Raw genomic sequence first — 144,179 nt, forward strand, 5'->3', positions numbered from 1 at the left:
AATGGCGGTGCCGTGTATCAGGATGACAATGCACCAATACACACAGCAAGACTGGTGAAAGATTGGTTTGATGAACATGAAAGTGAAGTTGAACATCTCCCATGGCCTGCACAGTCACCAGATCTAAATATTATTGAGCCACTTTGGGGTGTTTTGGAGAAGCGAGTCAGGAAACGTTTTCCTCCACCAGTATCACGTAGTGACCTGGCCACTATCCTGCAAGAAGAATGGCTTAAAATCCCTCTGACCACTGTGCAGGACTTGTATATGTCATTTCCAAGACGAATTGACGCTGTATTGGCCGCCCTACACCATACTAATAAATTATTGTGGTCTAAAACCAGGTGTTTCAGTTATTTTGTCCAACCCCTGTATATATATATGGGTCATTCTATAATTTGGGGTACATTTCACATCACCAAAAAGTACAAAAACAATGTTCTTTCTCAACAGAACAATCAGTGGTTCAAGTTAATATATTCCTTTAGTGTAACATATCCACTAGTTGCAAAGCTTAAACATAATTATTTTTTATTTTATTTAAAAGGGCAAGTAGATGTAGACTACTAGGTAACTTAGTTGACAGGTAACATAGTTGACAATTTCCCTATTTTGACCCATAACTTCAGTGGTAGACCTTGCCTGGCTGATCATGTCATTTCTTGAACAGAATAATGTCTAATTTGAACATACATTTGAATTAAAATTATAAAAGAAATTGTAACCATAACAATGTATGTAACATAGTTGACGGTCAATTAATATACTCATTGACAATGTCCTATTATAGATAAAATATTTTTTAAATTAAGAGAACATTCACCACAGTTTGTTCAATATGCCCTCCACAGAGAAAAATGATATCATGTAATGCTGGTCACATAGTTTTAGAACAAACCATTTTTGAGTTGCTGAGTGGAGTTCTGTTAGTAACATAGTTGACAGAACTTTTGCGGACAATAATAAATAAATATATTTAAATTATTTAAAAGAGAAACTCAATTTAAAAAATATTATTTTTCTTTAGTATTTAAACTATTGAAATAAATAAAAAAAATTGATGTTGTTGGCCTTAATAATTTTATTCATTATTTTGAAACCAAGGCACCCTCAACTTTCTGTTCATTTAGGAACATCATGACAAATTTCATGCTAAATGAAGCATAGGATGCACATAATGTTTTTGTGATATTACAACATGTTTTCCATTAATAGGTAAAATATGTCATTTTTAAAGAAAATAGTTAGAACAAATATAATTATTATCATTGGACATGGAATGTACCCCAAATTATAGAATGACTCATATATATATATATATATACATATACTGTATATATATATATATATACAGTGTATCACAAAAGTGAGTACACCCCTCACATTTCTGCAAATATTTCATTATATCTTTTCATGGGACAACACTATAGAAATAAAACTTGGATATAACTTAGAGTAGTCAGTGTACAACTTGTATAGCAGTGTAGATTTACTGTCTTCTGAAAATAACTCAACACACAGCCATTAATGTCTAAATAGCTGGCAACATAAGTGAGTACACCCCACAGTGAACATGTCCAAATTGTGCCCAAATGTGTCGTTGTCCCTCCCTGGTGTCATGTGTCAAGGTCCCAGGTGTAAATGGGGAGCAGGGCTGTTAAATTTGGTGTTTTGGGTACAATTCTCTCATACTGGCCACTGGATATTCAACATGGCACCTCATGGCAAAGAACTCTCTGAGGATGTGAGAAATAGAATTGTTGCTCTCCACAAAGATGGCCTGGGCTATAGGAGGATTGCTAACACCCTGAAACTGAGCTACAGCATGGTGGCCAAGGTCATACAGCGGTTTTCCAGGACAGGTTCCACTCGGAACAGGCTTCGCCAGGGTCGACCAAAGAAGTTGAGTCCACGTGTTCGGCGTCATATCCAGAGGTTGGCTTTAAAAAATAGACACATGAGTGCTGCCAGCATTGCTGCAGAGGTTGAAAACATGGAAGGTCAGCCTGTCAGTGCTCAGACCATACGCCGCACACTGCATCAACTCGGTCTGCATGGTCGTCATCCCAGAAAGAAGCTGACGCACAAGAAAGCCCGCAAACAGTTTGCTGAAGACAAGCAGTCCAAGAACATGGATTACTGGAATGCCCTGTGGTCTGACGAGACCAAGATAAACTTGTTTGGCTCAGATGGTGTCCAGCATGTGTGGCGGCGCCCTGGTGAGAAGTACCAAGACAACTGTATCTTGCCTACAGTCAAGCATGGTGGTGGTAGCATCATGGTCTTGGGCTGCATGAGTGTTGCTGGCACTGGGGAGCTGCAGTTCAGGATGACAATGCACCAATACACACAGCAAGACTGGTGAAAGATTGGTTTGATGAACATGAAAGTGAAGTTGAACATCTCCCATGGCCTGCACAGTCACCAGATCTAAATATTATTGAGCCACTTTGGGGTGTTTTGGAGAAGCGAGTCAGGAAACGTTTTCCTCCACCAGTATCACGTAGTGACCTGGCCACTATCCTGCAAGAAGAATGGCTTAAAATCCCTCTGACCACTGTGCAGGACTTGTATATGTCATTTCCAAGACGAATTGACGCTGTATTGGCCGCCCTACACCATACTAATAAATTATTGTGGTCTAAAACCAGGTGTTTCAGTTATTTTGTCCAACCCCTGTATATATATATGGGTCATTCTATAATTTGGGGTACATTTCACATCACCAAAAAGTACAAAAACAATGTTCTTTCTCAACAGAACAATCAGTGGTTCAAGTTAATATATTCCTTTAGTGTAACATATCCACTAGTTGCAAAGCTTAAACATAATTATTTTTTATTTTATTTAAAAGGGCAAGTAGATGTAGACTACTAGGTAACTTAGTTGACAGGTAACATAGTTGACAATTTCCCTATTTTGACCCATAACTTCAGTGGTAGACCTTGCCTGGCTGATCATGTCATTTCTTGAACAGAATAATGTCTAATTTGAACATACATTTGAATTAAAATTATAAAAGAAATTGTAACCATAACAATGTATGTAACATAGTTGACGGTCAATTAATATACTCATTGACAATGTCCTATTATAGATAAAATATTTTTTAAATTAAGAGAACATTCACCACAGTTTGTTCAATATGCCCTCCACAGAGAAAAATGATATCATGTAATGCTGGTCACATAGTTTTAGAACAAACCATTTTTGAGTTGCTGAGTGGAGTTCTGTTAGTAACATAGTTGACAGAACTTTTGCGGACAATAATAAATAAATATATTTAAATTATTTAAAAGAGAAACTCAATTTAAAAAATATTATTTTTCTTTAGTATTTAAACTATTGAAATAAATAAAAAAAATTGATGTTGTTGGCCTTAATAATTTTATTCATTATTTTGAAACCAAGGCACCCTCAACTTTCTGTTCATTTAGGAACATCATGACAAATTTCATGCTAAATGAAGCATAGGATGCACATAATGTTTTTGTGATATTACAACATGTTTTCCATTAATAGGTAAAATATGTCATTTTTAAAGAAAATAGTTAGAACAAATATAATTATTATCATTGGACATGGAATGTACCCCAAATTATAGAATGACTCATATATATATATATATATACATATACTGTATATATATATATATATACAGTGTATCACAAAAGTGAGTACACCCCTCACATTTCTGCAAATATTTCATTATATCTTTTCATGGGACAACACTATAGAAATAAAACTTGGATATAACTTAGAGTAGTCAGTGTACAACTTGTATAGCAGTGTAGATTTACTGTCTTCTGAAAATAACTCAACACACAGCCATTAATGTCTAAATAGCTGGCAACATAAGTGAGTACACCCCACAGTGAACATGTCCAAATTGTGCCCAAATGTGTCGTTGTCCCTCCCTGGTGTCATGTGTCAAGGTCCCAGGTGTAAATGGGGAGCAGGGCTGTTAAATTTGGTGTTTTGGGTACAATTCTCTCATACTGGCCACTGGATATTCAACATGGCACCTCATGGCAAAGAACTCTCTGAGGATGTGAGAAATAGAATTGTTGCTCTCCACAAAGATGGCCTGGGCTATAGGAGGATTGCTAACACCCTGAAACTGAGCTACAGCATGGTGGCCAAGGTCATACAGCGGTTTTCCAGGACAGGTTCCACTCGGAACAGGCTTCGCCAGGGTCGACCAAAGAAGTTGAGTCCACGTGTTCGGCGTCATATCCAGAGGTTGGCTTTAAAAAATAGACACATGAGTGCTGCCAGCATTGCTGCAGAGGTTGAAAACATGGAAGGTCAGCCTGTCAGTGCTCAGACCATACGCCGCACACTGCATCAACTCGGTCTGCATGGTCGTCATCCCAGAAAGAAGCTGACGCACAAGAAAGCCCGCAAACAGTTTGCTGAAGACAAGCAGTCCAAGAACATGGATTACTGGAATGCCCTGTGGTCTGACGAGACCAAGATAAACTTGTTTGGCTCAGATGGTGTCCAGCATGTGTGGCGGCGCCCTGGTGAGAAGTACCAAGACAACTGTATCTTGCCTACAGTCAAGCATGGTGGTGGTAGCATCATGGTCTTGGGCTGCATGAGTGTTGCTGGCACTGGGGAGCTGCAGTTCATTGAGGGAAACATGAATTCCAACATGTACTGTGACATTCTGAAACAGAGCATGATCCCCTCCCTTCGAAAACTGGGCCTCATGGCAGTTTTCCAACAGGATAACGACCCCAAACACAACCTCCAAGATGACAACTGCCTTGCTGAGGAAGCTGAAGGTAAAGGTGATGGACTAAACCCAATTGAGCACCTGTGGCACATCCTCAAGTGGAAGGTGGAGGAGTTCAAGGTGTCTAACATCCACCAGCTCCGTGATGTCATCATGGAGGAGTGGAAGAGGATTCCAGTAGCAACCTGTGCAGCTCTGGTGAATTCCATGCCCAGGAGGGTTAAGGCAGTGCTGGATAATAATGGTGGTCACACAAAATATTGACACTTTGGGCACAATTTGGACATGTTCACTGTGGGGTGTACTCACTTATGTTGCAGCTATTTAGACATTAATGGCTGTGTGTTGAGTTATTTTCAGAAGACAGTAAATCTACACTGCTATACAAGCTGTACACTGACTACTCTAAGTTATATCCAAGTTTTATTTCTATAGTGTTGTCCCATGAAAAGATATAATGAAATATTTGCAGAAATGTGAGGGGTGTACTCACTTTTGTGATACACTGTATATATATATATATATATATATATATATATATATATATATATATATATATATATATATATATATATATATATATATGTATGTCATGTCATTTTTGACTTTGTCGCCATCTAGTGGCGATTTTTGTAAGTGAAATCTTAATTCCCAGCAGACTCAAGGTGGCGCTAAATCACCATTTTCAGGAGTTACTAACAACATGCACCAAAAACTACATTTATCAACTTAAGCTTCCTGAGTCTTGTTTGCCATTTGTAATGTTTTGATGAAAGAATCCATTTGCTGTGTTTAGGTATTTTAGCCCCACGCATTACAAACAGGCATCACATACAAAGTAAATTATATTAGTATATGTAAACAAGTGACATTAAAATAAAAACCAGAGCGAGTGGAAATTAATAGTCGATCCCCCAAGGGACCCCCCTCTTGGAGTGGCAACACTGGTCCAATGAAATGAAAACATTTAGAAGCATTAAATGTGTTTTATTGGGTGCATTTTTTTTATATATTTTAAGTAAATTTGCTTTGAGTTAGAATCAGTTTTTATCGACAGCATTGTTGTAAGGTCTGGGGGTTCACACTGAAAAGAGCTCATTCACTTTCCTAACCGCTTATACAAATAGGGTCGCAAACACACACCATTCAGGGCAATTCAGTGTCTCCAATTGACTTGACTGCATGTTTTTGGACTGTTGGAGGAAACCGGATCCCCTGGAGGAAACTCACACAGACATGGGGAGAACATGCAAACACCAAAAATAAAGGACCCAGGACATTCTTGCTGTGAGGTGACAGTGCTACCCCACCGAGCCATCATGTCGCACCTGAAATAAGCTGTAGATATATCATCTAAAAAATCATATGTTGGCACACAGCCTTTTTATGTTATGTTAATAAAATTGCATAGATAAATTCAGCCATAACATTAAAACCACCTCCTTGTTTCTACACTCACTGTCCATGTTATCAACTCCGCTTACCATATAGAAGCACTTTGTAGTTCTACAATTACTGACTGTAGTCCATCTGTTTCTCTGCATGCTTTGTTACCCCCTTTCACCCTGTTCTTCAATGGTCAGGACCCCCACAGGACCCCCACAGAGCAGGTATTATTTAGGTGGTGGATGATTCTCAGCACTGCAGTGACACTGACATGGTGGTAGTGTGTTAGTGTGTGTTGTGCTGGTATGAGTGGATCAGAAACAGCAGCGCTGCTGGAGTTTTTAAACACCTCACTGTCACTGCTGGACTGAGAATCGTCCACCAACCAAAAATATCCAGCCAACAGCGCCCCGTGGGCAGCGTCCTGTGAGCACTGATGAAGGTCTAGAAGATGAGCGACTCAAACAGCAGCAATAGATGAGCGATCATCTCTGACTTTACATCTACAAGGTGGACCGACTAGGTAGGAGTGTCTAATAGAGTGGACAGTGTTATGGATGATCGGTGTATATTATATATTTAGGGGCATATATGTCATGTAGGGTGATGTAGGGACCATTCCACCTGAAGCACACCAGAGAAGACACACTGTGACCCTGATCAGGATAAAGCGGCAGTAAAACAAAGTAAATAAATTAGTGAACCTGCACCGGATTAACTGACTTCAGTCAGAAAGGTGACGTATAAATGCAGACAGACGTCCAGCCTCATGTTTACTTCAGGTCCCGGAGAGAAATTCCTTCATTTCATTGGATTGTAACAGCCGTGATTGCAGGAATAAGGAGCTATTTGAACTAACCAGATCCAGAATAAAAGCTGCAGGCTGGATTACTGAGTCTGTGTGAGTGAAATGTTCCAGTGAGCTGCTGAATTCAGCAGTCGTCCAAGTTTGGCCTCCAGGAGCCCAGCGGAGGAGACAAATATAAACAGAACCAGCTTTAAACACCCTGCCAACCTCACACTCTTCTGTCTGGGTTACAGGATACCAACAATACTGTTGTACTTCTCAGACAAACGTAACCCCTTTGTAGCTATAACAGTCTATGCTCCTCTGAAAGGTCTACTCTGTAGAATGCAAATTACATCTCTGTATGTACCCACAGGCCCTTCAGGAATGATCAAATACCAACCAACCCATCTACCTATACCTACTGTACATACCTACTTATACCTACTTATAGATTACTTTAAGTAATCTTCCGGTGTCATGTTTGCAATTTGATGTTCTGTTGCAGCCAGATGACTTACCTATACCCACCTACCTACCTATACCTACCTACCCACCTACCTATACCTACATACTTATACCTATCCACCTACCTACCTCTACGTACCTACCTACCTACACCTACCTACCCACCTACACCTACCTATACCTACCTACCCACCTACCTATACCTACTTACCTATACCTATCTTCCCACCTACCTATACCTACCCACTTACCTACCTATACCTACAGTGGGGCCAAAAAGTATTTAGTCAGCCACTGATTGTGCAGGTTCTCCTACTTAGAAAGATGAGAGAGGTCTGTAATATTCATCATAGCTACACTTCAACTATGAGAGACAAAATGAGAAAAAAAAATCCAGGAAATCACATTGTAGGATTTTTAAAGAATTTATTTGTAAATTATGGTGGAAAATAAGTATTTGGTCAATAACAAACAAGCAAGATTTCTGGCTCTCACAGACCTGTAACTTCTTCTTTAAGAAGCTCTTCTGTCCTCCACTCGTTACCTGTATTAATGTCACCTGTTTGACCTCGTTATCTGTATAAAAGACACCTGTCCACAGCCTCAAACAGTCAGACTCCAAACTCAACCCTGGCCAAGACCAAAGAGCTGTCGAAGGACACCAGGAAGAAAATTGTAGATCTGCACCAGGCTGGGAAGAGTGAATCTACAATAGGGAAGCAGGTTGGTGTGAATAAATCAACTGTGGGAACAATTGTAAGAAAATGGAAGACATACAAGACCATTGATAATCTCCCTCGATCTGGGGCCCCATGCAAGATCTCATCCCGTGGGGTCAAAATGATCATGAGAACGGTGAGCAAAAATCCCAGAACTACACGGAGGGACCTGATGAATGACCTGCAGAGAGCTGGGACCAAAGTAACAAAGGCTACCATCAGTAACACACTACGCCGAGAGGGACTCAAATCCTGCAGTGCCAGGCGTGTCCCCCTGCTTAAGCCAGTACATGTCCAGGCCCGTCTGAAGTTTGCCAGAGAGCTTATGGATGATCCAGAAGAGGATTGGGAGAATATCATGTGGTCAGATGAAACCAAAATGGAACTTTTTGGTAAAAGCTTAACTCGTCGTGTTTGGAGGAAGAAGAATGCTGAGTTGCATCCCAAGAACACCATACCTACTGTGAAGCATGGGAGTGGAAACATCATGCTTTGGGGCTGTTTTTCTGCAAAGGGGACAGGACGACTGATCCGTGTTAAGGGAAGAATGAACGGTGCCATGTATCGTGAGATTTTAAGCCAAAACCTCCTTCCATCAGTGAGAGCATTGAAGAGCATTGGGTCTTCCAGCATGACAATGATCCCAAACACACCGCTCGGGCAACGAAGGAGTGGCTCCGTAAAAAGCATTTCAAGGTCCTGGAGTGGCCTAGCCAGTCTCCAGACCTCAACCCCATAGAAAAGGGAGTTGAAAGTCCGTGTTGCCCAGCGACAGCCCCAAAACATCACTGCTCTAGAGGAGATCTGCATGGAGGAATGGGCCAAAATACCAGCTACAGTGTGTGCAAACCTGGTGAAGACTTACAGGAAACGTTTCACCTCTGTCATTGCCAACAAAGGTTATGTTACAAAGTATTGAGTTGAACTTTTGTTATTGACCAAATACTTATTTTCCACCATCATTTACAAATAAATTCTTTAAAAATCCTACAATGTGATTTCCTGGATTTTTTTTTCTCATTTTGTCTCTCATAGTTGAAGTGTAGCTATGATGAAAATTACAGACCTCTCTCATCTTTCTAAGTAGGAGAACCTGCACAATCAGTGGCTGACTAAATACTTTTTGGCCCCACTGTATACGCCGTATGATGGCTGACCCTGCGCTCTGACCCCAGCTTCCAAACAAACTAAGATATGCGAAGAAAGAATTTCATTGTACTGTACATCTCTATATGTAAATATGACAAAGTATATCTTCTTCTACTACCGATACCTACCTACCCCTTGCCCCTCCTCGGACATTAGCAGATCAAGCCCAACCAGCTGATAGCACTGGGATTCGAATCCTGGATCCCCAGATCTCAGCAGTAGGGGGTCATGGGTCTGTGGATTTTACCGCTGTGCCATTAAAGCATTAAATGATCTTAACTTCTCTTTAAAAACAATGCAATGTTAAAAATGTCAGAGTTTTGTTCTGTAGTGACAAGTGCTCTTTATTCTGAACCGAACAAGGATGTAAGAATATAAGTACGATGATTTAAGAAAAAATTAAAAATATCGAAAAGATAAACCTATTTTTGAACCGTTTGGCGCATTTTCACCAAAAAACAAACAGGTTACAAAGCAGAAACTTTACCTTTTCCAAAGAACTGTAGGTTTTTGGTAAAAATTGGGTGACATCCACGGGCGTGTCATGTTGTAGAAGAAAGAGAAGCAACACTGGCGTCTTCTCATCACCGATAGTTGATCCGTTCTTGCTTTTTGGATAAAAACAAACAAATTTGTAGCCAGGGGTGTAAATTTCATTCAAGACTAGTTCCTATAGGGGCGCCAAAGGTCCTACCAAAAGTGCTTTTGTTTTAAATAGGCTACAAGGTAGAATGTTCAATCAGTAGTACCACGAATGGCACAATATAATCGTCTTTAAAAATGATATAGTTATTTTTACCATGATCTTACCTGTCTGTAACAGCAGCACAAATGCTAGCAGGTACTCTACACCAGTGGTCCCCAACCACCGGGCCGTTGGTCATTTATTATTGGCCGCACAGAAAGAATGAATAAGTAGAGATCGCTACAAAAGCAATGAAAACACAGCTTTCATTTCCAAAATCCCCTCTTTGTGAAGCTGGATTTTCTGCAGTGACGGCACCCTAAACAAAGTTACTGTGTAGGCTGGACACAAGGAACACACTTCAGGTGTTTTGGTCTCTTATCACCACTAGGTGGGAGCGTCTCGTTGCACAGAAAAAGCTCAGAGTTCTACTAATTTTTCATCATTGGTGAGCAGTATTGTTATGCACTTTGTCGTATCATTTTAATTTCAATCCTTCCGCCCCTTCCAGTCTGTAAAATTGTATCTTATATGAAACCGGTCTAAGGTGCAAAAAATGTCTGGATCCACTGATTTACGCCATTGTGTTACTACTGTTGTGCAGCGCCCTCCATTGGTGACGCATTCCTGGTTCCAGTAAAACTGGTGCAAACATGGGCCGGTTCTCTGAAAAGCACCAAGGTTCTAAGAAGCCTAAACGGAACCAGTTCAATTCCCTCTGTGGTTAAGGTGCTGGACTAGCAATCGGAAGGTATCTGGTTCAAGCCCTACTACTGCCAGGTTGCCACTGTTGGGCCCTTGAGCAAGGCCTTTAACCCTCGGTTGCTTCGATTTTATTCAGGCCGGTGTTTGCCCCAGTTTTTATGGCGCCATACAGGGTTGAGGGCTCAACAGCCGGTATTTGAACCCGCAATCTTCCAGTAAATAACCCACCACTGTACCCACAAGGCTACCACTGTCGCTATGATAAACAGATCAGCTGAACAGTCTGATTATATCCAAAAAAAGCTTCAATTCCCTCTGTGGTTAAGATACTGGACTAGAAATCAGACTGCCCCACTACTGCCAGGTTGCCACTGCCACCCTCAATTGCTTAGATTTTATTCAGGCCCATGTTTGCCTTGTTTTTATAGGGCTGTACGGGGTTGGGGGCCCAAGTCGGGATTTGAACCCACAATCTTCCAGTTGATAACCTACAGCTTTACCCACAAGGCTTTCACTGTCTCTATGATAGACAGATCAGATTTACAATAGTCCAATTATGATACATCTTCAACCCAGTTCCATTGCCGTTGTGGTACTACTGTTTTGCAGCGCCCTGCATTGGTGACGCATTCCTGGTTCCAGTAAATGGAACCAGTTTAGGATCCAGAGTTATTTTGGTCGAAAAGAGCTGACTATATTTTTAGGAACGTGGTGCACAGACCCGTACCAGGCAATTACAGAACACCACACACTCCCTTATCACAAATATTTACACACGGGGGGGATTAAGAACCGTTAATGCCTCTGTTAATATGTTTTATACTGGTGGGAGGAATCCAGAACACACTGAAGAACCCACATGGACAACCGGACACCGAGCCAAACTCTGGACATGACGTAACCAGAGCAGTTATTTAGTGGACGCTTACAACTGTGACGGAATACAATCCAAGAAACTGAGGGTTAAGGGCCTTGCTCAAGGGCCCCACAGTGACAACCTGGCAGTAGTGAGGCTTGAACCAGATACCTTCTGATTGCTAGTCCAGTACTGAAGCTTTGTTTTGGGTTGATGATGTATCATAATTAGGCTATTGTAAACCTGATCTGTGGTGGGTCACCTACTGGAAGATTGTGGGTTCAAATCCCAACTGTTGGGCCCTCAACCCTGTAAACTGGGACACTGAATAAAATCTAAGCAATTGAGTGTTAAGGGCCTTGCTCAAGAGCCCAACAGTGGCAACCTGGCAGTAGTAGGGCTTGAACCAGATACCTTCTGATTGCTAGTCCAGTACCTTAACCACAGAGTGAATTGAAGCTTTTTTTTGGGTTGAAGATCATAATTGACAGTGGAAGCCTTGTGGGTACAGTGGTGGGTTACCAACTGAAAGATTGTGGGTTCAAATCCTGACTGTTGGGCCCTCAACCCTGTACGGCCCCATAAAAACTGGGGCAAACACGGGCCTGAATAAAAACTAAGCAACTGAGGGTGGCAGTGGCAACCTGGCGGTAGTGGGGCTTGAACCAGATACCTTCTGATTGCTTAGTCCAGTACCACAGAGGAAATTGTAGCTTATTTTGGGGTTGATAATGTATCATAATCAGACTATTGTACACCTGATCTGTCTATCATAGCGACAGTGGTGGGTCACCTACTGAAAGATTGTGGGTTCAAATCCCGACTGTTGGGCCCTTAACCCTGTACGGTTTTGTAAAGTAGTCAGTAGTGAGACTTGAACCAGATACCTTCTGATTGCTTGTCCAGTACTGTAATTTCATAGCAAATTGAAGCATTGTGTTTTTTTTTGGGGTTGATGATGTATCATAATCAGACTATTGTAAACCTGATCTGTCTATCATAGCGACAGTGGCAGCCTGGAAGGTTGTGGGTTCAAATCCCAACCCCAGCTTTCAAAGACGATGGGATATGCAGAATTTCATTGTACTGTACACATGTAAACGTAAATCATCTTGGTCTTCTAAGCATTCACACTGAAGTCGTAGAAATTTAAATTTACACTTTAAAGTCCTTTAGATCTCAAACTTGATCCATAAAGTCTGTAAAACATTTTTTTAATGCATGATAACGTCAGGTTCGATGCTGAATAGTAAACTATTATGGCCGCGCTGAACCTCTAAGAGAAGGGAGGCGTCTCCTCTAAGTGCCGACTGGACGTCGTCTGTGCTGAGTGACGGCCGGCCGTTTAGCTTCACGATAACATCGCCTATCTCCAGTCCGCCGCTAAACACAAAACACACGAGCTCAGTCTCCTCACAGCTCAGATCTTTAGGACTAAAAGGAAATCAATCTTGGTGGGAATTCTTAGACGTACTTATGGGCGGGTGAATCTGGAATGACCTGGTGAATAAGAACCCCGCTGATGATGTCTGGGAACGAGGGATCGAGCTGCTTCAGCTCTTTAACCAGACTAAAGAAAAATAAGAAATAAAACAAACAATAAACAAATAAACAGAGTTTAATAAATGCACTACATTACCAAAAGTATTCGTCTGCCTTCACACACATATGAACTTGAGTGACTCCCATTCTTAATCCATAGAGTTTAATATGATGTCTGCTCATGGCAGCTATAACAGCTTCAACTCTTCTGGGAAGGCTTTCCACCATTCTTCCAGAAGCGCATGTGTGAGGTCAGACCCTGATGTTGGATGAGAAGGCCTGGCTCACAGTCTCCGCTCTAATTCATCCCAAAGGCGTTCTATCAGTCAAGTTCTAGTCAAGTTCTTCCACACCAAACTGGCTCATCCACGTCTTTATGGACCTTGTGCTTTGTGCACTGGTGCGCAGTCATGTTGGAACAGGAAGGGGCCATCCCCAAACTGTTCCCACAAAGTCGGGAGCATGAAATTGTCCAAAATCTCTTGGTGTGCTGAAGCATTAAGAGTTCCTTTCACTGGATCTAAGGGGCCGAGCCCAACTCCTGAAAAACACCCCCATACCATAATGCCCCCTCCACCACACTTTACACTCGGCACAATACAGTCAGACAGGTACCGTTCCCCTGGCAACCGCCAAACCCAGACTCGTCCATCGGATCTCCAGAGAACACGTCTCCACTGCTCTAGAGTCCAGTGGCGGCGTGCTTTACACCACTGCATCCGACGCTTTGCATTGCGCTCTGTGATGTGAGGCTTGGATGCAGCTGCTCGGCCATGGAAACCCGTTCCATGAAGCTCTACACATTGTTCTTCAGCTCATCTGAAGGCCACATGAAGTTTGGAGGTCTGTACTGATGGACTCTGCAGAAAGTTGGTGACCTCTGTGCACTATGTTCCTCAGCATCCGCTGACCCGCTCTGTCATTTTACGTGGTACCACTCGGTGACTGAGTTGCTGTCGTTCCCAATCGCTTCCACTTTGTTATAATAGCACTGACAGTCGACTGTGGAATATTTAGTAGTGAGGAAATTTCACCACTGGACTTGTTGCACAGGTGGCATCACGGTACCACGCTGGACTTCACTGAGCTCCTGAGAGCGACCCGTTCTTTCACTAATGTGTGTAGAAGCAGTCTGCATGCCGAGGTGCTCGGTTTTATACACCTGTGGCCATGGAAGTGATTGGAACACCTGAATTCAATGACTTGAATGGGTGAGTGAATACTTTTGGCCACATAGTGTAAGTGATGACATAAAGGTGAAAAGAGGAGCGCCTCAATATTAATGTCAATGGTAGAAAATAAGAGTGAAAACATGATTGGGTATGTTAAGGTTTACTTGTGAGTAGATTTTACTTACTCCTTTGTGATGGTGATCATTCTGATTCCAAGAAACCTTTTCCTGGTGCTTTTTACTTCTAAAACATACAAAAACATTCTATAAAAGTCAGTTCATGTATCATAAATCCATTTAAATAAATATCTGAGTCTTTGCTCTTCTTTTATTTCTGCAAGTCAAATCTTTGCAGTTGGATTTTAAAGAAAAAGCTAATAAATCAGCCTAACAGTAGCGTCCAAATATTTCTGCTTCGTCAGTGAGCTTCTTGTACCGGTCTAGTAGTTTGGTAGTTCCTTCCACTCTTCCACCGCAATTCTCTCAAGGTCTGTTTGAAAATGTTTGCAGGTTTCCTTCACTAATAGCAAGAGGCAGCAAAGCAGCCCCACAACATTATGGATCTTTCCATTTACAGGCTTTATTGCATCGCCTATAAACATATTGCTGATAAACATGACTAAATAGTTCCAGTTTGGTTTCATCTGTCCATAGAACATTTTCCCTGAAGGATTGTGGCTTGTCTTTGTACATTTTGGGGTCCTCCTAGGCCTTAACCCAAAGAGCCCTGTTTTGGTCAGTATGAGGTGTATGGTACAGGTTGAAACCATCACCCCAGACATCTCAGCTCAGTCTGAAGTTTTCTGGATGTTGTACATGTTCTTTGCCACATTTCAAACCACCTGCGGGATTCTCTCATCAACTTTCCTCTTTCCACCAGGTCCTGGAAGGTCCTTGATTGTTCCATGAGTAGCAAAGTTCTTGATAACATGTTGAACTGTTTAAGCCTGGATGCCGAGGTCCCAGGAGAGTCTCATACCCTTTATATCCTTTTGTCCTGTCAAGATTTTGACATTTTACATGGTGTCCTTAATGTACAGAGGTGTCGATAATATTCATCAGAAGCAAAAGTCCAAAAGTCAGATGATATATTTAATGCATGATCCATCATAACACTAAAACCACCTCCTTGTTTCTACACTCACTGTCCATTTTATCAGCTCCACTTAACATATAGAAGCACTTTGTAGTTCTACAATTACTGACTGTAGTCCATCTGTTTCTCTACATGCTTTGTTACCCCCTTTCACCCTGTTCTTCAATGGTCAGGACCCCCACAGGACCACCACAGAGCAGGTATTATTTAGGTGGTGGATGATTCTCAGCACTGCAGTGACACTGACATGGTGGTGGTGTGTTAGTGTGTGTTGTGCTGGTATGAGTGGCACAGCAGCGCTGCTGGAGTTTTAAAACCCCTCACTGTCACTGCTGGACTGAGAACAGTCCACCAATCAAAAATATCCAGCCAACAGCGCCCTATGGGCAGCGTCCTGTGACCACTGATGAAGGTCTAGAAGATGAGCGACTCAAACAGCAGCAATAGATGAGCGATCGTCTCTGACTTTACATCTACAAGGTGGACCGACTAGGTAGGAGTGTCTAATAGAGTGGACAGTGAGTGGACACGGTGTTTAAAAACTCCAGCAGCACTGCTGTGTCTGATCCACTCATACCAGCACAACACACACTAACACACCACCACCATGTCAGTGTCACTGCAGTGCTGAGAATCATCCACCACCTAAATAATACCTGCTCTGTGGGGGTCCTGTGGGGGTCCTGACCATTGAAGAACAGGGTGAAAGCAGGCTAAAAAAGTATGTAGAGAAACAGATGGACTACAGTCAGTAATTGTAGAACTACAAAGTGCTTCTATATGGTAAGTGGAGCTGATAAAATGGACAGTGAGTGTAGAAACAAGGAGGTGGTTTTAATGTTATGGCTGATCAGTGTAAATATCAGTCGTAGTCATCTCACCTGACTCAGGTACGCCAGTCTGAGATGGTGTAAACTGCAGCGTCACCAGTCTGTGTTTATCTAAAAATAAAGACATTAAATATAAATCATTTTTAAGCCTGTAACGTTTTAAAAATTGTACATTTACCCAGTTTTCTTCTAGTTTCCAGTTGAATAATTTCGCTTCCCAGCTACGAACCTTCAGTGATATTTTTTCCGAAACGTAAGAAGCCGATGACCAAATGAGCAGAGGAATTTTATTCTCCCCACCCAGAGCCCAGGATGAACCATGCAGGACTAAACTCTTTATTAGAAACACTTGCTGTTATTGGACATGAAGGGAAAGAGGAGTGTGTCCAGAGTGTGTTCAGAGCGGAATGTGAGGAGGTTCTTACCCAACGCCATCAGACTCAACATCGAGTCTCTCTACAGCCGAGCAGCTCAGACCTTTAGATGTTAGACTGATTAAGATTGTTGTTCCTAGAGTCACTCATCCACTAACTGATTTTTACTTTATACAATTTTATTTGTAGTATTGTGTTATACTGTATTATTATATAGTGTTGTGTTTTACTCCGTGTTCTTTTTTCCCTTTAATTGTGCAGTATTTGTTTATGTGTTCTGAGTTCTTTGTTCCTGTTGCTGTCACGGTTCTTTCATTCTTCTTTCCTTTTCTACCCTTCCTTCCTTCCTTCTTTCTTTCTTTCTTTCTTTCTACCGTTCCTCTTGTAGTTGTGCAATATTTATTTGTGTTCTGAGTTCTTTGTTCCTGTAACAGTCCTTCCTTCCTTCTTCCTTCCTTTTATCCATCCTTTCCTCCTTCCATTATTCCTTCCATCCTTTTCTAATCTTCCTTCCTTGCGTCCTTCTTTCCTTTTCTATCCTTCCATATCCTTCCTTATTTTCTATCCTTATTTCCTTCTCTACCCTTCCTTCCTTCCTGTTTGAGCTTTGTAAGTTTTTGAGTAACCACTCATTTAAACAGTGGTAGATGGGCTACAACAGGACATGAAGTTATGATTTACAGTCTTTTCATTTATTAATTAATTAATTCATTCATTTATTTGTAATCTGACCACATGACCTTCTCCCATGTGGATCATCCAAGTGGTCATTGGCGAACTTCAAACGGGAAGATTGACGGTCATCATGTGTTTCTTGCATTTTCTAATAATTGCACCAACAGTTGTTGCCTTCTCACCAAGCTGCTTGCTATTGTCCTGTAGCCCATCCCAGCCTTGTGCAGGTCTACAATTTTGTCCCTGGTGTCCTTAGACAGCTCTTTGGTCTTGGCCATGGTGAAAGGTTGGAGTGTGATTGATTGAGTGTGTGGACAGGTGTCTTTTATACAGGTAACAAGTTCAAACAGGGGCAATAAATACAAGTAATGAGTGCAGAATAGGAGGGCTTCTGAATTTTGAGATTATTCTGTTGATTAAAACTCTTCCCACACTGTGTGCACAGATAGGGTTTCACTCCAGAATATACATCGAAAGATATGCAAAATGAGATCATTGACACGCTAGCAAAGATGGTTTTGATTGAGATTAAACACAAATATGACAATGCAGACACAGCAGGCTTTTGTATAAAGAGTGATGGAACCCGAGACAGGTGTAATGTAGAGAACTTTTCCCTAATGATCAGGTTCATCTGTAATTCTGTTCCAGAAGAGCATCTTATTGGATTACTTGACTTAGATCAGCTAGATGCTGAATACATAACTGATCAAATACTAAAGCATCTCTCTGATGGAGGTTACTGTTCTGATCACATCATAAGTCAGTGCTATGATGGAGCAGCTGTAATGAGTGGGTTGAAAGGTGGAGTGCAGACACTGCTTCAAAGAAAACTTGGTAGAGAAATTCCCTACATTCACTGTTATAATCACCAGCTACATCTCACAGTGGTCCATGCAATGCAAGCAGATTCGCGTGCTAAATCCTTTTTTGCACTTTCTAGCACACTTCATTCATTTTTTCCAGCGACATTATGTGGTTCGGCGTTATGACACCCCCCCTCTCAAAAAGCTTCTAGAGATCCGGTGGACCAGTCATTTTGATGTGACAAATTGCTTAGTGCAGAATGAAGATGTCATTTTTAAAGTTCTGTCTGATGTGTCTGAAGATTCTGATGCACCTGTGGATTTATGCACAGAGGCATCAGGGCTCTTAGTGCAGATGAGAAAACATAATTTCTTTGAAATTGGAAAGTTCCTTTTAAAAGTTCTTGCCATTTTGAAGCCGGCCAATTCAATCTTGCAAGCCAATTCTGTAGACCTGTGTAAGGCTGGGGAGGTCATCTGTGCATCTCTGAGTGCTTTAAAAGATCTACGCACTGATGAATCCCTGAATGATCTGGCTATGTCAGAGAGTCCACCTTCAAAGCGGAAAAGGACTATGAACACACAGTTGACTGACAGCGTGGTGGTTTCCAGTGTAGGGCACAGACCTGGTGATTCATGTCATACACCAAATCAATCTTTGAGGAGGTCGCTTCTGGAAATTTTAGACAGAGCCATTGCTGAAATGGAGAACAGATTTTGTAAAAGAAATCTGGATTTGATGACAGCTGTTAATGGTCTCCTTCCTCACGATAGCTCTTTTCTTGATCTGGCCATATTAGAGCCCCTACAGCAACTTATAGGTACTGACACAAACATCCTGAGAAATGAAATAAACGTGGCAAAGGCTATGTTGCAGAATAAATTCTTGACAAGATCAGCAAACCTTTCAACAGTGTGCAACCATCTTCAGGCCTATAAAGAAGCGTTTCCTGTCCTGCATTCTCTTTATGTGACCGCACTGGTGATAGGTGTATCCTCAGCATCATGTGAAAGCTCTTTCTCTACACTGTCAAGAGTTCTTACTCCCTTTCGTCGCACAATGCTGCATGACAGAAAAAGAAATTTAGTGATTCTGGGCCATGAAAAGTCAATAACCAATAGGCTTGATATGGAGGAGTTTGTCAGATTATTTGCTAAAAGAAACAGAAGACTGCTTCTGTAAATTCTTTGTTCTGAGTTCATTTTAGAATACAGGCTCAGCTAAAGGTTTTAGATAATTGTATCCACAGTGTGCATATAGAGATTTCATTTTTTGTATATAGTTTGTTTGGTTACGTTATTTTTAACTTGGCATTATTTTTACATGACCTTCTCGTTGCAAGGCAGGAGTGTTACTGCCACAATATATAGGTGTATAGTTGTGTTCAATGAAAATATGATTACTGTTGTTCATTTGCACTTATAGTCTTTACATAATTTGTTATACTGTGCATAAATACTGCATTGTACCAGTACGTTTCATAACATCAATAAAAACTTCAATACTTTACCAGATTTTTGTAGTAGATAGGAAAATTGTCCTTATTTTATGTACTTTCATATTTTTTCCTTTTTCAAAATAGAAATGTGACGAATATCCCCCCCCCCCCCCCCCCCCCAGAATTAGTATTCTTTACAGAATTAGTATTCTTTTGTTTTCTTTATATTTTAATTTCCCAATAATATAAATATTCTCACTCATTCCTATTTCCACGTTTGAATATTCTCAGTCTGTGTGTAGGTACATTTGTCAGCTTTGACTTAAATTTGTATTAAAGCCTTTCAAGAAATAGAGTTGTTCTATTAGTAATGGCAATTTAATTAAGGGGGCGTATTAAAATGAAATACAATTAGATAATCTTTTTTCTCCATTTACATAATCAACATGTATTTTTTAATCATTGGGTTTTAAGTTTAAGTTCGAAAACATGCATTTTTATTTCTTTACCTCATACATCACTTTAAGCCAGTATCAATAGCTTGGCTGTCATCATTCATGCACAAATCAAGCCTTGAATATATTTCTGGCTTCAAAAACATGACTATCAACATGCCCCCTCATTAGGTTTTACTGCCCCCCCAAGCAAAGCAGTCCAGAACCGGGGCTGCTTTGACAATTAAAACTCTTCCCACACTGTGGGATTGTAATCAATTATTTGTATATGTAATCATGCCTTTTAATTTTTTATTTGAATTATTATATTTGTGCCATTTTCTGTCCTGTAAAACACTTTGAACTGCTGCTGTATAAAAGGTGTGTCATAAATAAAGATTATTATTATGATTCATTCATTTATTTGTTTTACCATTACTTTATTATATTTAGGGTCGCGGTGGGCACAAGGTAAGGAACATCCTGGACAGGTCGCCAGCCCATCAAAGGGCTAACACACACACACACACACACACACAATCTCCAATCTCCAATTAACCTGACTGCATGTGTTTGGACTGGGAGAAAACCAGAGCACCCAGAAGAAAACCCACACAGAAAGGACCCGGACCGTTCCACCTGGGAATCACACCCAAGACCTTCTTTATGTTCGGTGACAGTGATACCCACAAGCCACCCATTATTATTATTATTATTATTATTATTATTATTATTATTGTTATTGTTATTGTTGTTATTATTATTATTATTATTATTATTATTATTATTATTATTAACCAGTATGGCTCATGTGTCCCAGTCTGGTGGCCAGTGGGTGTATCTGTGTAGTTAGTTCAACCCTCCCAATGATTAAACCTCATGTAGATTCATTATGAAGAAGTTCTGACCTTTGTACTGCTTGTTGTAAGACTCTTCTAGAAATCGAAGGATGCGGTCTGACGGAATGGCAAAGGAGATGCCCGCTGTAACCTTCAGTGTGTTGATGCCAATCACCTCGCCATCCTGAAACAAGGCAGAGTAAATGTGACCGAGTATCACCAGGAAAAAGAAATTATGCTTCTATTTACCAGCAGGTGGATATAAGTACTTACGAGGTTAACAAGAGGCCCCCCAGAGTTTCCATACTGACAAAGAGAGAAGAGGGAATTTAATGTACATTTCTCTAACATCACTTTATTACTAAATAAATAATTAAAAACGAGATTTTAAGTCATACGTTAATGATGGCGTCTGTCTGGATATAATCCATGTCCGAGTCTTGGATACCGAGCTCCTTGCCGTCTCTCTGTGCCGTGCTCACGATGCCAGTGGTCACCGTGTTCTGCAGGGCGAAGGGGCTGCCGATGGCCACCACAAACTCCCCCGGGCGCAGGTTAACTGACCGTCCCAGAGGAAGCACCGGCAGCTTTTTCTAAATCACAAGAAAGAGTCCAAATTTAGAACCAACACAAATCCTGTTGTAGTGCTGAAAGGATTCCTCATAACTGCTGCAATTACGACCTCTGCTGACTGAACGATGGTGCTGCACATTCACATTTGCTGCATTTAGCAGATGCTTTTATCCTAAGCGACTTAAAATTAACAGCAAACACAATTTGAGCAATTAAGGCATAAGGGCCTTGCTCAGGGGCCCAACAGTGGCAACCTGGCAATGGTGGGGCTTGTACTGGCAACCTTATGATTACTAGTCCAGTACCTAGTACCAGTACCAGTGCACAAAATGTACCAAATGGTTATCTTATTGGCTTTCATTTTTAGCACCCCCTCCCCCCACCCATTATCTCCCAATTTAGTCATTTCCAATTCCCAATTATGAATCCGCTGCTGCTTGGAGAGCCAGATCACCACACGCCCCATCCAACAAGCGTCCAGTCTACAAGTAAACAGTCACTTATCACTGACAGTTTTGGGTTTCCACACCGAGCTGTGTTGTGTCTGGAGAGACACGCTACGCTTGATGTGAATCCACCACCACCTCATATTGCATATTGCAGCAAGAAGAGACCTCATCCAACCCTCACTACCTCAGCTGGGATCTCAGCCCTGGGATTTCAGCTTTGCTACCGGTAGGCTGGGCGTCCCCTAGCAAAATTAACCACTAAGGTCTGCTGGGTGGGAAAAGATGGGACTAAAAAGTGGATGGGGTCTTGGACACTGTGTAAGGACCCGAGGCGCCTGTACAGAAGTGGAGGAACGTGGAGATCAGAGCGTGACTCTCCACCGAAATTACGGGTGAATAAGAAGGGGTCGGTGGAGCGTGTACATGTCGGAGGGAGGGCGTGTCAGGAGACTATACCCTCCTCGTACACCATCGGGGTCTCCAGCAGAGGAAGAGGAACTGGCTACGACTAAATATGGAGAAAAAGGGAGAAAATGCAGAAATAAAATAGTAAAAAATATATAATGTGAAGGTTGTTATTGGTCCATGTTTTACCACAAGAGTCACAGCAGGAGTAATCAGGTCAGGGAGTCGAGGACAGTGAACAAAAACAAGCTGTCTGTGAGTTCTGCTAACACTCAAGTGAAAAACACTGATGCCAGAATTTCATCGTCTAATAACATAAACCAAATATTCTGTTCCTGGCCACTGAAAACAGGTCCAACATGTCCAAGTGACCGAAATGTGCTGGGAGGACGATATGAACCAGACTGCAGGGGTGTAAACGCAAGACCTGTCTTCAGAGATGCTGATTATGGATGAGTAACGTCCATTAATACCCGGAAAGGTCCTGAGGGGAAATGACAATAATGGAAAATACACTATGTGGCCAAAAGTATTTGGACGTCTGACCATGAGCTTGCTAGACGTCCAATTTCCAAAACAAACAGTATTAATATAGACTGACCTGTGTGATCATTTCATCACATTTAATTATGTCTGTGTATGGAAATTTGTGCCCATTCACTGATTGATCAGATGATGTTCCAATTAATCCCAGAGAAGTTTAGTGGGGCTGAGGCTCTGTGTATAGGCTTCATGTCTTTATAGAGCTTGTTCATGCTGGAACAGGGAAGGGCCTTCCCTAAACTGTCGCTGCCAAGCTTATACATGGAAGCATATATTTTTTATATATGTAATTGACATATTATTGTGGCTGTATTGGGTGTCCCAATACTTCATTCACGTAGCGTCTAAAATATGATTTTTAAGTATTATAAAGATTCTGACTGAATAAATATAAATAAAATAAAATGTACAATTGTAGTGAATTATTTAATAAACTAAAAAAACAAACAAACAAGCAGTAAATGGTTTATTTTACCTGCTGATACCACGTTTCTCTTACCTGTGGGTTGACCTTGATGGTGGCGATATCGGCTTTATTGTCTATGTCCGTTATGGCGGCCTCGTACGTTTTGCCATCGTGTAGCTGCACGCGAAGCTGCTGTCGACTCGCCGTGCCGGCGTTACTGGTCACCACGTGAGCGTTGGTCACGATCACGCCGGATTCCTTCACGATAAACCCGGAACCGCTGGACAACGGTACGTGCTGACCAAACAGCGGATGGCTGAAGACGAAGATAAAAATGTTTACATTTGCAACATTTAGCTGATGCTTTTTCCCAGTTATGACAATTCAGCCAACTGAAGGTTAAGGAGCCCAACAGTGGCAACTCGGTAGTGGTGGGGCTTGAACTGGCAACCCTCTGATTACTAGTTAATTACCTGACGAAGAGCTCGATATGAACCACAGCGGGAGCGATTTTCTCCACAACATCAGCGATGAAGTTAAACTTGTACCTGGGACTGTTAGGGTGGGCGGGACCTGTACTGGCAGAAAGAAACACTCACATTATTAACACATCAGAAGCAGACACACAAATAATATTCACTGTGTGGTCAAAAGTATTTGGACACCTGACCGTGAGCTTGTCGGACGTCTTATTTTAACAACAAATGCTATTAAAATGTAAGAACAGAGAGGCTTATCACAAGACTTGAAAGTATGTCTGTGTATGGGAATTTGTGCCCGTTCAGTCAAAAGATGACAGAATTTGTATGGCTAGGCACTGATGTTGACACACATACTATATACAGTTTCAAGTCACATCATTATGACCTACTTTGGATGGCTGCAGCGTGTAGGAAGGGGCCTTCCCTAAACTGTTGTTGCACATTTGAAAGCCTTTAATTTCCTTTATAAAGTTGATTTATAGCACCTGTTAGCAAAATTAGAAGTGGTGTCCCAGTACTTTTGTCCATATAGCTGCTGAGGACAGCAAACCAACCTGTCTTGTACCCTCATTCCCCAAACTGCTACTAAATGCACAGATCACTCTACATCCAGTACATAATTCTTCTTATTATTTTTATCATTATTATTATTATCATTATTATTGTTATTATTATTATTATCATCATCATTATTATTATTAATATTATTATTATTATCAGTATTATTATTATCATTATTATAATTTTTATTTTTACCATTATTATAATTATTTTATAATTATCATTATTATTATTATTATCATTATTATTATATTATCATTATTTTATCATTATCATTATTATAATTATTATTATTATTATCATTATTATTATCATTATTATCATTATTATAATTATTTTATTATTATCATTATTATTATTATTATCATGATTAATTTTCTTATTATTATTATCATTGTTATTATTATTATCATTATTATTATTATTCACATTATTATTATCATTATTATTTTTATTATTATTATTACTATTATTATATTATTATTATTATCATTATCATTATTATCATCATTATTTTTATTATTATTATTATTATTCACATTATTATTATCATTATTATTTTTTATTATTATTATTACTATTATTATTATTATCATCATTCTTTTTTTATTATTATCATTATTATTATTTTTATTATTACTATTATTATTATCATCATTATTATTTTTATTATTACTATTATTATTATTATCATTATTACTATTATTATTATTATTATTATTATTATTATTATCATACCGGTTACACTGTTCCGTTTGCACTATTCAACCATGTGTATATCAATACTTTTTCACCATTCACATACTCGTTATTTCTTATAATTTTAGCTTATTTTGTGCTGCACCGAGTCAAATATTTGAGTACTTTTTATATATTTTTAATATTTATATCTTGTTTTTATTTCATTATTGCTGCTGGTCTTTATCAGCCAGCAGTTATAAAGTATCAGACTGGCATTAAAGTGGGCACCGCTGTCCTACCTGAGACTGTATGTGCGCACCGGTACTCGTGCGCCACCGTGATGGTACCGAATCCTTTCTGCTGCGCCCTGAGACTGGCCGCCTCCATCCTGCACAGGCTGGTGTAGATCTTCCCGTCACTGCCGCACACCGGAGAGCCGCTCTTACACCTGCACGTTCCCTTCCAGGACTTCTTCCCCCCGGTGCGCACACACTCCAGCCCGGGGGCGCACACAGGGTCGCGTTTGCGGCCGCACGGTGAGCCCATCTCTCCCGGTGCACACGGTGCGCACCTGGCCGTGTCACACCTGGGGGAACACGGAGCGCGCGCCTCAGCTCCGGTAAAACCGTGCGCCAAAAGTGCAAAGAGGGTGAAAAATACAGGCGCGTGCATCCTGCAGTGCAGCCGGTCTACTGAGGTTATGAGGTTAAGTCTCAGACGAGCGAGTGAGGAGTCACAGCGCGCATGCGCTTTTTACGCAGCTGACGGTTCTGTGCTGAAATCACACACACACACTCCAGCAGTCGTGCAGACTCAGACCAGACTCTTACTCATCCAGTATTCACACACATACACACACACACACACACACACACACACACCCACACACATACACACATACACACACCCACACACACACACAAAGAACTACGCCATCTAGTGTCGATAACTTCAGGATCGCACTGAAGTTTGATGAAGAAAAAGTCAAAGCAAATGATTGTAGCCATTTCCCTGTTCGTTGTCAATTCTCTTGCCTTCTACACCACCTCCACAATGGCCAAGGAGAGACTATCACATGCACGTAGTCGCCAGCCGCATCTCTTCATCTGCCAGTGTTCATCACTAGTGCAGGCCCCAAACCCCCACAACCGTACTCCCTAAGACACAGCCAAGACACAGCCAAAGGTGCTTGTGCCCAGCCACAGATTTTGTTTATTTGGTTGCAGGTGGCTGTGTGTTCAGCACTGAATCCACTTCAGTTCCAGAATTTTGTCCCTGTTGCTGCTCGGACATTATTTAGTTTACTCAGAGACGACATGTATGATACGTCACAGTTGAAAGTTTATTTACAGCAACGCCCAGGTAGAGAGGCGGGATATTCCGCTAGCGCATCAGCGCTGGGATTCTGGACTGTCCAAGTTCGAATCTCACCTCTGCTACTGGTCAGCTGGGGCAAGAAGGTCCTGGGTTCGATCCCCAGGTGCAGCGGTCTGTATCTTTTCTGTGTGGAGTTTGCATGTTCTCCCCGTGTCTGCGTGGGTTTCCTCCGGGAGCTCCGGTTTCCTCCCACGGTACAAAGACGTTCAAGTGAGGTGAACTGGAGACACTAAATTGTCCATGACTGTTTGATATAAACTTGTGAACTGATGAATCTTGTGTAATGAGTAAATACAGTTTCTGTCATCAATGTAACAAAAGTGTAAAACATGACGTTAAAATCCTAATAAACAAACAACTGGTCAACTGGGCACCCCCTAGTGGTCACGATCAGCAGTGCAGACAGTGCAACAGACAAAACAGGCCAGTAGTCTGCTGGGTGGGAAAAGGCAGGACTAAAAAGTTGGTGGGGTCTTCAGCCTGAGGCACCTGTACAAAAAAGTGCAGAAGTAAGACACAGCCAGGTCAATAACACCACCTATGATTCCAACTGGAAAGTTGAGTCTAACGCTAGCGCATTAGACTGCTGTGCCACCCAAGCTTGTTTCGTCAGATTCTTCAGCATGGCATGCCTGGGTTTCGATGTGGTTCTTGGGTTACACATGACCAGCCACACACATTTTTGCTCTGCAGCTTAGATAAACCTAGGTAAAAGCCAACTGTTCCATGTGTTTTCTAATGAATGCAAGCAAACTAGCCCTATTTACACCAATCAGCCATAACATAAAACCACCTCCTTGTTTCTACACTCACTGTCCATTTTATCAGCTCCACTTACCATATAGAAGCACTTTGTAGTTCTACAATTACTGACTGTAGTCCGACTGTACCCCCCTTTCATTCTGTTCTTCAATGGTCAGGACCCCCACAGGACCACCACAGAGCAGGTATTATTTAGGTGGTGGATGATTCTCAGCACTGCAGTGACACTGACATGGTGGTGGTGTGTTAGTGTGTGTTATGCTGGTATGAGTGGATCAGACACAGCAGTGCTGCTGGAGTTTTTAAACACCTCACTGTCACTGCTGGACTGAGAATAGTCCACCAACCAAAAACATCCAGCCGACAGCGTCCCGTGGGCAGTGTCCTGTGACCACTGATGAAGGTCTAGAAGATGACCGACTCAAACAGCAGCAATAGATGAGCGATCGTCTCTGACTTTACATCTACAAGGTGGACCGACTAGGTAGTAGCGTCTAATAGAGTGGACAGTGAGTGGACACGGTGTTTAAAAACTGCATCAATTCTAGTCGATAAGGCCATCCAACATATTAACAATAAAGAACCTACATAACCAAACTACCCAGGTTGCTGTAACTGTTTAGTTCCAGACACATACCTACAGAGAGGAATCATTAAAATCCCCAGACTGTCCATAACATCGGTGTGTTTCAGAACTTCTGCACGATCTGTGTGAGGATTCGGGTTTATGCTCGACTTTCTCTCTGCTTGTTTTTCTCTCTCTAGCAGAGCTGTGCTGAATGAAACACCCGGGTGTCGTTTTCGGTAAACGCTTGAACTTGTGAACTCCCGGTAAGGATGACGAATATTCGGCGGTAAGTCACGTTGCGTATCGTGTCCTCAAACATCCTCTTCTCCCACGTAAAGAACCCACAAATACGTAACAGGATTGAGTCCGTCCCAGACTATTAGTGAACCTGCACAGCGCCGCGGCATCTGAACATCTGAATTTAGATCAGAGCTGTTTTAGGAGAAGGTAAACATGTCTGAAACGGTTACGTGTCTGTTTTTAGGGAAACGTTTTTAGGAAGTATTTTTCCTCTGCTTACCTGCTGTGGTTTTAAAGTAAACATGAATATGCTTAAACTATTACACTCTATTCCTGAATGTGTTGTTATGGAACAGTAAATGAGCCTGTTAATTAAAGGGCTTCATAACTCACGTCTGTGGTTAAATTTAATAAAAATAGGAAATATTTAATAGACTTCCTAGATTTTCTGGAGTCGGAGGTTACCACTGCCTAAATAAAAGCCCTGGTACAGCGTTTTACTTCAGACAGTGTGCTAATTATTATATTAGGGTGATAAACAAAATATGTACAAATCCCAATTCCCAAGCTCAATATTTCACCATCTACTGTACATAATATTGTGAAAAGATTCAGGGAATACAAAGAACTCTCAGTCCGTGTAGGACAAGCCGGAAACCCCGTTCAAGCCCTCAAACGGCATTGCATGAGAAACCCTCACGCAACTGTAATAAATATAGGAACATCGGCACTTCGGGAAAACGTTGTCAATTCATGCAGTTCATCGCTGCATCAAGAACCAAATCCAAAACAGCAAGTACCAGGTACAAACTAAATTATTGGTTCTGCTGATCAGTTCCTAAACCCTTTATTATTGTAAAGAAAGGACATACGTACGTATCTGCCAGGACCTGCCTGACTGGTAAACTTTATAAAACAAAACAACGTAAAAGCTGATAGTCAGTAAAAGTCTATTTTCTCTCCTGAGTTTGTTTATTTGGTTGCAGGCGGCTGTGTGTTCAGCACTGAATCCACTTCAGTTCCAGAATTTTGTCCCTTGTGCTGCTTGGACGTTATTTAGTTTTCTCAGAGACGACTTGTATGATACGTCACAGTTTAACGTTTATTTACAGCGGCGCCCAGGTGGAGCAGTGAGATATTCCACTAGCGCATCAGCGCTGGGATTCTGGACTGTCCCAAGTTCGAATCTCACCTCTGCTACTGGTCAGCTGGGGCAAGAAGGTCCTGGGTTCGATCCCCAGATGGGGAGGTCAGGGTCCTTTCTGTGAGGAGTTGCTCCGGTTTCCTCCCACAGTCCAAAGACGTGCAAGTGAGGTGAACTGGAGATACAAAATTGTCCATAACCGTGTGAACTGATGAATCTTGTGTGATGAGTAACTACCGTTCCTGTCATGAATGTAACCACAGTGTAAAACATGACGTTAAAATCTTAATAAACAAACAACCGGCCAGCTGGGCGCCCCCTAGTGGTCACGATCAGCAGTGCAGACAGTACAGCAGACAAAATCGGCCGCTAGTCTGCTGGGTGGGAAAAGACCCTGGTTAGTAGCCCGAGGCGCCTGTGCAGAAGTGTAGGAACGTGGAGACCAAAGTACGGGCGTATAAGAAGGGGTCGGGGGAGAGCACATGTGTTCGGATGGAGGGCGTGTCAGGAGAATATACCCTCCTCGTACACCCTCAGGGTCTCCAGTGGAGGAAGAGGAACTGGCTACGTCTAAACTTGGAGAAAAAGGGAGAAAATGCAGAAATAAAATAGTACAAAAAAACCTTTTATACAAACGATACCCAACCCTAGTAGCAGCCATCCTAAATTCTATATTATTTATCCTCTTGTAGTAGGTTTGGTCAAGCGGTCAGTTTGTCGTGAGGTGAAATTACAGAGGATTAATTACAGCACTAAAGTTTATTCTTCATCGTCCATCAGCAGCTGCAGGTCCGTTTCTTCTTCAGCTCCTTCTCCGCTGTGGTTTTGGGGGTGAGTTTAAAACTCCCGACGGGCACCGCTTCTCTCCTCGGCTGCTTCTGTATCTGCCTCGCCAGCGTGGTGAAGATGACGTCCATCTCCTCCCTCCCGCCGGCTTTAACCGAGCAAAGGTAGAAGGACATGGAGTGGACCTCGGCCAAGTGTCGCGCCTGCTCCACGATCCCCGGGGCTTCCTTCAAGTTCACCAAGTCCACCTTGTTACCCACCAGCGCGCGGGGAACGTCGGGTCCGAGCGAGTGCCGCTTACATTCCTCCATCCAGACGGGCAGACTGCGGAACGAAGCCTCGTTGGTGACGTCGAAGACGAGGATCACGGCGTGGACGTCGCGGTAGTAGTGCTGCACCATGCTCCTCCGGAAACGCTCCTGTCCCGCCGTGTCCCACAACTGCACCTAGACAGAGAGACAGGAGGTCACCACAGGTCATACCTAGAATTACTGGGCACTAGACTGGTCAGGGCACCAAACCACTACTAGGAGCATTTTGGAGTACCCGCCAAATAACCCAAACACCTACAGAAACATCACGCCAAGCTCCTCACTGATGGTGACTAAAGGCGAGGTTCATACCCAGGTTCCCAGATCTGGTCCTCATCTTATGCTGGATGCCCTTCCTGATGTAAGCCTCCTATCCGGGCTTGGGACCTGCACTGAGAGCACACTGACCAACCATGTGCACCACCCAACAGCGAGGCTGTTTTGACCACCCACCTGGAAATCAGCCAATCACGTCTTTGCAGATGCCCAGCCGGCCGATAGGACCACTGAGATTCAAATTCTGGACCGAATCTCCTACCACCAACCAACCCTGGATCGAATCTCTTACCACCACCCAACCTGGATCGAATCTCTTACCACCAACCAACCCTGGATCGAATCTCTTACCACCAACCAACCTGGATCGAATCTCTTACCACCACCCAACCTGGATCGAATCTCTTACCACCAACCAACCCTGGATCGAATCTCTTACCACCACCCAACCTGGATCGAATCTCTTACCACCAACCAACCCTGGATCGAATCTCTTACCACCACCCAACCTGGATCGAATCTCTTACCACCACCCAACCCTGGATCGAATCTCTTACCACCACCCAACCCTGGATCGAATCTCTTACCACCAACCAACCTGGATCGAATCTCTTACCACCAACCAACCTGGATCGAATCTCTTACCACCACCCAACCTGGATCGAATCTCTTACCACCAACCAACCTGGATCGAATCTCTTACCACCAACCAACCTGGATCGAATCTCTTACCACCACCCAACCTGGATCGAATCTCTTACCACCAACCAACCTGGATCGAATCTCTTACCACCACCCAACCTGGATCGAATCTCTTACCACCAACCAACCTGGATCGAATCTCTTACCACCAACCAACCTGGATCGAATCTCTTACCACCAACCAACCTGGATCGAATCTCTTACCACCAACCAACCCTGGATCGAATCTCTTACCACCAACCAACCTGGATCGAATCTCTTACCACCACCCAACCTGGATCGAATCTCTTACCACCAACCAACCTGGATCGAATCTCTTACCACCAACCAACCTGGATCGAATCTCTTACCACCACCCAACCTGGATCGAATCTCTTACCACCAACCAACCCTGGATCGAATCTCTTACCACCAACCAACCTGGATCGAATCTCTTACCACCACCCAACCTGGATCGAATCTCTTACCACCAACCAACCCTGGATCGAATCTCTTACCACCACCCAACCTGGATCGAATCTCTTACCACCACCCAACCCTGGATCGAATCTCTTACCACCACCCAACCCTGGATCGAATCTCTTACCACCAACCAACCTGGATCGAATCTCTTACCACCAACCAACCTGGATCGAATCTCTTACCACCAACCAACCTGGATCGAATCTCTTACCACCAACCAACCTGGATCGAATCTCTTACCACCACCCAACCTGGATCGAATCTCTTACCACCAACCAACCTGGATCGAATCTCTTACCACCAACCAACCTGGATCGAATCTCTTACCACCAACCAACCTGGATCGAATCTCTTACCACCACCCAACCTGGATCGAATCTCTTACCACCAACCAACCCTGGATCGAATCTCTTACCACCACCCAACCTGGATCGAATCTCTTACCACCAACCAACCTGGATCGAATCTCTTACCACCAACCAACCTGGATCGAATCTCTTACCACCAACCAACCTGGATCGAATCTCTTACCACCACCCAACCTGGATCGAATCTCTTACCACCACCCAACCTGGATCGAATCTCTTACCACCAACCAACCTGGATCGAATCTCTTACCACCAACCAACCTGGATCGAATCTCTTACCACCAACCAACCTGGATCGAATCTCTTACCACCACCCAACCTGGATCGAATCTCTTACCACCACCCAACCTGGATCGAATCTCTTACCACCAACCAACCCTGGATCGAATCTCTTACCACCAACCAACCTGGATCGAATCTCTTACCACCACCCAACCTGGATCGAATCTCTTACCACCAACCAACCCTGGATCGAATCTCTTACCACCACCCAACCTGGATCGAATCTCTTACCACCAACCAACCTGGATCGAATCTCTTACCACCAACCAACCTGGATCGAATCTCTTACCACCAACCAACCTGGATCGAATCTCCTACCACCAACCAACCTGGATCGAATCTCTTACCACCACCCAACCTGGATCGAATCTCTTACCACCAACCAACCTGGATCGAATCTCTTACCACCACCCAACCTGGATCGAATCTCTTACCACCAACCAACCCTGGATCGAATCTCTTACCACCACCCAACCTGGATCGAATCTCTTACCACCACCCAACCTGGATCGAATCTCTTACCACCACCCAACCCTGGATCGAATCTCTTACCACCACCCAACCCTGGATCGAATCTCTTACCACCAACCAACCTGGATCGAATCTCTTACCACCAACCAACCTGGATCGAATCTCTTACCACCAACCAACCTGGATCGAATCTCTTACCACCAACCAACCTGGATCGAATCTCTTACCACCAACCAACCTGGATCGAATCTCTTACCACCACCCAACCCTGGATCGAATCTCTTACCACCACCCAACCCTGGATCGAATCTCTTACCACCACCCAACCCTGGATCGAATCTCTTACCACCACCCAACCTGGATCGAATCTCTTACCACCAACCAACCTGGATCGAATCTCTTACCACCAACCAACCTGGATCGAATCTCTTACCACCACCCAACCTGGATCGAATCTCTTACCACCAACCAACCTGGATCGAATCTCCTACCACCACCCAACCTGGATCGAATCTCTTACCACCACCCAACCTGGATCGAATCTCTTACCACCAACCAACCCTGGATCGAATCTCCTACCACCAACCAACCCTGGATCAAATCTCCTACATCCAACCCTAATAGATTTTTATAGAGGGTTTAAAAAAGCTGAAAAATGGGTCACAGAGATAAATAATAATAATTAAATAAACCTGTGTGTGAACGCCCCCTTGTGGAGGCTTTATGTTACATCTTGTAAACCACAGTGGGACCAGATGCATTGTTTGTGTTGTCTGGGTCACGTATAAAAAGTAATGGACATAATGTGGGTCATAACTTTGAAAAACCTTGACATAAACTACAGACTACAGTACAGTACTACAGTACAACAAACCCATACAGAGACACACTGAGCTCTACCAGTTCATGGGACCGTATGCACATTGGTACTTTACCCAGGAGTGAAAATAGTCTGGAACTGTCCGGTACCACTAAAAGATTCAGTGGAAAAAAGAAGAGAGGAGAGACAAATCTATCTCCACAGTGTAAACACTTAATATTAAAGTACTTTTGGTATTTTTAAACTATTAAAACAGGTCTGGGTGTAAACTGAAGACATTTTTAGATGTTGTTGGTACATAAGTCAGGATGATTCATGTCTGAAGGCGGCTTTTCATAATAACATCATTTCACTTCCCATTTCCTAAAGGCTACAAAAGCCCCTTTATTAATAACCACATGCTCACTTCTGTTTACAGCTCTAAATGTCTCCAAGAATGACCACCAATAACCCCGGACTGCACCCAAGTATCAAAAATAATCTACCTCATGTTTAAAGAGACACAGAAGATGAAATAAAATCATTAGATTTGTTTATTTATTAGGATTTTAACGTCATGTTTTACACTTTGGTTACATTCATGACAGGAACGGTAGTTACTCATTATACAAGATTCATCAGTTCAAGTTTTTAATATTAAACACAGTCATGAACAATTTAGTGTCTCCAGTTAACCTGACTGCAAGTTTTTGGACTGTGGGAGGAAACCGGAGCTCCCGGAGGAAACACACACAGACACAGGGAGAACATGCAAACTCCACACAGAAAGAACCTGGACCGCTCCACCTGGGGATCGAACCCAGGGTTAGGGTCTGTGAGGTGACAGTGCCACACACATAGCCACCGTGCCGCCCCTCATTAGGTTTAAAAATATTTTATATATATATATATATATATATGTAAATGTTTTTATTTGGGTGTTTACTTTCTTTCTTTAATTAGTTTTCTTTCTGTTTAATTCACAACCATCATTATTATCATTATTATTGTTGTTGTTATATTATTACTATTATTGTTAGTATTATTTTTATTATTATTAAGATTATTATTGTTATTAGTATTAAAATTATTATATGTTAATATTACTCCTGTTATTAATAATTATTATTGTTATTATTATTATAGTTATTAGGGCAGTTGTAGCTTAGTAGTTAAGATACTGGTCTAGTAATCAGAAGGTTGCCAGTTCAAGTCCCACCACTGCCAGGTTGCCACTGTTGGGCCCTTGAGCAAGGCCCTTGACCCTCAATTGCTTAGACTGTATACTGTCACAGTACTGCAAGTCGCTTTGGATAAAAGTGTCTGCTAAATGGCGTAAATGTAAATAATAAATTATTATTATGGCTGTTTTATTTATTATTGTTATATGTTATTCTGTAAAAACATATCATTTCTTTTTCGGGTGTCACGGTGGCTTGGTGGGTAGCACTGTCGCCCACACAGTGGAACATGGCCTGGGTTCAATTCCCAGGTGGAGCAGTCCGGGTTCTTTCTGTGTGGATTTTGCATGTTCTCCCCGTATTTGTGTGGGTTTCCTCCAGCCCAGCAGTACAGAGTCGTGTAATAGAGGTGCATTAGACATATAATTAGCCACACCAGTGTTTGATATTGAACTTGAACTGATGAATCACAGGTAACCTGTAAATACCTGTCCTGTTATCACCTTCAAATCCTAATAAACAACCAATTCATCTCTTTCATTAGCTGTGGTGCCTGCATTATGTTTACTGTTCCTGTTTTTATAACTGTACTGGTGTTTTACTGTACTGGAACTAACTGGTAGATCTGGTAGAACTTAACTTTTACACATTATTCATATTATAGTTGTCTGAAATGGCAAAGTATTTTACTTTCTCACAAAACTAGTTAAATAAAACAGTATGATTATATAATGTAGATATGAGACACATGATGTTGAAGCGTGTAGAGCAGGTGTACCTTCACCGTGGCTCCGTGCAGGTGCAGCGGTGTTTCTCTGAAGTCCAGGCCGATGGTGGAGTGAGTGTGAGCGGGGAAGTGACCGCTCCAGTAGCGCTGAGTCAGGCTGCTCTTCCCCACACCCGAATCTCCCAGCACTATAATCTTACAGGTCCGGTACACAGTCCGACCAGTAACCTCTCCCGAAACCATCTGCGCTGTTTTATCTTTCATTATTAACGTTAAATAAAAGTTCATTTAACATTTCATACAAACTAGTTATAAATAATAAGAGAAGTTAATAAAAGCTCAGACTGAAGCGCTCAGTGACCGGGTTTATTTCTCCCGCTGAGAGACGCATATAGATCATATATATAGAGAGAGAGGAAATCTCGCGAGAGTTCAACACGGGATTTATAGCTATTATTGTTAGTAGTAGTAGTAGTAGTAGTAATAATAATACAGTTATAATTATTAATGTTTTTATTATTATTACTATTATTATTATTAAAAACAATACAAAGTTATTGTTATATTGAAGTTGTTTATCATTATTATATTATCATTGTTGTTCATTACTTTTATTATTGGTATTATTATCATTATTGTTGTTGTTACTATTATTATTATTATTATTATTGTTGTTGTTACTATTATTATTACTATTATTATTAATATTATTGTTACTATAATAATAATTATTATTGTTTATAATTATTATTATAACCATGAATGTGGTTTATTACTAATTCTTATTATTAAGATTATTATTAAAAAAATAAAATAACACTATTATAATCATTGGTGTTGTTTATTGTTATTATTATTGTTTATTATTAATATTATTGCCATTAATCATTATAATATTATTATTAATAATAAAAATATTATTGTTATAAATGTTGTTTATTATTACTGTCACAGTTGTTGCTGTTATTAATATTATTATTGCTATTATTTTCATGTTTAATATTATGATCGTTATGTTTATTATTATTGCTATTATTACTATATTTAATAATAGTACAACAAAATTATTAACATTATAACAATTATTATTTTATTATTAGTAGAAGTACTAGCAGTAATAACAATATTGTTATAACTATTGATGTTTATTATTAGTAGTAGTAGTAATAAACAAAATAATAAACATAAGTTATATAATAAACATAAATTATTAGTATTATTATATTTATTATTACTAATAGTTATAATTGATGTTCATTATTATTGTTATTGGTAATAATAATAATAGCACTATTGTTACAACTATTAATGTTAATCACTAATTCTTACTATTATGATTATTATTAATTTTTTAAATCATGATGTATATTGTTATTATGAATATTGTTATAATTTTTGTTATTGTTTATTTTATTTCTGTCGTTATTATTATTAATAAAACACTATTGCTGGTATTAATGTTAATTATTATAATTATTATTGCCAGTTTTATTATCATTAATAATGAAAAATAATAGTTATAATTGTTTTTTATTATTGTCACTATTTTTGTTGCTGTTGTTGATATTATTATTATGATCATTATGTTTTTTATTATGTATGTTTATTATTATTGCTATTATTACTTTTTTAATAATATTTTTCCATATGTACCCTCAGGTCCTGTTGCTGTAGTGTGTTGTCTGAGTGGTGTTGTGATTATACAGATTCTTGTTTGTATAATGTGCATCTCTGTAGTGTGTACTATTACTTTTGACTTTTGATTTATGTAACTTGCTACTGAGGCCTTAAAAAAAACCAGCTTCAAGGTGTGAGGGAGCCAGGGTCAGGGGGGAACCGGAGCGAGCGAGGAGAGCAGAGATAAAGAAATCAAACGCTTCAGATTCAGAACTTCATTTCTACTCACCGCGTCTGTCACGTAGGCACAGATTTATTTACAGTGTCAAAATAACCCTATTTGTTGTTTCTGATTATGAACGGGGGGGCACGGTGGCGCAGTGGGTAGCACTGTGGCCTCTCAGCAAGAAGGTCCTGGGTTCAATTCCCTGGCCCAGCAGCCAGGGTCCTTTCTGTTTAGAGTTTGCATGTTCTCCGTGCATCCGTGTCTAAAGACATGCAGTCAGGCTGATTGTGTGTCTTTGCTCAGGGGATGTTTCAGCCTGGTGGTTCAGACCCACTGCGACCCTGACCATGATGAAGTAGTGGTACAACATTAAATGAATGAATGAATGAATGTTTAATACCCCAGTGGCCAGATGGATGAACGTCTGAGAACCTCCGACTGTTTTGAATAGATTAAATGACCAGATCTAATTGATGATTTATTGCTTCACTTGGGGCCACTGTCCATTGAAGTTTGGTATGTTCTCTAAATCGTTTGTAGCTCTGCTACACAGACAACGATTGGCTGGACAGAGGGTGGGAGGGCTGTAGGGATTCCTCATAACTGCTGCAGTTACTCCCTCTGCTGGCTGATCGATAGCACTGCACAGAGACGGGGAATAACGGAGATCAGTGCGTGACTCTCAGTGCGTGTTACGGATCTCCATGTGAACCCGCCTGGTGCAGGTGAAAAGAAGCGGTTGGTACTGCAAACCGGATACACTGAAATGAAGTGGTGGTTAAATGAAATCAGATTTAGGAATATAAGGGCAGTGGTAGCTCAGGGGTTAAGGTACTGGGCTAATAGGCAGAAGGTTACAACTGTTGGGCCCCTGAGCATGGCCCCTAACCCTCGATTGCTCAAACTATTCAGTCAGTAATTGTAAGTCGCTTTTGATAAAAGCGTCCGCTAAATGCTGCAAATGTAAAAGAATATGATACAACTCCTTCATCCTGACCAGGGTCGTGGTGGTTTTGGGACTACACATAAACATGGGCTCACCATCACAGTGAATCTCACCTGTTCACTTGCTCATGTTCTTCTTTCTTACCCAAATTTTCTCCCAATCTAGTCGTATCCAATTCCCCCATTGTATTTCACCTCTCTTGCTGATCGACACATGCGCATTACAGACCGCTTCTTTTCACCTTCTTTGCACCGGGTTCATACGAAGATCCGTATTGCACACAGGGGTAATATTTTACCCCTGCGACTCACTCAACTACTTATTCAACTCCACTCAATCACTCGACTCGACTCGACTCCACTCAATCGCTTGACTCGAATCACTTACTCGTCTCGCACCACTCAATCGACTCACATTACTCACTTAACTTCACTCACTCGACTCCATTCACTGACTCACTCACTCGACTCACTTACTTGATTCACTCCCTCGACTCAACTCCAGTCCCTCACTTACCTGACTCACTCACTGACTCACTCCCTCAACTTGACTCAGTCACTCGACTTACTCGCTCAACTCACTCACTCGACTCCAACAGTCCCTTGACTCCACCTAATATAATAATCCACTATCCTCCATCAACTTGACTCAGTCACTCGAGTCTCTGTGCAGTATCATCGATCACCAGCAGAGGGCGTAATTCAGCAGTTATGAGGAATCCCTACAGCTCTCCCACTCTTGGATGAGGCAATCATCGTCTGTATGGGCGCCCAGCTGGTGGCTAAACAGATTCACACCTTTAGTCCAACTAATTTGGACTTGCAGGGCTCCATCTTTTTTCCTTTTGATTGTAGACACAAATTTGCGAGTAAAATTTTACTTCGCACCAAATTCTGTCTGGTTTCTGTAAATAAATTTTACTTAGCACCTGAAATAAATGTTGCAAAACTGCTTTAACTGAAAGAAATGCAATTTTGTGCAATATTTTACCCCCCCCCACCCGGTATGACCGGGTCTCAGGTTTAGGATAAACACTTTTTTACCCAACCCTAGTTTCACATAATCTAATATTTTACCCCTACAACTCAACTCCAGGCACGCACTTAATCACTCATTCAACTCCACTCAATCACTTGACTTGATTCACTCGATCGACTCGCATCACTCACTTAACTCACTTACTTGATTCACTCCCTTGACTCAACTACAGTCCCTCACTTACTTGACTCACTCACTGACTCACTACCTCAATTTGACTCACTCCACTCGCTCCTTCGACTCACTCAGTCCCTTGACTCCACCTAATATAATAATCTAATATTTTATCCCTACGACTCGAATCCAGGCACTTACTTAATCACTCATTCAACTCCACTCAATCGCTTGATTTGAATCACTCACTCGACTTGAATCATTCACTCGCTCGACTCGACAATCACTCTCACTTGACTCCATTCACTGACTCGCTCACTGGACTCACTCCCTCGACTCAACTCAACTCCAGTCCCTCACTTACTGGACTCACTCCCTCAACCTGACTCAGTCACTCGACTTACTGGCACAACTCACTCCCTCGACTCACCCAGTCCCTTGACTCCACCTAATATAATAATCTAATATTTTACCCCCACGACTCACTCCTACGACTCAACTCCAGGCACTCACTCAACTACGCATTCAACTCCACTCGACTCGCATCACTCGCTTGACCTGACAATCACTCACTTAACTTCACTCACTCACTCGACTCCATTCACTGACTCACTCACTCGACTCACTTACTTGATTCACTCCCCCGACTCAACTCCAGTCACTCACTTATTTGACTCACTCACTGATTCACTCCCTCAACGACTCACTTCCTCAACTTGACTCAGTCACTCGACTTAGTCGCTCAACTCACTCACTCGACTCCAACAGTCCCTTGACTCCACCTAATACAATAATCCACAATTTTACCCCATAATCTAATATTTTACCCCTGCGACTCACTCAACTACTTATTCAACTCCACTCAATCGCTTGACTTGAATCACTCACTCGTCTCGCACCACTCAATCGACTCACATTACTCACTTACCTTCACTCACTCACTCGACTCCATTCACTGACTCACTCACTGGACTCACTTACTTGATTCACTCCCTCGACTCAACTCCAGTCCCTCACTTACCTGACTCACTCACTGACTCACTCCCTCAACTTGACTCACTCACTCGACTTACTCGCTCAACTCACTCACTCGACTCCAACAGTCCCTTGACTCCACCTAATATAATAATCCACTATCCTCCATCAACTTGACTCAGTCACTCGAGTAATATTTTACCCCATAATCTAATATTTTACCCCTACGACTCGACTCTAACTACTCAACTACAGTACTACTACTACTCAAACACTCACTCAACTACTCATTCAACTCCACTCACTCGACTCGCACCACTAGCTTGACTTGACAATCACTCACTTGACTCCAGTCACTGACTCACTCACTGGACTCACTTGATTCACTTCCTCGACTCATCTCCAGTCCCTCACTCACTTGACATACTCACTGGCTCACTCCATCAACTTGACTCAGTCACTCGACTCCACTCACTCAACTCAGTCCCTTGACTCCACCTAACATAATAATCCAATATTTTACCCCATAATCTAATTCCCAGTAGTTTGGCCCTCTTGGTTTAACTCGGCCCTCTTAATACCACCTTCATTCCAAACCCCCCCCCCCCCCCCTCCCCACACACACACACACACACACACACACACACACACACAAAACCACGACTCGGCGCTCCAAGCACAACTCGTTTTATGCGGTTTTTATTTTCATATAAATTACTCTTTAAAACAGAGGGTGGAGGGTGGAGGGGGGGTGTGAGTGAGTGAGCTCGGTTGGTTGACTACAGGATTAGCCGGCGGCGTCACGTCACGCCAGGGCGTTAGCATGTGGTCTGTGTTTTTCAGTTACTGAGTAGTCATGGGCTACTCCGCTCTTCCTCCTCGTCCTCGTCCTCCTCCTGGCTGTGGCTGCCCGTCACCTCTCGGTCCTGATCAGGATGTCCGGGGCGGAGAGAACGCGGGAGGTTCGGCAAAGTGACGCGCCGTCTCGGGAGGGGGGTGTGTTCCAAAAACCGCCGCCGCCGCCGTCGTACCCTCCTGCCGCTCCCTCGGCCCCACCCCACTGCGGGAGTTCACATGTCGTTGGCTAGCTCCTCGGTTTCCGTGGAGACGTCCCCGTTGACGGCGATCTTGGCGTTTTCCTCGTAGCCGGGGGGCATGAAGGCCAGCGTGTACGGGTAGATCTTGTGACACTCGGCCCGGTACGACTCGGCCGTCTCGGACGCGTCTCCGAGGGTCCCGTCGCGCAGGTTCTCCAACACCTCTGTGCAGATCTGAGCGCGGCCAGAAAAGTACGATTATTATTATTATTATTATTATTATTTATTTTTAGAGACGTGCGACAGAAAAAGCTCGTCCGAACTAAAAGTTCCGGAAATGATCAGGTTTTATGTTGCCATGCAAAAAGAAACCCTCACCCAATTACTCACCTGACTCACTCGACTCACTCACTTGACACTTGACTCACGCTTTCGACTCACTCAAACTCGACTCACTCACTCGACTCACTCACTGACAGACTCACTCACTAAACTGCACTTACTTGACTCACTCCCTTGACTCGACTCACTTGACTCGACTCACTTGACTCACTCACTCGACTCATTCCCTCGACTCCACCTATTTGACTCACTCTCTCGACTCGACTCACTTGTTCGACTCCACTCACTACTCACTTGACTCCCTGCCTCAACTCAACTACAGGCACTCAACTACCCACTCGACTCGCTCACTGACTTCCTATCTTGACTCGACTCACTCACTGACAGACTCACTTACTCATTAAACTCCCACTTATTTGACTCACTGCCTCGTCTCAACTCCATTCACTCGACTCACTCACTGACTTACTCTCGACTCACTTGACTCACTCACTGACAGACTCACTCACTCGACTCACTCACTAAACTCTACTTACTTGACTCACTCTCTCGACTCGACTTATTTGACTCACTACCTCGACTCCACTCACTTGTTCGACTCCACTCACTACTCACTTGACTCCCTGCCTCAACTCAACTACAGGCACTCAACTACCCACTCGACTCGCTCACTGACTTCCTATCTTGACTCGACTCACTCACTGACAGACTCACTTACTCATTAAACTCCCACTTATTTGACTCACTGCCTCGTCTCAACTCCATTCACTCGACTCACTCACTGACTTACTCTCGACTCACTTGACTCACTCACTGACAGACTCACTCACTCGACTCACTCACTAAACTCTACTTACTTGACTCACTCTCTCGACTCGACTTATTTGACTCACTACCTCGACTCCACTCACTTGTTCGACTCCACTCACTACTCACTTGACTCCCTGCCTCAACTCAACTACCCACTCGACTCGCTCACTGACTTGCTCTCTTGACTCGACTCACTTGACTCACTTACTGACACTCACTCACTCACTAGACTCACTCACTAAACTCCACTTACTTGACTCACTTCCTCGTCTCAACTCCATTCACTCGACTCACTCACTAGATTCTACTTACTTGACTCACTCCCTCGACTCCACTCACTGACTTGCTCATTGATCAAGAGAGAAACCCTCACTCATGCTTTTTCTTTGTCCATGTGACCCAGTCGAGCTTTAAAGTGACCGTTTCGGAGCAGCCCATGACTATGTAAAGCTCACTTGACAGTGGACATGGTCACTTATGTTCCCACAAAGCTAAACTCCACCGTTTCATGATATCAGACATGACACTTCCCTGATTGCTCATCACCTGTAGGTGTTTCTGAACTCTAGCTGACCCTGGTCGCATTAACCAGTGGTCCTCCCGTCCATCCTCCATCAGCTGACCGATAGTCATTATTAATGTTTCCTGTTTTTCTGGTCTACAGCTTCCTAAACGCTCTCCCACACTGCTCTAATAAATCCAGTCTATTGCAGTTGGGTTTGACTCACTCCCTCGTCTTGACTTAATTTCCCCTTTACTCACTCACTGACTTACTCTCTCGACTCACTTGACTCACTCACTGACTCACTCGCTTGTTCGACTCTACTCACCTGACTTCCTGCCTCAACTCAACTACAAGCACTCAATTACTCACTCGACTCACTCACTTCACTCCCTCAACTCAACTTCACTCACTAACTCTTGACCCTTGACTCACTCACTGACAGACTGACTCACTCAAATCGTTCACTAAACTCCACTTACTTGACTCACTCCCTCGACTCGACTTATTTGACTCACTCCCTTGACTCGACTCACTCAACTTCACTCACTGACTTACTCTCTCGACTCGACTTACTTGACTCACTCACTGACAGACTCACTCACTAAACTCACTCACTAAACTTTACTTATTTGACTCACTCCCTCGACTTGACTCATTCACTTAAAGACTCACTCACTTACTCTCTTGACTGCACTCTCACTCGGCTCCACTCACTAAAAGATTCAGTCACTCGACTTGACTCACTCGACCCTAGTCACTAACTTGAGTTGACTCGCTCACTAGATTCCACTTACACGACTCCACTCAACTCCAGGCACTCACTCAATTACTTATTCAACTCCACTCACTTGACTCACTCGGCCCGAGTCGTCTCCACTCCCTCGACTTGACTCACCAACTGTAGCTCACAGTAATTCTGAGTAAGTATTCTTTTTTAAACTTGAGTCACCTGAATACTTCTGTTTTCGAGTGATTCGTCCAGTGCTGTAGCGAGTTCCACTGCTTTCTTCTGTGACGAGGGTTCCAGGTAGAACATGATTTTGGCAGCTTCAGGAGAAAATCATCAAGATAAAAAGAGAGAAATAAAAGATCAGGTTAGTCCTGGTGCTCATCATACGTTTTTGTGAACGATTTTAAACTCTTTAATGTATTGTGTCTCGTGTTACTGATCTTTGTACCTGCTAACCGGTGAGGAATCGATCCTGAGTGCTTGCTGAGGAAGGCCTGGTTGAAGCTCTTAGGATTGCTGTCACCAAACAATCGAGGGATTTCCTGCTTGAGGACTGTGCTGACAGGATCGGCCAGGTCTTTAGCTTCCGACACTGTTAGCAGGAGAGCGAGAAATAAAATATAAACATACCACAACAAGAAAGGACTTCATCACAGGAAATCACACAATTAATTACATAAACATTTGTGAATTCTATTTGACCTGTATTTAAAAATAAACTAACAACAGTTATTATTGGTTTAGAAGCTAAAGACACAATTTTGATTCATTTAATGTTTTTTTATGCAAGACTTTAGTTACATAACCATACAGGTACTTTATAAATGCACCAGTCTAGCACCTGCACTCTCTGATCATGCAGCCATGCTGCTGTAAAAATGTGGCTGCTGTCACACCCCCTGCTGGACTGAGAATAGTCCACCAACCACAAACATCCAGCCGACAGCGCCCCGTGGGCAGCGTCCTGTGACCACTGATGAAGGTCTAGAACAGAGGTCACTAACAGGAGGACCGCGGTCCGGGTCCGGACCCAGAAGCTGTCCAATACGGACCCGGACCTACAGCCAAAACAGAAAGTTATGATTTGAAACCTGACGGAGCGCTTCTATTTTAACCGGCGCAGCTTCTGTACCATTTACGGTAGCGGTTTAGTGGATGAGAAAACGCACAGACACCAGAGATCACGTGACACCACTCAGCCAATCAAGTCTGTGCATTCCAGCCGGTAAACACTGCGACTCTACAGTGCAGACAGATGAGAGAGTTAGAGGCGAGTTACATGTGGAAAGACGGTGGAAAGAAAAAGAAAGATAGCGAACGTAGAACAAACGAAGGGAGAGATACAGACGACTGTGCAGGAGAAAGTTGAGAAAAGACGAGTGAGACAGGAGACAAATGGCGCTCTCCAAAAAAGAAACGTGTACAGCGAAAATACAGCATTTAATCAACAATTTATTTTTATTTTCTCCTAATTTGATAAGTTGGGGTGGTCCGGGTCCTCTCTGTGTGGAGTTTGCATGTTCTCCCCGTGTCTGCATGGGTTTACTTCGGTGCTCCGGTTTCCTCCCACAGTACAAAGACGTGCAAGTGAGGTGAATTGGAGACACTGAATTGTCCATGACTGTTTGATATAAACTTGTGAACTGATGAATCTTGTGTAATGAGTAACTACCGTTCCTGTCATGATGTAACCAAAGTGTAAAACATCACGTTATAATCCTAATAAACAAACAGACATTTGATTTGACAGTCAGTTATTGATTACATGCAGATGTTGATACAACTACTAGGCTACTTATATATAATATATATATATATATTATATGTTATGCAGTGATAGCTCAGTGGTTAAGGTACTGGACTAATAAACAGAAGGTTGCCGGTTCAAGCCCCACCACCACCAAGTTGCCACTGTTGGGTCCCTGAGTAAGGCCCTTAACCCTCAATTGCTCATTGTGTAAGTCGCTTTGGATAAAAGTGTCCGCTAAATGCTATATATATATACAGTATATACTGTATATATAGTTAAACATTCCGGACCTTTGCTTCAAGAAATTTTCTCTAACTGGACCTCTTCAAATTTTAGTTGAATACCCCTGGTCTAGAAGATGAGCGACTCAAACAGCAGCAATAGATGAGCGATCGTCTCTGACTTTACATCTACAAGGTGGACCGACTAGGTAGGAGTGTCTAATAGAGTGGACAGTGAGTGGACACGGTGTTTAAAAACTCCAGCAGCGCTGCTGTGTCTGATCCACTCATACCAGCACAACACACACTAACACACCACCACCATGCCAGTGTCACTGCAGTGCTGAGAATCATCCACCACCTAAATAATACCTGCTCTGTGGGGGTCCTGTGGGGGTCCTGACCATTGAAGAACAGGGTGAAAGGGGGTAACAAAGCATGTAGAGAAACAGATGGACTACAGGCAGTAATTGTAGAACTACAAAGTGCTTCTATATGGTAAGTGGAGCTGATAACATGGACAGTGAGTGTAGAAACAAGGTGGTTTTAATGTTATGGCTGATCAGTGTACAGTGCTGTGTTTGTTTTTAATGGATTGTTAGGGGTTTTCACACCCAGCTGCTGAGTTTAATAAGAGAGAAGTGGTTTTCAGTTCACACACACACACACACACACACACACACACACACACACACACACACACACACACACACACACACACACAGTTATTTTGGATTCCCCAAAAATTTGTAATGTTGTGCACTTTAGAAAAACTCACTTATTGAGAAACAAGCCTCCGCCCTTATTGTGTAAATAACAAACACTACATGGACAAAAGTATGGGACACCCCTTCTAAATCTTCTATTTATCTGTTTCAGACAAAGCAATTTATAAAATATAGTATAATAAGTCAGTAATATAAAGGAAACGCAACAGTTTAAGGAAGCCCCTTTCCTGTTCCAGCATGACTGTGTAAGCTCTATAAAGACAGAAAGAAGATATAATTAGATATAGAAGATAAGTTTCTCTATAAAGAAACTCCAGAACATCAACTGAGGGCTAGTAACCAGTATAACGGGCACAAATTCCCACAGACATACTTTACAGTCTTGTGAGAAGCCCTGCCAGAATAGAGGATGTTGTTCTAGCTGTAAAGATCACATAAAAATCACTCTACTTATATATACCATTAGTTTTTAAAGCGTATAGTCAGGTGTCCAGATACTTTTGACCATATAGTGTATATACAGTAAAGTATTTTAATATAGCTTAATAAGGTAAAATACTGTATATATAAATTCACAAATAAGCACCTTCTGTTTTTGTTTAAATGTGACAAATGAAATCACTCGGTGCTGATAAAACTATCAAACACAAACATGTCAGGCGACGCGTCACAGGGGTCGTACCTCTTTTAAAGAAGCGTCCTAGACAGTGGTGAAGCCAGGGGTGATCAGGGTCTATGGCGTAAGCTCTCTTCACCGACTGCAACATTAACAAGCACCGGTCTGTAAAACAGGAGGGGAAAAAGAACATGTAAACAATGCACGAAACTCTCCTAATTTAGACATAACCAGTTCCTAATGTGTCCTGCTGCTTACACAGCCCCCAATGTGTCGAGTAGAGTCGGATCACCACACGCCCGCTCGGACACACATCTGTGGTCGCTTCTTATCACCTGCCAGTGTTGGGTTCCTACAAGGAGCCGTATAGCGTACGGAGAACCGAGTTTCCCGTTCTCATACACGGCCAGTTGTGTGTTTGGACGCCCGGTTAGGTCGCGGCTCGGCTGTTATCGTAACTTGTGTCTGAACACTCTACAGTGATGAGTTAGCGGGACAAGCATTTGTTTCCCTGTCAAATTTCCTCTCGATTTAATCATATCCGATTCCCAGATCATATTTAACCTGACCAAACACACGCCCCCTCCAACACGTGTGCAGTACAGACCGCTTCTTTTCACCTGCACCGGGTGGGTTCATACAGAGATCTGTATCGCGCACGGAGAAGCACGCACTGATCTCTATTACCCCCCCCCCCGGTCTCTGTGCAGTATCTCAATCAGCCAGCAGAGGGCGTAACTGCAGCAGTTATTAGGAATCCCTTCCTTTCTAACCTTTATATACATTAAACATCAGTGAGCATTTATTTACATGTGAAAGGAACTCCGTTGGTTGCTTCGCATTATAATCATCCGCAATGTTTGTAGTTTTTTTGTGAGGAAACAATGCTGGGATTGATCTTCGGCGCTGAGGAGGCGTCGGACGCTCCCTCGTTATTCAGTCAGATCATCACTCGGGATTAAGGCGCCTCAGTAGGAGCATTTTAAGGGAGATAAGAGTTTAGACACGCCCTCTTCTCAGGAGCGTAGGATGATGTAAGGTTTTCAGACAGACCCGCAGTTTCATGTAATTAAATAACACGACGTGATCGGCACCTTTTCTGAAGTAGATCTCGAAGGCCAGTAGGTGCGTGTCGATCTTGTTCTTCACCAGGTTTTTTAAAGGTATCAGGAACTTCACCGCCTCGTCTAACGGGTTTTCCACCTACGGACAGAAACGGAAGCAGAACAGAGACGTGAAACTGATCGACCGGTTCCTCTCTGGCTCACACGTGAAAAGCTAAAGCTAAAGGTTTTGTTTCTGTGTTCCCCACCTTAGCCAGTTTATCAGGTATGAGCTCCTCTTTGGGTCCACCGATCTCCTCGTCGTCGTCCTCTTTCTTCTTCTTCTGGTTCTTGAGCTGCTTCTCTTTCTCGGCGTTCTTCTTCTCCTCCTCCAGCTGAGCTTTCTTCTGCGCTCGTCGCTGCTTGTTTCTCAGTTTCTTCAGCTCTTTGTCTGACAGGTTTCCTATAAAACACACACAGATATAACACAGTTGGATGTGATGTGGGCTGCGTTATAACCTCAGACTCTCATTATTACACCAGGTAAACAGGGCTGCACGGTAGAAAGACTCGATGGCTATTTTTAAATACAGCGATTACATACCAGTACTGAATGTGGTGGAAAAACCCTAAATTAAAAACCTGAGACTGGATGATGAGTAGAACCGAGTTTTATTTTTGTCTGTAGGGAAGAATCGCACCAAGAATTCTCACATAGAAACTCGGAAAGTGCGATAAGAAGGAAAGAAAATAATTCTCCTTTATACTCCCACCATAGGAACTCCCTAGAACATAGTAAGTGGTCTCAACCAGTTAGAACTGGGTTTCTGAGGTCAGTATTCTTGGAATATTGGAATATCACTACTGGCAATCATGCCCTACATCAGGGGTGTCGAACTCAAGTCCCGCCACGTCATTGTATGTGGCGAGAGCTTAAAACACGTACGATTGTTGTGATGGCGTCTCTTCCGCCAATCAGGGTCCTTACACAGCGTACGAAGACCCACCCACCCACACATAGTCCGGCCCCCACCCTGCAGATACGGTGGCCAATTAGTATCTGCTGCAGGCACTGCCGATTAGATGGCGCCCAGCCGACCGGTGGCAAAACTCGGTGCTGGTGTGCAAGTGGAATATCCCGCTGCGCCACCAGGGCGCCCCGGACTTATAATTTAATGAGATCCTTGCGAATTTAAGCGGCGACCGCGGACATCGTAGTCATGGCAACTAACTTTGACCATAGCCAAGAGGTCATGTCACTTTTACGTGGACGTTTTAGCAAAATAACGCGGGGTAGCGTCAGTAGTGTAAACAATAATAAATAGACGTTAATTCTCTTACGTTTACATTTACATTTTCGGCACTTAGCGGACGCCTTTATCCAAAGCGACTTACATTACAGGTACAGTATACAGTCTGAGCAATTGAGGGTTAAGGGCCTTGCTCGAGGGCCCAGCAGCAGCAACCTGGCAGTGGCGGGGCTTGAACCAGCGACCTTCTGGTTACTAGTCCAGTACCTTAACCACTAGGCTACGGCTTGCCCCCTCTTACAATCTAATACAGAATCATCGTCTGTAAATAGTAGACGTTTATATTCTCAGTTGTTCGTAAATGTTTAGCGAGAACGTTACAGCGTTCCAGCTACGAATTTACCGTCATTCTGTAATTAAATACGGTTGTAAACGTTACTATAGCAATTAGTATTTTTACACAAAATGCTAACGCGTTAGCGCTTGTTTACGTTTGGTTAAATTTCATATTGTTCTAGATGTAACACTGATATAAACTATAGCTCAGTGCGTGTACTTGTACTGTATTACGTTTATTTATTGTTTTATTGTTTGTATTTTGTAGTTTTACTTCGTTCTGATGCACACAGAGCAAATAACACCGACGTAACTGTATTCTGGAAGGAGTGTCTGAGTGTCTGTCTGTCTGTCTGTCTGTCTGTCTGTCTGTCTAGCTGAGAAAGGGGGAAAAACTCTTAGCGAGGGCAGAACGATCGTCTTAAAATACGCTGTAAAATCCTACACAAACTGCATCTCCCACAATGCACTCCGATTTAGTGACCTGCAAAGTGACCGCGACTCGCATCCCACCACTAGTGGTGAAGGAGAACAATATAAATGTAGATAAACGTTATAAATATACAGAATAAATTCGCCATTTTAACACAAAACACAGAATTTAGCCTCTAAAAAAACAACAAACTGCCGTCTGTAATCACAGCAGGATACGTTACAATCGGCCCTTTGAGTTTGACAAAAAAAATGAGTAAAAATGAGTTTGACACCCCTGCTCTACATACATCTACACACATACAAGTTTAGACTCACTTTTACTGCTTCGTTTCAAACAGTTCGGCTTATTGGAGGCGCTTTGAAAAGATCAGCTGCGAACTAGGACAAAGTTCACTCAGGTGGGGGCGCCCAGGCTAGCACACCATCGCTGGGATTCCTTCGAATTCGAGGGACTGTTGTAGCTCAGCAGTTACGGTACTGGACTAGTAATCAGAAGGTTAAAGGTTCAAGCCTCACTACTGCCAGGTTGCCACTGTTGGGCCCCTGGACAAGGCCCTTAACCCTCAATTGCTCAAACTGGATAAAAGCAATTGGATAAAAGCGTCTGCTGAAATAAAATGCTGTAAATGTAAGTGAACCTCAGCTCCGCTACCGGTCGGCTGGGCGCCCCCTAGCGGGCACGATCAGCAGTGCGGACAGTGCAGCAAACAAAACCGGCCACTAGTCAGAGACTGAAAAGTGGGCGGGGTCTTCAGGGATGTGTAAGGACCCTGGTTAGTAGACCGAGGCGCCTGTACAGAAGTGGAAGAACGTAGTGATCAGCGCCGATCCACCGAAGTATGGGGGGATAAGAAAGGGTCGAAGGGAGGGCGTGTCAGGAGGATATACCCTCCTCGTACACCCTCAGGGTCTCAAGCGGAGGAAGAGGAACCGGCTACGACTAAACTGGCCACAGCAAGCGCTGAAATCGCAACCCAACGTGGCACATGTGCTCCTGATTTCGCTCCAGTTCTGACATGGACAGGAAGCCTCGGTGCTGAATGTGGGGGGTTCGGTCACCGTCCCTAATTTCCGTACCGGTCTCGGCCTGCAGCTCTTTGCTGTCGTCGGTGAGAGGGTTATCGTGCAGGTTGAGGTAGATCTGAATGGCGGTGATGGCGGCTTTGTAGTAGAACGGGTGCATGCGCAGCACGTCCTCCAGCTTCAGCAGGTCCACGTAGGAGCGCAGCGTCATCTTACGCATGCAGTACGTGTGGAAGTCGAACTGATCGTCCGTGATCTCTACAAAGTGCTGAAGACATGAAGATATATTCAATTAACAGAGTGATGCTTTATACATAACATTAAAACCACCTCCTCGTTTCTACACTCACTGTCCATGTTATCAGCTCCACTTACCATATAGGAGCACTTTGTAGTTCTACAATTACTGACTGTAGTCCATCTGTTTCTCTACATGCTTTGTTAGCTCCTTTCATGCTGTTCTTCACTGGTCAAGACCCCCACAGGACCCCCCACAGAGCAGGTATTATTTAGGTGGTGGATGATTCTCAGCACTGCAGTGACACTGACATGGTGCTGGTGTGTTAGTGTGTGTTGTGCTGGTATGATGGAGGTTTTAAACACCTCACTGTCACTGCTGGACTGAGAATAGTCCACCAACCACAAACATCCAGCCAACAGCGCCCCGTGTGCAGCGTCCTGTGACCACTGATGAAGGTCTAGAAGATGAGCGACTCAAACAGCAGCAATAGATGAGCGATCGTGTCTGATCCACTCATACCAGCACAACACACACTAACACACCACCACCATGTCAGTGTCACTGCAGTGCTGAGGATCATCCACCACCTAAATAATACCTGCTCTGTGGGGGTCCTGACCATTGAAGAACAGCATGAAAGGGGGTAACAAAGCATGTAGAGAAACAGATGGACAACAGTCAGTAATTGTAGAACTACAAAGTGCTTCTATATGGTAAGTGGAGCTGATAATAAAATGGATGGTTGCCAGTTCAATCCCCATCATTGCTATCAGCTTAACCACCGAGCTACATTAAAAACAGCAGGACGCACTTGAACGGAATCCATCCACCTAAACCCATTCTGAACCAGACAAAGGGGATTAGAACCTCACCCTCTCGATCTCGTGGCATTTCTTAAGCGCCTCTCCGTACTTCTTCATGGATTTGTACGACAGAGCACATTCGGTCTGAAACCACATGCACTGCATCTCGTTCAGGTTCTCCACCGCCGACGCCCCTTCCTGGAGAAAAGAGATGAGAATCCACATGAGAAGTTTTCATCATTATTGTTTATTCTAAATGCATAATAATTATAATCATTCTCATTAAGTCTGTGAACACCGTGGGTCATTTTTATACACGGGTACAAAAGGTTCCCACTAAAACGTTGACGGTCTTAAAACACATTGTAAAATCGTACATAAACCACATCTTGTTATTTTGTGACCCGTGAAGTTACAGCATCCCGCCACTAGATGGCAGCGTTTCCACATCAGCAATTAACTAATGAGAAATGTCTACAATTACAATTACACCGGTACCTTGTAACTCGGCGTCCCCTAAACTCGACTTTTTAAACTGTATTTCAGTGTGTTTATATTATATTTGTGTTATTTTCAGTGTATAAGAGCAAAAACAACCTCATTATTTTACATTAAGCTAATATACAGGGTGGGCCATTTATATGGATACACCTAAATAAAATGGGAATGGTTGGTGATATTAACTTCCTGTTTGTGGCACATTAGTATATGGGAGGGGGCAAACTTTTCAAGATGGGTGGTGACCATGGCGGCCATTTTGGTTTTAACGTAACTTTATTCTTTCATGAGTTATTTACAAGTTTCTGACCACTTATAAAATGTGTTCAAAGTGCTGCCCATTGTGTTGGATTGTCAATGCAACCCTCTTCTCCCACTCTTCACACACTGATAGCAACACCGCAGAAGAAATGCTAGCACAGGCTTCCAGTATCCGTAGTTTCAGGTGCTGCACATCTCGTATATTCACAGCATAGACAATTGCCTTCAGATGACCCCAAAGATAAAACTCTAAGGGGGTCAGATCGGGAGACCTTGGGGGCCATTCAACTGGCCCACGACGACCAATCCACTTTCCAGGAAACCGTTCATCTAGGAATGCTCGGACCTGACACCCATAATGTGGTGGTGCACCATCTTGCTGGAAAAACTCAGGGAACGTGCCAGCTTCAGTGCATAAAGAGGGAAACACATCATCATGTAGCAATTTCAAATATCCAGTGGCCTTGAGGTTTCCATTGATGAAGAATGGCCCCACTATCTTTGTACCCCATATACCACACCATACCATCAATTTTTGTGTTCCAACAGTCTTGGAGGGATCTATCCAATGTGGGTTAGTGTCAGACCAATAGCGGTGGTTTTGTTTGTTAACTTCACCATTCACATAAAAGTTTGCCTCATCACTGAACAAAATGTTCTGTGTAAACTGAGGGTCCTGTTCCAATTTTTGTTTTGCCCATTCTGCAAATTCAGTGCGCCGATCTGGGTCATCCTCGTCGAGATGCTGCAGCAGCTGGAGTTTGTAAGGGTGCCATTTGTGAGTAGCTAATATCCGCCGAAGGGATGTTCGACTGATGCCACTCTCCAGTGACATGCGGCGAGTGCTACGCTGTGGGCTCTTGCTGAATGAAGCTAGGACAGCCACTGATGTTTCTTCATTAGTGACAGTTTTCATGCGTCCACATTTTGGCAAATCCAACAATGAACCAGTTTCAAGAAACTTGGCAAGCAGTTTGCTAACTGTAGCATGGGAGATGGGTGGTCTCGTAGGGTGTGTTGCATTGAAATCTGCTGCAATGACCCGGGTACTGCGTTCACCAGACATCAACACAATTTCTATCCGCTCCTCACGTGTTAACCTCTGCGACATGTCAATGGCTGTAAACAAAGAGAAGCTTGTAAATAACTCATGAAAGAATAACGTTACGTTAAAACCAAGCACACCATTGTTTTTCTTGTGAAATTCTCAATAAGTTTGATGTGTCACATGACCCTCTTCCCATTGAAAAAACTAAAGTTGGATCCAAAATGGCCGACTTCAAAATGGCCGCCATGGTCACCACCCATCTTGAAAAGTTTCCCCCCTCCCATATACTAATGTGCCACAAACAGGAAGTTAATATCACCAACCATTCCCATTTTATTTAGGTGTATCCATATAAATGGCCCACCCTGTATATATATATATATATATACTGTATATACCTGTATATAAAGATGCGCAATAGTATTAAAAACGATAATAATTACTGTCACAATAAATAAATAAATACTAATTTCTCATATATCTTGTAATTTTAGCTTATTTTGTGCTGTACCGAGTTTTTATATTTTTTGTAGTTTTTTCTCTAATATATTTTAATATATTTTATTCTATGTTTATTTTATTATTGCTGCTGATCTCACAGAGCTACCAAACTAAATCTCGTTGTATAACTACAATGACAATAAAGTCATAATATCTTAATATCTGCAGTCCTACGGGACCATGGACGCATTAACAGGTTTCCCAAACATCCTTATGAAACTCAACGTCTTTAAAACTCGACGCCACTCCCAGAACCGACTGACGTCCAGTTTCAAGGAACCGCTGTAATCCCCAAATGTCCAAGAAGAGAAAATTTATGCAGACTGAAGGTGATTTATTGAAAGATGGGAACGCGATTACATGTTTGAGCTTTAAGAAGAAAAACCCGGTAACAATTTGTCCAAGAATTTAAAAGGCAGACAAACGGCCCTTTGAGGCCCCCATAACGCTGATGTGGCCCCGCGGTGGAAATGAGTTTGACACCCCTGCACTGAAATCTTGCATACATTTTAATTTCGTATAAAAACTACACGTTTATCATTGGGCTGTGCGATATGACTTAAAAACTCATATCTCGATATGCTTTTGAGAAGTGGTGATATATACGATACTATACGATATAATGTAAACTTAAAGTACAATCGCAGGCCACTAGCTTATTTTGTTTACAAGCTATCTTAAACACACAAAATACTGCAGTTCTGACAGAATTACAGTAGGGATGTAACGATACACTCTACCCACGATGCGATGCGATGCGATGCACGATACTGGGTTCACGATACGATTTTCCCCCGATTTTTTTAAACTAAATGAAATTGAAGATAAATTATGACGTTTCCTTTTATTACTTCTATTTAAAATAAAATACTGTATTTGTGCTTATATTTAATTCATCTAAATAATGAATGTCCTTTTAATTATTAGATAGGTGCAAACTATGCAAAATAAATGCTACACATTTCCCTTATTCTGTAATAAAATATATAGCGCCAGCGCCCTCTGCTGTTTAAAGTGAATATCGATTCATCTTAAACGATTAACCGGTTCAAATCGCGGCACAAGCGCACCGATTTTTAACTGTCTTCCGGTGCACCATTACATCCCTAAATTACAGTGTTTAACTTTTGTATTATTACAGGCTGTATTTGTATTAAAAAAATCCTGAAAACGTTCAATATTTGATGATGCTTTTCTATCATTGCAAAATAAAAGCGCACGATGAACAGCAGCACCGCGACCCAGATCAACCACACAGCAGCATCAAATCATAACCGCTGCTTACCTGAGGATATATTACACTTGTTTTTCTTTTTGAAGGCCACTTTATACGTTTCCAGAATATTTCCAGAATATTTAAATCCATCTCTAACCGTGTTTGTCCATCTAACTAACTTTTAACCAAAAATCTGAACTTGGAAGCTCTGATTGGTTTATACAGCTGTTTCTCAAGGCTTGAACCACGAATGATTCATTTGTGCGAATGAATCTTTACCATAGATAAGAGCATAGCTCCCTGATTCGATTCCAGTGAATGATTCGTTTGAAGAGAGTCGTTTCGGACAGTGATTCAGTTTACATGTGTGTGCGTTTCCGCTTAGCGCTTTTGTGCTCCGTTTGAATTGTTCTCGAATGGTAACCTGTGTATTCTAGACATGAATACGCTCATTTTTAACATCGTGTAAAAAGTAATATCGAATATATCGATATTCGCGATATACCGCCCAGCCCTAATTTCTCATAAAATGTAAGGTCATCTATCCATAGGCTGAAACTGAGGAGTAATTGTGCTATGCAGTGGAGCCGTGATCCTCCACAGAGGTGCTGGTGGTGCGAGACCCAAAACTCACCCGTGTGAACTTGGAGCACATCTCCTCGGCCTCCTTGACCTGACCCGCTTTGAGCAGATACTTGGCGCATTTGGAGTTGATGAAGCGGTCGGCGGTGTCCAGGGCCTGAGCCTCGTCCATCCATCGCGCCGCCTCTCGGATGTTCCCAGCATGCTTTGCGTGCAAGAAATGACAGGTCAATTCATTTTCGAGATATTAGAATTAAGAACCATCAGGGGTACGGGGTGCTCGGGTGGCCGTGTTTGAGGGAGGGAAGGTTGGGCGGGGTCTCTTCTCCGGTTGGAGTAACTGCTGCAGTTACGACCTCTGCTGGCCGATTGGTGGTACTGCACAGAGACGGGGGATATTAGAGAACCGTGCGTGACTCCATATGAACCCGCCTGGTGCAGGGGGAAAGAAGCGGTCTCTACTGCACATGTGTGTTAGCTATGACTGCAGCAGCAGAGGTTGAATACAGGGAATTGGATACGACTTGGATAGGACTAAATTGGGAGGAAAATTCTGAGACTCTCAGCTGTGCTATCGGCCAGCCGACATGATTGGCTAGGATCCAAGAGGGAAGTAGGTGGTTGAAACAGCCTAACCATGTGACACTCACTTGTCAGTGCACTCTCAGTGCTGGTCCCATGCCCGGTTACCAACAGAGGGGTTTTTACCTTATATATCTTGGCTTTAACAAGGAAGAGCTCGATGAGCGTCGGCGTGCTCTCGATGGCGGCGTTGATGTACTCCAGCGCCAGCGTCTGCTGCCCGATCTGATCGTAGTGCTGCGCCAGGAAGTACTGAACCCAGAGCAACGTGGTGGGCGGCTCCTCCTTCCCGTCATCTGAGCGACAAGCAAAACAACCAATCAGACGTCAAGAATCAGCCGGTCAAGAATTTAATTTCAGGCCTGCAACACATTCCAGAAAAGGTTGGGACGGTAAAGCATCGACTGCAGGCAGGCCAGTCCAGCATCCGTACCCTCTGTGAGATGCTCAACTCACAGCCGGTGGTACGTCACTTCCGGTGGTACGCACGCTGAGACGCTAGCCTAGTTGTTTGTTTGTAGCCTTTAGCTAAATAACTTTTTATATACGTATGTTTTAAACATATAATTTATACGTTAATCTTCCGTGTGTTGTTGATTTAGTTTTATTTTGTTTATCGTAAAAAAGCGCTTGTGTTTACTAACGTAAATTCGTGCTGTGTTGGAAACTAGGAAACTTCTGCTACCGGCATCCGAACGAAGCCGGTTTTGTTTGTTTTTGTACTTCAGCGCATAAACATCATAATTATCCAGAATTAAAACCGTTTTCGGTCCGCACGAAGCGCGTTTGTGTTTGGTTGTGTTCTGTATTTCAGCTCTTAAAACACCTGTGTTTTGTGGGGAGTTATAACCGTTTCTGTTCGTAGGAACCGCGTTTATTTGTTTTGTACACCAGCGCATAACACCGTTCTCCTTTAGAATTACAGCCGCTTTTGTCCGAACGAAGCGTGTTTGTGTTGCTTTGGTTGGTGGTTTTTGTATTCCAGCTCATCATCGCCTGTTTCATCCGGAATTAAAGCCGTTCTTCTGTGACTACCAGCAGAAGCGCCGGTGAATCCAACATAAACATCATCTCCAACTTATCTTGTAAAGCTAAGTATATTACTTTGTTACTATGGCCCCAGCAGGAGCTTTGTATCCATGTTCCGAGTGTAATATGTTCAGTTATTCCTTCTCCGTGTTTAGTGATAACTTTACATGTGATAAGTGTAGATTAGTTGTTAGTCTAACGGAGAAGATCTCAGTGTTAGAAGGGCGCATTCGGGCGTTAGAACAGACTACTACTAGTGAGGGCTTAGATTCAGCTGTAGCAGTCCCGAATGCCAGCAGTTCAGGTGTAGAACCCCAGACTCCGGCATTAGAGCCCTCACAGCGGGGCGACTGGGTGACGTCTCGGCGACATAGTCGTAGGGAAAAGCACCGACCATCTCAGTTGCACGTGTCCAACAGGTTTTCCCCACTCAGTGAGCCACCCGCTGAGAAGCCTGTTAATGTAAGTGCTCTGGTTATAGGAGATTCTCAGCTCCGACACGTGCGTATTGCAACCCCCATAGAGACACCAGCAACCATAGTCACTTGTATTCCGGGGGCCAGGGCGCCTGACATCAGAGCAAACCTGAAAGTGCTGGCTAATGCTAATCGTAGATTTTCGAAGATTGTTATCCACGTCGGCACTAATGATGTTCGTTTACGGCAGTCTGAGGTTACTAAGAGTAATGTTAAAGAGGTGTGTGAGTTAGCTAGGTCGATGTCTGAGGCAACAGTGTGCTCTGGCCCCTTACCGATTCGACCCAGTGGCGAAACCTACAGCAGGTTGTTGTCGCTGAACCGCTGGATGTCTAAATGGTGCTCAGAAAACTGCATCGATTTTGTAGATAACTGGTCCACCTTTGAGGGAAGGCCTGGTCTTTTGAAGCGGGATGGTGTCCACCCCACGTGGGAGGGTGCTGCTGGCATTTCTTGCAGCATAGGTGACAGGCTTTACCACCGCGTTAGTGTAGCGGCAGATAGTGTTAAATGACTATCCAGAGCCAAGACCAGGCAGCAGACTAACAGGCCTAACCGACTGTCTGCGAGTCGCCATCGGACGTCACCCGGAATCCTTAGGTCACAAACCATTGAGACTGTGTCTGTTTACCGTGGCAGGTGTAAGCCAAAACAAAATCAAAAAGTATGTCATAATAACTTAATTAAAATTAATCTAAATGAGCATCATGAAAACCCTAGTAAAGTTAAACTAAAGTTAGGACTTCTAAACATCAGGTCACTTGCATGCAAAACAGTAATTGTAAATGAAATAATTACAGATAATTGTCTTAGTGCCCTGTGTTTAACCGAGACCTGGGCTAGACCTGATGAGTATCTAGGTTTAAATGAAGCATCTCCTCCGGGTTACAGTTATGAACATAAGCCACGTCTTAGCGGTCGTGGTGGAGGAATAGCCGCAATTTATGATAAAGACATAGGTCTTACTGTAAAATCAACTCCCATAACAAACTCGTTTGAAGTTCTTATCTCTGACATAACCAATAAATGTTCATCTGATAAAAATAGTATGTTTAAACTGGTTACTGTTTATCGACCCCCTGGTCCTTACTCAGAATTTCTTAACGAATTTGCCGATTTTCTTTCTAAATTAGTCTTATCAACTAAGAAAGCTCTAATTGTTGGTGACTTTAATATTCATTATGAGGATAAGTGTAATCCACTCAAAATTGCGTTTGATTCTATTTTAGAATCCTTAGGCATCACCCAAAATGTAACAGGACCCACTCACCGCTGTAAACATACCTTAGATTTAATACTTACTTATGGTATAAACATAGACAACCTGGAAATTATACCACAGAATGACTTAATCTCTGATCACTCCCTACTAATATATGAAGTGTCCCTGTCCAATAATATACAGCAACCAAATCGTTTTAAATGTAAGCGCACTATTACATCTGCAACTGCAGCAGCGTTCATAAACTGCCTACCAGAATTACCAAATATATCAGCATCAGAACCTAAAGAACTAGATCAGGCAACTCAAAACCTAGAGACCGTACTGCGCACAACCTTAGATAACGTAGCCCCACTCAAAACTAAACTGATTAGGGAGAAAAAACTTGCTCCATGGTACAATGACCACACATGCGCACTTAAACAAGCAGCACGGAAATTAGAACGTAAGTGGCGTCACACTACACTGGAGGTGTATAAGATTGCTTGGAAAGATGCTCTAACTGAGTATAAACATGCACTTATAAAAGCTAAATCTGTATATTATTCATCCCTAATAGAGAAAAATAAAAACAATCCTAGATTCCTTTTTGAGACAGTGTCCAAATTAACTAAAAACGTCAATGAAACTGAATCTAATATACCACCCGACTGTACCAGCGATGATTTTTTAAAATTCTTTAATGACAAGATAGAAAAAATACGACTTCAGAGTCAGAGTGTGTCACTTGCCAATGTTAAGTATGGACTCACTCCGAGCAGCATTGGTGATAATAGTAACGAGTTAATCCAACTAAATTCCTTTAATCCAATCTCCCAAAATGAACTAACTGTGTTGATTAAATCATCGAAGTCATCATCGTGTATACTCGATCCTGTTCCAACTCGTTTACTTAAAGATTTACTCCCAGCTATTGTAGAGCCCCTGCTTACATTAATCAATGCATCCCTTAGCCTTGGATATGTACCTAAATTGTTTAAAAGTGCTGTTATTAAACCCCTGATTAAAAAACCTAATCTTGATCCACATGTTTTATCTAATTATAGGCCAATTTCAAACCTTCCTTTTGTCTCAAAGATATTAGAAAAAGTCGTTTCCAAACAGCTATGTTCTTATTTGAATGAAAATTGTATTCATGAAAAATTTCAATCAGGATTTAGACCCAACCATAGTACCGAAACCGCATTAATTAGAGTAGTTAACGAGTTGTTAATGTCTTCTGATAATGGATGTGTCTCTTTTCTTGTTCTATTAGATCTTAGTGCAGCGTTTGATACGGTCGATCATAACATTTTACTGGAGAGGCTAGAAAATACAGTAGGTGTTAAAGGACTCGCACTCTCTTGGTTTCAATCATATTTGACTGACCGCTCTCAATTCGTTTATGTAAATAATAAATGCTCAGAAACTACAAAAGTAAAGTGTGGTGTTCCACAGGGGTCGGTACTTGGACCGCTATTATTTACACTCTATATGCTTCCACTAGGTGAAATTATTCATAAACATGGCATAAACTTTCACTGCTATGCAGATGACACACAGCTGTATATATCAGCCAAACCAAATGATACTGACACAATCAGTAAGATAGAAGATTGTGTAAACGACATAAAAAACTGGATGTCGTGTAATTTTCTTTTACTTAATTCAGATAAAACTGAGGTTTTACTTGTTGGCTCTAAAGCTGCAAGAGACAAGTTGTCTAACCTGGTGCTAAACTTAAACACGTTCTCTGTTACTCCCAGCCCAGATGTAAAAAACTTAGGTGTCACAATAGATTCAGATCTCTCCTTTGATACACACATTAATAATATTACTAGAGTTGCTTTCTATCATTTGCGTAATATCTCTAAAATAAGAAATATACTATCTGTTAATGACGCCGAAAAACTGATCCATGCGTTTATAACTTCTCGGTTAGATTATTGTAATGCTCTTCTAACTGGATGCTCTGGTAGATCCTTAAACAAACTCCAGTTAGTTCAAAATGCAGCAGCTCGAGTGCTAACTAGAACTAAAAAATTTGATCATATCACTCCTGTTCTATCATCTCTACACTGGCTGCCAGTTAAATTTCGCATTGATTACAAAATACTTTTACTAACCTATAAAGCGCTACATGGTCTGGCTCCACAGTATCTGAGTGAGCTTATTAATCACTACAGCCCAGCACGTCCACTTCGTTCACAAGATGCAGGGTTACTTATAGTTCCTAAAATTAAAAAGACCAAAGCTGGTGGAAGAGCATTTTCTTACAAAGCTCCACAACTTTGGAATAATCTTCCTGCCTCTGTTCGGTATTCGGACACAGTCTCAATGTTTAAGTCTAAACTGAAAACATATTTATTTTCTCAGGCTTTTGATTAATATAGACAAAGGCGCAGAGCTTGGGGGTTCTTGGTCATAGAAACTTGTGGTGATCAGGGATGTTGGGTCGCTGTCGTTCTGCCTCTCTTGTCCAATCACTCAGGTTTGGTGACGGTGGGGAGATGGGCGCTGATGTCCTGTGAAAGCCTTCATGACCTTGTTACCTGCTCGCTCTCCCTTTTAGTTATGCTGTAATAATTAGGGCTGCCGGAGTCTAAAACTCTCTGTAAAACTGTTTGTCAACTAGCATTGTACATTATTAACTACATTCTCTGTTGTTTTACCCCGAGGGCATTCTGATGGAAACCTGTTTACCCGCCGAGGTTAAGGATTAAAGTCGAGACTGCCGGGACAACGATGCTGCTCCTGTCAGATGTGACGGGTCTGGAGTAATTGCAACGGCAAGAAATCACTACAGACTTTATTGAAGACTAGAGCGGATAACAACTCTATTATTATTTAATTGTTTATTTATCTATTTATTACCACTGTATGACTTTTAGATCATTCAATTCTGTGTTTGTATGATTTGTGTAAATCGTGTATTTATTTAAAGTATCCTCCAGACCACCCAAGAAGGATGGGCCCTGTTGAGTCTGGTTCCTCTCAAGGTTTCTTCCTGTAATTTTCAGGGAGTTTTTCCTTGCCACAGTCGCCCTCGGCTTGCTCAACAGGGGTTTTTGTATCTGTTGGTCCTGGATTTTGTAAAGTTGCTTTGAGACAATGTATATTGTAAAAAGCGCTATATAAATAAAGTTGACTTGACTTGACTTGACTCTTCCACCTCAGCCAAACAGCATAATATAAATATTGTAGGGTATAAACTGGTGGTCAACAGCTCTGGAATGAACCGGAACGTCAACATCAGCGCCCAGCCGTACAAATGCTGCCGTCTTTCGACCGAACGGGCACAAATTCCCACAGACGAATTTTAAACTCTAGTGAAAAGAGGTCACGTTTACATTTTCGGCACTTAGAAGATGCTTTTATCCAAAGCGATTTACAGAACTGTAACTGTATATACTGTCTAAACAATTGAGGGTTAAGGGCCTCGCTTAAGGGCCCAACTGTGACAACCTGGCAGTAGTGGGGCTTGAACCAGCGACCTGTCGATTACTGGTCCAGTACCTTAACAATTAGGGAAAAAAGGAAAAATAAATTTTTTTAAACAGCATTTAAAGCGTCAAATGTTTCGTATTTATTAGTAGGCGTGCACTTTACCCCCTTTTTCCTCCCAATTTAGTCGTATCCAATTCCTAGATCGTATTTCACCTCAGTAGCGACCGCTTCTTTTCACCTGCACCGGGCGGGTTCAGAAAGTGACGCACTGATCTCCGTTATCCCCCGTCTCTGTGCAGTACCACCGATCAGCCAGCAGAGGTCGTAACTGCTGCAACCAGAGAAGAGACCCCGCCTGTGCGTGTATATATCGTCTAAGCAATTTGGGGTTAAGGGCCTCGCTCAAGGGCCCAACAGTGGCAACCTGGCGGTGGTGGGGCTTGAACCAGCGACCTTTCGATTACTAAGTCAGTACCTTAAAAATTAGGGAAAAAAGGAAAAGAAATTGCACTAAACTGTTTTAAAAAGCATTTCAAGTGAAAAATGTTTCGTATTTATTAGTAGGTGTGCATCCCCCCCCCTTCTTCCTCCCAATTTAGTCATATCCAATTCCTAGATCGTAGATCAGCCAGCAGAGGGCGTAACTGCTGCAGTTACTCCAACCGGAGAGGAGACCCCGCCCAACCTTCCCTCCCTCAAACACGTCTGCACTTCAGACGAACCTGGAGACATCTCAGACTTAAAGTGCTGTGATTGTATATATCGTCTAAGCAATTTGGGGTTAAGGGCCTCGCTCAAGGGCCCAACAGTGGCAACCTGGCAGTGGTGGGGCTTAAACCAGCGACCTTTCCATTACTAGTCCAGTACCTTAAGTAGTTTTTGAAACGGGACGTCCAACAAGATCATGTTGCAGCCTAGTGGTTAAGATACTGGACTAGCAATCAAAAGGTCACTGGTTCAAGCCCCACCACTGCCAGATTTCCACTGTTGGGCCCTTGAACAAGGCCCTTAACCTTCTATTGCTTAGACAATGTACTGTTAAAGAAGGCTTTGGATAAAAGCGTCTAATATATGACAAAAATGAAATAAAAATGAAATGAAATCATGCGTCCAAATACTTTTGGTCATACAGTATAATACAGATACCCAACCAGTCTCGGCTGATGAGTTTAAACAGGAATGAGTCCGTTCCAGTTCCGTTAGACTTACCGCTCGGACTGAACATTCGGCAGCTGTTTAAAGACGTTTCAAACCCTACGACTAATTCTTCAACTATCGCCACCTAGAGGAGAACAAAGAAACAGCAAATCAAATTCAACAATTCAATTCAGATTCATCAGAATCTGGTTTTCCGGAAGCGTGCGCCGAGGTTATAATAGTTTTGGATTTTTCATTATACTGTAGTTTAGTTTTTATTTCATTGTGACTTTTTTTTTCTCTAATTCAGTTAGTTTTAATTAGGGATGCATTAATAAAATTTTTTCCCAACCGAGTACAAGTACAAGTACATGTATTTTTGTACTTGCCGATACCGATACCTATTTAGAATGATGGAGTTAATGAGTTGGAGGTTAATAAATATTTTTGCAGTGTTGGTGTTTTGTTGTTATGTTCTGTAGAGAACGATCAGGTCAGAAATACTGTAAAACGTGTGTGTGTGTGTGCTGATGTATTCTGATATAAACTATATTATCCCCCCGTCCCACCTGTTTACACTCCTCTCCTGTGTTTCCCCTCACACCGTATCCTGCGTTCTCATTGGCTGTTCGACATGTCACTCGTTCCCAGTCGCACATCTCGGATCAGATATCTGACGTGCTAAAAAACTCGAGCGCTCGGCGAGCCGGTCGGATCGAGTCGTTGGATAGTTCACACTTAGCGATCGAGAGCAGAGTTTCAATCGCCGAGCGAACGCCGAGTCGCTCCCGAGCCGGCAAATCTAGCGCCGACCGGCCGCCGAGCGAAAATCAGGGCAAAGATCGTGTCGTGTGAACCGGGTATAACGCAGCGACGTGCACCAGGCTCACGGTATCGGATGTTCAGTATCGGAGCCTCGTTTGCGAGTACGAGTACGAGTTAATGAGCGCGGTATCGGGCGAATACCCGACACCAGTATCGGTACTCATGCATCTCTAGTTTTAATTAGTGTTTAGAGTGGGTTTGCTAGTTTTTATTATTTTTTATTATTTTTTTTAATGCTTAGTTTTAGTTTAGTTTTCATTAGTTCTAGTATTAGTTTTTTTTATACTTTGGTTTATTTTTCAGGTGCAGGACTCAAAAAGGTCAGAGTAAGTATTGTGTAATAAAAACTCAACAAAAGACACCATTTAAAAAATGTATTCAATTACTGCCGAACAACCAACTGTCCACAAAAACTGTAACAGTCCACAAGAAAGCCGCCGTAAGTGCAACGTGTGTAGCACTGCTGCTGAAAATAGTCATGAGCATAATAATTAGGGCTGTCACACGATAAAAAATGTTGGGCCCCCTCAATAAATTGCATCTGCTGCCAGCTGTATTCCTGCCTCTGGTATTTTTACTGCACAGTTTTAGTTCTTTTAATTTCACTTAACGAAAATATTGTAATATAATAATGACGACCTGGCGAGTGCAGCCGATGTGTGTGGGGGGGCGGTGAGGTGAGTGGTTGAGTTCATGTCGTGGAGGCCCCTCTGCCATGGGCCCCGGTGCACCTTTTGTATCTTCCTTAGTTTTTCCTGCCCTTGTAATTCACACAAGAACTATTTTCCTTAAAAAATGAGCTATTCTAAGAAAAAGAATGTTGTTTTCTAACGTCCCACCTGTCATGTAATGTGAATTACAAATATAGCGTCTGGCTTTTTAGGAATGTTAAGTGTACTATAGGGGCAAAGGGAGCGAGTGTGTTCGCTTGTTAAGTGTGACGTCACGCGCGACGTTAGGACCATTTCCGGGGCCAAACGAACCTTTAATCGTAAACGCAAACAACTATGGCTAAACCTGTGAACCTTTATATATATATATATTGTAAGAGCCATATTGCACTAATTGTAATGATCCATGTTTATTGTCATAAATATTTTCTGTTTGGTTAAAGAATACTTATTTGAGGTGGAGACTTAGTATTTCAACTATTGATTATTTTTCCTGGTAATCAATATATGCTGTTATTCATTAGTCCTCTTCAGTTTTGTTTGTTATACGCCAATTGCGAACATAGTGAGTTTTTATTTAGTTTTTATAAGAAACTTGGATTAACGGATAATTCAATGTAAGAAGAAAGTTAAAATAAATTCTGTTTGTGGGAAACTTAAGGAACTCGTGTTGCTGTCGTTGGAAATTGGATTTACAAACATTACACGAGTCATAAATGTCTAGTCCTTCTCAATAGCGGTCTGGACGAGAAAAGGTCTTATTATATACATATATTATATACAGTGTATCACAAAAGTGAGTACACCCCTCACATTTTTGCAGATATTTAAGTATATCTTTTCATGGGACAACACTGACAAAATGACACTTTGACACAATGAAAAGTAGTCTGTGTGCAGCTTATATAACAGTGTAAATTTATTCTTCCCTCAAAATAACTCAATATACAGCCATTAATGTCTAAACCACCGGCAACAAAAGTGAGTACACCCCTTAGTGAAAGTTCCTGAAGTGTCAATATTTTGTGTGGCCACCATTATTTCCCAGAACTGCCTTAACTCTCCTGGGCATGGAGTTTACCAGAGCTTCACAGGTTGCCACTGGAATGCTTTTCCACTCCTCCATGACGACATCACGGAGCTGGCGGATATTCGAGACTTTGCGCTCCTCCACCTTCCGCTTGAGGATGCCCCAAAGATGTTCTATTGGGTTTAGGTCTGGAGACATGCTTGGCCAGTCCATCACCTTTACCCTCAGCCTCTTCAATAAAGCAGTGGTCGTCTTAGAGGTGTGTTTGGGGTCATTATCATGCTGGAACACTGCCCTGCGACCCAGTTTCCGGAGGGAGGGGATCATGCTCTGCTTCAGTATTTCACAGTACATATTGGAGTTCATGTGTCCCTCAATGAAATGTAACTCCCCAACACCTGCTGCACTCATGCAGCCCCAGACCATAACATTCCCACCACCATGCTTGACTGTAGGCATGACACACTTATCTTTGTACTCCTCACCTGATTGCCGCCACACATGCTTGAGACCATCTGAACCAAACAAATTAATCTTGGTCTCATCAGACCATAGGACATGGTTCCAGTAATCCATGTCCTTTGTTGACATGTCTTCAGCAAACTGTTTGCGGGCTTTCTTGTGTAGAGACTTCAGAAGAGGCTTCCTTCTGGGGTGACAGCCATGCAGACCAATTTGATGTAGTGTGCGGCGTATGGTCTGAGCACTGACAGGCTGACCCCCCACCTTTTCAATCTCTGCAGCAATGCTGACAGCACTCCTGCGCCTATCTTTCAAAGACAGCAGTTGGAAGTGACGCTGAGCACGTGCACTCAGCTTCTTTGGACGACCAACGCGAGGTCTGTTCTGAGTGGACCCTGCTCTTTTAAAACGCTGGATGATCTTGGCCACTGTGCTGCAGCTCAGTTTCAGGGTGTTGGCAATCTTCTTGTAGCCTTGGCCATCTTCAACAATTCGTCTTTTAAGATCCTCAGAGAGTTCTTTGCCATTAGGTGCCATGTTGGAACTTTCAGTGACCAGTATGAGAGAGTGTGAGAGCTGTACTACTAAATTGAACACACCTGCTCCCTATGCACACCTAAGACCTAGTAACACTAACAAATCACATGACATTTTGGAGGGAAAATGACAAGCAGTGCTCAATTTGGACATTTAGGGGTGTAGTCTCTTAGGGGTGTACTCACTTTTGTTGCCGGTGGTTTAGACATTAATGGCTGTATATTGAGTTATTTTGAGAGAAGAATAAATTTACACTGTTATATAAGCTGCACACAGACTACTTTTCATTGTGTCAAAGTGTCATTTTGTCAGTGTTGTCCCATGAAAACATATACTTAAATATCTGCAGAAATGTGAGGGGTGTACTCACTTTTGTGATACACTGTATATATATATTAGAAACATACATTAAGATACAAATAAGACCAGATGTGCAGCACACTAGTGCACTTCAGGTAATCAGAATATCATGAAAAGTTCAGGTCATTAATTCATTTCATGTCACCTCATCAAGAGGTAAGCGCTTATATTTTTAATTCATTACATGAAAACTGACATTTCTAACTCTTTGGTTTTACTTTTAATCAGTATAGCTTATATAGTAAAAATCCAGAATCATCTCACATTATTATATGAAATAAAAAAAAATAAAAAAACCTGAAACACGTGTAATGAATATACAATTTGACAGTTTACCTTTTTACATTGAATTATGAACAGAAATATTACTCCATGACATCTAATCGCAAGGAAAGCGGTAAAAAGACAGTTGGGTCGTTTTTTTTTCCGACTCGGACCTGTTGAAGCGGTACGGGACACAGCGCTGTGGCTTATTGAAAATACGAGGGACTCGGACAACTTGGACCCGGATGTGACGCATCATAAGGTCGACACGTCACCACTTAACAAGCGTGTAGGGAAGATATAAAAAAATGACACAGTGCCGTCAGGGAGCATGAGGTACGTACGGTGCCGGCCGAGTGGAAAAAAAATCGATTTCATAACAGTTCACGAGGCTCATAAATAAATGGACGAATACGAAGGGTGTTCTCTCTATAATTTCAGTACGTTTTAGTTAGTTTTCTAAACGCCTAATACACTTACAGTTAGTTATCGTTTTTTTCTTTTAATGATTTTTCTTTTTTATGTTTTTACAATTACAGTTTTGGTTATTTTGTTCGTTTTGGTTAACGATAATAACCCTGGCGTGCGCGCCGCTCACCTTGTCTTTGTCCTGGTACAGGGGTTTAAGGGTGGTGAAGACGGGCGGGCAGCCTTTACTGAAGTTCATTCTTAAATACTTATCCAGACACTCCCGAAACTTCTCCCCTAAAAAAAAAAGAAAAACCCCAAACATTTATGATGACCTGACGGCATTATAACGAACCCAGCGCCGACACGAGCGCTCAGACAGGAACCCTTACCGGACAGGAAGGTGAGCGGCAGCCTGCGAGGCACCAGACCTTTGGGGAACTTCACCCAGGCCTCCTCGTAGATCTTCAGCTTGTCGTCTGTAGTGGCTGCAACACATACGCACACACACACACGCACAGTACAGTCAGTGATTGTATATTCTCTATGATCAAAAAAATCATCATTTAAGCTGTAGAGAGAACATTAAAACCACCTCCTTGTTTCTACACTCACTGTCCATTTTATCAGCATAGAAGCACTTTGTAGTTCTACAATTACTGACTGTAGGACCCCCACAGGACCACCACAGAGCAGGTATTATTTAGGTGGTGGATGATTCTCAGCACTGCAGTGACACTGACATGGTGCTGGTGTGTTAGTGTGTGTTGTGCTGGTATGAGTGAAGATTTTAAACACCTCACTGTCACTGCTGGACTGAGAATCGTCCACCGACCAAAAACATCCAGCCAACAGCGCCCCGTGGGCGGCGTCCTGTGACCACCGATGAGGGTCTAGAAGACGAGCGACTCGAACAGCAGCAATAGATGAGCGATCGTCTCTGACTTTACATCTACAAGGTGGACCGACTAGGTAGGAGCGTCTGATAGAGTGGACGGTGAGTGGACACGGTGTTTAAAAACTCCAGCAGCGCTGCTGTGTCTGATCCACTCATACCAGCACAACACACACTAACACACCAGCACCATGTCAGTGTCACTGCAGTGCTGAGAATCATCCACCACCTAAATAATACCTGCCCTGTGGGGGTCCTGACCATTGAAGAACAGCATGAAAGGGGGTAACAAAGCATGTAGAGAAACAGATGGACTACAGTCAGTAATTGTAGAACTACAAAGTGCTTCTATATGGTAAGTGGAGCTGATAATAAAATGGACAGTGAGTGTAGAAACAACTTGCACTTATTTTGGCATAGTGTGTGTGTGTGTGTGTGTGTGTGTGTGTGTGTGTGTGTGTTAGCAGAAAGTACCAGGTTTAAAAGCATTCTCCAGGCCGAAGTAATAAGCCCAGTTCTCCGGGTTCCTCTCCTGCAGCCTCCTGTACACGTCTGCTGCCTCTTCCAAACGGCCCAGAGTCAAAAACAGCTCCCCTGTAAACAAACCCCGACTCAGTTTGAGTAAATATATTCATTTACACACGACTGGTTGTGTACTGCGCTCACGATCTGTACTACACTCAAGCCACGCACACTGACGGCTGCAAACGTCTTGACGTTTGCCGGTTTGTGGCCTTTCATTGGTCGGACGCTTCTTTTACAGACCAGTACAGAGGTTTGGAAACCGCACAAGTGTAAAAAACAGCGACTTTGTCCGTTCGCTCCTACCTCTGGTTTCCTCCACGGCCATTTTGTCACAGATCTGCTTCTCGTAGGTGATGAGGTGCTCCAGAGCCTCTTTGAAGAGTCCCGCTTCCCTCAGGACCTGATTCTGGTACAGGAGCAGCTCGCTGTACTCGTAGTCCACCTTATCCGGGGACGTCTGATACACACATATAGAAAAACAGGAAGAAAATGAGCGGTTAAGGTACTGGACTAGTAATTGAAAGGTCGCTGGTTCAAGCCCCACTGCTGAGCAAGGCCCCTAACCCTCACTTGCGTAGATAATATACTATCACAGTACTGTAAGTCACTTTGGATAATGCGGATTGCAGTATCATGCCCACCTGCTATGCCATGTAGGTGCAGATGACTGACAGTGCCAGTATTTGAGCTGGGAATTAGCTCTGTGGTTAAGGTACTGGACTAGTAATCGAAAGGTCGCTGGTTCAAGCCCCACTGCTGTCAGGTTGCCACTGTTGGGCCCCTCAGCAAGGCCCCTAACCCTCAATTCAGTCACAATTGTAAGTCGCTTTGGATATGAGCGTCTGCTAAATGCCGAAATGTAAACATAAATGTAGATCATACGTGCTGCTAAACGTTAGCTGTAGCCTAGTGGTTAGAGTACTGGACTAGTAATCAAAAGGTTGCCAGGTTGCTGCTGTTGGGCCCTTGAGCAAGGCCCCTAACCCTCACTTGCGTAGATAATATACTATCACAGTACTATAAGTCACTTTGGATAATGCGGATTGCAGTATCATGCCCACCTGCTATGCCATGTAGGTGCAGATGACTGACAGTGCCAGTTAGCTCAGTGGTTAAGGTACTGGACTAGTAATCACAGGCTGCCAATTTGCCGCTGTCGGGCCCCTGAGCGAGGCCCTTAACCCTCAATTGCTCAAGTGGTATTCAGTCATGACTGTAATCGTAAGCTTAAATGCAAACGTGAGGGTCTGAAACCCGCTGGTGCGTCACCTGCTGCGTTTTCCGAAACTCCTCGATGATCTTGGCGGCCATCTCGTAGTCCTCTAGCAGGTGGTATGCGATGGCATAGCCGATCCACGACGCCCGCTGGGCAGGCCGTAGCTGTAGCAGCTGGTACCGGGTCTCCTACATACACAACCATAGAAAAAAAATAAAGAAAATATCGTTCTATCACGTTTTCTTTTAAAAGAACTGCAGAAGTAAATACATGATACGGTCAAAAGTATGTGGACGCTGTTTTTTTCCGCTACACCCAGTGCTAACAGGTGGACAAAATCAATTATACAGGATTTGGGAACGCAGATTGGTGCAGACAGAATGAGCCAGGCCATTTCAACCACTGTCAGAAGGCTTTATCGACTGAAAGAGAACAAATCCCCACAGACACAGTACTTTTCCAAAACAGAGCAGCCTGCCATGGCTGGGAAAGCGTGAAGCAAATACAGTACGTTTACATTTATTTCACACACACACCCTGTAGCCCTCCAGGTCCCTCATCTGTATCTGCAGCAGGGAGAGGTCTCTCAGGATCTGCAGGTTGTCTTTGTCCCATTTCAGCGCGTTCCTGTAACACTTGATGGCCTCGTCGTACTTCTTATCCGACCGCTGTAGCAAACCGTACACGTGCCAACCTGAGCGCTACGGTTAAGGCGGGTAAACGCCGTGACGAGATCCTTTATTAACCTTTATTTATCTGACCCTACTACCAGTCTCAGGTAGAGAGATTAGAGGAGGAGAAAGGTGTTCGTGCGTGGTAAGGATACAGACATGGCTCTTCAGGTCGTTGCGGAGGCCTCGGCGGACCAGATCGTACGCTTCCTCTTTCTTACCCAGGCAGTTGAGCGTCAGCCCCTTCATCGCCAGCGTCTCTGCAAAATACAATAAAACAAAACAATAATAATGGTACAGCTATCTCTCGCTGTCCAAAACTCTGCCTTGCGCCCCTTTGCTTTACAGAAGACCTACAGTAGTGCCAGATCGATCACCCTTTTTTAAGCTCCTTCCTTGGATCGTGGCAGTGTTCCTATTAAAACTTTAAGTTGACTGGCTTGAGTTTGATAGCAAGTTCAAGATAATTAAGATTTACATATGTGGTATAATGTGGGGGTGGTGTAGTGTCAAGGGTGGCATTGTGTCAGGGGTGTGTAATGTTAGTGATGGTATAGCATCAAGGGTGGTGTTGTGTTGGGCTAGTATATAGTGTTAAGGGTGGTATATAGTGTTAGTGCTAGTATATAGTGTCGAGGGTGATATATAGTGTTAGTGCTAGTATATAGTGTCGAGGGTGATATATAGTGTTAGTGCTGGTATATAGTGTTGGGGTGATTTGGTGTCAAGTTAGTACATAGTGTTAAGGGCGGTGTATATGATGTTGCGCTGGTATATAGTGTTAAGGGTGGTATATATTGTCAGCTGGTATATAGTGTTATTGGTGGTATATAGTGTTGAGGGTGATATGTAGTGTTAGTGCTGGTATATAGTGTTAAGGGTGGTATATATTGTCAGCTGGTATATAGTGTTATTGGTGGTATATAGTGTCGAGGGTGATATATAGTGTTAGTGCTAGTATATAGTGTCGAGGGTGATATATAGTGTTAGTGCTAGTATATAGTGTCGAGGGTGATATATAGTGTTAGTGCTAGTATATAGTGTCGAGGGTGATATGTAGTGTTAGTGCTGGTATATAGTGTTGGGGTGATTTGGTGTCAAGTTAGTACATAGTGTTAAGGGCGGTGTATATGATGTTGCGCTGGTATATAGTGTTAAGGGTGGTATATATTGTCAGCTGGTATATAGTGTTATTGGTGGTATATAGTGTTGAGGGTGAGATGTAGTGTTAGTGTTGGTATACAGTGTCAAGGGGGGTGTATAGTGTCGAGATGGTATATAGTGTTATTGGTGGTATATAGTGTTGAGGGTGATATGTAGTGTTAGTGCTGGTATATAGTGTCAGGTTGGTATTGTGTCAGGGGTGTGTAAAGTTAGTGGTGGTATAGCATCAAGGGTGGTGTTGTGTTGGGCTTGTATATAGTGTTAAGGGTGGTATATAGTGTCGAGGGTGAGATGTAGTGTTAGTGTTGGTATACAGTGTCAAGGGGGGTGTATAGTGTCGAGCTGGTATATAGTGTTGTGGTGAAGGGTGGTATATATGGTGGTGTAGTGTTGCGCTGGTATATAGTGTTAAGGGTGGTATATATTGTCAGCTGGTATATAGTGTTATTGGTGGTATATAGTGTTAAGGGTGGTGTATATGGTGGTGTAGTGTTGGGCTGGTTGGTATATAGTGTCGAGGGTGATGGGTAGTGTCGGGCTGGTATTGTGTCAGGTCGTTATATAGTGATAAGGGTTTTATATATATATATATATATATATATATATGGTGGTGTAGTGTTGTGCTGGCATATAGTCTCAGGCTGGTATATAGTGTTGCAGTGATTTGGTGTCAGGTTGGTTTATAGTGTTAAGGGTGGTATTTTTTCAGGGGGATGTAGTGGTAGTACTGGTATAGTGTTGGAGTGACAAGGTGTCAGGTTGGTATATAGTGTTAAGATGATATATATATGGTGGTGTAGTGTTGGGCTGGTATATAATGATGGGGTGGTATTTTGTCAGTAAGATGTAGTGGTAGTACTGGTATATAGTGTTGGGTTGACATGGTGTCAGGTTGGTATATAGTGTCGAGGGTGGTACACAGTAATACAGTCTTGAAGGTAATGAACAGACTCTTGGTGTAGGAAAGTAAAAGTGAATCTTACCTCCATGCTCGGAGAACTTGGGGTTGGACAGGATCTGTTTGCAGAACTTTAAGCCATTTCTGTATTGCTTGTGTTCGTAGCATCTCTATAAAAATATAAATAAAATATAAACAGTCAGTAAAAAATTTTTTTGACAAATCTGACAGAGCAAAACCAGGTGAAAAATACAATATTAATATTTCCAGACATTTTTATGAGCTTTAATTGTCCAAAAAAATAAAATAAATAATAATAAACATTTATTTAACATTTAAAGCGTGTATTTGTCCATTTAATGACACATGTGCCTGAATACAAAGCCAGCAAGTAGGGCAAACAATGGCAGCTTTGGGGTGATGGGGCTTGAACCAGCGACCTTCTGATCGACAGTCTACTATCTTAACCAGTGAGCTGCCACCATCACTGAATGTACATCTGTGATAAATCCAGGCTGAGTTAGAGTTAATAAACACACTATATGGACAAGCACTGGGACACACCTTTAATTATAGAAAACGTGTGTGTGACATCATATAAATATAGGAATTTCGTGCTTCCAGCTTTGCAGCAGCAGTTTAGGGAAGGCCCTTTTAAGACATGAAGAAAAGCTCAATCAACTGATCGATCAGTGTCCAGACAGAAATGGCACGAATTCCCACACACAGACACACTTTAAAGTCTTGAGAGAAGCTTTCTCAGAAGAGCGGCTGTTGTTCTCCACATTTTGAATTCACAGCATTTGTTTTTGAAGCGTGACGTCCGACAAGCTCATGGTCTGGTGTCCAAATACTATTGAACGTATTATAGTGTGCGCTGACACAGTAAAATCCAAGTATAAATTACATATATACTACTTTACGTCACTTTGGATAAAGGCGTCTGCATATAAAGAGAACTGTGGAACTATAAGGACGCTGCAGGACGTGCTGTGTGTACTGTGTCCCTACAATCCAAACCTTGCAAGTTTAAGTTTGGGAATATTATATTATATAACATATTTAAACAGGTCTACAGGAGGCGTGAACACTTCTCAGTTCATTACAGATGTTCTATAGTAACATTACTGCACAGCTATTAAGTAAATATGTCAACAAATAACACACCCAGTACATTTACGGCATTTAAACATATCCAATTTACCAGTGACTGAATACAGTAGGTCCAGCACCTTAAACTGGCACGAACACTGCCCTGTTAACCCAGTAACTGGGTCTCAACCCGATAAACTTCTGTGTCAGTTTTAAATACGAATCACCAATGGTGCTATCGACCAGTCGGGCATCTACATACATATATGACTGGCTATGTTTGAGGGGGTGATGCCCGAGACCCTGCAACGGATTGGCGTCCTGTCCAGGGTGTGTTACTGCACTACGACCTGTGATTGTGAATCTGAGGAAACCGGACCCACTGTGACACTGACCAGGTTAAAACAGTTGAAGAATATTGAAAAAAAAAAAAAATAATGAAAAAGTTAAAAATAATAAACTATCCCGACTCAAATATAACTTATATATGAGTGCTTACTCTTTATTTTTACTTTTATATTATTAATGTTGTCCTTTTGAACGATTATTCTCATAATATTAATACATATATTTAAATATTATGATTTACCTCAAAAATCTATTCTTGAATATTTACACACAATACATGAACACATATAATCCCTTCACTAACCAAACAAAAGAAAATAGTCTGCAAATTATTTTTAAAAAGTAAAGATAGCATGAATTTTGCATAAATAAACATTTATCAATAAAGCTATATCGGCTAACGAGAATTAGAAGCTACGGGGAGCGTCCCAAATTGCATACTAGCATACTAGAAAGTACGCTAGGGCTGTAAACAACCAATACTGTCGCTACTATTTCTGACGTACTATGTAGTGCGTAGGGTTCGATTCAGAACACACCCCTAATCATCGCGCTAATTATCACTCTGAACGCGCGTTAACTTTATATTTTCACTCGCGAAACGTTAGTCAAGAAATGCAACCACTCTGTAAGAAAAAAAAAATGAAAAATTATTCACGTTTTGTTTTGTTATTAAACAATAATATAATTGAACAGTGTCGGCTAACATGCTAAAATGCTAACTAAACCAGCTAAATGAAACAACGGCTAGGGAATATGGCTGCGTCCCAAATCGCACCCTGTACACTTAATCAAGCCTCATAATAGTAACAAAACAATAGACGTCAATTAGCACTACTTAGCGTGTGGCGTGCTATTTGGGACGCGGCTTTAAATGAGCCAAGCAGGGCCATTATAGTGACTTTAAACGTCGCGTAAGTGGGGAAATAGTGAACGCGTTGTCTAAAATAATACAATAATTAGATGTTTACTAAAACCCGTGGATATTATTAGGTACAATTCGTGCTCAGCGTGTTGAAATGAGAGTGAACAGACAACACGTTAGCTCAGCCTGCTAGCCGGATGCTAACCTCCATTTGACAGCCAGCAATTGTCATTGTGTGTGTGTGTGTGTGTGTGTGTGTGTGTTAGCAGTGCAGGTACAAACCGTGCAGGTGAGATGAGATCAGCCTAACTCAGATCTGCAGGTGCACAAGGATTACTTACCAGAATCCTCTTGAAGAGAGCGTTCTCTTTAGGCGGTAATGTCACTGTCGGCATCCTTGCACTCCACGAGCTCTCAGCTTTAGCACATGTGAAATTTTTAGTTAAACCTGAACAGTCGCGTCTCCCCGCTTCTCACCCCCCTCTCTCTCTCTGGAAAAAAAAAACCCAAAATCCAGGTTCAGTTCGTCTCTGTTGCCCTTTCCGGACTCCCCTCCACCCTCACGTGGTGACAGAAAAGCCCCTTCTTACCCAAAATGGCCGAATGGAGCTGCTGCTTTTCCTCCGGGTCAAGTTGCAGGTTGACAGCCCGGCTCAGGCTGCAGTTCTCCAGCACCAACAGCAGGCGGCGCTCTGACCACTTAAAGCTGTGCTTGAACTCGTTGACGACAAACGATCGGGGTCGCGGAAGGTTCACGCCCTGGGATGGACGCCAGAATCACCCATTCTCACATATGTCAAACACCACTGGTTGTACACCGATCAGCCATAACATTAGAAGCACTTTGGGGTTCTACAATTACTGCCTGTAGTCCATCTGTTTCTCTACATGCTTTGTTACCCCCTTTCATGCTGTTCTTTAATGGTCAGGACCCCCACAGAGCAGGTATTATTTAGGTGGTGGATGATTCTCACTGTCACTGCTGGACTGAGAATCGTCCACCGACCAAAAACATCCAGCCGACAGCGCCCCGTGGGCAGCGTCCTGTGACCACTGATGAAGGTCTAGAAGATGAGCGACTCAAACAGCAGCAATAGATGAGCGATCGTCTCTGACTTTACATCTACAAGGTGGACCGACTAGGTAGGAGTGTCTAAGTGAGTGGACACTGTGTTTAAAAACTCCAGCAGCGCTGCTGTGTCTGATCCACTCATACCAGCACAACACACACTAACACACCACCACCATGTCAGTGTCACTGCAGTGCTGAGAATCATCCACCACCTAAATAATACCTGCTCTGTGGGGGTCCTGACCATTGAAGAACAGCGTGAAAGCAGGTAACAAAGCATGCAGAGAAACAGATGGACTACAGTCAGTAATTGTAGAACTACAAAGTGCTTCTGATAAAATGTCACTACTAAATTACTATATTACCTGCATCTTTGCACAATATTGCATTTTTGCACCTTACTTTATATTTCTGCTGCTGTTTTTACCTCAGGGCCGTACAGTAACTTCCAAATGTGAACTGAACAATTACAACACAACACAGGCAACCGGACTCCTTCAAACACGGCTCGATGTTCCACTCTACTTTGTCCATATTTATATTTATAATGATTGCACTATTGTTTCTAAAGTTACTAAAGCTTAAGCTACTCAGGGCATGTGCAATACCTCACTGCTACCACACTGCGATTTTCAACCATTTTTAGTGTCTGTCTTCATTCTTTATATTTAATATTTTTCTGCACACATACATGTGTGTGTACTGTGTATATGTACTGTACTTGTTTATAGCTAAATTGACAATAAAGCCTCTCTTTAAGTCTTGAACACAGAAATACTGGCCACAAAGCAGAAGTACATTATGGACCCTTGGGAGGTTAAAGAAAACCAAGGATTACACCTGGTAAATGCCAGACTTTTGACTGTGGTGAGGTGTGCCTCTATGCCACCCTGTTTGTAAAACTGCAGTGCCTCTACTACGTGTGCAAGAGAAAAGTTCCTAAATCCTTTCAAATTATCAGTCATGCACATTTTTATGCAAATTCTGCCTAAGCCAACGTCACACCGACAGTTTTGTGACCGAAACTTTTTTTTTTAAATAAGGTGGTTAGTACTAAAACTGAGGATTGATTATTATTATGTATGAAATGTTTTTGAAATGTTGACTTGTTATTATTTAATTATCTACTTTTATATATATATATATATATATATATATATATATATATATATATTCTTTTTGATAATAATTTGTATTGCTTATAAACAGAAATGAAATAATTGTATAAGTATTAAAAAGGGTAGTCAAAATAAGCTAAAGCTTCAGACTACACCTTTTCGGTTAGTACAAATATGGATGTATAAATGTTGAAAAAGAAATGTTGAAATAAAAATTAAATGAAATATAATATTTAAGTATTTATAACCTGATAGATCAGAGACACACATTTCTTCACCCACTTGGATTGAGGTTGTGCTGAAAATGTTTTCAGGTCTTTTTTCCTGCTTTAATAATCTGTTCATGTTTTGCAATGCACCAGTTCCACCAGTACCTGACAGCAGATACAGCAATGTTGGGTCACTGCCGGACATTTTCTACTGCAAACATTCTGGTCATTATAGCTAAATGACTCTTTGTATCACCCACCTCCCCTCCCCTCCCCTCCTTGGATTGCATTGCATGAAAAAACTATCATGCTGCTGTGATAAATAAAGCCACTTTGGCTTGGGAGTACTTCACAAAACCGTTGCTACTTAACACTTCATAGACACAGAATGCATGTGCTTGACTTGCCCGCATGCGGCCCAGATGTCTCCTAGTTCACTATAAGACAAGGTGCTAAACATACAGGATTAGACTAGTGTAATTATGGACACATCCAAGTCTCTGAGGATCAATAGTATACTGTACTAAAGAAGCGAGCAGTTCAAACTGCATATCTGCATCCAAAAATGAATAGATTCAGGTCACCAGATTCAACTCCTACTGTGTCGCTGAAATGCCAGCACAAGATTGGATGTGTGTTGGAGCGGACATGTGCCAGCTTGCAGCCCCACCTTGGTACAAAGGCAAACAAAAATTGCCCAGAAGAATGAAATACCGACCGGTCACCACGGTATTATAAATGGACAGACTACATTTTAGCCCAAAATACATCATACAAATGACCGTACAGTTTTGTACCCTCTTTACATTATTAGCTAATAAGGTAAGTGAAATATAATACACTAATAATAGTCATCAAGTAACATGGCTTTGTAGATTTTGGCCCGGGATTATTTCAGGTATCAACATGTCCAGTTAGAAAGCAAAAGCGATTGTGAATCTATTTCACCTGCTTTGGTGCAAATGAAAGTGACAACAGGTGCACCGGAGAGGCAACAGCAAGACAACCACCAAAAAGGAAATGGTTTTGCATTTTGTGGTGGCCACAGATAACTACTGTCCTCATATCCTTCCTGACTGATTCTTCTCTAGTTTTGCATCTTGCTGGTGTCCTTGTTAGTACTGGTATACTGAGGCGGTTCCTGTAGCCCATTCAGGTTGCACATGTAGTCCACATGTCTTATTGCAAGAAACACTTAGGAGCATGGATTAGATACCAGGACACGTCATTACCCGAGATGAGCTGGAAGGGGCCGTAGAAGGGCGTCAACCTAAAAACAGGACCAGTATCTCTTTCTTTGTGTGAGGACTGCCAAAATAACCCCCAATGAGCTACTGGTTTGCATGTCTCTGATCAAATGGTCAGAAACGGATTCCATTGTCTACACGGACCTGCGGTGGGTCCGGTGCCACCCAGAAACACTGGGTGCAATGAGAAGGGCATCTCGAACTTACACATCCACTCACAACCAGGGACAACGTAAAAGTAGCCAACTATCCAGTCTTGTGTTTACATTTACATTTTCGGCATTTAGCGGACGCTTTTATCCAAAGCGACTTACAGTATACAATCTAAGCAACTGAGGGTTAAGGGCCTCGCTCAAGGGCCCAACAGTGACAACCTGACAGTGGTGAGGTTTGAACCAGCGACCTTCTGCTTACAAGTCCAGTACCTTAACCGCTTGGCTACAAGTGCCCTGTATGTTGTATGTTTATGGGAGGGAACTAGAGTACCACAGGGCAGGCAAAACTCCTCACAGACATCTTACTTTATCCGAATGCTCGGTCATAACAATAAGAGCACCTGACACATTTGTACTGAAATGAAAAAAACGTATAGAAAGAAAGTTTATATAATGATTTAAGGCATGTCATGTTTATTAAATAATGCTGAAGTAAAATACTGTTTATAAACGCAAAAAGCAACTCATCAGTGACCCGTAACAACGACTTTTATTTTGACATCAACAGCCAGGAGCGTATTATAACGGTTACGCATGGACTCTAGGGTCCGTATACCAAACGGCTAAATCAATAATACGCAAGTGCACTAGATAAAGTGTAGAAACAGTATTTCTGTACACTACATAGTGCACAAGTATAGGGATTAAGGAGCAGTTTGATAGTTCTTTGCTGTTTTCTTTTTCAGTACATTCGAGTGTACTGTCAGATACGCTGCTTCATTCAAAACGGGTTTAGTCGTAGGGGGAGGGTTTGAGTGTAAAAGAAATTATATTTATTTCTTGTATAAGAAGATACCATACGGTGAGTGATGAGGATTTAATATATAAAAATAATTATATGTGTGGTAGTTGTACATAAAATAAAGCAATGCTTTAATAGTTAATTAGGTAAGTGTCGTCCTGCTGGTACTGTAGCTTTGCGTTTTTGCTTACAATATTAGTTCTTTATAATATATATAGAAAAAAATGCTATTCTTTATGTATTTAAGTATAAATGTTCTTATCAAAACAGGTTACAATAACGTTGTAACAAAATTTAAGATTAAATAACGGGCTCAGAAATTGTAGAATATCTACCGTTAACCTACACAGGCTGCGTCCCAAACCGCACCATGTAGCCTTAATAGGGTCAAAATTAGAAGCGATACTCGTACGGAGTTGACACACTGTCTAGTGCGCTAGTGTGCCGTTGAGGACACAGCCTTAGTTATAGTGTGAATATACTGAAGGAAGGTGTGTGACAGGGCACTTCTGGAGCTCTTTGTCTGTGACTGAAGGTTAGAACCACATTTAATCTGGAAAAACAAGAATATAATTAATAATAATATGACAAAAAGGGTCAAAAATGTGCAGACAGCAGTTTAAATGAATAATGTTGTGGTGTAGGAGGTCCTATAATGCAGTTATGACCTCGTTATAACCTTAATTCCTCGTCATTGATCAGTCATTGATCATGATTGACTACAGCTGGGTTCTTTTTTCTTTTTCTGTTTACATATAAATAGGAATAGGTTGACTGCACCCATTAGACCGAGCAACAAGCATTACAATGGGCCAACAATGAGCTGAATTGAGAGGATATGGTCCCAATAATCTGAAATAATTCAAACTAGCCTTACATGATCAGCAGTTTATAGGCTAAAAGAACAAAAAATGGGATGTTGTATCCTAGTGGTTAAGGTAGTGGACTAGTAATCAGAAGGTCGCTGTTTCAAGGCCCACTGTATACTGTCACAGTACTGTAAGTTGCTTTGGATAAAGGCGTCTGCTCACTAATATGGTTGGTTGTTAAATCCCAGCTACAGAACCGACCACAGAATTTAATGAGCACCTTTATTAATTAACCTCACCGAAAACGGGTCGTTTTGACATGTACGAAGCTGCAATTCATCCCTGGGCTACCGTTCAGAAACCTTTTATATCTAGAGTCACTGCATTGAAAGCATAATTTGGTGTATGGAGCACCAAAGCTGGACCGTTGAGCAGTGAGAGTTTTTAATGAACAATTCGTTATTCCTTTTTGACAGATGAAGCTGTGGTGGGGATGGACGTGCGTCCTGCTTCTGTCCGTCGCTATGGTGACGTGGTCCCAAGAGGAGGCGGTGGACGACGACGAAGAGGCACAAGTGGAGGACGGAGAGGTGGACTCTCAGGAGGACAGCAGGGAAATAAAGGCTGACGAGAACGTCTCATTCCAGGTCAGAGGTCAATAAGTCAATAGGGTTTTTGTTCTACTGATGAGACCCCTGCTGTCTTACGGTCTAATCTGTCTCCTCTCATATCCCTACGCGTTACAGGTCACGTATAAAACCCCAGTACCAAAAGGGGAGGTTTTCTTCTCTGAGACGTTTGATGATGGATCTTTAAGCAGGTAATGAGGGTGAAATGTCAAAATAAAATGTACATATATTGTTTAAAATAAGAGCACAAGCACAACTGAACCTGAGAGACGATGCATAATGGATCACTTTGTCTTGTTTTTGTACAGATGGACGAAGTCTAAGACGATGAAGGATGACGCAGACGAGGAAATCGCTAAGTACGATGGTGAGATTTTACTGTAGTCCAGGCGGCTCAGTTTTCCCCCACAGTTTCTAACCCCTGAGCATTAAAAAAAATCCATTTAAACGTCAATTTAAATCGTAAGTACCGAATGCAAGAGCGGTTACAGTTAAACAATTCGATTGGGAATGTAATAGGAAATACAGATGGAATATACAGATGTTTACATGGTGTTTACATTTTCTGCATTTAGCAGACATACAGTTACAATATACAGCCTGAGCAACTGAGGGTTAAGGGCCTTGCTGAAGGGCCCAAAAGCAGCAACTTGGCAGTGGTGGGGCTTGAACCAGCGACGCTTTTTAATTTCTAGTCCTGTACCTTAACCGCTAGGCTACAACTGCCCATATTCTGTTTATCTTCTGTTAAACAGATAAAAACATAACACCTTTTTTGCCATTAAATGACACTTATGTGCTAAATATGGCGTTAAAACCCAAATAAATAAATGCTAATTGTGCCTTGTTTGGGTGCCCGGCTGGGTTAATAGCACCCCTCATGATTCAGATTCGAGAGTACTAGATAGATCGCAGCGGTGGTAGGGTAGTGCACTGGACTACTGTGCCCGAGCACCCAGTTACTGATTTATTCCGAACTTAAGTTCATGGGGAAAAAATTTACACTATAGAATAAATGGATTTAGGTTCATGTGTGTTTTTAATAATCAATGGGATGAAACTGTAAACACTTTAGGTGTGAAAAAGCTGCTCATGTAAGCAAATAAACTCAAACAAATAAAAAGACTTACTTTAGCCAGATGTTACCATAAATACAGCGGTATCTATCAGTGGGTTCTGGGAGCGGCGTCGAGTTTTAAAGACGTCGAGTTTCGAGGTATTTTTCCTCATAAGGATGTTTGCGGAACCTGTTAATGCGTCCATGGTCCCGTGGAGCTGCAGATATTTTAGTCTCATGTAAAATAATGAGGTTGTTTTTGACACTTAAACACTGAAAATAACACAAATATAATATAAACACACTGAAATACAATTACTAACAGTTACACATCAATAAAAATACAATAAAAGCTGCACTTTAGTTTTACTTCTTTATTGTTTCCTGACGCTTCTTAATGGTGGAGATGCTTGATGTTGGAATACCGTATTATACCGTTCAGCACCGGCGCATTCACATGAAGTGTGACGGCGGTGCACAAAACTTAGCGTGACTTATTGTAGTAAAACAGCGAGTGAGGAATGTGATTAGTGGAGGAACTTATGAGCAGTAATAATGAAGAGAAGTTTAGTGCTCCTGTCTCCTTCTTTTACTACATTAAACCACGTTAAGCTTTATTTTCAACCAGAAGCGTTTTAGACTCTGGGAGAAGCTGATTCTGATTCTCACCATTTCTCAGAAGCTGGAGCTGTAACACAAGTTTAAAAGTGAAACAGGGAGGAGAATCCAGATAAACACAGATACATGTGGAGCTGTAACCCTGGATCTGACACGACAGTTGCACAAACGTCGAATTTAAGAATAAAACAAACTTGTTGAAGGGTGTCGAGTTTAAAATATTTCGAGTTTAGGGGACGTCGAGTTACAAGGACTTTTCTCCAAATGCACTGCACTGTTTCCACCCATGTCTGTATCCTAATCTGAGCACTTTATACACACATACCCATCACTTATTTTATTTATTTTTGACCATACTTCAGTTGTACTGGTTTATCCCCAGTTCATCTCGCACTAAATGTCGTTGTACGTAAGTATAACGACAATAAAGGTTCTTCTTCTCGTACTGGACTCACAAGCGTTTCATTGTGGCACTAAATGTCACTCCTCGTACGTGCCTTATTTTGGTCTGCATCACATGACACACGTGAAGACCAGCTCACATGGTTGGATTGCTGGATTTCACATTGTAATTTGCATTGGAATAAAAGAAGCCCGTTATCAAGAGGACAGAGCTCCGCCCCGAGCGATTCAAATGCAAAACAAATGCGCCGGTGCTTTATTTTATTAAGGTTCAGGTTTTTCAGGCTGACCGTCGTGCTGTGACGTTTGCTTGCAGGAAAGTGGGAGGTGGAGCCCCTGAAGGAGAACAAGGTGGCCGGTGATCTGGGTCTGATACTGAAGTCCCGCGCCAAGCATCACGCCATCGCCGCGCCTCTCGACAGGCCGTTCGTCTTCAAGAACAAGCCGCTCGTGGTGCAGTGAGTAACGTCCCGTGATTTTCATGTCTTACTGATCAGGGTTGCTGTGGGTCCGGTTTCCTTGGAATCACTGGAATCAATGCAGTAACATCCCGAGACCCCCCAGGCACAGCCCGGTCATGCCTGTATGTAGATGCTGATATTCGGGATTTGAACCCTGGATCCAAACAGTAGTGTGCTACAGTACTGTGACAGTATACAGTCTAAGCATTTGAGGGTTAAGGGCCTTGCTCAAGGGCCCAACAGTAGCAACCTGGCAGTGATGAGACTCGAACCAGCGACTTTTGATTGCTAGTCCAGTACCTTAACCACTAGGCTACAACTGCTCTGTGATCTTGTCCCCTCAGGTACGAGGTGAATTTTCAGGATGGCATCGACTGCGGCGGTGCCTACATCAAGCTACTTTCCGACGCCCCCGGTCTGGATTTGGATTTGGTGAGTTCACCAGTTAACCAGGAGTTAACCAAGCTCCTAATACCGGTACTAATATATTCACCCTGGCATTACAGGAGCAGTTCCATGACCGGACCCCCTACACCATCATGTTCGGCCCGGATAAGTGCGGCGAGGACTACAAGCTCCACTTCATCTTCAGGCACAGGAACCCCCTGATCGGAGATCTGGAGGAGAAACACGCCAAGAGGCCCGACACTGACCTCAGGAAGGTGTACTCGGATAAGAAAACGCACCTCTACACGCTGGGTACGCACTGGCACTGGTTTTAATTGTGTTAATACAGCCATGTCATAATTAATCAACCCCAGAACAATATTACTGATCTTCAAACCTGTCGCCAGGGTGTAGGACCTAAAGTTGGGTTACAACTGGGACTCAATAGGTCTGTTTTGAAAACCTAGTGACCCGTCCTGCTCACTACTACCTACGTGATCAGCTGCCTTGGTAGAGAGGATTTTAATAAGACATGAACTCATAATCAGATTATTTAGACGCTCTACAATTAGCTTACTGAGCACAACCCGCTTGCACGCCAGCTAACGTCTCCCTCCGTGTACCGAAGACGCTTAAACCGTCCCTGACGCCCCAGTTTACAAATATACGACACTCAAGCACCTTTGTTCAGATTATACATGACTGAGAATCGATTTACATTTGAGAAGAACTTCGTTGGTTGCTCCGCGTTCCATTCGTCCGCCATGTTTGTAGTTTTTTGTAGTTCTAGCTGTTGGTAGGTGTGCTTGTCAGTTCGCTCTCAGTGCCGGTCCCAAACCCAGAGAGAAATAGGTCTGCGTGGCCACTCAGGTGGTAAAACACACGCTAGAACACCAGAGCTGGGATCTCGAATACATCGTATTGAGTCTTAGCTCTGTCTGCCGGCTGGGCTGAGCAGCCACATGAACAACGATTGGCCTGTTGTTCAGATAGGGGCGGGATATTAAGCCGGATGGGGTCTCTCTCTCTCATAACTAATGCAACTATGACCTCTCTCTCTCTCTCTCTCTCTATATATATATATATATGTACAGTACCAGTCAAAAGTTTGGACACTTTCTCATTTCTGTGGTTTTTCTTGATTTTTTTGTAATTTTCAACATTGTAGATTAATACTGAAGACGTCCAAACTATGAAGGAACACGTATGGAATTATGTAGTAAACAAGAAAGTGTTAAACAAACCAGAATATGTTTTATATTTTATATTCTTTAAAGTAGCCATCTTTTGCTCTCATGACAGCTTTGCACACTTTTTGGCATTTTCTCAATCAGCTTCATGAGGTGCCACCTGGAACGGTTTTCAATTAACGTTTGTGCCTCGTCTAGAGTTAATTTCTGGAATTTCTTGCTTTTTTAATGTGTTTGAGAGCATCAGTTGTGCTGTGCAGAGGTAGAGTTGGTAAAATATAAAACATAATCTGGTTTGGTTAAAATTTTTTTGTTCACTACATAATTCCATACGAGTTCCTTCATAGTTTGGACGTCTTCAGTATTAATCTACAATGTTGAAAATAAAAATAATCAAGAAAAACCACTGAAGAGAAGGTGTGTCCAAACTGGACCAGATATGCTGTGACAATGCCTAAATACAGGAGTAACCGAAAGACAAAAAGTGTTGATTGATTGGTATATTAATTGAAAACACAATAAAGCACATGAAAAGCTAAGAGGACTGAATATGTAACCCTCCCTGGTGAACCCTGATCAGGGTTAATAGGTGCGGTAGGTCAGGTTTAGGGGTATAAAAACACCCTAATGTCACTTTTAATTAGGGATGCATTAATACCATTTTTTTCCCAAACGAGTACAAGTACATGTATTTTTGTACTTGCCGATACCTATTTAGAATGATGGAGTTAATGAGTTAATGGAGTTAATGAGTTGGAGGTTAATAAATATTTTTGCAATGTTGATGTTTTGTTGTTATGTTTTGTAGAGAACGATCAGGTCAGAAATACTGTAAAACGTGTGTGTGTGTGTGCTGATGTATTCTGATATAAACTATATTATCCCCCTGTCCCACCTGTTTACACTCCTCTCCTGTGTTTCCCCTCACACCGTATCCTGCGTTCTCATTGGCTGTTCGACATGTCACTCATTCCCAGTCGCACATCTCAGATCGGATATCTGACGTGCTAGAAAACTCGAGCGAACGCCGAGTCGCTCCCGAGCCGGCAAATCTAGCGCCGACCGGCCGCCGAGTGAAACTCAGGGCACAAATCGTGTAGTGTGAACCGGGCATAACGCAGCGACGTGCACTAGGCTCACGGTATCGGATGTTCAGTATCGGAGCCTCGTTTGCGAGTACGAGTACGAGTTAATGAGCGCGGTATCGGGCGAATACCCGACACCAGTATCGGTACTCGTGCATCTCTAGTTTTAACGTTTGCTTGTTTGTTTTTCCGTCACCAGTTCTAAACCCAGACAACACCTACGAGATGTTCATCGACCAAACCAGCGTCGGCAGAGGAAGCATGTTGACCGACGTGATCCCGCCCGTCAACCCCCCCAAAGAGATCGACGACCCCAACGATTCCAAACCCGCAGACTGGGACGAGAGAGCCAAGATTCCCGACCCGGAAGCTGCCAAGCCCGATGACTGGTGAGGTTAAAACCACGAGTGTTGATATTTTATCTTATTCCAGTGAATCATCCCTGATCTTTCTTCCTCTGTAGGGATGAGGAGGCTCCAACGACACTGCCTGATCCTGACGCGGTGAAACCCGAGGGCTGGCTGGATGACGAGCCGGAGTTTGTACCAGACCCGACAGCTGAGAAACCCGATGACTGGTAATGGATTCATTCATCATTTATTTGTGATCCGGATATACAGACAGCTCGACATTAAATTGAAATCTGAAAGAAAATATCATTAAAAATGCATTCAAGTGGTGGCACACTACTTCAGGCTGTTGGGGACCTGTTTATATGTAAATATAGTTGAGGGTAAGTGCCTTGCTCAGGGGTCCAACAGTGGCAACAAGGCAGTGGTGGAGCTTGAACTATCCCAGTACATGAGCTGTCATGAGGATTTTTTAGATACACTCCAGTCCCAGTACAACACTTTATCCAATTAGGGTCACGGGGGGGGCGCAAGGGCGCAATGGGAAGCTTTTCAATGGGCGCAAGGCACACAGTAACACCCTGAACGGGGGGCGCCAGTCCATCCCATTCATCTACAGGGCAATTCAGTGTCTTCAATTAACCTGACTGCATGTTTTTGGACCGTGGGAGGAAACCGGAGCTCCCGGAGGAAACCCACGGAGACGCAGGGAGAACATGCAAACTCTGCACAGAGTTCGAACCCAGGACCTTCTTGCTGTGAGGCGACAGTGCTACCCTCTGAGCCACCATGCCGGTGGTTACTATAGTAAATCTTAAACCTATTATCTATTGGGATGCAATTTTATCCCCTGTTAAGGCGTCACCACAGTGGAGCTGACCTGCATACTTATTTTGGCCACCCTTGATCTGTAGAACAACTCTACGAAATTATCGCACGCGCCCAGGTGGCGCAGCAGGATATTCCGCTAGCACACCAGCGCCGAGATTCTGACTTCCTCGGTTTGAAACTCAGTGTTGCCACCGGTCTAATTGGCCACCGTATCTGCAGGGTGGGGGCCGGACTACGTGTACTTCATACGCTGCGTGAGGACCCTGATTGGCGGAAGAGACGCCTGTGCAGAATGCAGGGGCGAAAAGAGGAGGGCTGTACACGTGTCGGAAGAGGCGTGTCCAGCGACGTGCTCTCCTCGGATGCAGTCGGGTATCTGAAGTCGGGAGGAAAATGCATTAAAAAAATAAATACAGCCGCTCAGGTGGCGCAGCGGTGAAGTACGCTAGCGCACCAGAGTTGGGTTTCTAGATGCATCGTATCAAAACTCGGCTCTGCCTTTCCGACCGGGTTGGGCGGCAGTATGAACAACGTTGGGCTGTCGTTCAGGGGCTTAGGGGTGGAGTCGGAGCATAAGGTCCTCATAACTGGTACGACTGCGGCCCCTGCTGGTTGAATGACGGCGCCTGCACAGGGCTGAGGAATAACATCGAGGGGGGCGTGACCCTCCGTGCGCAGTGTCTCTCGGTGTATGAACTCGGCTCGTGCGGGTGAAAAATGCAGGCTGTACTGACTGCGTGCCGGAGGGGGCGCAAGTCAGTTGAGTGGCGTCCTCAGTCAGCGGCAAAAAGGGTCGAATCAGTATAGAGGAGCGATCAGGGTAACTGGACACGACTAGAATAGGGATTAAAATTGGGGGGACAAAAAGTGGGAAAAAATAGATAATTAAAAAAAATAATAAATAAAAATAAATAAATACGAACACACAACCACAGAAATGGACGAGACAAAATCATAAGACACCAACCTAACACACAAACACCTATTAACAGGTGAAGCAGAACCAAATGACCTCGACTGCCCGCACCTCAAGAGGAAAAGACACGACACTCGTTATGCCTGGTTCACACTACACGATATTTGCCCTGATTTTTACTCGCCGGCTGCTTGGCTAGATTTGCCGGCTCGGGAGCGACTCGTGTTCGCTCGGCGATCGCTATGTGTGAACTACTCAACAACTGTATTTTTGGACGTGGTATCATTAAACCCCTCGTCACACGTTTGTTTTCGTGACGGAACGTAGTTTGGGAGAGCAGAGAAGCTCGCCTGTGATTCCAGTTGGTGATGGATGGTGTAGTGTGTGACCCCCCATCACTGATCAGTCGTGTAGTGTGAAATACACACCGACCTGAAAGACTCCCGATTACAAGAGATCCAGTCGTGTAGTGTGAACTTGGCATTAAGATATAACCTTGTTATAACCTCTTCACGCCTTTCCCATCCAGCAGACGATACAGGAGGTTTTTTTTTTTTTTCAAAATATCTTTATTGTCATTTTTCTTTTCCCCCCCGAACAGACACAACAGTACAACTGTACGTTATCCCGATGCACATATACACATACACCATCACCCTTCCAATGTAAATCATACAACAATACATGTAAATAAACAAAGAAAAACAAAAATAATAATAATAATAATAAATAAATACATAAATAAATAAAATGAGTACATAATAATAAATTAAAATATAATAAATTAAATAAATAATATACATACACATACAATGTCGAACATTTCACAATGTTCACAGTTTACAGATTTTTATTCAGTGAGATTAGCATTTTTATCTGTCATTATAATCATGTACGGTTCCCAGAGATTGGTAAACTCTCTAGTCCAATAGAGTTTGAGAGTTCCCTTATCCACATTTTCAATGTAGGACCTTCCATGCTCTTCCATGGGCCAGTGATAGCGCAGTGGTTAAGGTACTGGACTAGTAAACAGAAGGTTGCCGGTTCAAGCCCCGCCACCACCAAGTTGCCACTGTTGGGTCCCTGAGCAAGGCCCTTAACCCTCAATTGCTCATTGTGTAAGTCGCTTTGGATAAAAGCGTCTGCTAAATGCTGAAAATGTAAATGTAAATGCTCTTGAAATGGCCTGAAGAAGTCCAAAGTCCAGAACCGGATATTGTTTTGGTGTTTGTAAAAAGTTCTTCGGATATATCCCAAGCAAACATAGTTTGGCATTCAAAGGGATTTTGGCACTAAACATCTCTGACAAACAGTTTATGACATCTCTCCAAAAACTCCATGAATTTTTGTACATTCCCATAAGCAATGAAAAAGAGTACCTTTTTCATTCATACACAGTACAGATATCTGGAATATTAGCAGACATATGGTGGAGTTTAACAGGTGTTATATACATCCTCATTAGCCACTTGTATTGAAGTAATCGAAACCTTGTATTTATTGTTTGCTTTTGTGCTTTAAGACATGCATCTTCCCAATCTGTTTCATCAATGTTCTCTTTAATATCCGTTTCCCATGCATTCAATTTATCCATTACTGATTCTGTGCTACGAGCAACCAATATGTTGTAATATTTAGTTACATGTCCCTTCCCCTCTGAATTCTGAAGTGTAATTTCTTCAAGTTTTGATAAAGGTGGTAAACACACTATCTGTTTATATCTTGAGGACATGTAACTTTTTAGCTGCAGATATTTAAAAAAGTGTTTCTTAGGAATTTTGTATCTTTGGCATAGCTGATTAAAGGATAATAAAGCTCCCTCCTCATAAAGATCCATTATTTTTTGAATGCCTCTCATATTCCATAACCTAAATCCCCCATCTTTTCTGCCCGGTATGAACTGTTCATTACCCCAAATAGGAGTGAACTGAGATAACTTAGGCCAATCTCCCATATGTTTGTGTGCGGCATGCCAAACTGAAACTGTGTTTTTAAGAAAGGGATTTTTTGTACGTCTTTTCAGTGTCTTAATATTAGATGAGTATAAATATAAACTTAATGGCAGATCTGGAATGGACTGTTGTTCAATATCTACCCAGGCAGGGGGTGTTACCCCACTGAAATAGCACGATGCCGCGGTTAGCTGGGTAGCCATATAATACCATTTAAAGTTGGGAAGTTGGAGGCTTCCCCTCTCATAAGGTAAGTATAATAGTTTAAGACGGAGCCTTGCTTTCCTATCATTCCAAATAAATTGACTTAATGATTTATTAAGTCGATACAGGAGGGTTAAATCAAGAACCTCCAGATTATAAAATAGTTCCTATTTTTGCACGGAATGGTCCTCAAACTACCCCCCCCCCACACTACAAAGACAACTTCACCTCAGTACCCCCCCCCCCCAAAAAATGCTTAAATTCTAAGTAAGCAGCGTATAAGTTAACACTAGTCACACAAACGCTCTAACCACTATACTTGTCCACAAGTAAAGAAATCAAGCGACCCCCTACTTTGATGTTTGAGCACAATACCACCAAGAATATGCCATAAATGTACTTATAGATGCCAGCATGACAATAAAAACAAACAATGGGATGTTCCAGATTAACTTGAAGTTCAGTAAATCACTATCATCTACGCTCACAGGGACGAGGAGATGGACGGTGAGTGGGAGGCTCCTCAGGTTCCTAACCCAGAATGTCAGACCGCCCCTGGCTGTGGCGAGTGGAAACCTCCCACCGTTAACAACCCCAAGTACAAGGGCAAGTGGAAGGCCACGCTCATAGACAATCCCAACTACCAGGTAGGTACTGCTTTTAGACTGAAGTGCTGCTTTTGCCGTGCTAGTGCAATAAATCCTTGTATAAACCATGTCGTGTTCACACAAGGGTGTGTGGAGTCCACGCAAGGTTCAGAATCCGGACTACTTCGAGGACCTGGAGCCGTTTAAGATGACCCCGTTCCGGGCCGTGGGGCTCGAGCTGTGGTCCATGACCTCCGACATCTACTTTGACAACTTCATCATCACCGCAGATAAAGAGGTGGCAGACCGCTGGGCAGCAGATAGCTGGGGGCTCAAGAAACTGGTGGCCAGCACCAACGAGGTAGGAACGTCGATGTATTTTGCACGGATTTTATCATGCTGTAATGTTATAACGCAAAGAGTTTTTATCTTTTTGTCTGTCGTTCAGCCTGGGGTGTTCAGTCAGCTAACACAGGCAGCGGAGGAGAGGCCGTGGCTGTGGCTGGTCTATATTCTGACTGTCGGACTCCCCGTTGGTCTGGCCGTTCTCTTCTGCTGGCCCAAGGTAAGCACTCGTCCACTCGGGCAGGACAGTGACGTGCATGTGACAATATGATTAATGAACCAGATGCGGGAACCATCTACCTGGCGTAATTGGCAGTGTCTGCAGGGAGGGATGGCCGGAATATGTGGGCGGGGGTCTTCAAACGCCGTGTAAGGACCCTGATTGGCGGATAGAGGCGCCTGTGCAGAGTGCATGGGTGGAAAAGGGTTCCGTTAATGGCTGTGCGCTGGTCGGAGGAGGCGTGAGCAGCAATATACCCACCTCAACTGCAAAAACATCGGGGAGCCCAGCAGCAGAAGACAACGTGACTACGATAAATTGGGAGAAAAACTCATAATATATATAAGATATATAAGATTCTGATTAATATTAATGAACATTTTTACCACTTTGGTCGTTTTATTCTCGAGCATGATGTGCTTCTTCGAGTACACTCATCGTTTGTTCTGATTGGTTCTGTGTGCTGTAGAAGTCCGATGATGAGTACGTCTATAAGAAAGTCGACCCGCCCAAGACGGAAGTCGTAGAGGAGGAGGAGGAGGAGGAGGAGGATGACGAGGAGGAGGACGGAGAGGAGCAGGAGCAGGAAAGCCAAGAGGGTAACGATGAAGAGGAATCGGCTCAAGCTGCAGGTCAGTAAAGAGACCGGGCCATTGACCTGGCCGGGCATTCACACACACAGTTAGCAATGGTTGAGGGTAGGGAAGGTCGGGAAGGAACCCAGATCCAGTTACCCACTGCGCCACCGTGCCACCCATATTTTACTCAACGTTTTTGTTTGTCTTTATTGCCTCTAATATTAAAACGCACGCGAGGTGAAATGTAGATTAACCAGAGCAACACGGTCCAATGACGTTTTGACGCATTATCTTTCAGGGGACAGCAGGACCGAGGACGCAAACGAGGCGGCTGAAGGAGGCGCTGCGGATGAGGAGGAGGACGAGGAAGAGGAGGAGATGAGTAAATCGAATGGCACTCCTTCAGACGATGAGGTACGACCTCTCGGTTTAAATATACGAGTGTGGTTTATTTGTAAATTGGGGCGTTTTCGGGAACACGGAGGGAGACGTTATCCGGCGTGCTAGCGGGTTTGAGCGGCCTGATGCTAACCGTGTTAGCTTAGTAAGCTAAAACTGCAGTGACGTAAGTAGTGCGTCTAAATAATCTGCCTTCAGTATTTATTAGTGGACGCTTTTATCCAGAGCGACTTACAGTTGTGACACTATTCAATCTAAGCAATTGAAGGTTAAGGGCCTTGCTCAAGGGCCCAACAGTGGCAACTTGGCAGTAGTGGGGCTTGAACTGGCAACCCTCTGATTACTAGTCCAGTACCCTAACCACTAAGGTACAAGTGTACAAGGGAGTAAGGAACGGTTGTGTTTTGACTGCATGGCAGTGGTGGCAAGCTGTAGCCTAGTGGTTAATATACTGGACTAGTAATCAGAAGGTCGCTGGTTCAAACTTCAGGACCATAACACACAGCTTTTATGAGTTTACGTGTTACAAGACTGAACGACATCTCAGTATCGAGCACTCTGATTGGCTTAGTTATGTAACCGAGCGTGGTAGTGATGCACTCGCTTAATAAAGAAATAAATACTCGCTATATTCACAAATCGTCGGGAGCATTTAACACTTTATTAACTTCTTCTGTTACTGTACCGAATAGCGGACAGCTAGAGTCATCGCGTTAGCCGAGCACGCTATTCCATTCACTATGGAAGCCCCAAAGGGTCAAAACACACTCACTTCGCGTACAAACGTCCATCAAACCATCGTCACGATACAAGCACAGAAAAGTTTGTTACGGTTACAACACGCATACAAGTACGGTGGCTCATAAACAACAAACCAGATGTCATTTAACCAAACGATCTACAATTACTACCAATCTGATACGGCACCTAAAAAATAAACGCTCAGTCGAATACAGCGAGTTTATTATTATTATGTGATGAGAAGAGGAACCGGCCGTCCGCTAACACGGCAGAGATGCTGATTTTCCTCAGAAAGAACCTTCACTTCATTCTGAGTGTTCTAGTGTCACTGCTACACTGCTGCACTAAGTTTGTTTACTTTTATTTTGTAAAAATAAAAGAACATTAAGCAATAGTTTGGATGCAGGTAATGTTTTCCCTACAGCACTGCAGAGCTATTCAGGTGTTAAACATGTACACTGGATTAATGTGAGTAACTGTAATGTAGTTGAAGTGAGCACTGTGTGAACAGTATTATCCAGTTCTTATCTAGACAATATCTAGAAAATACAAGTATCGGTTTGAGACTCGGTTTTGGATCGGGATCAAAATGAATGATCGGGATCGGGAACATCGGGACATCCCTAGTAAATGCGTGGTTCGTGTTCTGGTGTCTTGCGCAGATGAAGGAGGCCGACGAGGGAATGGAGAGCGCCGCAGACGGACACAAACAGGCCGTGAGGAAGAGAAGAGTACGGAAGGACTGAGGTCCGAGCGTCCTCACCGATTCTCCTGCGATCTCTGGCTTTTTCCTCCTCTCGCCCCTCCTGCCTGTTCCAGCGCTGCATGCCACCGGCTTCGGAGAGTCGCCAGGCTGCGCGTCCTTCCGCTGGAGCTCCTACGACCTTCCGCTGACTCCGTCTTCCTCTCTCTTACTGGTTCCTCCAGGTTCTAAGTTCTTGGTTCTGTTTTGAACACACTCGGGTTTTTCTGATGGAGTTTGGAGCTGTTCGTGTACCGCGACACGAGTGTGTTAGAGACCGGTGTTCAAGGTTCAAAATCTCCATGTTTTAGTTTTTATTAGGGTTTTTATTATACTGATTATAAGTAAGCGCACTGAATCTATTTATTGTTTAGGAAATGAAGTATTTAAAGTATTAAATTAATGTAGAATATTTGAGGAACTTGTTTTGTACTGTTCAGCAGTCGATCTGTTTATAGTGAGAGAGTTTGGCGTCTGATGATTTGTGGTCTGGCAAACTGACCATGTGCTATTTTGACATATCCAGTATATCATCGCTGATCGATTACATTTTGTATCTCCATTTATTTATTTATTTATTTATTTATTTATTTATTTTAAAGGAATTATACTTTATTTTGACCCATAGAAATTGACATCAGTATCAAATTATTATAGTCTACCGCTCGAGGGAAGCACATTTATAATCGACCCGTCTTGCTATTTTAATTCAGCGATCATTTATCCTGGTCAGGGTTGCAGTGGCTCTGGTTCCACTCAACCTGGACAAGGTGGCAATCCATCACAGGCTTTCGGTCATCATCCCCACCCCCTCAGACACAGCCCGTCATGTATGTGCAGACGCCCCACCGGCTGGCCGATAGAGCCGCAGAGATTCCAACCCGGGTTGTAATAGACGGCTGCGCCACCCGAGCTCTCCTACGTAAATAAGTAAATGATTAAATACTAAATACCCATGACTAAAACTAACACTCGCCCCGTCCACACGCGTGCAGTATCGACCGCTTCTTTTCACCTGCGCCAGGCAGGCACCGATCTCCTTCATCCCACGTCTCTGTGCAGCACCACCGATCAGCCAGTAGAGGTCATAACTGCAGCAGTTATGAGGAATCCCTACAGCATTCGCACCCTCGGACAAGCCGATCGTTGTCCGTACAGGCGTCTGGCATGCCGGTAGCACGGCCGAGATTCGAACTTCATCAAACTGTGAAAATACACGACGGTCCAGTTCAAATGCTGCAGCTGAGGTCAAAAGATGAAACCCGCTTGTAGGAGACGTGTAAATTGTAAATTCATGGTGATTTAAAGCTGGCTTGACTGCGGACACTGTCACATACGTTCAGTATGTTTTTTTTTTAGTGGATCCTGGATTATATCCGACCATCAGGACAAATTCTCTGTAAGCACAACGTGACTCTCTGTACTCTTTATTTATAGACGGTTGCTTGTGCAGATGATTTTGGAACCTGACGTGGATTAGCAGTGGTTTCAAGTGACTCTGCGCTTGGAAAATCACACAGTAAACCCATTAAAATATTATTATTACAAAAAAGAAGCCGAATAAAATGAAATGAAATGCCGGCTCTGCCACGCCACGTCTCGTATAAGCGTAAGTTCACTTTTTACTTCAGCTCTAAGCGACAGCCGCGTGTACCTGGATCGTTTTCAATCACTGGTCAGTTTTACATCCACAAACCTGAACGTAAAAGCACAACAGACCCGAGCGGCGCTGTGGAGCTGAACTATAAACACATTTCCTGTTAAACAGAACGATTTAGAGATAAATAAAATGTCTTTTTTATTCTATTTGTGCTGTTTTCTTTCTTATCTCAGTCCAGTCAGATCCAGTTTCCCACTAATATCTTCTACAGAGCTACTGCTGCAGAGCTGAGATTCCCCCTAAACCCCCTAAACCTTACAGAGTTCACTTACATTATGCTTTTATGGAAATGGGGTTTGTATAAATGAGTATATATGGCCATAACGTTACCAATGAAGCTCTATATTTTCTAAAGTTATTATTTATTATTATTATTATTATTAACTAAAGTTGGGCAGCTTGGTCTGAATGAGCATGTGCAGTTTAATCTTTTAATCTGACATGGCCCATATACACCCATCAGGCATAACATTACTCACTGTCCATTTTATCAGCTCCACTTACCATATAGAAGCACTTTGTAGTTCTACAATTACTGACTGTAGTCCATCTGTTTCTCTACATGCTTTGTTAGCTCCCTTTCACCCTGTTCTTCAATGGTCAGGACCCCCACAGAGCAGGTATTATTCAGGTGCTGGATCATTCTCAGCACTGCAGTGACACTGACATGGTGCTGGTATGAGTGGAGAGAGTTTTTAAACACCTCACTGTCACTGCTGGACTGAGAATCGTCCACCAACCAAAAACACCCAGCCGACAGCGCCCCGTGGGCAGCGTCCTGTGACCACCGATGAAGGTCTAGAAGACGCCCGACTCAAACAGCAGCAATAGATGAGCGATCGTCTCTGACTTTACATCTACAAGGTGGACCGACTAGGTAGGAGTGTCTAATAGAGTGGACGGTGAGTGGACACGGTGTTTAAAAACTCCAGCAGCGCTGCTGTGTCTGATCCACTCATACCTACCTGCTCTGTGGTGGTCCTGACCATTGAAGAACAGCATGAAAGGAGCTAACGAAGCATGCAGAGAAACATGAAAGTGCTTCTATATGGTAAGTGGAGCTGATAAAATGGACAGTGAGAGTAGAAACAAGGAGGTGGTTTTAATGTTATGGCTGATCAGTGTAAATCCCCCCCACTAACAGGTGTCGTGATGAAGAGATAATCAGTGTTATTCACTTCACCTGTCAGTGCTCAGGATGTTATACCTGCTCGGTGTAGATGCTGTATTATTTCCTTCAGGACCAGTTAGACGACCCTCACACCCAACACCAAACTCAACCTCCCTTTCTCCCTCCTATATGGCCAAAGAAGATCCTTGCATCTGATTGGCTGTCAGCTAGTCATTTAAACATTTGACTGGCTCTACTGTGGAGCTCAGTCAGCTTTATAACATACAGTTGGCCATGCTGTGTAGTTTGGAACACAGCCCAAAATTACTACGGGTATTACGTCTAACTGCTGCTAGTCTGTATCTCTCATCAACTATAACCCAGTCTGTACTGTAGTGTGATATTCTTGCTGTTGTTGTTGTTGTTTTATTGGTGTGTGTGTGTGTAGCAGCTATGCAGATCTATAAAAATACATTTCCATTGTCATTTCCTGCCAACGCTTCTGTGTAAATGAAGTGCAGAGCAAACGAAGGTCCGAGGCGTAAATGTTCTGCAGAAATCGAACAAGCCGTGGATAAAAAGCACTCCGGCAGATCGATATCACTCAGCGCGGCCTCCTCCTCTCTTTTACTGTAAGCTAGACGCTCCGTTCCATTTATTACTCGTCTCTCATCCCAGCCGCCCTTCCTTTCTTCAAGCTCAAGCCCGTGATCCCTTCTACAGTCTCCTATTAGAGACAAGCTATTATTCCAGTTCCATCCCTTCCTCTAGATTCTTTCAAAATAGCTTACAAGTGAAGCAGACTCTTACAAGAGCTGCATGCGACCTTTCGATTACTAGTCCAATACCTTAACCACTAGTCTACAACTGCCCATAAAACGTTTTTGGAAGTGAATTGCAGCTTAGAGGCTCCAGATCTGCTGGATCTGTTGGTGCTTATTGCTCAGACTTTAGCCTTCAGGGAGAACAGCCTGTGCTGGGCAGGATCCGAGGAATTTGTTTGCGGCTGTTGGTAGCTCTCTACACTATACAGACGATACGGTACACGGACAAAACACTAAGCAGAAAATGTACAAACTATAAAGTGCTGGGTAAAATTTTACACCTAGAAAAAGCAGCTTTTCGTAGGCTACATATAGTTTTATACACGCTAGCTGATTACTGACTCGCACCGAGAGCACGCAGGTATGTTTTAAGTATATTGTGCCAGGTAGCCTGGCATAGAAATTTGAAGATTAATGCCTAGCTGTGTTATTTAAAACCCCTAGACATCTAGCTAAGTGATTCCCAATTCGTTATTGGTTAGAAACCAGCACAGTGTTAGATGGAATGTTAATATAATAAACATACAAAAGATTGAATGACTTTATTGCACGTTATGCGTCTTAGTCTTCACCAATAATCAATATCAGCGTCTTTAATCATGCAAATTGCTTTGGAAGAGTGATAGAGGCACCTCATGCACTGTTATAGTTCTGTGCTGCAAAATGCATGTTAAATCTAAACAGATCCGCGGCTATAAAATAAAAAAATACACATTATTAAATGTAAAACACTGCTGTTCCAGAGCAAAGTGAGAGTCCAATGTGTACCAGAGACTCGTCAATCACTCCGCATACAAGATTAAATAAAGAATAGCAAAGAATAAAAAACTATATACACAAACTAATAGAAATAAATCCCAGGATCAGTTTTAGTGCATGTGCATGCGTGTCGCTAAACTCGAGCTTGTGCGTCCTGGCCCCTGATCCTCCGTCAGACGGAGACCGCTGTTCCGCGATTATTTCCGCTTGCTCTTGGTATCTGTGGTCTGGAACACGCTGGAGGCCGACATGAGGTTCTCTATGTACTGGCCCAGGACCTGGTTCTCCGATTTCAGCTTCAGGTTCTCCTCCTTCACGGCGTCCACTCGGGCCGAGAGATCTTGGAGAAGAGACAGGAGGAAGGTCGGATCCATTAGGGAGGCTAATGGTCTTTAAAGGGCTATTATGACCATCTTAGTCTTGGTCTGTCCACAGCATTGGGTACGTCTAAAAACTACTCTTTAATACAACAGTTCTTATATGCATTTATTCCCACTCACTGGTTTGGTGTTATTACTGCAATAACACCAGTCTGATGAGGGCTGAACACATGCTTCCTGCACCAAACTTCATATTCTTGTAAATATCACTCTGATATTCATTCCCTCCCAGAGGGAAAAGCCAATTATGCTCTCCGTGACTCCCAGCTATAAATGGACTGGCCTTGTCAGGGGTTAAACTCACAATTGCTGGACAATTAAACACGACCACCTCTAGCTACTAAATCAGGGCCCGCCCACATGGTCCGGTCATCCCGCCCTAGCAGACACGGTAGCCAGTTAGCGTCTGCCGCAGGCACTGCCAATTATGCCCGCTAGATGGCGCCCAGCTGACCGGTGGCAATGCCGAGTTTCGAACCGAGGAAGTCAGAATCTCGGCGCTGGTGTGCTAGCGGAATATAATATGATTTTTAAAATGATTAGAGAGCTATGCAGATAGAAATATTTTTATTAGGCAAAATAAAATGAATTAAATAAATAAAATAAATAATTTGAGCATCGAGTGAGTGGGTCTGTAGAGTCAGTACTGATATTCAAGGATGAAGAAAATTATTGCAAAAGTTTATAATAATAATAATTAATTCCAACAAGGGTCTTTTAAAAGCCCCTTATATATATATATATATACAGTATATATATATATTTTACAGCTTTACCTTCTAGCGTGTGCTGGAGCTCGAGCACTTGTGTAATAAGTCGTGTTTTCTCCTCCTGCTCGGCCTGATTCTCCATGTCTCCTAGTTGGAAACAAACATCAATAAAACACCAACACACTTAAAGTTTCACAGTTTTACTTAATTGACGTGGTTTTTAAATCCACTTACCGTCAATATTACAGTTCATGGTGGAGCGGTGGTCGTCTTCTGGTTTAAAGCTCACTGCTTCCTGTCCACGATCAGCTAAGATCATATAAAATATAACTCAGGATTAGGATCAATTCTGTGTTATTTTTCCTGACTGGTCATAATGGGAAAGCTGGTAATCATTAGTCCGGCACTCCAGTCGTTTATTATTATTCTTTTAAACATTGGCATGTGTGGTGCCCGTCCACAAGTGTTACTGTGAGAATGTAAAGATCAGATCAGTCTGTACTCAGAGCTTTAATATTTTTATTTTAATATAATGATACCACATGATCTAAACTGAACCTAGTTTAGTTGTTTTTATTACAGCTGTTTTACAGTCTTAAACACCACGGGTGAAACTTTGCTCTTTAATGAATTAATTATACATAAATAAATATAATTTAAACATTCTAAAATTAAAATTAACTACCCTAGAGAGAACACACCGAACCGAAACATGACATTTATGCGAATTTTAGACTATTTTCACTTCTAATTACATGAATTTGCCATATTAGAAAGAAAAGAAATACAGCACCGATTATCACTTGCAGTTTATCAGTTGCACTCTATCCAGGGTGTATTCCCATTATTTGGGAAAATATAAATTATTTTATAAGCTACACATACCACACTGATAAACTTTGTGAGTTTACAATTACTAACTGTAGCCCATTTGCTGCTCTTAATCAAAAGGAATCACCAAAAGACCCAAATGACCGGATGGTGTTCGAGTGGTGGACCATTCTTGATTCTTAGCACTGTAAGGACACTAACATGGTAAATACATGGTATTGTGTTGTTCCAGTATCAGGCATCAGGTGCAGCAGTGTTGTTGGGATTTTTAACTACTGTTTAAACTTACGGGCCTCTTTATCTGCACTATTCTCTCCCTGCCGTTGACATTGAGGTTGATCTGCAGGACCATGTTATTATTATGTGGCATTGCTGGGGTCCCTGTTACTCAGTCAGTAACTGTATACCCACAAAGATAATCTGTATGATATGTGTAGCTTACAAAATAATCTACATTTTCCAAAATAATAGGAATACACCCTGGATAGAGCTCCACCTCATAGCAGGGGAACAAACACCTAAACATTCAGTCCTGTCCTGCATATTCCTGCCTTGTGCCTAGTGTTTCTCAGTGGAACCGGACCCGCTGCGACACTGGCCAGGGGGCCACTGATAAAGCAATTGTTAAAAATAAAATAAACATTAAAATGAGTATTTTTTGAGCAGTGCATACTTAGAAGACCATAATAAACATCTAAAAGAACTCACTTTAGATGTGTTAAAAATATTAGATGTTCCTACAGTTCGAAGCTATAAACACAATCTGCAAACAAAATCCCAAATAGGCAGAAAAATCCGGAACATATAAATAAATAAAATATTACATGACATGAATGCACTTTGTTTACATTAATATTTTATATATTTTTATTTAATTATACAAATTAAAGCCGCCTAGCTGTAGGCTACATGTTCACTTTGACTGGATGTATACTAGGATGACAAAACGTGCTTCTAAACAGTTAAATAACCCGTTTAAAGAGTTAAATTACCACTTTATTATAAATAAATAATTTAAAAAGTTGGACATTCGGTTTATTTTGCGAATAAACTTTACAACCGTTGCAAATATAATGTAAACAAACTTACACCTTGGTAGTGCACACTACTTAGAAAAGTTAGAGCGGTTTGGGACGCGGCCCGTCCCCTGTGCTAACTTGCTAACCAAGCTAAGACTCGCTTATACCGAATAGGTTTTAATTCAAGACCAGACCCGGATCAACACTAAATGAATCAGGTAAAGCGTGTATCGTTCTTACCGTTTATCAGCGATTATGTGGAATAATTGAAATGCTTTAGCGAAATTGCTGCAAGTAAATAAACAGCCCGCAAAGCGGATAGCAGCGGCGATGACGCTATGATCACAGTGAGGGTCCGAGTGGGTTCAGTCAGTGTAATGATGAGTGAAACCGCTAGAGGGAGACAGCGTGTTACAATAGCTCAGGGAGCGCTATTGTTTACATAGAGCAGCTAAAAATAGTAATAAAAACTTAGTCAAATCTATTTATTTACATTCAGATTGATAGTAACATGACATTGTGTCGACTTCTTGTCACTAATAAAGAAAACTGGTAGTTTTAAGTCTTATTTGTTGCTGCTAACATAACCAACCAACCATTGACGTTCTTCCAACCGTGTTATTGACGTGGTTGCACTTCAGCTTTATGTCCACAAAGTTTAAAACTTACAAGAGCTTTTTGGTTTTTAATTGGTATTTGGCTGCTTATTTTAAGACTTCTAAATTTCAGTTGAGAGAACAGATCTTAAAAAGCTTAGAAATGAGTAAAAACAAACACTAATCTGAATGGTTTGCGAAGGTTCACTCCTAATAGTGCATAAACCTCAAATTATTTGTACTAGCAAACCTCTGTAGCCGAAATACTTTTATTTTCAATGTGTTTTCCTCCCCAGCCTAGTTGTATTGAATTACCCGATCATATTTCACCTCCTGCAGACCTCCACTCCTGACCAAGGAGGGTTGTAGGGTCCTGATACGTCCCGCGCTTTGTTCCGTATTTTTATCAGTGGGAGAGAAATGCAGCAGATTAGACTGAGACAGGGCGACAGGTATGAAACAGAAGGAAACTGCTGCTACCGTGGGAATTAGACAGTGTTTGGTTATTATTTTAAGTAGTGTTCACTTTTAGTCTTAGTAACGCCATGTGTGCGCAGGCATATCAGCGTAATAACCTGTTTATTACTCTGCTGTTTGAGTAGCGCAGTGGGCAGAGCGCATCGCTTATATTTTTCCACCCTAGGTTTGAATCCGTCCCCTCCCCTCCCAGATTTTCTCACTGCCCCCCTAAGCATCGCAGTCCAGAACTTCAAGTGTGAAGATGGATTATGTAAAAATGTTGTTTGCACTATTGAGAAAATGTTTTACATGATGTTCTTTATGTTGTTTTACCTAAATTATGGTTCTGATTTATTATTATAAAGAATGAAAATAATAAATGTTAAACAGCCTAAATAAAACATTTTGATAATGTTCCTATGACGGTGTAAGACCCGTTATATTTTTTATAGGTGCAACCCTAACCGCCTACCCCCCGCTCTCGCTCAGGTAAACACCCGCCATCCCACCCCCCACCCTATGCCTTACGCCAACCCGCCAGCCCATGGTGTTCCTTATTTCCAGTTCTGAAAGTTGGCAACCCTAGTTGTAACTAACACATGATCACTTCTTTTCACCTGCACCAAGCAGGTTCATTTGGAGATCCATATCGTGCACAGACAGTCACGCACCGATCTCCAATATCCCCTGTCTCTGTGCAGAGGTTGTAATAGCAGCATTTATGAGGACTCCTCCGACATTCCCACCCTCGACCAAGCCGTTCATTGTCTGTGTAGGCATCCGGTCTGTCGGTAGCAGAACTGACTTTTAAACTAACAAGTTAAAGATGTCGGCTCTGGTGGACTAGTTTTACTGCTGTGCCACCCAAGTGCCCACAAAATACAAAATTTAAAGGTGGAATCTAAGACGAATGCAGGAAAATAAAAGAAATTGCTATTTAAAATATTTACAATTATGACTTTTAGCAGTGATTACAGTTCAAGCAATTGGGGATTAAGGGACTTGCTCAGTTACCCAACATTGGCGTGGTGGTTGTAGTGATTCACCCAGTAACCTTTTGATTACCAGTCCAGTGCCTTAACCACTAACTATGCCTACATTTCCATACGGGGAACGAACTCATCACTGTGGCATTATTAGCACAACAGATTGGACAAAATCAAAGCTTAAACTCACCCGTGAGAAGTATCAGATCCTAAAAATATAAAAATCACACTTGCAGTCTGTATAAATGAAGTAAAGGCTTTTAGTGTGTGGAGAAATGAAAGAAGTGCAACTGTGCAAAAGCATGGACAACCTCAAGTCCATCTCCAAAGAACGTAATGTTCTCGTGTCCCAGCCCATGGCACTGAATCTGACCCTGGAAATGTCATCTGAATTAAATGGGGCAATACGTAAAGGACTTGTTGTGTACAGATGAGACAAAAGTAGAACTTTTCGGTAAAGCACGTCATTGTACAATTTACAGAAACTGAAATGATGCCTTTAAAGAAAAGAACAAGGTCCCTATGGTGCAACATGGTGGAGGTTCAATGATGTTTTGGGGTTGCTTTGCTGCTACTTGCACTGGATGCCTTGGAGAAAACTCAGTTTTCTCAGAAGGCACCTTTAAAATCTGTGAGACCTGGAGCATTTGGCAAATGAAGAGTGGTTCGAAATTCCAGTAAAGAGGTGTAAGGAAGTCATTCATGGTGACAAGAAGAGATTATAAATTGATACCAAATGTTGATAGTATCATTTTTAGTTCATTTCTGGGGTTCTGTGTAGGATAGGATCAGATTTGACTTCCAATGCAAACAAAAGAAATAAACACGTCAATACCAAAGCATTAGGAACTGCAAACATTTTCTGGAAGATGCACAGCCGTGTCAATATTTTCCCCCTACGACTGTAAGTGACCCACATGTTCACCTAATGTGATTGTTTGTTGGCTTTTAATGTGATTTCCTTCTTACTGTGACTACGTACCGCACAGGATGTAGATCAGCTGATCATGTCTGTGTGGTATAGAAGCTCCTACCTGATTCATCAGCCAGTGAGATGTTGGTAAACGTTTCGTCCTCTTCATCGACGCCTCCTTCCATTTTTTGGCAGGTGTTGCACCCAGATCCAGCAAAAATCAAGCACCCGATTAACCTCACGCCGTCTTGCTCTCTCTCTACGCCGTGCTCTCTTCGACTCGACACACATGCATGCACACTGTCAGGACACACCTACACCTACAGCCGCCGTGCCGCGCCCTTTCAATTATTCAGCGCCTCCACGGTAACAGGCCGGACCTGCGCGGTGGCTCAGGTGACTTTGCCCTGCGGCAAAGCACGCTCAGAGAAGGGATGAGTTCAAAGGTCACTCATCCCTCTTTACAAGCCGGAGCAGGACTTAACATCGAGCCACTGCAACTAAAGTCAACAAGCTGAGGAGTAGAGCAGCCGGAGGTGTTTTCATTTCGTAAACACAATGACATGCATCATTCCATTTAATCACAATCGGCTTTTGGATGAATCTGGACGCAGACGGGAGACCCAGGAGGACCCTGCTGCTGACCAAGAGCCTACCTGAGGAAACTAAAAACCCTCTGGGAAAACATCCTCTGGACAGAAGAGACCAAATTAGAGCTTTTTGGTAAAGCTTCATTCATCATTGTACCATTTACCTTCAAATAAATATACACAGTGCAATGTAGAGCCCGGTGTCAGAAAGCTAGTTCTGCGTCAAAGCTCAGGGGTCCAACAGAGTTCCAATCATACACCTGTGAAGAGATCTTAAAATATGCATCATTTTATTTAATCACAATCAGCTTTTGGGCGCATCTAAGTGTTAGTGTTTGTATTAGGCAGCAAGTGAACATTTTATCCTCAGGGTTGAAGTTAGAAACAGGAAAAATGGGCGAGCGTGACGATCTGAGGGCCAAATTGTGACGGCTAGACGACTGGGTCAGAGCATCTCCAAAACTGCAGCTCTTGTGGGGTGTGTCCCGGTCTGCAGTGGTCAGTACCTATCAAAATTGCTCCAAGGATGGAACAGTGGTAAACCAGCGACAGGGTCATGGGCGGCCAAGGTTCACTGATGCATGTGGGGGTCAAGTCAGATCCATGGAGGCCCCAAAGGATCTGCTGCTGACATCTTGGTGCCAGATAACACAGCACACCTTCAGGGGTCTAGTGGAGTCCAGGCCTCGACGGGTCAGGGCTGTTTTGGCAGCAAAAGGGGGACCAACACAATATTAGGAAGGAGGTCATAATGTTATGCTTGATCGGTGTAAGCCTGGTGTAAAAGAAATCCACCGGCCTGCATAAAGCCCCGACGTCAACACCACTAAACACCACTAAACACCGCTGATCTTCTTGTCCCAGTCAGCTCCTGACCTTACAGATGCTCTTTTTGATAGGCAAATCATAAAAGACACAATCCAAATCTTGTGGATAGGCCTCTCAGAGGAGTGGACGCTGTTATAGCCACAAATGATAATGAATGTAAGTCAGCAGTGCTGAAACAAAGTGGCAAACAATCCAATAAAAATCAGGACATCATTAATTTAATTATTTTTCCCTCACTGCTATAACAGCCCTAATTAGTTATGATGCAGCAATTCGCCATCAGACGTCACATAATTAATTAAACCGTCCAGCCGTGCAATTTAAAAAGTGTCATGTGATCTTAAAATACCATATAGAAGCACTTTGTAGTTCTACAATTACTGACTGTAGTCCATCTGTTTCTCTACATGCTTTGTTAGGACCCCCACAGGACCCCCACAGAGCAGGTATTATTTAGGTGGTGGATCATTCTCAGCACTGCAGTGACACTGACATGGTGGTGGTGTGTTAGTGTGTGTTGTGCTGGTATGAGTGGATCAGACACAGCAGCACTGCTGGAGTTTTTAAACACCTTACTGTCACTGCTGGACTGAGAATAGTCCACCAACCAAAAATATCCAGCCAACAGTGCCCCGTGGGCAGTGTCCTGTGACCACTGATGAAGGTCTAGAAGATGACCGACTCAAACAGCAGCAATAGATGAGCGATCGCCTCTGACTTTACATCTACAAGGTGGACCGACTAGGTAGGAGTGTCTAATAGAGTGGACAGTGAGTGGACACGGTATTTAAAACCTCATAAAATACCAGTCAGTGTCACTGCAGTGCTGAGAACGATCCACCACCTTAATAATACCTGCTCTGTGGGGGTCCTGACCATTGAAGAAGAGGGTGAAAGGTGGCTAACAAAGCATGCAGAGATACAGATGGACTACAGTCAGTAATTGTAGAACTACAAAGTGCTTCTATATGGTAAGTGGAGCTGATAAAATGGACAGTGAGTGGTTTTAATGTTACCGTGTATTTAATAAAGCACCATCATAAATAGGTCTGTATCAATGTTCTGGAAAAATACCAGTCAGGATCAGTCTGGATGCTCCACCACAGAGTGAAGTACGGTGGTGGCAGCATTGGGTTGTAGGGGTGTATCGTTTTGGTTTAGGAGTTCATGAATTAAACCTCACGCAGCAGTGATACTGAGCCATACAGGACAGAAAGATCCGGCTTTTATGAGTTTGATCCTCAACAAGCCTCACAGGACTGTTTTTTATGGACTGCTGGTAACACAATGGCTAAATGGATTTGCATGCACGTGCGCAAAAACGAACACGCATGCAGCCATGCAGGTCCGGTTAATGAGCTCGCAAATGAATGTTAATGATGCTGATAGACCGAACAAATGAGATTAATGACACACACACTGCATTCCTAAACACAGTGATGGAAATAAAACAAGGACGACGAGGGTATATAATCTACACCAGTGCTTCTCAACCACTTGTGATGTCATAACTCTGTTTTAAACTACCTATAGACTACTTTGGGTCTTGGAGAACTCACACATATTTGATTTGCTCCCACAGAAGTGCAAAGGTCAGTGAGCAGCGACTATGAAAGATTCCGATTCAGTTTTTGATGCAGATCACGATGTAAGAATAATATCATAATTGGTGTCAAGGGGGTCCCAGAACCTTTTTTGCAAACACAAGGGGCCTAAGGGGTAAAAAAGTCAAACAGACACACGCTACTACAGTGTCAGCTCACACAGTCCGTCATCAGGTGAATGAAAAGGACGCAGGAGACAGGAGACCAAGGAGGACCTGCTTCTGATCAACAGACATACATTCTGGAGTTAATTAGAGCCTACCTCTATTCTTATAATCAATATACTGTATACAGATATGTAAGTATAAATATAGATATAAAATTATCGTTATAGTTATAAATATATACAATATATTGGTTATGGGTATATGTATGAACAATATGACCAATAATATATATTGTTATATACACCGATCAGCCATAACATTAAAACCGCCTCCTCGTTTCTACACTCACTGTCCATTTTATCAGCTCCACTTACCATATAGAAGCACTTTGTAGTTCTACAATTACTGACTGTAGTGCATCTGTTTCTCTACATGCTTTGTTACCCCCGTCAATGGTCAGGACCCCCACAGGACCCCCACAGAGCAGGTATTATTTAGGTGGTGGATGATTCTCAGCACTGCAGTCACACTGACATGGTGGTGGTGTGTTAGTGTGTGTTGTGCTGGTATGAGTGGATCAAACACAGCAGCACTGCTGGAGTTTTTAAATACCGTGTCCACGCACTGTCCACTCTACTAGATACTCCTACTTAGTTAGGCCACCTTGTAGATGTAAAGTCAGAGACGATCGCTCATCTATTGCTGCTGTTTGAGTCGCTCATCTTCTAGACCTTCATCAGTGGTCACAGGACGCTGCCCACGGGGCGCTGTCGGCTGGATATTTTTGGTTGGTGGACTATTCTCAGTAATTGTAGAATGGACTACAGTCAGTAATTGTGGAACTACAAAGAGCTAGGTTAGAACCAATATATACAAATAGGTATGAATACAAGAATTAAAATATCAAAGAGGAAAATCTTTCTGGCAGAACATCCTCTGAACAGATGAGACCCAATTAGAGCTTTTTGGTAAAGCTTCATTCACCCTTGTACCATTTACCTTCAAATAAAAATACACATCACCTATACATAGTGTCAGAAATCTGGTTCTGCATCTGAGGTCATTTGGAGAAGTGCAGGGATGCCAATATATTTGGGAACCAATACTGTATATAATAAATTCTCAGTTTGCTTCAGTTTAAAGATTTCAGCTTTTATAAAATTAATTTAAAATTAGTTTAAAGTCATTTACAAGTTTATTTTGTTATGCATTTGTCATGCCTGTAAGAGTTTCAGTCATTTTTGCAAATTTAACAATGTGGCTCCACCTAGTGGATATATATACATATAGATATATTTATATATTATTTTAACTACATTTATTGTAAGATTTGAACAGTATTAAGTACTAAATGATACGCAGTATTGGACTATTAAATTAAGCAATGTGACATTAAACCCTGTAATTACATTAAATCCAACTAAAATAAGACCCACTGCTAAACTAAACCCTGTGCATAATTACACCCAGTGTCGAACTAGATCCATTAATTAATTACAAACCCCCAGTTCCAGAATAATTAAAACATTTTGTAAAATGCAGTAAAACCGTAGTCATTCATTTGTTTATTTTCTCAAACCTTTATTTAACAGACAAACTTACAAAGAAACGACAGATTATTATTTGTATCTTGAAAATAAATTTTGAATTTGATTCCTGCAACACACTCAAAAAAAGAAGGAAGGAAGGAATTTGCAAGCAATGATGGGTCTTCACTTTCTGTCAAATTTTATGGAAAAAACTGTCAATCAATTCAATGAACTCAAGGTTGCAAATAATAATAATAATAATAATAATAATAACAATAAAAATAACAATAATAATAATGTACAGTACAGTAGCATGACCTCCTCGGACTGAGATCTTTCAAAGCTCTCTGAATCTTTTCACAATATAATGTATTGTAGATGGCAAAATAAATCTTTACAATGATAAATGTTCTTTTTGAAGCCATGACCCATTTTTGCTTGCAGAGACTGATCCCCTTTTATACCCAATTATGATACAGGTGATGCTTATGATTAAAAAAAATCCACTAACCCTACAGGTTTATAACTTGGCATGTCTAACTTTTTATGTAAGTGCAAAAATTACTATATTATTTAATAAAATACTAGTTTATTTATTACACTTTAGACTGTGCACGGAGTTAGATTTTGTGTTATTATTATTATTATTATTATTATTATTATTACAACATTTTTTCACTATAGAGTTTCTGTAATTTTGCAGATGTTTGTAATAAACTCACTTCACCACTCCACTGTATGAGCCAAACCACGGTCTCTAATTTGCCAGGAATTGTTGGTGCATCCAGAAGCAGTTTTTAGTGCCACTAGATGCATCGCTGCATCTGTCAAACTCTAGAGACTTAAGTGTTTATAGGGCGTAATCACAAGATTGTCCTTCCCCAATCTATCTATCTATCTATCTATCTATCTATCTATCTATCTATCTATCTATCTATCTATCTATCTATCTATCTATCCATCAATCTAGCCACCCACCCACCCATCCATCCATCCATCCATCCACCCACCCACCCATCCATCCATCCATTTATCTACCTATCCATCCATCCATCCATCCATCTATTTATCCATCCATCCATCCATTCATCTAATCCATCCACCCACCCACCCACCTACCCACCCACCCATCCACCCACCCATCCATCCACCCAACCCACCCACCCATCCACCCATCCATCCATCCATCTATTTATCAACCTACCTATCCATCCATCCATCCATCCATCCATCCATCCATCTATCTATCTATCTATCTATCTACCCATGAGGAGAAACTAAAGGTGTGAGTTAAGAGGAAACCAGACAGTGATTTGGTGAGTGTTTCCACTGGAGGACAGTAAAATAGTAAAATAAAAACAAGTCAGTAAAAACAGAAAATGTGTAAATTACACTGCGAGAAAAAAGGCAAAACAAAAAAAAATCTATAAGTTTTACTGCTGTAAGTCATTGTAAGTTAGCAGAAGCCTGTGGTTTATAACGGCTCTCCTGCTGACTGTAAAAAGCCTCGGTTTATGTCAGTTTGTTGAAGGCAGCTGCCATCACCAAGCTAAGCTGGTCTGTCTGCTATTAGCTTCACTTTCAGTGAAAATGATGGCCGGGTTTTATTTACTCCATCACAGACTCTTAAGAGATGTAATTTATTCCTTCCTGTGAGCTTCTGAAGGTGTTTAGTTTGTGTCATGTCCATAAGATGGCACTAAATGCTCCTTTATCTGCAGTAAGAGTTCGGTAGTAGCATTAGCTCACATGAGCCGCATACCACACTGTGTACCTGTTTTAATGGCTTAGAGGTAATTCTAGCTGAACAATAATATTGTATTAGTGTTTTATAATAGTGATTTTACACAGACAGATAAGTCACACTGCCACCCACTACATGAGTTTTAATGTACTAATATTACTAGACTTGTACCCCAGGCACACTGGAAAGCGTCCAAATAATCTACTTTATGAGCTCCAGGTCTTATCCAAAGCGACTTTCAGTTGTGACAGTATACAATCTAAGCAACTGAGGGTTAAGGGCCTTGCTCAAGGGCCCAACAGTAGCAACCTAGCAGTGGTGGGGCTTGAACTGGCAACCTTTTGATTACTGGACCAGTGCCTTAACCACTAGGCTACAACTGCCCTACAATTATGACTGAATTCAGTTGAAGCAGTTTAAGGTTAAATGGGCAAGGCATGAACCTGCTTGAACCAGCAACCTTCTGATTAAGGTACTAGTCCAGTACATTAACAATTGAGCTACCGCTGTCCTATGGTAGCTCAGTGGTTACCCTAGGGTAGAATCCTCTCTACTGAGGCAGCTGCCCAGGGAGGTAGTAGGCAGCAAGGCAGCTCACTAGGTTTTCAGACAGACTAAATAAGTGTAGAGCGATGATATCTGTCTGTCTGTCTGTCTGTCTGTCTGTCTGTCTATCTATCTATCTATCTATCTATCTATCTATCTATCTATCTATCTATCTATCTATCTATCTATCTATCTATCTATCTATCTATCTGTGTGCCTGTCTATCTGTCTGTCTGTCTGTCCATCTGTCTGTCTATCTGTCTGTCTGTCTGTCTATCTATCTTCCATCTGTCTGTCTGTCTGTGTGTCTCTGTCTATCTATCTATCATCTGTCTGTTTATCTGTCTGTCTGTCTGTCTGTCTGTCTATCTATGTGTGTGTCTGCTTGTCTGTCTGTCTATCTATCTGTCTGTCTGTCCGTCCATCCATCCATCCATAACAAGTGTAGAGAGATGATGGAGAAGTGTTTCGGGGGAAACAAATAAAGAACCAGGTAAGGGTTGAGAAGTTGAGGATTTGGAGATGGAAAGGAGGACGCTAATCAGGGTGGTGAGAAAAAGTGGGTATGAGGAACAGGGCAAGGTCGCAAGTGTACAAGGAGAATTCGGAGCAGAAGGTCGGGAAACGTCTGGGAAAATGTGTGGATGATAATGAGGAGGAAGAGAGCCTGTAAATGACGGGGAGAAGAGAGCACATCTGTGAACGATGAGGAGGAGTTAGCATGTCTGTGGGTAATGATGAGAGAGCTATAAATGGAGGGGGTGAATCTCGGGATAATGACGTACAAGGAAGCTTGTCTCCCGACAGTAGAAATGTAAGAGCGTGTCTGAGGATGAGCAATAAGTGACTGTAACCAGTCGGTTCTGGGAGTGGTGTTGAGTTTTAAAGACGTTGAGTTTCGAGGTATTTTTCCCCCCATAAGGATGTTTGTGAAACCTGTTAATGCGTCCATGGTCCCGTGGAGCTGCAGATATTTTAGTCTCATGTAAAATAATGAGGTTGTTTTTGACACTTAAACACTGAAAATAACACTGAAATATAAATATAATATATAAACACACTGAAATACAATTACAAACAGTTAAACATCAATAAAAATACAATAAAAGCTGCACTTTAGTTTTACTTCTTTATTGTTTCCTGACGCTTCTTAATGGTGGAGATGCTCGATGTCGGAATACCGTATTATACCGTTCAGCACCGGCTCATTCACATAAGAAGTGACAAAACCGCTTTTGCGCCGCTAAAGTGTGACGTGAACAAAACTTAGCGTGACTTATTGTAGTAAAACAGCGAGTGAGGAATGTGATTAGTGGAGGAACTTATGAGCAGTAATAATGAAGAGAAGTTTAGTGCTCCTGTCTCCTTCTTTTACTACATTAAACCACGTTAAGCTTTATTTTCAACCAGAAGCGTTTTAGACTCTGGGAGAAGCTGAAGTTTAAAAGTGAAATGTAGAACTCAGCTAGAGCCCACAATCTGAATTGTCTGGACATAATTTGGGAAAACACACATCTGGTTCCATAAGGGAGGTAAGTGGTTCCAGGGGAATCTTTCGGACAGCTACCATCTCCACAGAACTGTACAAACAGGCCCTTACTCTCCAAAGACTCTCCAAAGATTCTCTGGTCCTAAAAGGTGAACATCAAGTACTATGGTACTTTCACTCAAGGAGGATGGAGGTTTCTGCTGAGTTTTTCCTGCCTCTGTCGCCCTCAGCTGTTCGACAGGGAGTTTAGGTCTGTCGGTCCTGAATTCTGTAAGGATGCTTCAAGACAATGTCTATACATTTGCCTTGCCTTGACTATGTCTGGTGAAAAAGAGGCACTACATGAGACCTGGATAATATTATCCCTACAGTGAAACGTGGTGGTGGTAGCATCATGCCATGTGAAGCTTCTCGGCAGCAGACTAAGTCAAGATCTCACCTTTTAACAAGGCAGTGACCTGAAGCATACAGCCAAAACAACTGGCTTTAAGGAAAATGTAGATGCTCCCTCGTTATTCAGTCAGATCATCACTCAGAATTAAGGCGCCTCAGTAGCAGCATTTTAAGGGAGATAAGTATTTAGACACGCCCTCTTCTCGGGAGTGTAGGATGATGGGAAATGTGTCTGTGTAGAGAGAGAGCTAGGGTTTCACACAGACCCACATTACTAACTGACACAATCCTCACCCACAGGGTGCAACCTGGTCCTAAATTCTTCTGCACATGCACCTGAGACACACTCAGTCTGACCACTAATGGCTCTGTGGAAATGATCAGGTAATTATAGCCATGACATCATGGTGCAGTGTTATGATGTCGAAACAAACCCCAGCCTGTCTGAGCACGGGGCAGCAGACCGACCCAGGCTTCAGCTCCGCGCTCGCTAAGCACTTGATTATTGTTTGTCAGATTTGCCGGGTTGTGCTGAGTCATGTGGAGTGTTGAGGAGTGGTGAAACGTCCTTTTGTTTTTATGCTTCTGGAATCTGGGACACAGCAGCTCTGCTGTTTTATCCAGGCTCATATATTCCTCCATAACATTAAAACCACCTCCTTGTTTCTACATTTTATCAGCTCCACTTACCATATAGAAGCACTTTGCAGTTCTACAATTACTGACTGTAGTCTATCTGTTTCTCTGCATACTTTGTTACCCCCTTTCACCCTGTTCTTCAATGGTCAGGACCCCCACAGAGCAGGTATTATTTAGGTGGTGGATCATTCTCAGCACTGCAGTGACACTGACATGGTGGTGGTGTGTTAGTGTGTGTTGTGCTGGTATGAGTGGATCAGACACAGCAGCGCTGCTGGAGTTTTTAAATACCGTGTCCACTCACTGTCCACTCTATTAGACACTCCTACCTAGTTGGTCCACCTTGTACTGTAGATGTAAAGTCAGAGACGATCGCTCATCTATTGCTGCTGTTTGAGTCGGTCATCTTCTAGACCTTCATCAGTGGTCACAGGACGCTGCCCACGGGGCGCTGTTGGCTGGATATTTTTGGTTGGTGGACGATTCTTAGTCCAGCAGTGACAGTGAGGTGTTTAAAAACTCCATCAGCGCTGCTGTGTCAACACACACTAACACACCACCACCATGTCGTGACACTGATGACATATAGTACTGTGACTGTGACAGTATACAGTCTAAGCAATTAAGGCTTAAGGGCCTTGCTCAAGGGCCCAACAGCGGCAACCTGGCAGTGGTGGGGCTTGAACCAGCGACCTTTTGATTACCAGTCCAGTACCATAACTGGACTAGCCAAACGTTGTCCAGGTAGCAGAACTGAGATTCAAACTCACAAGTTCAAGACGTCAGCTCTGGTGTGCTAGCGTGTTTTACCTCTGTTCCACCTGAGGACTGAAATGTCTTACCCCAATCCTCCTTGCTGTCACAGTATCATAACAACTTTAAACCGTTAGAGCTTTAAACCTTTATCAGACAATAAAAATCATTATAATTTTGAATAAAGTTGCAGAAATGTTTGGGTGCATTTTCAACAACTACCCCTTGGTAAAACAGGGCAATTTTAAAGATTTACAATTTAAGATTTATTATAAAGCTGTATGAGGGATGGTGAGTATATTTGTTTGTGTATGAGGACAGGACTGGAGGGTGTGTCATGGTAGAAATATGTCACCGTGATGCCATGACAAATGTGATAAGGAACTCTGGATCACCACAGTGACGACAGTTCCTTCCTGTACTGTTGCCACAGCAATCCCTCCCACTTCCTGGTGCCTGGTGTTCCATCCACACATTAACCAAACACTAAAAGGTCCTATAGTCTGATGGATCTTTATACTAAACTTCAACACAAACCGACTCCAAAAACTAGTGAATAAAAAAATTGGGATGGACACTCAACTGACAGGACAGTTCAGGATCAGTTCAAGTTTAATCTCAAACACAGTCATGGACAATTTAGTATCTCCAGTTTACCTCACTTGCACATCTTTGGACTGTTGGAGGAAACCCACACAGAGCACAGAAACTACTCGGACCGCTGTACCCGGGGATCGAACCCAGGACCTTCTTGCTGTGAGGCGACAGTGCTACCCACCGAACCACTCGAATTCTCACTTCCTTCGCTTGCCTTTGCTCCTACCTTCTTCTTTATCCCATCATTTACAGATTCACTATTTTCCTTGTCGTCTCTCCTTAATCAACAGCCTTATACAGCGGTACCTTGTAACTCAACGTCCCCTAAACTTAAAATCTTTGAAACTCGACGCCCTTTGTGGAGAAATTTGTACCTTAAACTCCTTAAGCTTTGTTCAGTAAAACCTGATCAGCGTGTGAATCTGATCTGAATCTGCATCAGTGTGGAATAAGCGTCAGATCCAGGGTTACAGCTCCACATGTATCTGTGTTTATCTGGATTTTCCTCCCTGTTTCACTTTTAAACTTGTGTTACAGCTCCAGCTTCTGAGAAATGGTGAGAATCAGAATCAGCTTCTCCCAGAGTCTAAAACGCTTCTGGTTGAAAATAAAGCTTAACGTGGTTTAATGTAGTAAAAGAAGGAGACAGGAGCACTAAACTTCTCTTCATTATTACTGCTCATAAGTTCCTCCACTAATCACATTCCTCACTCGCTGTTTTACTACAGTAAGTCACGCTAAGTTTTGTTCATGTCACACTTCATAGGAAATAACAGGTTCTCATGTGAATGCGCCGGTGCTAAACGGTATAATACGGTATTCCAACATCGAGCATCTCCACCATTAAGAAGCGTCAGGAAACAATAAAGAAGTAAAACTAAAGTGCAGCTTTTATTGTATTGTTATTGATGTGTAACTGTTAGTAATTGTATTTCAGTGTGTTTATATTATATTTGTGTTATTTTCAGTGTTTAAGTGTCAAAAACAACCTCATTATTTGACATGAGACTAAAATATCTGCAGCTCCACGGGACCATGGACGCATTAACAGGTTCCCCAAACATCCTTATGGGGAAAAATACCTCGAAACTCAACGTCTTTAAAAGTGAACCAACTGACGTCCAGTTTCAAGGTACTGCTGTATATGTTTGACTTAACTCTTCTTATTGTCCTATAGTTCGGTCTCGCGCATGGAGAGTCACACACTGATCTCCACACTGGAACCCAATTATCAACACAGAGCAGAGAGCGCTGAAGATCAGGACTACTTTGTAGGTAAGAGTTCCCGTCTCCGTTTAGACCTGGAAGTGGTTTAGCGAGTGAAGCACCACGTTAATGACATTTGCTTGAAACAGAGAAATAATTAGAGCTGCTCTGTGCATCTCATTATCTGTTAATTAGTGTAATTACTGCAACCTTGCCTGAGTCTTTTTGTCATGATCAAACAAAGATCGGCTAATCCGTTCATTCAGGAAAAATTTGATTAGTGTGTGTGTGTGTGAGTGTTTACTACTGGAAACAAAACCTCTCCACAAACTAACACACACACGCCATCGGTGGGTAGCACTGTCGCCTCACAGAAAGGTTCGATTCCCAGGTGGAACGGTCCGGGTCCTTACTGGTTGGGTTTCCCTGAGCCTGATACCTGGTTGATGCACCTTTGGAAGCAGTTACAGCTTCAAGGCATCTTGAGAAAGAAGCTCTGAGCTTGGCACGCTCCGTCAGGTTGGATGAGGAGTGTCAGTACGCAGCCATTTTCAGCTCCTTCCTCAGATGTTGAATTGGATTCAGGTCTGAGCTCTGGCTGGGCCGAAGCCACGCCTTTGTTCTCTTGGCTGTGTGTTGGAAGATGAACCTTCACGCCAGTCTGAGGTCCAGAGCGCTCTGGAGCTTGGTGTACTGAGCTGCATTCATCTTTCCCTCCATCAGAACTAGTCGCTCCGGTCCAGCTGCTGAAAAACATCCCCACATCATGATGCTGCCACCACCATGCTTCACTGTAGGGATGGTATTAGCCAAGTGATGAGCGGTGCCTGGTTTCCTCCAGACGTGACGCTTGTTTCTCATGGTTTGATAGTCCTTCAGACGGGCTGTCGTGCCTTTTACTGAGGCTTCCGCCTGGTCACTCTACCATAAAGGTGTGATCTGTGGAGTTGCTGCCTGGATGGTTGATCTTCTGATAGGTTCTCCACAAGGATACTCTGGAGCTCTGTCAGAGTGACCTTTAGGTTCCTGCTCACCTCTCCTGCCAAGGCACGTCTTCCCTGATCGCTCAGGTCTGGTAGAGTCCTGGTGGTTCCAAACTTCTTCCATTTCTGAATGATGGAGGACACTGAACCCTTCTCCAGATCTGTGCCTCGACACAATCCTGTTTCTGAGGTCTGCAGATGATTCATTTGACCCCATGGTTTGGAGTTTGCTCTGATATGCACTGAAAAACAAAAAAAAAAGTGTTTCTATTTTTGTTTTCTATTATGCAAACAGGAAGCCGTGCATCAGTTCCCCGGGTCCGAGCTCATCTCAGATGGACCGAAAGACGGTGCAAATGTGTTCTGTGGTCAGACGGGTCAATGTTTCAGCTTGTTTACGGGAAAAGAGGGTGTCGAGTTCTCCACGCCAAAGAGGCTCTTAGAAGCAAACGGTTCAAATGGGAATCTGTCATGTGACGGGGGAGCATCAGTGACTTACATATGTAAGTATGTACAGGGTGCTTAACTGGCCTGCCTGCAGCCCTGATCTGTCTCCTGTTAATAATGTTAATAATGTCAGGCGCATCATGAAGAGGAGAATCAGACGACGGTGAGCAGAACCGAGATAAATTCCACTCGCAAACCTGCAACCATTAGTGTCCTCAGTTCCACACACATTGAAAAGTCTCATGAATTGGAACGCTGGAGGAACACGGGGGGAACACGCCCCTGTCCTGACTTTTTTTGGAACCTGATTTTGTGTACAGGGTTCGGTCTCGGACAACATCGTGTTTTAGGTATGAAATCAACGCGAGGTGTGTTGACGTGGGATGATCCGGTAATTAGGAGGCATGGAAAGCCATGTAGTCATGAGTGTGCAGAAATGTTACCGCATGTGTGTGTGTTAGGTGTGTGTGTTAGGTGTGTGTGTTAGGTGTGTGTGTGTGTGTGTGTGTGTGTGTGTGTTATATGTGTGAGAAGGCAGAGATGGCGTCACGTACACCTACCTGTACACGGCGTGTGCTCAGTAAATGTGCACAGTACTGTCATCACTTTGCATCATTCACCTTATATTCAATACCAGCTCATGCCAACACACACACACACACACACACACACACACACACACACACACACCTTAAGGGAGCACAGAATATTACCTTCCAGTGTTTGACTGAGGGCATTATGGTGGCACCAAAGATGGCAAAGTGGATGCCCCACAGGTTTGTAACTTCCTGCTTTTCACTTGTAGGTAAATCATCCATTCATTGTCTGCTTTACCATCACTTTATCCTGGTCAGGGTCACAGTGGGCACGTTTCACTGGGCGAAAGGTAGGAGACACCCCGGACAGGTCGCCAGTCCATCACAGGATGCACACACACACATACCTAGGAGGAATGTTAGTATCTCCAGTTAACCTGATTGCACGTCTTTGGACTGTGAAGGAAACTGGAGCACCCGGAGGAAACCCACACAGACACAAGAAGAACATGCGAACTCCAAACAGAAAGGACCTGGATCGCCCCACTTGGGAATCGAACCTTCTTGCTGTGAGGTGACAGTGCTTCCCACATAGCCACCGTGCCACCTGTAGGTAAATCAAGAACTGTTAACTGTGTGAGTGTGTTGACCTGTGATGGACTAGATCCATGCCCAGTGTGTTTCTTCCCTATGCCCGTTGTTGGGTGGCACCAGACACATAATGAGCCGACAATGCGACTGATGAAACAAAGTAAACAGAAGGACTTTGATCAATTTTGGTAAAGATCTGGGGATCCAGGGTTCGAAGTTCAGTGGTGCTATCAGCCAGCCGGGCGTCTGTGAGGTGCGCTTGTCAGTGCGCTCTCAGTGCAGGTCAAGAGTTCAATATTTGGTGCCCAGGTGGTGCAGCGGGATATTCCACTAGCACACCAGTGTCGAGATTCTGAACTCCTCGGTTTAAAACTCTGCATTGCCACCAGTCGGCTGGGCGCCATCTAGCGGGCATAATTGCCAGTACCTGGCACTACCGTGTCTGCTAGGGCGGGATGACTGGACTATGAGGGTGGGGTCTTCAAACATTGTGCAAGGACCCTGATTAGCAGATAGACTGCACGGGTGAAAAAAAAGGGGTCCACTAAGGATGGAAGAGGCGTGAGCAGAATTTTTACCCTCCTAGAATGCAGTCAGGAATCCACCAGCGGTGGAGGACAGATTGACAACGATAAATCTGGAGAAACTGCAGAAATAAATGTGTTCTTCAAAACAAGTCCAAATTTATATCCCATGTGGTTCTACAGACAGATATTATTGCAGCTGGCACAGCGGGTGGAACTCGCCATAAAGTTAGAGATGACAAAGCTCGTTTATTTATAGGGATGATATAATTGGTCAGTTTTACTGTCATTCGAAATCGACCCCATAGCTAGACCACCAATCAGAGCACGACGTTCTTTCTAAGAACAGCAGAGGGCAACAGTGAGGCGTCTTTAATTTAACCCTTTACATTCCAACACAAATTAAATAAGCAGGTATGAAGGATTGATTTGCTTAGATTTGTACTTGTAAATGTTGATTTAAAAAAAAAATTTGAATGTTATATTATAATATTATTTTTATAAAATCTCAGGCCCTCTCTTACCTCCTGATCAGACAGCGCATGGGCTCTGTTGATTCTGTGTTTATCGGCGGGTTAATACTTGGCTGAACACATTAAATATTTAAAATGTCTCACACAGCCCGGCTGCTACAGAGCGCTGGGGACACGTACAACCCCGGTGTCCTTCAGTACCCCCCTACCTGCTTTTATTGCAAGTCATAGGTGTTTTATTGGCATCACACCCCACCGCGGCCACACACCCGGAGTTCTTTTTTCTATTTCTGTTTATTACTCTAGAGAAGTTTATTACAGACTGAAGAAAGGAATAAAACACTGACGACCCAAAAGCATATTTGTATTTTATTCTATCAGGCTGCATATTACAAATATAGCAAAGCAAGTTCCTTTTACACCTGATCTGTAAAACAGTGTAGATGCCAAACATTTTAACATAAAAATATATCAAGATTAAAAAGTATTCATTGCTCTTGTAACTGGAGACGGTTGAATCCTGAACACATATTGTTCAGAACACCCTGCTTGGAGACTTGTCTTTCCTGCTCGACCCTAGTTTGGCCGGCGGAGGGAGCACGGAGTCACAGTGTGGGCGATCGTTCTCGTAATAATGGTTACCTGTGATTTGAGAGCGCCGATGCTCTTTAGGTGTGATGTTTCCTATATACGCCTCTTCTTTGTCAGTGCATTATCCGGCGAAGCTTTACGCTAGCACATCAGATCTGACGTCTCGGAGTCACGAGTTCAATTCTTAGCTCTGCTTTTGGCTCGTCTAAGGTAGGAAGGACTGTAGGGATTCCTCAGAATTGCTGCAGTTACGCCCTCTGCTGGATGATCGATGGGGGAATAATGGAGATCAGTGCGTGACTCTCTGTGCATGATACGGAACTCCACATGAGTTCTGGTGCAGTACTGCACACGTGTGTTAGTCAAGACTGGACATAAAACACCATTGTGGATATGGAATGTAAAGTCATAGGTGTCTTATTGGCCTCACACCTCACCGCAGCCACACACCCGGAGTTCTCTTTTCTATTTCTGTTTATTACTCTAGAGAAGTTTATTGCAGACTGAAGAAAGGAATAACACACTGATGTTAGATACAGTATATGACTCAAAACTATTTTTATATTTCACTGTATCAGGCTGCGTATTACAAATATAGTAAAGCAAGTTCTTTTGCACCTGATGTGTAAATCAGTGTAGATTGTTTAACATAAAATGCCGAACCTTATTCATAGCTCGTGTAACTTTGTAAGATGGGCTGGATCCTGAACGCTTATTAATCAGAGCAATCTGTCGGGTGCCTTTTCTGCACGACCCTAGTTTGGCTGGCAGAAGGAGCGCGGAGTCACAGTGTGAGCGGTCGTTCTCGAGAGCGCTGATGCTCTTCAAATGCGAGTTTTCCTTAACACCAGACCACAATTTGGAGTGCTACAACATGTATAAAGCTTAACGTGGTTTAATGTAGTAAAAGAAGGAGACAGGAGCACTAAACTTCTCTTCATTATTACTGCTCATAAGTTCCTCCACTAATCACATTCCTCACTCGCGTGTTATTGTGTTATTTTCAGTGTTTAAGTGTCAAAAACAACCTCATTATTTGACATGAGACTAAAATATCTGCAGCTCCACGGGACCATGGACGCATTAACAGGTTTCACAGACATCCTTATGTGGAAAAATACCTCGAAACTCAACGTCTTTAAAAGTGAACCGACTGACGTCCAGTTTCAAGGTACCATTGTTTATATATTGGGTGATTACCAGTGTAGATCGGCCAGTTGTAGTCCCAAACGGACTACAAATCCCAGGAGCTATAGTGCTAATGAGCTAATGAGTGCGAATAATGAGCTGGAATTGGATACGACTAGATTGGGAGGAAGGCTTGGAATGTAAAGTATGAAATAATTTCTTATTTTATTAAACAATATTGCTTGTCATTACATGTCAATTATGGTAGGTTTGCTTTGGTATGGTTTTAAACTCTTTATTTACTTGTACAGGTGAAGGATTTACGGTTCACAAACTGAGAGGAGTGTCTGACTTAATATACTGTATATAAAGATATCAGAATTATTTTTTAGATGTGTTTACATTTCTGTATACTCCGTTAACATTCTTTGATTAAACTTTGAGCGGTTTTATTCGCCAGCAGCATCCATCAGTACCGGACATGGAAATGAAAGCGAGAGCTGTAAACATGTGAGTTGGACCCGGCCCCGGGGAGAGGAGCGTAAACAGAACGAGAAGGAGCCGGGGGGAGACGGAGGAGAGGAGTGCAGAGAGGGCAGTTGTTTTTGGGAGTGGCGTCTGAGACACAGTGTGAGAGAAAATGTGAACAACATTCCAGTCATTCCAGCCGAGCTCAGTCAACTGGACAGGACCGTCTGAAAAACACTTAACACACCCTTACATAACCGGTGGAACCGACATGAGTAAAACTGAGAAATGTCAACACCGCCAGCGCCAAATTAGCGAATGTACGTACGTGTACGGCGTGCTAACGGGCAGAATGCAGGAGTGTGAACTCGGGGGTTCGTTTGAGCATTTTCAGAAATCAGAAGGCCACGCGGGGGTCAGATTACAACCCGACAAGGTAACACGAGTCTAAACTCATGAAGCAGAAACACAGCCACTGGTTTACAAAACAACAATAAACACGGAACATACGGATATACAGCGGTACCTTAAAACTGGACATCAGTCGGTTCTGGGAGTGGTGTTGAGTTTTAAAGACGTTGAGTTTCGAGGTATTTTTCCTCATAAGGATGTTTGTGAAACCTGTTAATGCGTCCATGGTCCCGTGGAGCTGCAGATATTTTAGTCTCATGTAAAATAATGAGGTTGTTTTTGACACTTAAACACTGAAAATAACACAAATATAATATAAACACACTGAAATACAATTACAAACAGTTACACATCAATAAAAATACAATAAAAGCTGCACTTTAGTTTTACTTCTTTATTGTTTCCTGACGCTTCTTAATGGTGGAGATGCTTGATGTTGGAATACCGTATTCCCTTCAGCACCGGCGCATTCACACGAGAAGTGACAAAACCGCTTTTGCGCCGCTGAAGTGTGACATGAACAAAACTTAGCGTGACTTACTGTAGTAAAACAGCGAGTGAGGAATGTGATTAGTGGAGGAACTTATGAGCAGTAATAATGAAGAGAAGTTTAGTGCTCCTGTCTCCTTCTTTTACTACATTAAACCACGTTAAGCTTTATTTTCAACCAGAAGCGTTTTAAACTCTGGGAGAAGCTGATTCTGATACTCACCGTTTCAAGTTTAAAAGTGAAACAGGGAGGAAAATCCAGATAAACACAGATACATGTGGAGCTGTAACCCTGGATCTGAACCTTATTCCACACAAAGATTTCGAGTTTAGGGGACGTCGAGTTACAAGGTACAAGGTATTTAGCTAGGATGAAAAAGCAGTTACCCTATAAAAGAAAAGGAGCCTACAGGAAGCATTTAGCTACATGTTGGATGACATTAATACAAAAATGGACCCTATGTGTGATTTCTTAATAAGAAACAAGACACAAGCAAACATACAGTCGTGTCCTTCTGCCGTGCCATTTTGGCCAGCAGAGGGGGCTCTGAGGCGCAGATGATTGACGTGTCAGTTTCTTCTGATTTACAATCACCTATTGTCACTCCAGGTGGAAGTTGTTCTATATATCGGGCAAGCCGTAGCCTAGTGGTTAAGGTACTGGACTAGTAATCAGAAGCTCACTGGTTCAAGCCTCACTACTGCCAGGTTGCTACTGTTGGGCCCTTGAGCAAGGCCCTTATCCCTCAATTGCTCAGACTGTATACTGTACTTGTAATGTAAGTCGCTTTGGATAAAGGCGTCTGCTAAATGCCAAAAATGTAAATGTAAAATATCACGGTTTCTCCCCCTCAGACTTGCCATCTCCTTTGCTGGCACACTTATTGGACGTTATTCTGGGCCGCTTGATCCAGGCCGGTCATCTGCCGGCATTCTTTAGCTTTCTGGGAACTCACCCCGTTGTCACAGCGTTTTGTACCTCATGATGGAACCGCCCTGGGAGGCTCTTTTTTTTTTAAATGGACTCCACTCATACGTAAATCCAAGCTGGTAAAAATTCCTTATTTTTCCTTTTTCTATAAACTGAGTTGTTGCAGAAGACTGGAGCAGCCAGTCATATTATAAAAACCAGTTCTGTGTTCTGCTCTGTCCCTGCTCTGTCCACTTTCTCTGTTGTGGGCTGCAGATGTTTTTGTGTTTTTCTTTTATTTGTTAGTTTCAAATAAAAGTTTGTTTGTCACATACTGGTCATACATGGTACAACTAGTAGTAAAACACTTTTTATAACTGCCTGGTCACATTAGTACTACAGAAAACGTAAACAATAGAAATATTTTAAAAAATATAGAAAATATACTATTTTAAGTAGAGATGAAAATAGAAAAATGTGAAAGGAGTGCAATATAATATTATTATTGTTGTTGTTATTATCATTATTATTGTTATATTTATTGTTGTTATATTTATTGTTAGTTATTACTGTTATTATTTTTATTATTAATAATATTACTATTTATTTTGTATGATTATTTATGATTATTATTTTTATTATTATAATAATAATAATAATTATTATTATTATTATTATTATTTTTATTATTATTTGTATTTTTTTATTACTATTATTATTATTTAATATTATTATTATTATTATTATTTATTATTATTATTATTTATTATTATTATTATTATTATTATTATTATTATTATTATTATTACTTCTGACCAGGATAAGCTGGCCGTTTTAGATGCCTTTAGATGTAAATCATCATGTATTTCCCTGCAACCAGTTGATGTATTCTTGGTTCCGGCTGTCACTGGACCTACTGTGACCCTGACCAGGCTGAAGCAATTAGTAAAATAAATCATTGTTATTTGTTGACAGTTTTTCACACGTGCAAATTTGATCTTGCAGGAATAAAACGTTGACTTAGCGATAGCATGAACCGTTCCTGTCGCTTACATAGGTGTACATGCACTGAAAAGTGAGATGTGCATGCACACAGGAACACGGGAACACGGGAACATGGGAACACGTTTGGTTTTGCTGTGCAGTGGTGGGTGGACTCTTCAGAATTACTCTCTGTTTAAAGCACAATGCTACCTTTCACAATTACCAGCGTGTGTCACACACACACACACACACACACAGTATGAGAGCTAGTGGGAGTACACAGGCACTGGTCAAACACACACACACGTATATACGCACACACACACACACACACACATATACATACACACATACATATATACATACACACACACACTGGGCCTACGCTGCTGATGGGATTTCTCCTTTTTCATTGTCAGCTTTAATCTGTCTGTGGAGCGTCGACTGGAACACCGCAGGCTGTAAATAAACACCGAACCCGCTGCAGAGACTCAGGTGCGGGTGCGGGTGCGGCCTTTTCCAACAACGCGTTCCTCTCAGTCCTGTGTTTAAAGTACGTCTCTGTCAGCGTTTACAGGCGACGGCAGTCACGCGTGAGCGTTACACCCCGTCACGGGTCCAGTCGTACAATAACACAAGAACACAGGGACACAGGGACACAAGAACACATGAACACAGGGACACAGGGACACAAGAACACATGAACACAGGGACACAGGAACACAAGAACACAGGGACACAGGAACACAAATACACAGGAACACAGGTACACGAACACAGGGACACAAGAACACAGGAACACAAGAACACGGGAACACAGGAACACAAGAACACAGGAACACAAGAACACAGGAACACAAGAACACAAGAACACATGAACACGGACACAGGAACACAAGAACACAAGAACACAGGGACACAAGAACACAGGGACACAAGAACACGGACACAGGAACACAGGGACACAGGAACACAAATACACAGGAACACAAGAACACAGGGACACAGGAACACAAGGACACAGGAACACAAATACACAGGAACACAGGTACACGAACACAGGGACACAAGAACACAGGAACACAGGTACACGAACACAAGAACACGGGAACACAGAGACACAAGAACACAGGGACACAAGAACACAGGAACACGGACACAGGAACACAAGAACACAGGGACACAGGAACACAAGGACACAGGAACACAAATACACAGGTACACGAACACAGGGACACAAGAACACAGGGACACAAGAACATGGGAACACAGGGACACGAACACAGGGACACAAGAACACGGACACAGGAACACGGGAACACGAACACGGGAACACAAGAACAAGGGAACACAAGAACAGAGGGGCACAGGAACACAAGAACACAGGGACACAGGAACTCAGGTACACGAACACAGGGACACAAGAACACAGGGACACAGGAACACAAATACACAGGAACACAGGAACACAAATACACAGGAACACAAGAACACAGGGACACAGGGACACAAGAACACAGGAATACAAGAACACAAGAACACGGGAACACAAGGACACAAGAACACAGGGACACAAGAACACAGGAACACAAGAACACATGAACACAGACACAGGAACACAAGAACACAGGGACACAGGAACACAAATACACAGGAACACAGGTACACGAACACAGGGACACAAGAACACAGGAACACAAGAACACGGGAACACAGGGACACAAGAACACAGGGACACAAGAACACAGGAACACGGACACAGGAACACAAGAACACAGGAACACAAGGACACAGGAACACAAATACACAGGAAAACAGGAACACAGGTACACGAACACAGGGATACAAGAACACAGGGACACAGGAACACAAGAACACAGGGACACAGGAACTCAGGTACACGAACACAGGGATACAAGAACACAGGGACACAGGAACACAAGAACACAGGAACACAGGAACACAGGAACACAAGAACACGGGAACACAGGAACATGGGAACACAAGAACAGAGGGACACAGTAACACAAGAACACAGGGACACAGGAACACAAATACACAGGAACACAGGTACACGAACACAGGGACACAAGAACACAGGAACACAAGAACACAGGGCCACAAGAACACAGGAACACAGGAACACAAAGACACAGGGACACAAATACACAGGAACACAGGAACACAAAGACACAGGGACACAAATACACAAGAACACAGGAACACAAGAACACAGGGCCACAAGAACACAGGAACACAGGAACACAAAGACACAGGGACACAAATACACAGGAACACAGGTACACAAACACAGGTACACGAACACAGGGACACAAGAACACAGGAACACAAGAACACGGGAGCACAGGGACACAAGAACACAGGGACACAAGAACACAGGGACACAAGAACACAGGGACACAGGAACACAAGGACACAGGAACACAAATACACAGGAACACAGGTACACGAACACAGGTACACGAACACAGGGACACAAGGACACAGGAACACAGGGACACAAGAACAGAGGGACACAGGAACACAGGAAAACAAGAACACAGGAAAACAAGAACACAGGGACACAGGAACACGGGAACACAAGAACACGGGGACACAAGAACACAGGGACACAGGAACACGGGAACACAAGAACACAGGGACACAAGAACACGGGGACACAGAAACACAAGAACATGGGGACACAAGAACACAGGGACACCCGTACTTCAGTGGATCGGTGCGTGAGGTCGGTCTCGCACATGTAGAGTCACACGCTGATCTCCACGTTCCTTCACTTCTATACAGGCGTCTCGGGCTACTAACCAGAGTCCTCACACAGCCTCGAAGACGCCGCCCACTTTTCAGTCCCGTCTTTTGCCACCCCTCAGACTAGGGGATGATTTTGTCTGCTGCACTGTCGATCATGCCCACTAGGGGGCGCCCAGCCGACCAGTAGCAGAGTGACGACTGCTGCACAGACTACGCACTCTGACTGAGGAGAGACTTAGCTCATGAGAAATTCTGACGCATCCTTAATAACGGTTTAAATGTTGGTATTTTCTGATATTGATTGATGGGTTGGTAGTTGTTCCAGTGCTTGTGTATCGGATGGTAGGAGCTTCCTTACCTGGATCTACTTTAGCAAGATCTGCATCAACAACTGAATCAGACCTTTGAAGTTTTGAGGTGGACAAATCAAATCTAAAGACCCAGTGTAGGTTATAAGTAAATTCCTTACCTAATTTAAATGAAATGAGCGTTTTCCTGTGTAGTCCTGATGGGTTAATCATGTTGTAACTCAACTTTAGGTCCTACAGACTAGCAGCAGGGTTTAAGAGCAGCAGTATTATATGGGGTTGAATAATTGTGACACGGTATATATATACAGATCAGCCATAACATTAAAACCACCTCCTTGTTTCTACACTCACTGTCCATTTTATCAGCTCCACTTACCATATAGAAGCACTTTGTAGTTCCACAATTACTGACTGTAGTCCATCTGTTTCTTGCTTTGTTATCCCCCTTTCAAGCTGTTCTTCAATAGTCAGGACCCCCACAGCTGGGGAATATTGCTGTAAATACATGCTCGCACACACACAATCACCTATCTAAGCAAAATGATTCACACCACCACCAAATACATACTTACACACACACACAATCACCTATCTGAGCAAAAGTGTTCTCACCACCACCAAATACATACTTACACACACAATCACCAATCTGAGCAAACGTATTCACACCACCACCAAATACATACTCGCACACACACAATCACCTATCTGAGCAAACGTATTCAAACCACCACCAAATACATTCTCGCACACACACAATCACCTATCTGGGCAAAAGTGTTCACACCACCACCAAATACATACTCGCACACACACAATCACCTATCTGGGCAAAAGTGTTCACACCACCACTAAATACATACTCGCACACACACAATCACCTATCTGAGCAAACGTATTCACACCACCACCAAATACATACTCGCACACACACAATCACCTATCTGAGCAAACGTATTCAAACCATCACCAAATACATACTCGCACACACACAATCACCTATCTGGGCAAAAGTGTTCACACCACCACCAAATACATACTCGCACACACACAATCACCTATCTGGGCAAAAGTGTTCACACCACCACTAAATACATACTCGCACACACACAATCACCTATCTGAGCAAACGTATTCACACCACCACCAAATACATACTTACACACACAATCACCTATCTGAGCAAAAGTGTTCACACCACCACCAAATACATACTCGAACACACACAATCACCTATCTGAGCAAAAGTGTTCACACCACCACCAAATACATACTTACACACACAATCACCTATCTGAGCAAACGTATTCACACCACCACCAAATACATACTCGCGCACACACAATCACCTATCTGAGCAAAAGTGTTCATACCACCACCAAATATATACTCGCACACACACAATCACCTATCTGAGTTACTGCTGTGCTGCAAGCAGACTCCCATTTTCTTCAGGAAATACACCGCCCTAGTTTTAGATATATTCAGTCATTATTTACATGTACTGTACTATTGGTGATGACCGGTAGTATAAGTTACTTTGTCTGCTGTCAGTCTGTGGGATAGTCTTAGTATTTAGTACTGTAATTTCCCCGTTAATATGTATAATTAATCCCTTATAATAACATGTATCTCTCTTGTTTTAATTTTATATTCTCTAAACTGTAGGGTATATTTTACTATTTTTTCCTTTAGTTTTCATGTTCTTAATTGCTTATCTCTCTTGTTTTAATTTCATATTTCTTAAACTGTAGGCTATATTTTACAATATTTTCTTTTAATTTTTCATGTTCTTCATTTTTATCTCTCTTGTTTGAATTCCATGCTCTCTTAATTGTAACTAAATGTTTGCAAGAAGTCTTTCTGAGGTTCTAGATCTCAGGAATGTTTTAATGCTTAATTAAATTAATTTTTCCTTATGTGAAGCACTTTGAATTGCCACTGTGTATGAAAGGTGCTATACAAATAAACTTGCCTTGCCTTATTTATTAAGTATTTAAGTATAAATACTGCTAAAATGTGCACTGCAAAAATCATACAAAAAAAATAATAAGATGGAGAAGAAGAATAGAAGGTCATACATACATACAGTGTATCACAAAAGTGAGTACACCCCTCACATTTCTGCAAATATTTTATTATATCTTTTCATGGGACAACACTATAGAAATAAAACTTGGATATAACTTAGAGTAGTCAGTGTACAACTTGTACAGCAGTGTAGATTTACTGTCTTCTGAAAATAACTCAACACACAGCCATTAATGTCTAAATGGCTGGCAACATAAGTGAGTACACCCCACAGTGAACATGTCCAAATTGTGCCCAAAGTGTCAATATTTTGTGTGACCACCATTATTATCCAGCACTGCCTTAACCCTCCTGGGCATGGAATTCACCAGAGCTGCACAGGTTGCTACTGGAATCCTCTTCCACTCCTCCATGATGACATCACGGAGCTGGTGGATGTTAGACACCTTGAACTCCTCCACCTTCCACTTGAGGATGCGCCACAGGTGCTCAATTTGGTTTAGTCCATCACCTTTACCTTCAGCTTCCTCAGCAAGGCAGTTGTCATCTTGGAGGTTGTGTTTGGGGTCGTTATCCTGTTGGAAAACTGCCATGAGGCCCAGTTTTCGAAGGGAGGGGATCATGCTCTGTTTCAGAATGTCACAGTACATGTTGGAATTCATGTTTCCCTCAATGAACTGCAGCTCCCCAGTGCCAGCAACACTCATGCAGCCCAAGACCATGATGCTACCACCACCATGCTTGACTGTAGGCAAGATACAGTTGTCTTGGTACTTCTCACCAGGGCGCCGCCACACATGCTGGACACCATCTGAGCCAAACAAGTTTATCTTGGTCTCGTCAGACCACAGGGCATTCCAGTAATCCATGTTCTTGGACTGCTTGTCTTCAGCAAACTGTTTGCTGGCTTTCTTGTGCGTCAGCTTCCTTCTGAGATGACGACCATGCAGACCGAGTTGATGCAGTGTGCAGTGTATGGTCTGAGCACTGACAGGCTGACCTCCCACGTCTTCAACCTCTGCAGCAATGCTGGCAGCACTCATGTGTCTATTTTTTAAAGCCAACCTCTGGATATGACGCTGAACACGTGGACTCAACTTCTTTGGTCGACCCTGGCGAAGCCTGTTCCGAGTGGAACCTGTCCTGGAAAACCGCTGTATGACCTTGGCCACCATGCTGTAGCTCAGTTTCAGGGTGTTAGCAATCTTCTTATAGCCCAGGCCATCTTTGTGGAGAGCAACAATTCTATTTCTCACATCCTCAGAGAGTTCTTTGCCATGAGGTGCCATGTTGAATATCCAGTGGCCAGTATGAGAGAATTGTACCCAAAACACCAAATTTAACAGCCCTGCTCCCCATTTACACCTGGGACCTTGACACATGACACCAGGGAGGGACAACGACACATTTGGGCACAATTTGGACATGTTCACTGTGGGGTGTACTCACTTATGTTGCCAGCTATTTAGACATTAATGGCTGTGTGTTGAGTTATTTTCAGAAGACAGTACATCTACACTGCTATACAAGCTGTACACTGACTACTCTAAGTTATATCCAAGTTTCATGTCTATAGTGTTGTCCCATGAAAAGATATAATAAAATATTTGCAGAAATGTGAGGGGTGTACTCACTTTTGTGATACACTGTATACACATATACAGTAAAATTATTTCCCCACATATTCCATCTTGTAACCCAGACAGTAATAATGGTCTTGCTCAAGGGCCCAATAGTTGCTGGATTTGAACCAACAATGCTCAAAAGGATTCAAATATTTATAAAATGGGGGGCCGGTTGTAGTCTAGTGGTTAAGGTGCTGGACTAGTAATACTGTAGAAAGGTCGCTGGTTCAAGATTCACCACTGCCAGGTTGTCACTGTTGGGCCCTTGAGTAAGGCCCTTACCACACAAGTGCTTGGACTGTTTACTGTCACAGTACTGTGAGTCGCTTTGGATAAACGCGTCTGCTAAATACCGAAATCTGCGTTTTGTTCATTCACGTTTGAAGGTTCTAATGGAGACTTGCGCTCCTCCTCCGCTCGGGACTATATTCCACGCCGCGTTTTGCGCGGAGCCGTCGGGGGGCTGCTCTCCGGCCTGTGCGCGCTGTGTCCGCTTGGCTGTTGTCCTGATATTCCTCCGCTGGTATGGAGGAGGAGGAGGGCAGTGGAGAGCTCGAGTATTGTGATGGTGGCTGTAGCCGCCGCGCCGCCCGAGACTCACCAGCGTTCCCTACCACACAAAAACACCCGCCTGTCTGAGTGTGTGTGCGCGCGCGTGTGCGAGAGTGTGCGTGCGTGCTGTTAACCCTGAGAGAAACCTTACACACACATTTTCTTTGTTTATGCCTTTGAAGAAAAGCGAGTGAGCGGATGAAATGACACGCGAAGTGGGAGAAAGTGCGATGGAGCGGGTTCGGTGCGACCGGAGGAACTTTAAAGCAGCGGAGCGTCGGATGCAGCGCTAGCCGGGAGAGCGCAGCCTGACGCCGGCTTGCTCGGCGCGCAAGACCCGGTCCCTGGTGCGCATCGTTCCGGCTGTACATGGTTGACAGGCCGATATTCCTGGTGGAGCAGCACGGGGAAGCCGCTGCGAGCGCCGCGTAATTTGCAACCATCCTCCCCGCTCGGACTTATTTCTCAACCCCGATCGAGGAGAGTGAAGCCCGGGCTGGCTGGCACTAGCGATACGGGAGAAGCGCGGACCAAACTTCTCCCCGAAAAAGCTCCATGATGATGGGGGATTTCTCCGGGCCGGCCGCTGCGTGCATCAACAGCGGCGCAAATGTGAATTTATCCGCCGGAAGCAACGCTTCAACTCCGAATAACAATTGCCAAACAGGCGTTCCGAAGCACAGCACGGTGGTGGAACGGCTCCGGCAGAGGATCGAGGGCTGCCGGCGGCACCACGATGCCTGCGAGGCCCGCTATCAGCAAGCGCACGCCGAGCAGATGGAGCTGGATCGCCGGGAAACTGCGGCTCTCTACCAGCGCACCTTGGAGCAGAAAGCCAAGAAGGGCAAACAGAGCAAGCAGCAGGAACCCGGCGGCGACACCGCGGAGCAGCGCAACAGCACTCTCATCGCGGTAAGTGTGCAAAACAAGCCAGCGATCCTTTATTTATTTGCATGCATTTAGGGCTTTTTGCACCCGTGCATGCAATGCAACGCTCGGTTTTTACACCCGAGCATGCAGCGCGATGCAATCCGGTGCGTGTTTAAACCTTTGCTCGGCCTGGTGTTTATTTTGTTCTCTTGTTGCACTTTATCAAACGCGAATCGGAAGCAGCTTCACTCACAAGCAAAACGGGAAGTTTAGATCCTTGTTTTCACTATTAGCACCTTCTCTATCAACTTCTCTGCGCTTAGAATCAGATTTTGCACTCGTTTGTGCATTTTAACGTTTTAGGCAAACTTGTGCATCGGTCCATAGTGACTTTAGACTTGTTTTTGTGCTTTTTTGGTGCATCAATCTTGTGACTAAACGCTAAAGTTTACATGGTGCTGTCACAGCTACACTGCCACACATGTATTCGTGCATGCAGTGTTAATACTGAATAAACAAAACATCCTAAACATGCATGCATGCACACACTAACTCACCTTTGTGTGTGTTTTTGCATGAAAACAGAAATTGGTGCATATGTGTTGGATGCATTTACTGTCTTTTGCATCCGTGCATGCACCGATCATAAGAATATTGCACAATAATCAGGTTTATATAAACTTCTTAACTAACACAAGGTCACTCAGACAGTCTGCAGCCTACACTGCACTTCCACCCGTGCATCCACGCTGACTTCCACTCGTGTCTTGCACTCTTTCACAATTGAAATCGAAACCAGTGGTACCGTTTGCATGGTGGGGTCGGTGCTTTGGTATTTGCACTGACACGAATATTTGCATGTGTGCTGCATGCACCCGTGCATGTACTTAACATGATAGCAATGCATCACAGAGACTGGTGAACATCAGCATGCCCTTTATCTCTGGAGTACAAACATGCGAGCTCAGGCCAAGTGCAAATCGGAAGTAGCGGCGCAAAGGATCGAACCAGAAGTTGTGAATGCTGTTTGGAGTTCTGCGTGCATCCAGGCACGTAGGATCGGTTCATTCTTGTACCAAAGGTCATTAGATTTACAAACAGCATCAGCAGCCTGACAAACATGCATGCATTTTTACTCTCACTTTTACCTAAAAACGCATTGTTGTGCATCAGGGTCAGTCAGACTTCAGACTTGCTTTGGTGTTTTGGCTCTCACTTCCTGTTTATAAAAGCTAAACTGTACATGGTAGAGCCAGTGCTGGTACATCTGCACGGATTGCTTGGTGCATTAATGTCACAGACATTGTTTGTATCTTCTCTTACAAGCTTATTGTGTCAAATATTCAAAAAGCAAAAGATCGAAAAGAAAACAGAACTTAAACACGATCGTCTCTGTCCAATGTCAGGCAAGCTTTACATCACTGTGGGCTTAAAAGGCTGCAAGTTTTAGTCAGGTTTTAGGGTTCTGACCTTGTGTTCTACCACTACTTTGTCCTATTCAGGGTCCTGGTGGGGGCAATTCACCGGGCACGAGGTAGGAAACACCCTAGACAGGTCGCCAGTCCATCACAGGACACACACATATACTCTCTCTAATTGTCCTGACTGCACATCTTTGAACTGTGGGAAAAAACTCATGCAGACACAGGGAGAACATGCAAACTCCACACAGAAAGAACCTAGATCGCTCAATCTGGGAATTGAACCCAGGACCTTCTTGCTGTGAGGCGACAGAGCTACCCACTTTTATCCAAAGCGACTTACAGTACTGTAACAGTATACTGTCTAAGCAATTGAGGGTTAAGGGCCTTGCTTAAGCGCCCAACAGCAGCAACCTGGCAGTGGTGGGGTTTGATCCAGCAACCTTTCAATTACTAGTCTTGTATCTTAACCACTAGGCTACCTGTGCCACCCTCTTCTAATTCATTAGACACATAAACCCTCAATCACTGACAAACCAGCACCTATGTTGAAGGTCTGTCTGAGGTGGGTTGGCTGAAGCCCTGTGGTGGTTTTGTGCCCCGTCCAGAGTGTTCCTGCCCTGCACCCAGTGTTTCCCGGTGAAAACGGACCCACCGCGACCCTGACCAGAGTAAAGCAATATTACTCCAAAGCAAATGTAAAGTTTTTAATCCACAATTTAACCGTTAACACCCAAACAAACCTCATTAAGATGACATTTTGCAGTTGTGCGCGCATTCTGAGCATTTGGGTCGAACCTCTGCACCGGTCCATGGTGTCTTTATGGTGATCGTCTGGCTTCAGACGTGCTGTGAGTGTTCCTGCAGTCTCTCTGTTCCTCAAAGCAAAGCATCAACGTGTTTTGTATTAAATTTAAACATAATTGTTGTGTTCATATAGAGTTTATGGAATAAAATAGCCTTTATTTGTCTCTGGGGGTCAGAGTGCAGGGTCGGTCGTTGTACGGCGTCCCTGGAGCCTAGAAGGTTTAGGGCCTTGCTCAAGGGTCCAACAGCTGGAATTTAAACTCTCAACCTTTCAATCAATAGTCCAAAGGTCTACTCACTAGGCTCCTCTAGTCTTTGCTTTAGCTTTTTGAGCTTTGTATAGTGACGTTATGTTAATTTAAGCATTAATAAAATGTTTATTAAAGTGGTTTAGTTACATTCAGCTGGTTTTATACCAGAAACGTTTGTGTGATAGTGATATATAAGCATTACTTTACATTCAGAACCATAACAGTGACAGATATCATACGTGGGAATGTGGCTTAAACTAGGAGATGCCCACGTCCCCTTGTGTGACATGCATGGACTTCACAAGACCTTGGAACGTGCCCTGTAGTGTCTGGCGCCAAGATATTATCAGCAGATCCTTTAAAAATTGTAAGTTATGATGTGAGGCCTCTATGGAGCTCAATCAGATTGAAATTTGGGGAAATTGGAGGCCAGGTGAACCCCCTCAGCTCCTTTAAGTCGGCATTTAGGAGACGCTTTATCCATAGTGACTTACAGCACTGTGACAGTATATTGTCTAAACAGTTAAGGGCCCAACAGTGGCAACCAGGCAGTGGTGGGGCTTGAACCAGTGACCTTTCAATTACTAGTCCAGTACCTTAACCGCTAGGTTCCTCAGACCATTTCTGAACATTATTCTGCTAAAATAGATCACTGCTGTCGAGGTATTAGGGTACAGCCTTGGCGTAAGGGGGGGTACATGGACTGAAACGATGTTAAGGTTGGTGGTAGATGTTGAATTAACGTCCTCATGAACGCCAGGACAGAGGGTTTCCCAGCAGAACGTTGCTCAGAGCATCAACCAGTGCATCCTGATGCCAGGTCACCTTCTTCCACTGCTCCAAGGTCCAGTTCTGATGCTCACATGACCATTGTAGGTGCTTTAGGTGGTGGACAGTGGTACGCATGGGCACTCTGACCGGTCTGCAGCTACGCAGCCCTATAATGCAGCAAGCCGTGACGCACTATGTGTTTGTCCACTATCATAACCAGCATGAACTTTTACCAGTTTGTGATACATCGATAAGCCTTGGGCGCCCATGGCTCTGAAGTTGGTGTCCTTGGACCACCTTTGCTTGGCACTAACCTCTGCATGCCAGGTACAGCCCAGAAGAGCTGCCGTTTTGGAGATACTTTGACCAACTTGTCTTGCATTAACAATACGGCCCTTGTTTAGGTTTTCCTGCTTTATTTTTATTTATTTATTTATTTTTCCATTTCCTGCTGATTTTCCTCCAAGTCTAGTCGTACCCACTTCCCATTCTCCTGCTGCAGACCTCCACTTCAGACCGAGGAGAGTCATACCTAACACACGCCCCTCTGACACGTGTGCAGCACTGATCGTTTCTTTTCACCTGCAACTGATTGGTTCATACGGAGATCCGTATCGCGAGAGTCACACACTGATCTCCATCGATCAGCCAGCAAAACATCAGATACGTGTGTGTGTGTGTGTGTGTGTGTGCGCAACACTTTTTCAAATGCACAACTAAAGTAGACGCTAATCAGGGTCCTTACACAGCATTTGAAGACCCCACCCACATGTTCCGGTCATCCCACCCAGCAGACATGGTGGCAAATTATTGTCTGCTGCCAGTTGAACCCACTGATGGCACCCAGCCGGCCTGATGTGCTCCGCCTGTTTTTTTGCAGTTACTTTCATGCAGTAAAGCAAAACTTGGTGCCGTCATATTTGCATTAATGGAACGAGTGTTTTGGGCGGAATGGTGGTGCAGTGGATAGCGTTGTTGGTCCGGTCCTCTCCCCGTGTCTGTGTGGGTTTCCTCTGGGTGCTCCGGTTTCCTCCCACAGTACAAAGACAAACAAAATGCAGTCAGGACAACTCACTCACTCACTCAGTTTCTTAACCGCTTATCCAATCAGGGTCGCGGGGGCTGCTGGAGCCTATCCCAGCTTTTCAATGGGCGCAAGGCACACAGTAACACCCTGGACGGGGTGCCAGTCCATCGCAGGGCAGACACACACACACATTCACCTATAGGGCAATTCAGTGTCTCCAATTAATCTGGCTGCATGTTTTTGGACTGTGGGAGGAAACCGGAGCTCCTGGAGGAAACCCACGCAGACACGGGGAGAACATGCAAACTCCCCACAGAAAGGACCAGAACCGCCCCGCCTGGGGATCAAACCCAGAACCTTCTTGCTGTGAGGCGACAGTGCTACCCACCGAGCCACCGTGCCGCCCTGAGATGAATAAAGCGGCTGTAAAACAGACTGAATGAATGAATGAATGAATGAACGTTGGCATTATAGATGCACCAGTGAATATTTTATTGTTTGTACTTTTTTAAATAAGCCGGACGTGTCTGAGAACGTAACCGAACATATAAAACATTTACATTTTCAGCAATTAAGCAATTGAGGGTTAAGGGCCTTGCTCAAGGGCCCAACAGTGACAACCTGGCATTGATGCGGTTTGAACCAGTGACCTTTCGATTAGTAGTCCAGTACCTTAACCACTAGGCTACAACTGCCCCTGCGTTCGAAAACAATGCGATCGAAGCATCTGTATCAAGAGACTGAGCGAATGGCGTCTGCCCGTCTCACTTGTTTACATTCCTCACGCCAATCACCTCATTTCACCGTAATCTTTACTGTATACAGAAGAAAACATGACCGCTCACGGTAGTGGTTCACATTCAGCCTACACTTTTATCCAAAGCAACCTATGATCAGGAAAACTGAGGATTGTGGACCTTGTTATGGGCGAGGCTTGAACCAGCAACCTTTTGATCACTGTTCCGATACTTTAAGTCAGGAGCTATTACTAGGGATGTAACGATGCACCACAAGACAGTTAAAAATCGATTCACACGTGTAACGTTTCACATCAGTTTACACGTATAATGAATCGATATTCACTTTAAACAGTAAAGAGTGCTGGCGCTATTCACCTCGCCTGGTTGACGTCACTACAGGGTTGCCAGGTTCGGAATTTTCCAGCCAGGTTTATTTATGTGAGGATACTTTCTTTGTTTGTATTATTCATTTATTTATTTAATGTGGATTTATTTCATTTCAGCTTTTTTTTAAACAAAAAGGGAAACGTGCAGCATCGTTTTGCCTAGTTTGTACCTACATTCATTATTTAGATAAATAAAAGATAAGCACAAATACAGGATTGTATTTTATTTGTTTTAAAGAGAAATAATAAAAGGAAACTTTGTCATAATTTGTCTTCAATTTAATTTTGTTTAAAAAATCAGGAAAAATTTGTATCGTGAACCCAGTATCGTGAATCGCACCGTGGGTAGAGTGTATCGTTACGTCCCTAGCTATTACTGCTACACGTTGTCCTAAGTAAGGTGGATTCTAACCAACATCAAACTCATAATCAGATTATTTAGACGCTCTACTTATACAGAGATTACGCAGATTACGTCACCGCAGTTTTAGCTTACTAAGCTAACACAGTTAGCATCAGGTTGTTTAAACCGCCGCTAGCACGCCAGCTAACGTCTCCCTCCGTGTACCGAAAACGCTTAAACTGTCCCTGACGCCCCAATTTACAAATAAACCCACACTCGTATAATTACACCTTTATACAGATTACTCATCAATTAGAATTTATTTACATTAGAAAAGAACTCTGTTGGTTGCTCCGCATCGATTCGTCTGCCATGTACATGTTTGTAGTTTTTGGTAAGAGAAGTCGTGCTGCACTGAATGCTGGGATTGATCTTCAGCGCTGAGGAGGCGTCGGACGCTCCCTCGTCATTCAGTCAGATCATCACTCAGAATTAAGGCGCCTCAGTAGGAGCATTTTAAGGGAGCTAAGGATTTAGACACGCCCTCTTCTCGGGGGAGTGTGGGATGTCGAAAATTGTCATCTGTGTAGATAGCTCCCTCGGATGTTAGCCAATCACGTATGTGCAGATGCCCGACCCACTGATAGCACCACTGAGATTCGAACCCTTAGTGGGCTTTACCACAACACCATCCGGGATTAATAAAGCACCCACCCAAAATTCATCCCTCCATACTGATACCCGATGGTTGCATGGTTTAGTATTTAACTGTGGGGATTAAAATCTCTGAACGTGTCTGGACGCCGAGCTGGTGCGGGCACAGCGAGGGGCCGTTCGGCTGTGTCTCAAATTGCTGCTCTTTCTCCGTAGAGATCCGTCACTGGACACTCGACTGGAATCCAGCGGCAGCTTACGGCACCGATCGAACGGTGACCGGTTATCTGTTAACCTGTTAACCAGTTAGTCATGGACATCCCTGCACTGAACACATGCGTTTCGGAACATTATGTGCATGCATTAGGGTTTAAATATTTAGGTTTATTGTGGTGGCGGTCGGTGCTTAAAGATCTCATCAGCTCTGTGATTTCTGGAGAGGTTTTTTCGGTAGCGAGTGCTCCCTCTGGACTCTACACACACACACACACACACACACACACACACACACACACACCGAGGCGGCCATTAGCTGGTAGGAGACAAATGCTTTAGATCAAAGAGATTAAAGGCCTTAAAGAGACAGTGCCCCTCACCCCTCCGCCCCCTTCCCCCAATCCAGAGTGGGTGAGCGTTTCCGTCCTGCATGGCAGCTAGGTGGCTGCATCAAGTCAGAATAACGCTGAGGATCCGTACTCGCCTGTTTATCGGCCCGACACGCCAGATTCTGCTGATTCTGTTCAGATTAAATAATTCCTGAGTGCCGAATCTTAGGAGTCAGGGAGCCACCGTGTGTGTGTGTTATTTTTGCTGGCGGTTCTCAACCTTGGGGGCAGAGCCGACCCTGAGCGATGTGGTGCCTCCCTGCATCATTCGTTCATCAGTCGATATATATATATATATATATATATATATATATACAGTGTATCACAAAAGTGAGTACACCCCTCACATTTCTGCAGATATTTAAGTATATCTTTTCATGGGACAGCACTGACAAAATGACACTTTGACACAATGAAAAGTAGTCTGTGTGCAGCTTATATAACAGTGTAAATTTATTCTTCCCTCAAAATAACTCAATATACAGCCATTAATGTCTAAACCACCGGCAACAAAAGTGAGTACACCCCTTAGTGAAAGTTCCTGAAGTGTCAATATTTTGTGTGGCCACCATTATTTCCCAGAACTGCCTTAACTCTCCTGGGCATGGAGTTTACCAGAGCTTCACAGATTGCCACTGGAATGCTTTTCCACTCCTCCATGACGACATCACGGAGCTGGTGGATATTCGAGACTTTGCGCTCCTCCACCTTCCGCTTGAGGATGCCCCAAAGATGTTCTATTGGGTTTAGGTCTGGAGACATGCTTGGCCAGTCCATCACCTTTACCCTCAGCCTCTTCAATAAAGCAGTGGTCGTCTTAGAGGTGTGTTTGGGGTCATTATCATGCTGGAACACTGCCCTGCGACCCAGTTTCCGGAGGGAGGGGATCATGCTCTGCTTCAGTATTTCACAGTACATATTGGAGTTCATGTGTCCCTCAATGAAATGTAACTCCCCAACACCTGCTGCACTCATGCAGCCCCAGACCATGGCATTCCCACCACCAGGCTTGACTGTAGGCATGACACACTTATCTTTGTACTCCTCACCTGATTGCCGCCACACATGCTTGAGACCATCTGAACCAAACAAATTAATCTTGGTCTCATCAGACCATAGGACATGGTTCCAGTAATCCATGTCCTTTGTTGACATGTCTTCAGCAAACTGTTTGCGGGCTTTCTTGTGTAGAGACTTCAGAAGAGGCTTCCTTCTGGGGTGACAGCCATGCAGACCAATTTGATGTAGTGTGCGGCGTATGGTCTGAGCACTGACAGGCTGACCCCCCACCTTTTCAATCTCTGCAGCAATGCTGACAGCACTCCTGCGCCTATCTTTCAAAGACAGCAGTTGGATGTGACGCTGAGCACGTGCACTCAGCTTCTTTGGACGACCAACGCGAGGTCTGTTCTGAGTGGACCCTGCTCTTTTAAAACGCTGGATGATCTTGGCCACTGTGCTGCAGCTCAGTTTCAGGGTGTTGGCAATCTTCTTGTAGCCTTGGCCATCTTCATGTAGCGCAACAATTCGTCTTTTAAGATCCTCAGAGAGTTCTTTGCCATGAGGTGCCATGTTGAAACTTTCAGTGACCAGTATGAGAGAGTGTGAGAGCTGTACTACTAAATTGAACACACCTGCTCCCTATGCACACCTGAGACCTAGTAACACTAACAAATCACATGACATTTTGGAGGGAAAATGACAAGCAGTGCTCAATTTGGACATTTAGGGGTGTAGTCTCTTAGGGGTGTACTCACTTTTGTTGCCGGTGGTTTAGACATTAATGGCTGTATATTGAGTTATTTTGAGGGAAGAATAAATTTACACTGTTATATAAGCTGCACACAGACTACTTTTCATTGTGTCAAAGTGTCATTTTGTCAGTGTTGTCCCATGAAAAGATATACTTAAATATCTGCAGAAATGTGAGGGGTGTACTCACTTTTGTGATACACTGTATATACACTTTCTACACTCACTGTCCATCTTATCAGCTCCACATATAGAAGCACTTTGTAGTTCTACAATTACTGACTGTAGTCCATCTGTTTCTCTACATACTTTTTTTACCCTGCTTTCACCCTGTTCTTCAATGGTCAGGACCCCCACAGGACCACCACAGAGTAGGTATTATTTAGGTGGTGGATCATTCTCAGCACTGCAGTGACACTGACACGGTGGTGGTGGTGGTGGTCAGTGGTGGTGGATGTACTGCGTCATATTAGAATTATTTACCCCTCCTGCCGCAAACCTAACCACCGAGTAAACACGACTTAAAACAACGAAATAAATAAATTATATTCTACACGACTGGCTGTGTTCGGCTAGCGGAATCGTACCGTTTATATATACAGTGTGTTCGGGGTGTTCTTTTATTTATGCTCTTATTAAAGCTGTTCCAAAAAAGCATTATTATTATTAGAGAGCAGAAAATTTATAATAATAATAATAATAATTATATATATATATATATATATGTATGTATATATGATTGTCACAGGTAACTAATGTTAACACATGCTGACGCTAGGGACTCTTGTTGTTTACAAGTCATGTGTCGAGTCTGAGTCATTTGAAACGAGTCCGAGTCGAGTCTGAAGTCGCTGTGTGTGCGACTTACGTGCAACTCGGAGTGAACTTGAGCTCAAAGGGGTACTGGACCTTCTTGGAGTAACAGGTCTTGCTATGGTGGAAGGGTCGTAGTGCAATTCCTAGAAGAAGAAGGGGCGCTGATGACCAGATTATGGAGTTACCTGCTTCCTCACCTGACCAGACCCTACTGAAAAGTTATAGGTCATTCTAAAGCAGGTGGATCATTCAGGTGGACGTCAGTACAAGACCAAAGA

General features: G+C 42.9%; 6 protein-coding genes across 6 annotated transcripts in view; 2 read left to right on the forward strand and 4 right to left on the reverse strand.

The window, feature by feature from the left end:
* Positions 1-12,644: 12,644 nt before the first annotated feature.
* Positions 12,645-25,474, reverse strand: LOC134315323 (serine protease HTRA3-like). Its single transcript, XM_062996415.1, has 10 exons — positions 25,102-25,474; positions 23,552-23,651; positions 23,172-23,394; positions 21,101-21,295; positions 20,976-21,008; positions 20,772-20,886; positions 16,187-16,246; positions 14,396-14,453; positions 12,971-13,066; positions 12,645-12,879 (listed from the first exon to the last, which is right to left on the reverse strand). Exons 1-10 carry the CDS (start codon positions 25,472-25,474, stop codon positions 12,711-12,713), a joined length of 1,422 nt encoding a protein of 473 aa, XP_062852485.1. The 3' UTR covers positions 12,645-12,710.
* Positions 25,475-29,669: 4,195 nt separating this feature from the next.
* On the reverse strand, positions 29,670-35,501 carry LOC134315324 (ras-related protein Rab-33B). The gene is made up of 2 exons (XM_062996416.1): positions 35,310-35,501; positions 29,670-30,125 (listed from the first exon to the last, which is right to left on the reverse strand). The coding sequence occupies exons 1-2, from the start codon at positions 35,499-35,501 to the stop codon at positions 29,670-29,672; spliced, it is 648 nt and encodes a 215-aa protein (XP_062852486.1).
* A 5,356-nt stretch (positions 35,502-40,857) lies between these two features.
* On the reverse strand, positions 40,858-76,830 carry naa15b (N-alpha-acetyltransferase 15, NatA auxiliary subunit b). Its single transcript, XM_062996321.1, is given in 21 exon segments — positions 40,858-41,355; positions 41,358-41,445; positions 43,818-43,915; positions 44,047-44,190; positions 46,980-47,078; positions 48,008-48,116; positions 48,226-48,419; positions 51,055-51,268; positions 52,114-52,242; positions 56,203-56,355; positions 56,859-57,028; positions 64,095-64,167; positions 68,770-68,876; positions 68,972-69,067; positions 69,949-70,068; positions 70,303-70,456; positions 71,269-71,403; positions 71,752-71,909; positions 72,042-72,146; positions 74,034-74,118; positions 76,595-76,830. Coding segments are annotated over 21 exon segments (2,736 nt in total). The 5' UTR covers positions 76,649-76,830; the 3' UTR covers positions 40,858-41,104.
* A 3,988-nt stretch (positions 76,831-80,818) lies between these two features.
* clgn (calmegin) lies at positions 80,819-97,165 on the forward strand. Its single transcript, XM_062996322.1, has 15 exons — positions 80,819-80,916; positions 82,142-82,312; positions 82,412-82,485; positions 82,603-82,661; positions 84,688-84,829; positions 85,177-85,264; positions 85,339-85,531; positions 87,694-87,883; positions 87,958-88,071; positions 92,238-92,394; positions 92,480-92,695; positions 92,783-92,899; positions 93,369-93,531; positions 93,776-93,891; positions 95,280-97,165. The coding sequence occupies exons 2-15, from the start codon at positions 82,142-82,144 to the stop codon at positions 95,361-95,363; spliced, it is 1,884 nt and encodes a 627-aa protein (XP_062852392.1). The 5' UTR covers positions 80,819-80,916; the 3' UTR covers positions 95,364-97,165.
* A 2,316-nt stretch (positions 97,166-99,481) lies between these two features.
* scoca (short coiled-coil protein a) lies at positions 99,482-102,999 on the reverse strand. The gene is made up of 4 exons (XM_062995357.1): positions 102,894-102,999; positions 101,038-101,112; positions 100,870-100,950; positions 99,482-100,053 (listed from the first exon to the last, which is right to left on the reverse strand). The coding sequence occupies exons 2-4, from the start codon at positions 101,054-101,056 to the stop codon at positions 99,911-99,913; spliced, it is 243 nt and encodes an 80-aa protein (XP_062851427.1). The 5' UTR covers positions 101,057-101,112; positions 102,894-102,999; the 3' UTR covers positions 99,482-99,910.
* Positions 103,000-133,571: 30,572 nt separating this feature from the next.
* The window catches only part of maml3 (mastermind-like transcriptional coactivator 3), a 113,669-nt gene continuing 103,061 nt past the window's right edge, over positions 133,572-144,179 (forward strand). The window contains exon 1 of the mRNA XM_062996323.1: positions 133,572-134,370. Coding sequence (XP_062852393.1) covers positions 134,014-134,370 — 357 coding nt within the window. The 5' untranslated portion in view covers positions 133,572-134,013. The remainder of the gene's footprint in view (positions 134,371-144,179) is intronic.

Source organism: Trichomycterus rosablanca, chromosome 5, assembly GCF_030014385.1.
Source record: "Trichomycterus rosablanca isolate fTriRos1 chromosome 5, fTriRos1.hap1, whole genome shotgun sequence".
Taxonomy (NCBI): domain Eukaryota; kingdom Metazoa; phylum Chordata; class Actinopteri; order Siluriformes; family Trichomycteridae; genus Trichomycterus; species Trichomycterus rosablanca.

Bases quoted from the DNA above. Each gene is read 5' to 3' on its own strand.
- LOC134315323 (XM_062996415.1), bottom strand. From the start codon at position 25,474: ATGCACGCGCCTGTATTTTTCACCCTCTTTGCACTTTTGGCGCACGGT. The intron at 16,247-20,771 runs GTCAGAACTTCT...CTTTATTTTTAG, and splicing joins TTACAACAAGCAGTACAAAG to ATAAACACAGACTGGTGACG. The intron at 12,880-12,970 runs GTACGTCTAAGA...TTTTGTGTTTAG, and splicing joins CCAGATTCACCCGCCCATAA to CGGCGGACTGGAGATAGGCG.
- LOC134315324 (XM_062996416.1), bottom strand. From the start codon at position 35,501: ATGGTTTCGGGAGAGGTTACTGGTCGGACTGTGTACCGGACCTGTAAG. The intron at 30,126-35,309 runs GTACACCTGCTC...CTCTCTGTCTAG, and splicing joins TGCACGGAGCCACGGTGAAG to GTGCAGTTGTGGGACACGGC.
- clgn (XM_062996322.1), top strand. From the start codon at position 82,142: ATGAAGCTGTGGTGGGGATGGACGTGCGTCCTGCTTCTGTCCGTCGCT. The intron at 85,532-87,693 runs GTACGCACTGGC...TTCCGTCACCAG, and splicing joins AACGCACCTCTACACGCTGG to TTCTAAACCCAGACAACACC. The intron at 87,884-87,957 runs GTGAGGTTAAAA...CTTCCTCTGTAG, and splicing joins GCTGCCAAGCCCGATGACTG to GGATGAGGAGGCTCCAACGA.
- scoca (XM_062995357.1), bottom strand. The intron at 100,054-100,869 runs GTAAAGCTGTAA...CTCTTCTCCAAG, and splicing joins GCTCCAGCACACGCTAGAAG to ATCTCTCGGCCCGAGTGGAC.